General features: G+C 33.6%; 2 protein-coding genes across 9 annotated transcripts; both read left to right on the top strand.

Moving 5' to 3' along the window:
• Positions 1 to 6999: 6999 nt before the first annotated feature.
• LOC133187566 (IQ motif and SEC7 domain-containing protein 2-like) lies at positions 7000 to 83142 on the top strand. Of its 8 annotated transcripts, none has more exons than XM_061322971.1 (13): positions 7000 to 7214; positions 60710 to 62221; positions 66190 to 66351; positions 73190 to 73271; positions 74740 to 74772; positions 75235 to 75409; positions 77734 to 77873; positions 78233 to 78358; positions 78944 to 79043; positions 79568 to 79689; positions 79941 to 80151; positions 81087 to 81136; positions 81441 to 83142. In XM_061322971.1, exons 1-13 carry the CDS (start codon positions 7015 to 7017, stop codon positions 81654 to 81656), a joined length of 3129 nt encoding a protein of 1042 aa, XP_061178955.1. In that variant the 5' UTR covers positions 7000 to 7014; the 3' UTR covers positions 81657 to 83142. The 8 variants fall into 8 exon arrangements, with proteins under 8 accessions (XP_061178955.1, XP_061178961.1, XP_061178959.1 ...); XM_061322977.1 differs by having other exon boundaries at positions 79941 to 80044; positions 81441 to 81580; XM_061322975.1 differs by lacking the exon at positions 7000 to 7214 and adding an exon at positions 19471 to 19602.
• Positions 83143 to 104652: 21510 nt separating this feature from the next.
• Positions 104653 to 108840, top strand: LOC133187908 (uncharacterized). The gene is made up of 6 exons (XM_061323306.1): positions 104653 to 105246; positions 105565 to 105927; positions 106561 to 106964; positions 107653 to 107752; positions 107856 to 107941; positions 108061 to 108840. Exons 1-6 carry the CDS (start codon positions 104715 to 104717, stop codon positions 108121 to 108123), a joined length of 1548 nt encoding a protein of 515 aa, XP_061179290.1. The 5' UTR covers positions 104653 to 104714; the 3' UTR covers positions 108124 to 108840.
• The last annotated feature ends 1999 nt before the right edge of the window (positions 108841 to 110839 follow it).

The following is a 110839-nucleotide window of genomic DNA, read 5'->3' as shown; positions in this document are numbered from 1 at the left end:
AGCTTACCTGGCTCAGATATGTAAACAAATGGTCCACTTCTCATTTTAATAGAATAAAAGAAGTTGAGAGCTATTTGTTACTATTTAAAGGACATAGGGGTTTTGCTAACAATTCAGAAATAAAAGTGGAAAATCATATTTCAGAACTGTCTACTATTACATGTAATGGATTGGTCTTGGAAAATTATGCTTTTGGGTTGTGCGCTAAATTTTCTTTTTATGTCGTATGAATACTTCAGCAATGATAGGAATTCACTTAAAATTTTAAAAACTTAATATCTTTTCAGATTGCCATTTATGCATGATACATGCTGAAAAATTGGATATAATGTAACAGTAAATATCATTCTCATCTAAAAGTTATCCAATGTACATTAATAGAAAGATTAAGAAAATGTATTGTCAACAATAAATTATGGTTGGAAAGCTAAAATTATGGACAAAAACCATTGAAATTACTGAAAACTGCAGAGGGATAATGGCAAGATCTAGCCACCTATGCTTGCAAATTTAATTAAAAAACTATGCACACTTGTTGGAGTTATGGGCCCTGAAATGTCAGTTGTTAACCTTTTCCTCTGAATCTATGCAGCAGATTTTTTCCCACAGAGAATTTCCAGTTTTGATGTTGGGCATGTCTTCTACAATGATCCAATTTCAAGTCCAATTTTTAAATTAGTTCATAAGGGTGATATGCAGGTTTTAGCACACTTAAGCCAAAGGCTCAAGTAAGCTTTTTTGATTGCAATTTGTCTATTGTCATGGTTGTTGTGTTCATAAACTTTTCATAATTTCATCTTTTCAAGATCCACTGGCCCAATTTCAACCAAACTTGCCATAAAGCATCCTTGGATGAAGGGGAATCAAGGGGAGATAATCAAGAAATAGTGAAAAAAAGGGTGGCAGTTAAAATTTTTTCAGGTACCACTAGGACAGAAAAGAAGAAACCTATGTGGAAGATTCCTGACAAACGTATAGTGTGGGATCAAATTTATTCAAATCATGGCCCCCGGGGAAAGGGTGGGGCAACAATACGTGATTAAAGTTTTACGAATCTACGGGAAAACGTTTTAAAAATTTTTTCTGAAGAATAGGAGGACCATGAATAGTAATATTAAAGTCTCAACTTTCCTCAGGTAGTGCCAGTACAAATTTGTTCAAATCATGCCCCCCCGGGGGGGGGGGGGTAGGATGGGGCCACAATAAGGGATCAAAGTAATGTTTTGCATTGGAATGTACAGAAAAAAATGTTAATTTTTTTCTCTCAAGAACACCAGGGCCATGACTAGTAATATGCATTACCTGTATTAAATTGCAACCATCCTCAAGTGGTGCAAATTCAAGTTTGCCCCACACACCCCGATAGGACACCCCCCCCCCATGGTAGGATGGGGCCATATATAGGGGATCAACGTTATACATGGGAATAATTGTAAATTTTAATTAAAGGTTTTTGTTTGGCCATGGTGAACATTTGAAGGCCTTTTGTTTGAGAGAGGACGGGTTAAAAAAAATAAGAAATGTTCAATCACTGTAATGTAATATCATGTGATAGAAGTTGAACAACATCTATTTTTAAAATAGTATACCCAAACTGCAAAATTTCTGACGAAACGAAGAAGCAAACTTAGACAAAGTGTTCCCCCTTGAATGTTGAATTAGCATGGAAAATTAATGAGGTTTTGTAGCGGAGAATATTGTAAATTAATACGGGAAAACTATGCAAGATGATAGTTTAAAATTGAGAAAACAAAGACCGAAGGAAAAAATCCATTGACTGGTAAGGAGCTTCAAAATTCAGTGACAAACTTGAAATCACTTTGAAGGGTAAAAAACTAGAGAGAGACTGTTGGACTGGGGAGGTAAGAGCGATTATCTTCAAACCGAGAAATCAATGTGTAGAAATCATAACAGCCAAAGAACGATTAAGAAGAGGAGGGGAAAAAACTCTAAAAGTCCGATATACATTCTTTTACCTCATTACAATAACAATTCAGATTGGAGGTGGGTTGGGGAGGCATTAAGGTTGTCCGATCCTCAGGTTCTGAAGTCAGGCATTGAATAATTGAAAATGATTACAAAAATTTCTCTGATTTCTCAAAGTTATGTGAATTTACCCACAGCAATTGTTCAAACTTCATCATTAAAGTTAATCATAATATATATAGGAAAAATTAGTAAATCTCAAATAAAATTTCAGGAAATGCGAATAAAGACACCTACTATGCATTTTCTAATTGAAAATTGATCAACAAAAACATTTTAGGATAAATAAAAAAACTATAGGCATCCAGGCATTTGAAGAAAATTGCATGATTTTTATACATATAAACTACTTTAGTTTCTTCTGTGTACTTCAATTATTTTATAATGCATGGTTTAAAAAGTGTTTCCTATAATAGCAAAGCACCATAAATCATTTCTAATTTCATATCATGCTGAATTAAAGGAAAAGTCGATTTCTTTAAATCTGTATTTCTAACATCCCTTTATAGGGTAAAAATATCAAGGCTTTAAAAGACTGTTTCTAAAACTTCAAAGAACCTTGAATTGAGATGCATAAAATGAAAATTGTTGCATGAAAAGATTTCACATTTAAGCTTCATTTTGAGACTTTTTGAATTAAATAATAAATTAAAGAGTTATCCTTCCTGATTGAGGATCGGGTATCCTTAATCATAATTTTAAGCTTTCCATATTTTTCAAGAAACTGCGATGTGCATGTGCTATGTTATCCTAAGAAAAAAAAAATGTCATCAAAAATAAAAATATAGCATATATGCTAATTATGATGCTACGGACCTAGGGACCATACAGTTTTAATTTTGTAGCTAGTCTTGGCCTAACTGTCAAAATTATATAATCATTTGCTCCTCCAAAGTTCAAGGCCGTAACTAAGCTCAATTTTTTTTAGAGAAGCAAGGGACCTGGGGCCATCCAAGTCCCAAGCTGGTCCAGGGTAGTGTCCTGATGGGGGTTCTCGGGGGAGGGGGTCACGAAACATGGGTTTTATATGGTGTCCGGATAGGGCCATTTGCAAAAGCTCAACAGCGCGTTCAGAAAAACACGGCATCGCGCTAACACACAACACGCCATCACGCTAACACACAAAACACGCCATCACGCTAACACAATCATACAAAACACGTCTTTGCGCTTATACACAACACGCCGTAGCGCTAACACGCTTTCAAACAACACGCTGTTGCGCTAACACAACTCTACACAACACGCCGTCGCGCTGTCACACAACACGCCATCGCGCTAACGCAACTTTTCACAACACGCTGTCGCGCTGTCACACAACTCGCTAACACAACTTTGTGATAGCGCGACGGCGTGTTGTGTGTTAGCGCGACGGCGTGTTGTGCGAACTTGTGTTAGCGTGACGGCGTGTTGTTCAATGATGTGTTAGCGCGATGGCATGTTGTGTGTTAGCGTGATGGCGTGTTGTGTGTTAGCGCGATGTCGTGTTTTTTCTGAACGCACTGTTGAGCTTTTGCAAGTGGCCCTATCCGAACACTTGCCTCAATGGTAGTTACGGCCTTGAAGTTGGTCTCTCCAAACTTTTGTATTTAGTATTTTAAAATATACTCAGTATATATAAAAATTAAAAACAAAACAAAACAAAAAAAAAAAAAACAAAAAAAACATCTGTATACTCCAGTAAGTGACCTTGATGTACATGCCCTTGACCTTCAAGATACACGAAAGACGAAGAGGCAAGGTAAATAATTGTGACTGTGGAAACTACGTTAAGTTTGAATCCGTTGCAGTCAATTTAAGATTCGTATTTGTAACAGACAAACATGCATATGCCGAAATCATGCAATACTAAGCTCTCCTCAACATACACATCGTAAAGTTTAAGTCAAAGATCCGAGTATAACACCGTGTTTATTTATGATTTAACAAGGCTCAAACGCAAATCTACATACATGTAGTGATAAATATATAATTAGTAATGATTTTTGAAGTCAAAAAGTTTATGTAATTTTTAGCGAACCTGAGCCGAAGGCTTCATTACATAGGCATAGTAGTTTGTTCAAATCATGACCCCCGGGTATAGGGTGCAGCCACAACAGGGTATCAAAATTATACGTAGGATTATGTAGGAAAAATCTTCATCAAACATCTATATCCAAAGAACAGCAAGGCCTTGATTAGTCACAATAATACAGAAGCACCCGTTATTGTAGATTCAAATTTGTTCAAATCATGACCCCCAGGGGTAGGTTGGAGCCACATTAGGCAATCAATGTTTTACATGAGAATATATTGGAAAAAATCTTTCAAAATCTTCCTCTCAAGAACAACAAAACCATAATTAGCCATATTGATATGGAGGCAATTTTGTTCACATCATCAACCCCCAGAGTAGGATGGGACCATTCATATTTTTTAACTTTTCAGTACTGAACTGATTTCTGCGTATCCGGGCCTAACCAAAGTGGCTAGGTGAGCGATGTGGCCATGGGCCTCTTTTTTATTGTTTGCTTTAAATTGACAATATCAGCCTTTCCTGTGCCTTCCTATGCCTACGACCTCGTCCTTATTTCAAAATCAAAGGTCTGTGGCACATTAAAACTGAAAATTTTTTATCATGAAAACATTTTTTTTAAGTTTGCTCATTTATCTGTATGGCGTGGAAATATGACTAGGATTTCATGGTCGTCCACGGTTCATATTTCAAAGGTGAAGAGTAAAAAAATTCATACAGGATTTCAACGTTAAATATTGGCCTGGGTCATTTTTCCAGTGGGTAAAAATGTTTTGTGACATCGTTGTATAAGAAGTATGTATAGATTTTACATATTATCATTAGATAAAAAAAAAAAGAATTAAAAAGATTTGATGATGAAAAAAGAAATAAATAAATTCTACAATAATCAAGTATAAAAACAGAGAACGGAAGAATGAAATTGGGTTTACCACGCCACCACCACCCCCCCCCCCCCCCTCCCTCCCCGTTTTGGTGAATAAAGTCTTTTCGATATATAGCAAACTATAGAAAACAGAGCGAGTTTATGCTTACAAGTGTTTCCTCAATAATAACGTCCGATGACATTTGAAGTGCTCCCCACCCCTCTCCCCCCCAACTGAAAATCTCACCACAGTAACTGACAGGAAAAGAGCAAAATTGCGCGGCATATATTTTGAATAATCTTCCATATTTACTTCTATCTATACTTCTGGAGAATTTGAGACATTGGTAAGTGTACATGTAGATGGATTTAAATTACTTCTCTATTCACATTGTTTCACATTTGAGTTTCCGAGAAGGAAATCTCTGTATATATTGGATATCCCATGGTTTGTCATTGGATATGATTTTATCTCTCATTGACATAATTTTTATTGTCAATGGAAAAGTGTGTCTAAAATGCAATATCATGTGTTTCGAAATGCAGCCTGAAAACTTTCAAAAAGCTACACATTTTCTTGGTTCTAAAGCCAGAAATGGCATATCTATAAGCTTATATATAGTGTAGCAAATATCTCCATCCCATAATAATTTTGAAATTTCACATTATCTCTAAACAAAAATGCAAAACTAAGACAATGAGTTCCTCAATCAATATATCATCTCATTTAATTATGTGCATATTGCATAATATGTATAAGAAATGATAGAAGGTGCTCGTCATTTTTTATTTTTTTGGGTGTGTAAGATACATGATACAAACTTTTAAATATTGCTTTTTATCTAGTGACATAAATGGGTATTTCAGAAACAACCCGAACTGACGTGTCTTCAGTATAATCTGACATACCGGTAGGCCAATATCCTCATGTGAATATATAATCTTTATCGGATTAATAAGAGTTTACCTCTATTGTTTGAGATTGAGATATGACCTTGAACCAAGATATTGATATATTTCTGATTCAAAGCCAATATAATAATTAAGATTGCATTTATTTCAATCAAGATTAATTTCTATAGAGTTATGGACCGCGGATACATCTCACTATCTCAGTGAGTCTGACCTTTGAGATATGGCCTTGAGTAAAGATAAATCATGCAAGGGGATCTGTTTGGAATTATGACTCAAACACGATATTAATTGTGAACAGTGGCGGATCCAGGAATTTCATAAGGGGGACGCAGTAGAAGGCAGGGGGGAGGGGGTCTGAGACTGGATTGAAGCCTCCAGACAGTAGGTCCAGGACAAAGCCCTGGTGGGGGTTCGGGGGATGCAAGCTGACGAATTCTTATAAATAAGATGTGTTTTCCCTTGATTTTAGGATAATGGACATATACATGTAAGTTCTACATAAATGGTAAAAAATAAATCAAAGGGGGCGCCCGGCGCTGGATCCTCCTTTGGCGAAGGAATGAAATTTTATGACAGGCGAAAATCAAGCGATTCTTGAAGTTATTTAGTGGACAATTTTGGTAGTGTAAACGTTTCAAATTTCGCAGATTTTTTAAATTGCAGAAAATTGTGGAGATAATCACTATGGAGATAAAGGTTACCATCCCCCCCCCCCCATTTTTTGGGGGGTATATAATTTATTCGGCGTGGGAGTTGTTTTAAAAACACAAACAAACGAACAAACATGTCATCATACATACGAAGACTTTTTTAATGCATATTCATCTGATTATATACAAGCAAGTCACGTAAAATTATCCATGATATTAAGAGTAAACTTGAGGATCCGCCCAACTCAAAATAACATAACCACCTGACGTCACAAGGTATCAACTTCCGGACATCGAAAGATAAACTCGCGAAACGTGAAGGTATAACATTAAAGGCATAAAAACTCGCATTTTCTGTTTTATCGCAATAAACAGATGTGGGAAAATATTTCCTGAGAAGTTTGGATCTAGAAGTGAGTGTAAAACTCGCTAGAAATTGTGTCATCGATTTTTTTCATCCTGTTATTGCCTATTGGAGTTGGTTAAGATTTGACATCAGAGAATACATGAGGATTTTAACATGGCTGTCAATATTTTGGTAGCCTGGACAAACTTTTCCAGAGTTTATGAATAACGTCAAGTGCATGGGGGAGATGAGCGATCTCGTCGTTTTGTACGGGAACCTGCCCCAGAGTGCGCTCATAGCATTACTGGAGGAGAGAGATCTAGAAATTCTGAAACAGAAGACCCAGCTTCAGATTTTGTTTCAAGAAATTGAGGATCTAAGGAAGGAAAAAGATGATCTACTCCGAAAAGCCAGTCTTTCACTCTCAGGGGAGGACAGGTAAGTTCTTTTGTCCGTTTGTCTATTTAAAATTTGGGACTTCAGGACATTCAGGCCTACATGTAGATGACATTGCAATGACACATAGGGGATTTTCCTGTCTTCCTATTAGTCATGTTTTGCTACATATTCTAAAAAAAATATCATTTGCTCCAGGTTCTGAATAATTTTCCCCCAAGGATGTCTAATTTGATAAGCTGGTTAAAGCAATAAAATTTCACCAGGGTGTTTTGTATAGAAAATTGTAACAGACTGATTTGAATGGTGTATGTTGAACTTATTTCATTTCTGGCCTAATAATTCCTTGTGATGAACTGATGATACAATATAACCCAACAGATATTTATCTCTGTTCAAACTAACAATTCTGCGTGATAAAAGAGCATATGTTCAATTAATGTTTTCCTCCCATTTTATCAGAACATGCGATCTTTTTTTCATTAGTTAACAAACAGAAGGTCCCTATTGGCTAAACTTATGTAGGTCTTTGTGGCAAAAGAGATAAACCAATTTTCCACTACATAAAATTTTCTGAAGTTGTTGGTGCCGTAATGACAGATGTATACTTGGTGTACCGGCACTCTTAATTACTCTGTCACATGGGGACAGACATTAAATTAATTGACCTAGACTGCAACATTTTTGCGTAGCTCGTCCCCCAAGTATGGAGCATGCATGTACATAGAAGCTAAATAAAATGAATTTATGTTAATTCAACTCTCTATAAGTTTTTTTGATGAGGAAAGTTTTATTTTATTTTACCAAGTATATCTATAAAGGAAGTGTATGTCTATAATTTTCATGATGCATAAATGTAGAGCTGTATAAAAATTTACAATTTAAATTAATCAATTTTTAATTATATTTAGTTTAATTGAGTTGCAGTGCGCGCCAAAAAGACTATAGCCTGATGCCAGCTAGAACACTAATTAAAAATTAAGTTGTGCAAGTAAATGTAGGTCGGCACTAGCCCGATTCTAGAATTTTCAGTGATATATGCATATATATCATGTACAGTGTATATATATGTGTATTTTTATCTCAGTATTCTTTAAAATGTCAATGAACATTTTTCTGAAAAAAGTAAATTATCTTGATTGAATATTTAAGACTCTCTTGATGATTTTCATTCCTGGTTTGATTTCTCTCTGTCCAGGCTTGGTTTGGTCATTTATAATTCATGCTCTTGGTCATCATGTTCAAATGGCTAAATATGTTAAGTACATGAGCAAAAAAGTTGAGACCCGGTACTGTCACTGAGTACCAGTACAGAAAGTTCATAGAAATTTATTCTTTTATAAATTGAATATTATATAGTCATGTTAAATAAATCTAAAAAACTGAAATAAAATTGTATCATTTTATTTTTCACACTTTTTTAAGCCCTAGTAAAAAGTTTATTTGGAACAGTAAAATTTTGCCATTACTATAGACCAACTGGGCTAGTGCTGAAAAAAATTTGGAGCACACTGGAGTTGACTTGTACATCCTTCTATCAAATTTATTTGTCGGTACCTGAGCTCATACTCGACACTCACACACAAATTCAATGTACAATACAGTAGAAGGATATATCCTTATATAACATCACTGTCTGATTCAGTTGCAGTGCTTGTACAATATATTAAAATCATGCTACTGAGTTCCGAGTTACATCCAGTGTCCGATCTTCCTGTGAAATATGCAGTACGTACATGGACAGGGTATCTGCAGGAATTAAGTGTTCATGTTGCACAAAAATGATTCCTTAAAATATCATTACCTAAGGTATAAGACTCTGAAGTAAAGAATAAGTATTTCAACACCCTTGTATAATCGTATAACTATAAGCAAAAAAAAGTCCTAAGTAAACTTTTTTCATGTCATTTATTTAAAATAAGGATGGAAGCACAACTTGGACCTATAGCTATGACAATTATAATTATGAAAACATTCCAAACATATTTATCTCTTTCTTCTTGTGTTTCTCTAATTTCTCTCTGAAATATTAATTATCTCCCCTTATGTATGTTCAAAACATATAAATTCAGTGATGTTTTACCGTAAATCTGGAAATTTTTACGTCGATTTATTTTTGCGAATCTGGGTCAAAAGTCTGTTGATTAATTTTTACGTTTGGAATTTTTGCGAATCGTCATTTGAACTAAAATATAAAAAGCTCTTAAAATTTTCTTAGACGGTTTTAAATAACGCATGTACATAAATAAATTACGAATAAACATACAATATTAAACTACGCCAACGTTCAATAATCAGATAAAAATATCAGCAAAGACAAATCATCCAAAGTGTTGAAAGTTTTCATAGCATTTTCATAAATCACACATGTACATAAAATATATATAACAATGTAATCTTTAAGTAATTTTTAGATAGAAACATTTTTTGTTGTTGATTTACTTTTAAGAAAAATATTTTTGCGAATGCAATGCATGCGCAAATTTGCTAAAAATTTATCTACAGCAAAAATTTCCAGATTTACGGTATATACATTACATGTACATTTAATCCTATTGATCTTAAATGAGGTCAGATGTTTGATGTCAGAGTAAATTCCTTCGTGATGTCAATTTCCTTGACCATTGACGTACATGTACATGTTTATGTGCAATATGAAATCCTGTCCTTCACTGAATATTACGATAAATGCATTTATTATTTATATACTCAAATTTCATTGATATTTTAAGTTTAGTGCAAAATGACATAAAATTCAGTGGTATTTATGTATTAATTTACTCTAATATCAAAACATTAGCTTTGGTGCCATAACTATAAGTGCATTCATCATGCACATGTTTAATTTGATGTTTTGAGAATTTGATAAGAAGCCTGTTATATAATGTACACTGAACATGCACAGTTAATTGTTAACTTATATCAAAGCATTGATAAAAATAGCTGTAGATTTAATGTGACTACAAAAAAAAAAAAATGTAAAATTATAATATGTACATTCTGAAAATTTTTCAATATTTCCAATAAATACTGTATTTAATTTATTAACAGCCAAAATCATGGTTCTCTTTATCAGTGTGTTGAAATTTATGCATGCAGGGCAAGATTCACTAAACATTTTACTGTGTTATGTATAGACTTCCTACTAATTGTGAAAAATTACAATTCAGAGCAGAAGGTTTTGATTAGCAATCTGGTCTGAATACTATAAGCAGTCTACCTTTTTAGCATATATATTTAAAAAATTGCCATTTATGTAGATCTGATGGTAGATTAATTAGGGCCCTAATGAATTAGCACTGCCTGTCCTTTCATTCATCAGATCTGTGTGAAATTATATTTTTGGTGGGTATCTTCATGTAGACCACAGTACTAAATAGTCAACAAAGCTGCCCATGCTAAAAGATGAATTTTTTTTGAGATTTATCATAGTACATATAAAAGTTTATACCACTTATCAGACTCTAACTCCTACATGTAAGATTACCTCCGTTAACGTCCCTACGTTATGCAGCACCCTGTCTAAATATCTTGTCTGAGTAAGTAAGAGCCTTGGTTAACGTCCCCACATTACACAGCACTGCGTCTAAAGTATCTCGTCTGAGTTGCAGGATCATGGGGAATCCTCTGATGCTAATCTTTGATGTCAAAAAATATTGAATCACACTGATGTGTTTATATATACATGTTTAAAAAACAAATGTACAAAAAAGAAAGATTTATCGTTTAGAGCATGCACTTCGTACCTAAGTCAGTACGATAGATATACATGCCAGTGACACTCAAACTATCATAATGCTTGACCATTGACCACTTGGTTTGCATGATTTATAAGGGGTTAGAGATATTGTTGGTCATTGAATGACCTTGGTAAATGTTATTGTGTCTTTTTGCCACTGTATGAACATATTCAATGCAAATTATTTCCATTAGACAATGAAAAACAAAGGTTTTCAAGACATATTGCAAATGTCAGGTTAAAGTTCTCATCCAATCTCAACATTCTTTGAAATGTCAAGAGATGGAGATTCCAAAAGCTAGTAATTTAATTATGAAAACTTTGTTCTTTGGGCTGACATTGAATTCAATTCCTGTTACACTTTAATCCCTGAATCTAAACACACTAGAGATTGAAAGATTAAATGTTCATTTACAAAAGTAAACAAACAGTAGCAGTGTTATGCTAGCGGGTTTTTTGTCTAGGTTTCTTTTGCTGTTTTGCAAGCAGTCACTGTGGAGCTTTTTTGATTGGCAAATCTGACATTGTCACCAGCCTTTCTCATCTGTGCATGTTTAAATATTTGATGCGTTGAAATTTGAACACTTTTTGGCATGCTATTTGCACATGCATGTACCCATGCAAAACAGGGATCTAAGCAATAATTTGTCTTCATTTTTCAAACGGTGAACATGGTGCACTTTAAAATTATGTTTATACATACCTATTGATGTACATTAATATATGCAAAAAACAAAATGTGTTTATGATGTACAGATTTAAATTTGGATTGTTTTAGATCAAGAATACAATGTTAATGACACGGGTTGAGTTTGAGGAGACAAGAAATGCTTGTAAAGGTTTTCTGTAAAAATGGGAGATCTCTCAGCCAACAAAGAGAGAGAGAGGAAACTGAAACATGCTTGGTCAATTAACCTAAAAATTTACTTAACAAATGTTATGTCAGGCTAATTAGTGCACTGTCAAGGGTTCCTCATGGTATTGGATAACAGTTACTATGGAGACAATAACAGCATGTACAGATGTTGATACTATGAGGATAATTTGCATATTCATAAGTAATTGTTAATTTATGTATGTCATATGATAATCCCAAATGGCATGGTGTTATATGTATAACCATTCATTGTATTAGTACCACAGTTTATTGAAAGGGGATGGAACAACCAAGAAAAAAAAATTATTTAGATGGACTGAATTCTGTAGGGACAAACAAGTGGTACATGTACAGCAATTAAATCAGTAATTGATTAAAAAAATAAAACACCTAAACTCAGTCTTACTGTTTACAGAAATCTCATATATATAAAATATGCCTTCTCCTCAAGATCTTAGACTCCCCAATTTCTCTCAGTTGCATTCAAATCTTCAGAAAAAAAAAATGTGCTGAGTCTATATTTCAGCAGCATGGTTTTATTTTTCAGCAATTCCAAGATCTTCAGCTCATAACATTATTTTGTATTGATTTCCTGTCAGTTTGTCTGTCTGTTTAGGCTCCTATTGTTGTCTCACTCTAAGGTTCTCTTTGGCAATGTATGATATGTTGCTTCTGTGTCTTTGGTGCCTTTCTGTTAAAAACTCTGCTGATCAATAAATTGTTCATTTGAGATTGTATATTGTAATTTTGATGCAATGTTTGCAATAATCCAGAAATAAAGATAGTGTTGTCTTGCAGGGATGGGCTGTTTTATGTTATAATATTTGTTTCATGCATCAGTCAATGATTAAGATACACTGCTGAGCTATAGGGCACTGTTTTTTTTAATGAACTATCTTAAAACTTTACCAAGCTAGCTTAATAAAGCACTGCAGTAATAATTCCTGGATAAAGATAAAATTCTTGAGGTATAGTTTGTGGTAATATAAGAGTTAGTGTTTTTTTATGGTGTATGTGAATATTTAAGTGATAATAAGCTTGCATCATCATAATCATGAACAGCGAAGACTTTTAGTTGTTTATGAAAGGATAATCATATGGTCTCCTAGCTAAATATTTATGTGGAATATTTTCATTATTTTGGAATGTTTAACATTTTATTTTCAACTTTCATAAATAAAATCATCACTTAATTCTTGCCTCAGTTTCTTAATCAAGAGATCTAATTGCATGATTTACAGTTGAACTTTTAGTTGGTATCTTGAACACGGATATCTCAAATACTATTGATATGTCGAAGAGATTTTGAAGTCCCAAGTGCTTAATTTTTAAGTATTTTACTGTGAATATCTCTAATCATCAGATATCGAGAGGTATTTTCTTGGTTCCGTGAATTTTGAGATAACGAGGTTTGACAATGAACAAATATTTAGGCATACTATTTCAATTAATCGTTACAAATAAATGGTAAAAAAAGATTACAATTGCGATTGTGAAAACTCTTCCGTATTTTAAATTTTGATACGGCTGCGGTTTTCTTTTTAGTAAACCAATGCGACTTCCAATTCACAAGATGGACATAGCATGTTGTAAATATACTTTGAGAAATTAATTACACATGTACTAGATGATATACCGGTAAAAAGTTTTTTTTGTACATCGACGGATATTAAATGGAACTTATTTTGTAAGAAATCAATGGAATAAATATTTAATTCTTTATTGTTTATTATTTTTTCTCGGTAAAATAATTTTAAAAAATACGAAAATGGCACAGATTTGCTTTAAAATTGACGTAAATTTTACTGATTTGGAGGCATTTTTCGTAAACTTGAGCCTTAGATAGGTCGGTTCGTTAAATAGGACGACCCCAGCGGTTCTGAGAAAAAAAGTATCGTCTTATCTTCCAAAACTTACGGTATATGAATAAGCCAATATGAGTTGACTATAAAATTGTTGTGATGCAATCTGTATATATACTTATATAAATAATCTATATATATACTTTTTAGGTATAACTGGCAGGGTTACATGTATATAAACAGATAAAATGCCAGCAAATGAAAATATTGTGATAAAAAAATGACCATTGATCTGTGCTTTCAGCTTTTTACTAACTGCATAAAACCTTTGAGTTCATCCTCAGTTGACAGTTGTGAAGGGTATACAGGGTTCTCCACAAGGGGTTTTACCATGGGGGCCCTCCATGGTTAAATTTATGTGCGCCATGATTAAACGAGCCGCGCCATGGTTAAAATCGGCGGCAATGGTTACTTATATATTAAAATAAACAAAAACTGAATCTTTTTAAAACACTCCTTCAGTTTTGGTCCAATTTTGGAACTTTTGTAAAGTAAGATACATAATCCTTTTTATTGTTTTATTTTTATTTATTTTAATTTTTTGTTTGTTTGTTTTGCAATGGTTAAGTCTTGTGAAATAAATCATTGATTAATGAAGCTTAGAGGGTCTAACACATGTTCGTACTTTCGATCACATTTCGCTTTCGCGCATTTTCCTCCATGGTTAAATTTTCAAATGTGGAGAACCCTGGGTATACATTCAGTATTATTGTGGAACTGTCACAGACTGACTCGGTGTGGATGGTTAGACTGAGAGGTGTTTTAAAAATAAATTGTGTTTATCAGATATAACATTAACTAATACAAAAGGCCATGTGACAAGAAATGATTGCTACGCTACAGATAAAATCAGATAATAATGTTCAACTGAACCAATATATATATACTACATATGTAATGTTCAGAGAAAGAATATAACCATATTATGGTAATTAAAATTCAACATTTTTAGAGAAAGAAAGAATTAGATGCCAGAATTTACTGGTATATATATAGAGAGAAAAAGAAATGTACATCATTGATCATGTTCAGAAACGTAACTATACATATAATTTGAAGCCTTGATTATTAAAGCCCTAATATTACAGCTAGGTCATTTATGTCGCCATGGATGATCTTATAAGATTTTTAAAGCACCTTCATGTAATCCCATTTTAAAACAGCTTATTGGAGATTTGAGGACAACTTTATGTTGAATATTTAAACTGGTCATTTAGGTAAGGTAGACAACAACATATACACAGTAAATAGCTGATGGCAAGAAACAATATCGGATAACAGAGGGTTTATACAAGTATTGACAAAAATCCCCATTGTTACTTTGTAAACAAACATTACTGAAATATTTTGTGTATTAGAATAGAAAAATTTCTTTTATCTATAGATAACTCAGGATTTTAAGTTTAGGCCAAGTTTAAGGACATTTGGAAATTGTATCTTTGTGTATACATCAGATAGGGTTTTGCATGCGTGATATCTGAGTTGAGCATTTTAGGTTAGATTATCTTCTGGTGAAGGACAAGAATAATGTTTATATTTTTATTTAATGTTAATAAACACTCAATTGCATTTATCAAGAGGACTCTCTTTATATTATACATTATGATTTAAAAAAAAACCCCAAAAATAATAACTTGTGAATGATAAATTATGATTGAGGCCCCCGGGGGGGGGGGGGGGGGGGGGGGGATTAAAAAAATACAAGTTGAATATAGGAACATTAATTTGTCATATTAATATTATATTGAAACATTGTAAACATGCAAGAAGAACTTTTAAATGTAAATTATTGATATAAACATAAAATACAATTTGTGTTATTTATCTGAGCTTAATAGCAGAGCTAGGCCATATTTATCACAAAGAAAAAAAACTAGAGGTCTGCCTGATCGACACAAATTTATCAGTGATGGATCATGTAGACTTCAGACTATGCCTGAATACAGTGGTGTAGTTTTTCCTGCTACAGATTAACATGTAAATGAAACAACAGGAATTTGATGTATCAATTTCCTTATAGGGCATTTGCTTCATTTTTGACATTCAGTATATAGTTGCATGGAAAAATTATTATATATATAGTGGGAGTTACTCCCCTTGGCACACTGAACTTAGTGGGTATGCTAGTAAGACTTTTAATCAATACAAAAGGGAAAAAGAAAGTTGGCACTCATTGATGACTACTTCTGATAAGTAGTTTTTGTCTTTGTTTTTATACAATTTCTCCCTATCAGTATTGGACATCTAGCTGAAGCCATTATTAGCAGGGCATTATGTTTCATTTCCAATACCTTTTCTGCATATTGAGGTCTTTTAATGTGGACAATTATTGGGAAAGTATTATTCATTGATACAGAGTCAGTGTGTGCATCATAATGGGAAAATTATAATTGATCTCTTCTTTTCCATAGATATAATCTTTTAGAAAAATTTGTGGTATGTATGTAGGGTTTAAAATCAATATAAACTTTTGGAACAATTTCTGTAGATTAAACTTTAATGGAAGACAAAACTTAATTTGTATTAATTAATAATTTATTTTATACTTTGAAAATCTCTAAAATCAAATCAATTTGGCATGTATAAAATAATTGATTCAAGGAATAAGAATATATGATATGCAGTATGTTATATCATGTATATATATCTCAGCTAGTACTTCTAAAAATTTCCTTCAACCAGAGCTTGGTTGTTAAGTGCATTAATGTTAAATCGTGACATTAATTATGTCCAAATATCACATTTTTTCTGCCCAGTTTTCATTGATTTCTTCATATTTCACTTTTCTTTATCTGACTTGTAGTAAATTGATGCTTAGTATGCAGGTAGTAAATTTTAAAGGCAAATCCATATGCTTCATTAACAATTAATGCCTTTATATGAATTATAACCTGCTTTTAATTCAGTGCCAAAAAATTGATTAAATATACTTAGAAAGGACAAATTGCCAATAAATGAAATTTAAATTCCAATGCAGAAATTAGTGCAGATATTTGTCAGCTTTTGTTGTGGATCAGTGAAAATTCTTGAGCATCTAATCAAGGCCCCCAGAAGAAAGGCATCACTGTTTTCAGTTAATGACACAGCAGTTTCTGGGAGCTGGCATCACAGGTTGTGAATCACTGCATTTATAATGAAAACAAGAGTTTAAATGGGTAGAAATATACATGCGTACATATACCCCGAAGGTGATAGTGTCTCGTGAAATCAATCGCAGTTTTAGAAATGTACTTAAGCTGAAGATGACATAAGACATTTTGCTGAATGCATGAGTTTTTATGCAAACAAGTTGACGACTTGCCAGTTTTGGATGTTCAATTCAGGTAGACAAGGTAAAAAACTTGTATCAAATTCTACAATTGTGGAGTGAATTTTATTAATTTTATGGAATCTCTGTTGTGAGGGAAGATGATGTGCAATTAGCATGTAAATCAAGTGAACAATTCATAGAGGTGGAATTAAATGCTGGAGGGAGATCTATAGGTGTTAAAATATCTGGATCCAATTTGAGGAATAATAAGATTCTAGAACTTTATGGTACATAATTATAGGTTGTTAGAGGCTACCTGTTTTTATAGAACATTTATTTATTGAGAAGGTAGGCTGCACTCGATGAATTGATGGGTTAAAAGATTTCTAAAACAAGATACTGCGTAAGTTAGTATGAAAGAAGACTATGCATGCTATGTTGAAAGTGATGCATATAAGCTGTCTCCACGAGTTCAAAGTTCAAAATGACCTTTAACCAGCTGTTATTTGACTGGACAGAGTATAGCTGCATAATTGCCAGAGTCTCCACTTTTATGTGTTGGTCATTAAATGTTGTTATTGGAACAATCATTAAACTAACCCAGGGAGATGCTAGATAGCTTGTGACAGAGTCGTTAACAAGACAGTAAAAACTGGTCCGAGTTGATTTGGAGGAGGGAAAATTGATGTGTTCTGGAGAGTTGGATGTGTTGAGGATTTTGACATGTGTCGACATGAAATTTGCAGACTTTCTGGAGAAATAATTAAAGAAAGTGACAGATGCTCGTGAAGGATAGCTTCCACAAATTCATAAACTGGTCATCCCTTCTGTAAGAAATGTTGATGTTCAAGAGGTGACATATGAGTTTCTTTTTCAGGTCTTGTTTATATTGGGCATATAGTTTCGTAAACTTAAGAAAGGTCATAGCAGTAAATTTGTGCATAGGAAAGTGACACATTGAGAGGTCAGATTTACTTTTGAGGGAAATTTCTGAAATCTATGTGTGAGCAGACAGCATCAAATTCCATTTCCAGGTGTCAGGACAATAAACAAAGACCCCTGTGAACCTTTGACTGATAAGAGAGGAGAAACTTATTGACATCCATCACAGAGACATGTTAGACTCAGATTCCTAGAATAGACAGGCTGTAGCCATTTCTTATTTATCACTCCCTCCTTTGAAGTCCCTTACAAAAGGGGGTGGTATATATGCTCTAATCATTGTTAAACTTTTACCCTTTTGTGTGCTGTGTATTGAGGGAGTTAAGAAAGGGATGTGTTTAGAAGGTAACAATTGGAGAACAAAGGAATCTTTGTATGACCAGTAAATGATTGTTAGAGTTGCAGTGTAATTGCTAATAATTGTGGTAGTGGCATTTCTCAGCTGAGTAAAGATCATATGTCTGCAGTGTTTACCTTTTGACAAAACAATCATGAAATATGGGGCAGGTGTAAGGCAGACTACTGGATACTTCAGGGATGACAGATGTTTCATAAATTGAGAGGGAAAAAAAAACAAACTTAAGATGACTGGATAAATAAGTTAATAAGGAAAAGAAATCAATTTGGTGTCCATTTGGATTTCATCTCTCAAGCCAGATAGAAGAGAAAATATATACCCAGACAGAGTGATAGACAGATGGATTAACAGAGATAGAGAGATAAACAAAGGAGGAATTATTGATAATGTCACCCTTAATTTGGGAATACCTCCAAGGTCATATTTGCATTTGGTCAATGTGATCATGTAGATATGGTTGTAGTGATTTATCTAAACAGAACAATGAAGATTGAGTTATCTAAAGCCCTTGTGTGGCTCAACTGATAAAACATTATCAAAAAATAATCCTGTGATGCTCTTGTGTATTGCTTTTTTTGTGTTAGAAATAGATTTGCTTTGGATCTAGAAAGACTGCTGCTGGAGTATCTTATCAAGGGAGGTAACTTGTCAAAGCTAGAAACAGAAGTAATTAATTTTTCAGGATATACTTGGTGAAGTCATTCTCGTTTTTTCCCTAATGAATGATGTTTTGACTTTTCATTTATTTATGTGCTGAAGTTACTTTCTCCCCCAGAGGATCAGCTTGAAAGCTTTCTGTACATACTGCAGTCTCCACTTGATTAACTGACCCAGTCTGTGTGTTTATTCTGGGCCCTCGGGGCAGATCAGATTACATAGTTGTCTCCCTTGTGTAAGACTGCTGTAACAGAGGAACTCTTCAGAGTAGGGAGGCTGCATTTGTTGATTTATTGGAATTGATTGAATGTGAGTGGTTTTTGATGGAGAGAAGTTTAGCTTTCCCCCTTATCTGCCTATCCAAATAACTATTTGCTAATTTATTCTAGTTTGGAAGCTTATTTTTACCAACCTGTGTTAGAATAAGCTCTGTAAAAAAAAAAACTTGAGTCAAGTTTCTGTAAGATTTTATGATCTTCTACAATTTACAGGACAACTTGAACTTGAATCGAAGAGAAACAATCAGGGATGTATGATCTAAGGCCAGGAATTGATTTGCACACAGCAGATTGATTCAGTACGAATTATATTTTACTTGTGTCAACTAAATCAATATTTCTAGTGAAGACCATGTGATGCATTGTCAGTTAACGTTGGAGAAATTGCTTCCCAATTCCAATGGATAGGATAATCTGATCCCAGGGTGCCAACAGAAACCAGGAATCATGTATATCTGCATTACTGGGTAAGTTAAATTAAGGAAGATTTTTAAAATTATAATTAAGGATTAAATATAAAGGTGAAGGATGTTAGGTGTGTTAGGTCTGGCTGACACAGGTTGATTTCAGATGTGTCATGTGGCTTGAAGTAAAGACACAGATGTATGCACATAAGCATGTTAATTACTTCCACATAAATATGTTAATGTAAAGATCTGAAGTATTTAATACATCAGTTGAGATAGTCAGAATTAAAAATAGGTTCAGCATGAAGTTTTGAATTTTTAGAATGAATATAGCATTAATTAAGAAAAGTCAATGTGCAATAATTATTGCGCTGGTTTGAATATCTTCATTTTTATCTTTTTGTGACTGTGGATATATTCTTTAAAAAAAAATGATGATGATTCAGAAGTTGAAAGTGTTCAATGTCAGGAAGAAAATGAACGGATTATACCCTCAAAGAATGTTAGGAGATAACCTACTTATAAATACATATAGGTTTTTTTTTATTTCAAGAGGAGATTGATGTAAGTGTAATTCAAAAAGAATTCACACAAAGGCAAAAATTGTTTTAAAACCATGATATATGCATAACATTGTATTCATAATGTGAAACAAAACGGAGTGAGTCTTTGTAGAATATATTTCATAGAGGTTATCTAAAAAGCTGCTACAAACCCTGTTTACTTTTTCAGTTAACAACCTGTTCAAAAAATATTTCTTCACTGTGTGTGATTATCTTTTGAACACAGAGGGAGGTCTGTTTGAAATTTTGTATATTCATGCAGACTTTTAACACTGGTTTTGTTAAGTTCAGGAACAAAGGAAGCCTCGATCAACCTAAACAATGAAGTTTCGAAGTGTAAAATTTCACACCAATTTATTGTCAGTATATACATATAGGGTTAAAATATGATTGATATGTGTGTATCAATATATCGTGGCCATTGTGTTGCTTTGGGGGTAGAATTCTTCATTTGTGTTCAGTATTTGTTGGCTTGTTTACACTTGTTAGCTAAAATTTATGTATATTGCTCACTGAATTAGAATTTTCTGTTGGCTGTTTTGAACGTAATGGTCAAAATGAGAGGAATGAACTTTAAGAATAAGACATTATTAAATGATCTTTAGGTCAGATCTACATAGACCATTAACTGTCAATAAATACATTTAATACTGTTATACATAAACAAAATTACTTTTCTGTTCACCATTAAAATACATCAAACGGACTTCAGTCTTGATGTATGTATAACCTGGGCATCCTAATTAAGAGGTCAGACTTGAAGGAGACTTGTACACCGGTTTGATGAGAAATGGCTGGTCAGTCTGAAATTCCCAGATCAAAGTGAATGTTGTAGTTTTATAAGATTCTGATCCTATCTTGTTCTCAGAAATTATGACCATGTACTTACGTGGTATCTAACATGTATCACAAACATCTAACAATGTTAGCAGTTAAAAACTTGACCCAAGGAAAAATGCCCCAGATAGCAAATCTTTTACCAAGGACTGTCTGTATATTCATGCTGGAAAATTTGTCAAGTCCTTCAATATTTTGGATTATATAATTCAGTTATGTCAACATATTATGACGCTTCTATCAGTTGGTTGGGTATTTACTGTCTGTGTTCAAGTGTTTTATAGCTGTTTAATGATGGTTTTCAGTGAGAACACTTTATTGGGATCATTTAGATGTATAAGGATTACATTTGAAATATACTTAGTATAAATTCACTACATTATGTTCATATTAAAATATTTCAGTAACAAAATACTCTCGTTGTTTCAAGTTGTTTAAATTCAAAATTTTTTTTTTCATTGAACATGTTTAAAAAGAACATTTTTTTAATGACTTAATCCATGATATTTTGGCAATTATATACAGTTCAAATGATGACTATTGCTTGGGTGATTGTAGGTTAATTGCAATATATTTTGTGTTCATAAGAAACATTCACACTAAAGGCAGGACAGAAAAAAATTTTACTACAGATTTCCTGGTTAATCCTTTTCCTGCATAATGCTACAGGGTTTAACAAAAGTCAGATTGCATGCAGACAAACCCACATTGAAGATGGTGCCAGTGATCACTTGTTATGCAATAGTTACAACAGGGTGCAACTATCTTAGGAACCATTGTATTTCAAACTTGGCCCAACAGACTGTCTTCCAGTATCTGATAAATGCTTGGACTTGCATGACTGGAACAGCTGTAAATTTAACATGTTCAAAGGAGGGAAGTGATATTAATCTTCCATGAAAAAAGATGTTCAATTAATCATGAAAATACAATGAAAACCCCCAGCAAAATGCAGATTATCGACAATTTTGTGGCAAACAGAAATGAATTCTTATGCGCTATTTTTCAATTATTATAAGGGCATGGAGAGATAGTTTCACTTTATTGAAAATTGTGGTAAAGGTTCAGAATATTCGTGCTACAGTCTTTCAAAAAAATAAAATTTTGATTATTGTTCAAAACAATGTTCAGGATCATTATGTGAACTTGCAATCAGTAAAAGACTGGAACATTTAGGAGTTCCCTCCCTTTCTCCACAGTCAATCCCTCTTTCTGTCACAATAAAAAAAACTTCTTTACTGACCACACAACACATGTATTCTGATAACATGTATTCCGAATATGACTTTTGCACATTGACAATGCATAATTCATTGTACAAATTTACCAATAATTGTTTTACCTATACGAGTACATAAATAGTTCTGATTTCCCTGAATGTTACGAACCTCAAAGACAAATCCCCATAGTCGATGATGATTACCTTCATCAGACTTGGAGGCCTGATCGGATTTTCCAGGTACATGTGTTGGAAATCGTGATAGCCTCCCAGCATGGTTTGACAGGTGTAAAGCTGGCTCTAACAGGGAAAGTAAAAACACTATAGATTGGATATATCTATTCATGGTACCAAAGCTGAAGGGATGCTGAAAGACAGTTGGCATTTGTACCTTTTGAACTAAAGAAGATATTCTGGAAATTGAAAAAAGACCTTCTATTATACTGATTGTGCAGAAGATACTGGCCAGATGCAGCATTAATAGGAAGCTGGAGGATTTTTTTCTGTGTCGTATCTTTTAAATTGTGGGGGTATTTAGTGCTACAGATTCTTTGAGGAGATGACTTTGAAGAAAAGTTTTTAAGACAATAGATATCACTTTGGAATGAAGCTAGTGAGTTAATTACATTGGGAGAAAGTATAAGCCACACATTGACAATTCCTAAAATGATGGATAGTCATTCAAAGCTTTGACAGGAGATTTGGCACTCAACAAAGTTTTAACAGTTATTTGTACAAAAAACTGTCATGTTAATATCTCTCCTCTTTGCATTATTGAAAAAAAAGAAATATCTCTGTGCCATTTCTTTTTTCATGGAAACAAATAGCAGGTGGTAAAAGTTTTGCCTTGTCTTCCTGGGCAGATGGAATTCTGGAACACCAAACTGATTCTTCTGTATCATTCCCTGGTGTCTTTTGCTGGCTTCTGTTGATGATAAATGTGAGCAAATTTCAATGGAAGCTTAATTAGCAGGCAGATTCATTAGAGAAATGTTATGCAACAAACTGTCTTGAAGCCTTAAACATTGGAAACACAATCACTAAGGTCACTGGAGCAGAGTGATGAAGAGGTGTTTATCAATGCAAATCTTTGATTAGGGACAGCATCTTGCACAATTAAAATTGTTAGCAGTGATTGTTTGGAAATTTTTGTGATTTGGAGGAACATTTTTTTGTGAAGATATGGGATTTGGTTGGCTTCCTAGTTTCATTTTGAGATGCTTTTGTGGAAGAAGGCGCCCAAGAAAATTACAGGACTCGGTCGGATTTGGTGCAAAAGCTGACTCAGAGGCTGCTGAGCCAGAGTCTGAACTCACAGACTTAAGTCCATTGGGCTCACCGGTCAGATATCCAGCTCTGTCCAATGATGTTGTAGTGGTGGAACAATTGGAAACTGAGGACAACCAAGTTATATCTTGCAGACCAGAGGAGAGAATCCCTAGTAAACTGGAAGACGAGGATTCTGGGTATGAATTAGGGTAGGCAATGTACATATTGTAAAATGATGTGAGGTTAAACATTTGCATGCTATGAAGGACATATTGTAAATATTTGCTGATATTGTGTACAACAGCTGCAGTTTAAGTTTGTGTGTACTGTAAATCACTTTTTATTCGCAAGAACTTTATTTTCGCGTAATGACGCCAGACAGTCTGCTCGCAAAAATTTCATTCTCTTGTATATTTTCATTAGTATAGGTTATATACAAAAATACCCAGAATTCGTGAAATTTTTCTCATTTATATATACCAAATAATCTATCTCACGAAAATAAGGTGTCGTGAAAATTTGATGATCTACAGTATTTTCTTATAAATAGGGACTCCTTCTCATTGTCTTTTGAATAATATATGTAAGTGTTGGTATCTTTATTTAAGGTTAACTGACCTTGTAACACCTTTACATTTAGTAGCCCAAAGGCATATATATATCACTGTAGATATTTAACAGGAGTCAGGCAACTCTTGGTCATCCAAAACCCATTTTTGTATATTTCTTTGGAGTCGGCAAAATTAGCTTTCCAATGTTTTATTATCTTGAAGCTATAGATAAACAAACGTGTGTGACAAATACTACAATTTACCTCATGATTTGAAATTTATTGCATTGAAGTCTTAGTTTTGATTATAATTGTTGAAGCTTTATTTCTCTTTGCCAAAATTGAGTAAAATTAAATTTAAATACATGTACTGCTAACACTTTCAATCCCTGTGCGACTTTAATAGCCACACAAATAGAACTTATATCAAGAATAGAGAAATGATGGATGGTAAGAGCTGAGGAATATTTAATTGGAACACGATGAAAAATATAACATGCAGTCAAACTTTGTTATCTCAAATTCCATGAGATCAGAAAAATCTTTGAAATATCCAAGAGTTCAAGAAACTCAGGTTATGGTACATGCAGGCTCACAGAAGGGGGGGGGGGGGGGCTGCTGCCCCAGGCCCCCTCCACTTTTTTTTTCAGAGTCGGAGTATAATATTTTGCTATTTAATAGTAAATTTTCCTTTAGATGCTAGAGGCCACTCTTTGATTATCTTACTGAAAAAAAATTTGAGTAGTTGTGTCCTGTATTAGTATCTATATTAAAGAACATGCAAAAATTACAAAATTTATAATTATTAGTATCGATCATCAAACAGCTTTTTTATCAACTAAACCCCACCAGAATATAGTTTATATCAATACATTAAAGCCCTTTTGCTAATGAGCTTTGTATAGATGCACTATGTACATCTTGTGTTAAAAAAAAAAAGAAGTCATGTAATATTTCCTCCATCTTTTAATAAGTTTACAAAGGGTTTTGTTTTTGTTTTCGAAATTTAGACGAACATTCAAAAAATTAAAGAAATTATGTCAATTATAACAGTAACTTGATTGAATGCTGTTTCAAGGGGAATAACTCCCATATAGTTGTTGGCTAAATGTCAACAGGCTTGTGATAATGGCTTATCTGCTGGTTGCATGTTCACCTGCCAGTAATCAAGACAACCACTAAACATTCAGGTCAGGCTCATTACTGTCTCTGTACTACCTTGACACACCTAGTACATGCTGAGAGATATAGGTATATATCTACAAACTGTGGAGACTAAAACAGATCTCATCTCTTACCCAGTCTATGTCATAATTCTGGATAATCATCTGGGGAGAAAATGATGCAGTGGATGAACGGATAAAAGGGTGTTCCTTAACTTGTCTCCAGATTTTGATGGGATTATTCTGTGAATCTTTTTCACTAGACGATCTGACAGTTTTCAATAGTTTTCTAATGACCGTGTCCACAAAAGACATTGCAAATTATTGTCTTGCATTGACAATGTGTTGGACAAAGGCAAATGTTCATTGGTTCAAGGTTTTTGTGATAAAAAAAAATTTCTGAAAATAGTGGATTCACCTGAGATCTACCTGGGATAAGATGTACCTCGTGTATACCTTAGGACACTGATGGATCTGTAATGTCAGTCTGGTCCAGGTGTATAATGAATTTCAACAGCCTTACTCATTTCATTAAATGGACTTGTGATGGATAGACAGCAATTTACCTTCTCAAGGATTTTTCTCAGATCAAGAATGTGTATAAGAAATGTAACTGGTGGATAATTGTGTGAATTACCAGGTTTTCATGTGAACTGTTTTCAGACATGGCTTTTATGTTTTGGTCCCCTCACTTGAGAAACAGGGTGAAACGTCGGTAAGCATGCAGTTATAGATTTGTTTATAGCACATGAAGTTAGAGTTATCACCCTTTGGATGCTTTGATAAAGCAGACTCTATTGAGAGGAATCTTAAATTTAATAATAGGTGATTCAGTGTTCCGATTTCCCCGACAAGTAATGTAGAAAACAGAACATATAATTTCTAATCAGGTGTTCATGCAGGCTTCATTTCCTGATAAAGGTGTGGATCTTAGAATAAAATTACCCATTTTATTCATGAAGGCCGCTTTTGTGAGATTTGAAACAATATTATAATATCAAACTCCCAAAAGACATTGGCATATGAGAATTAAAGGACCTTTGTAGCATTGCATATATGTCTAAATATGGAACTTGCATATACATGGGTTACAGTTGTACACACAATGAATAAGTAAACAATTAAAGTTCATAATTTCCTGAAAGCATTAGCTTGTTAAGGATATATTCATTGATTATTTGTTTGATCATTAATCAAATAATCTTCCTTATAAACAGCATTTACAGATTGTGTAACCACAACAATGCATTGAAATAAAGGATTTTATAACATTAAATTTAAAAAATAAATTGAACAATAGCACTGCAGTAGGTATCACAGGAAATGAATAATTAAAACCCATTGTCTAAAGAGCTTTTGAGTGTTTAAATAAATTTTTTGTAGAGTTCATTGTCCTATTAATTCTATGTAAGAATGCCTGATAGAATTTTTACTGAACACCCGGAAATCCCGATCAAACAACACCCACTATTCTGTCTCGGTCTTGTCCAGGGTGAGAGTGACTCACTGTTAAGGGGGATATCTATAACCCTTCCCAATAGAAACTTTTGTGTTTGATCTAGATGAGGAAACACCCATCCCCTGAAATTGACTGAGTTTACCGAGTTTCAGTTATTAAGGTGCAACAAAGTTCATCAGGGGTTCAAGCACTTGTATAATACCTCAAAGTAAATAATAATTTGCCTCAATATATGGTTTCAGGCTGAAGGCATGGTGTTCAATATCTTCTGTATTGTAACCTCATAGTTAATGATTACAATATTCATGATTTCAGACCGAGTGAAATCTATATGTTAAGATAAAATGAAATGTCTAAAAATAACATTTCACTCTCTGTTTCTATTTAAAGATACACTATAATTGCATATTGTTTTACATAGATTTTAGTAAGCTTCTGTAATGAAAGTCACATCACGATGTCAGTCCATGCGAATGGCCAACTAGGACATGCATGTATCTGTGTATTACTATAAATAGAAAAGAGGTCACTGTATTTTGATCTTTATCAATGTTTTAATTTGATCAATCATTCAGTGTGGACAGATGATTAATGTCATGTAAACACCTCACACCTATTGAGAGGTTTCAGGGTTCAATACAGGTAAATATTGATATCGATCAGGTCATATAGGAAGGTACATGTATCACTGTCAGCTGATTTTTTTTGGATCAGCTGGAATATTCTTGCACTAATTTGGGTTGTATGTAATTCAACGGGACAGTTGGATCAATACATTACAGGTTGTCTTCGATATTCAGAGGTAAAATATCTGGATTAAAGAGATTAAGGAATGTTTCATCATTAAGGAAAATTTGTTTATAATAGTGGAAGTCTGGTGTGAAATTGATTTATATTCTTTGATCTGTTGACACCTGTATGTGACAATGTTTCTCACCTGGTTGAGCATCAGTGGGGAGTAAGGTATGTCCATTCAGGGGAGGATATAAATTTGGTTATGGTCCCACACTTTGTCAGTAAAAATCTAATGGGTGTGAACAAGAGAGCTGACTGTGGTTAGAATGTACCTGCTATGTTATTTAACACCTCATTGCATTACCTTTGTAGAAGAACATCTCAGTCCTCTGTATAAACCACTAATCAAATAACAGTTAATAAATAGGGTGGGTAAAAAAAAAATGTGGGCTAATTAAAGGATCAACCCAGCTGGACCTATTTGTATCTCTCTTTACTTGGTAGGAGGGACACTCCCCCTTTTTTTAGCCCCACTCAGGTGACAGAAGTATTACAGAGAATTCCTAACAAAATGTTTGAAGTGGTCTGACTAACTATTTCAGATGTTCCATGAAGTACATGGTATTGGATGGATTGTTCATTTTGAGTAATATTAAAGGTAGTGTAAAATTGCTAACTTCCCATATCAAAAAATAATACATTAAAGTATATTTTTAATATATTTTTAATACAATCATTTTCGTATTGTTTAAAATTAATACAGAAAAAATATATTATTTTTGTATCACCAACAAATAGGTAGATTATTTTTGTATTAAAATCTGACTTTGATTTTTTACAGGGTATTATTTTTGTATTTTTTGGGACTTAGATTATTTTCAGTACATCATTTTTGTATTTTTGTGGACTTAGTTTTTTTCAAGTGTATTTTTTCTGTATTAAAATTGAACTTAGTAATTTTACAGAAAATTACATACAGTTAATCTGTATTATTTTTGTATTAAAATTGAACTTAGTAATTTTACAGAAAATTACATACAGTTAGTTTGTATTATTTTTGTATTAAATTTGGACTTAATAATTTTTCAAAAAATACTATACAGTCAGTATGTATTTTTTTTATATTTATTTTGGACTTAGTGTTTTCTTTTACTGAAATTTGTATTTCTTTGAACTTAGGAAAATTTACAGAATGTCCTTGCAATAAGTCTGTTGGAATTAATACATGTATTTATAAAGGTTGCTTTTATACTATTTACATTTTTAATTGCTATTTAGAACAGAAAACTTCAGTAGTTTAAATTTGTTAACTAAACAATTTCATTTTTAAAACATGTCTTTACTAGGTGTGAAATTGTCATTTGGAAAGAGATAGATACGTCTGAGGGGACACCTGTGCTGTACATGATACTTGTAAACACGCGGTAAATTTTGAAGTTTCAGAGTTTCAGACTTTCTTTTTGTGTTGAAAAATTTACAGCGTGTTTACAACCGAGTGTTTACAACTATCGCCAACAGCACAGGTGGCCACCTGCAGGCTAACAATAGACGAGTACATGTTATACTACTCAAAGAAATAACATGATTTACCCGTGAAAACACATCCCAACCAAAACAAAAACAAACAACATGGAGAGTTCCACTAATTACAGTACCTACGATGTTTTCTTGACTATACAACTCAATTTAGTATACATTATATTTAATTCATTACGTATTACAATTACATGGAATAGAACTATTTAATTATCCGCTTTTAAAAAAAGAAATTATTACGAAAGAATTTCATAAAATAATATAGAAAATGTTGTGAAATTGGTGTAAAGAATAGTTGTTAAACATTATTTCAATCTCTGGTACCGTATGTATGAGTTAAGTTGTCCGTCAAAAAGGCTATATATTATGTATCTCCCGCTCGTTTTGATCATTATATTTGAACTTTATGGTCTACTTCACAGGTCAACTTGAATATAAAAATGGCTGCTCTCAGCGGAAATGATGACCGGAAATAACGATGTTTCGTAATCGGTAAATTCCGTAAGGAATAAAAAATGATTCTGATGATTAAATTGAACATCGTTTTTTCTAACATAATTTTAGGTTTGTTCAATTGATTCAAGATATTTAAAACCATGTAAATATGTTTTCTCTAACTGTTCCGATCTCAACATCGGTAATTTTCGTATATATGACACAATATGATTGGTCAGATTTTAAAACTCTTCCGTGCTGTCCTCTGATTGGTCAACAATATTTCACCCACTCCATTTTGAAAATTCTTCCCGGGACGTGTTGAGAAAGCTGGAGGTGATTTTGAATAAACTCTCATTTGCTCGCTAGTAAAATGGATCGAAAAACAGAAGTTCAGCATAATCATGGTACACAGGATCATATATATGAACCAAGGAAAGCAAATACATAAGGAGACTGACGTTTTTAAGGCATCATATCCGGACTTTTCTGGTGTAAACAACGACAGTTGCGGTAAGATTATGTATATTTTAGCACATTAAAGTTTCAGTTTTTTAAATAATAACTTAGTACAAAGATAGAGGAACAAAGACTGACTTTTTTACCCATTTTGTAGTATTGTAGAAAGATAAAATAGTACGGTTATTGGCCATGTGGGGAACAAGGGTTTTTGTGATAAATTCTGATCGGTCATACTAAAATACGCCTGTCGACGCCTGCCAGGGGAAAATACGCCTGCCGAGAAAATCTATACGCCTGCCGTGTTATTTATTGACGAAATTTATATTTTATTAGATATATTACTTTAATAGACCATTTACTTGATGTTTTACCAAACAAAAATAATTTTAAAAGAATAATTTGGAGTTTTTTTATTCGTATTCTTAGTATGCATACACCGTAGAGCACGCCTGCCGAGAAAATCTAAACGCCCGCGCTGTTGTTTCTCTAATTACGTACTATTTTATATAATGTATTACTTTAATAAAGTATTTGGTTGACATTTAACTAAAAACAAAAGAAAGAAAGAAATATTTGATTTAATAAAATCTACACAAGAGTTTGCAGTAGTATTAAAGGAGATAACTCTTACTTCACAATACTTATATATGAATAATATTTTCCGTTCGTCTTAGAAGACTAAGAATTACTTTTATATACGATGTAGTTGATGTATGTAAAACAAATGATTTTTTTTAAGTTAAATATATGATTTTATGTAATTTTGAAATTTACTTACATGTGCACACCTGCCGAGAAAAACTATATGCCTGCAATGTTCATGGTGTTTACTTTTATAGATTATATTATTACGCATAAAGTTAGTAAGTAAGTAAGTAAGTAAGTAAATTTTATTTAAAGTCGGCATTTTTTACAAAGTTTAACAATGAACATGAGCTCTGTAGAGCTCTTAAACCGACTATCACAGCTAAAAATATCACAGAGAAAACATTTACAACATAAATTAACATGCAAAAAACACATGTACATATATACACACGCATGGCAGATAAAACAAATTTAAGAATTAGGAAAAAAGAACAGAAAACTGAAGAGCAAAATGATTGCATTAAGAACAAAAATAAAAAAAATAAGCATCATCATAATAACAAATTAGATAAAGCACTACATTAAACACATGGGATCAGTTTAAAAAGCACTAATTGTATTAATAATAGAAAAATAAATTTGATGGCTTAGAAACTTAAAAATTCAAGCAGATACAGCTTAACCAGTGTTAACCAAAAAAAAAAAAAAAAAATAAAAAAATAAAAAAAAAAAATAAAATAAAATAATTGAAGTTCCTCACCAACACACATCCTGTCTAGTGATTGGGTCAGTCCCTACCTACATAGACAGGATATGTATTGTTGTGAGGTTAGGAAAAAGCAGATATCAAAAACAAAAATAAAAGAAACTAGGATCCTGGAGAGCTTACACCTTTGCCTTCATAGGATGTTACTCCAAAAGTTTCAGCCCCCAGGGTCCTTATTTTTGAAAATTTAAGTAAATAACAAAGTTTAATATATAGATACATGTGTATAAAAGAAACTTAGAAAAACACAATAAAATAAATTGAGGTGGTATCAGTAAAGCAAATGAAAGACTTCAAAAATAAATGAAAAACTGCAAAAATAAAAGACTGTGACTCTAAAATAAATAAATAAATATTGTCTCATCAGCTATGCTGCCCCCACGCTGTGGTTTCTGCAGGAACTACACTTGCATTTTTCCCCCCTCCATGTGTCAATGAATGTTCTAAACTGGTTGAGGGTGGAAAGTTCCCTAGCATGGTTTGGTAAAGAGTTCCACAACGTAGCAGCCGCATAGCTGAAAGACTGTTTTCCATACTTAGTAGTTCTTGGCCTAGGTAGTTCCAGAGTCTTTTGGTACCTAAAATTGTATGTGGAATTTCTCTGTTGAACTAAATCTTGCAGGAACAATGGGCTTTGCTTATTTACAATTTTGAAGACTTCGAGGGCCATGGCTCTCATACGCCTGATTTTCAGTGAAGGGAGGTTTGATTTTAGTAGTAGCTGGTCATAACTGCTTGTATAGTCATTATATATAAATCTTAGTGCTCGCTCTTGAATTTTTTCTATTTTTTTACAATTCTGTTCACTACTAAAATGCCACACCAGAGGGCAATAACTAAAGTTGGACATTATAAAGGAATGATAGATGGTAAGTTTACCCAGTTTACAGAGATGTTTCCCGACACGTTTTAACACATTTAATTGTCGAGCTGCTTTCTTACAAATATCTGATATATGAGAATTGAAGTTTAAGTTAAAATCAAAAGTAACACCAAGCAGTTTCACTTCTTCCTCACAGGCAAGAGTTGTACCATTTAAGTTTAAAGTAATGTTTTTATCATGCATCTTTTTCCCCAGAGCTATTGCTTGAAATTTTTCGGGGTTTGCCTGCATTTTATTAACTGAAAACCAGTCGATGAGAGTACCCCTTTCCTTTTCAAGTGTAGTAATAACATTTTTTAAGATAGGATCTGATTTGGATAAGGTGTTGTCATCTGCATAGTTGTACAAGTCTGAATTTTTTACAAAATAGAAAATGTCATTAATAAAAATATTAAAAATAACTGGTCCAAGAATTGATCCTTGAGGTACACCTTTAAAGATATCCAGTAAGGTGCTTATATTTTGACTAATTTTGACACATTGTCTTCTGCAAGATAAATAGTTCTTTATCAGATCCACCGCAGGTGGGGAGAGACCATAAGATTTTAGTTTGAGCAGGACAAGATCATGAGGGAGACAATCAAACGCCTTGGATAAGTCCATTAAAATAGCAGCAACATATTTATTTTCATCTAAAGCTCTCTTCCAATCCTCAGTGATTCTTAATAGGGTAGATTGGCAACCATACCCTGATCTAAATGCTGCTAAATAAGGGTTAAAAATTTTCTCAAAATAATTTGATATCTGAGTGTTGATTGCATTTTCAAAGATCTTAGATAAAGCTGGGAGGACGCTAACTGGTCTGTAGTTTCCCTTATCTAGTACACTGTTCTTCTTGTGAATAGGGACTACCTGGGCTATCTTTAGAGAATCTGGAAAAACTGAGGATGACAACGACATATTTACAAGTTTGGTCAAGGGTCTGGTAATAACAGGCTTCGCGTAATGCAGTATCTTTGGGGAAATCCCGTCTATGCCTGTAGCTTTTCTGACATTGATCTTACTAATTTGTTTACATATAAATTCCTCATCTATAGATTTAAATTGAAAAGATTGATCACAGAGTTGGGGTAAGTTGTCCCTAATTGCCTTAACACTTGGGTGATTATCATCAATGCTTATATTTGAATTTCCTATGTTTTTGGCCACATTAACAAAGAAATCATTAAAAATTTCAGTTATTTTGGATTGGTCAGTTTCTAAAACATCATTTTCTAACAATACTGTATCTTTCTGCGCACAGCTGCCTTTATTTGTTAAGAAAGGCTTAATAGTAGGCCAGAAGTCTTAACATTTGATAAATAATGAAAATGGAAAAAATAAGATATATGTTTGATTCGTTTAATAATTATTTTATTCATACATGTATGTGTGAAAAAAATAGTAAACTGTATTGTACCACACACTCACAAAGAATATATTCGATATTTATAGAATACCATGCATTAATTAGACTTAAAGTTTTCACATCACAGTCCTACAATATAGTTTTCTGTTAAACTTTGGTTGATTCAAATTAGTCTAAACATCTAGTTATGAGATCATGATGTGACATTGTAAATACATGTTGAATTTCTTTTCACGTTTCTGTCTTCACCCCCCCCCCCCCCCCCCCAAAAAAAAGAAACGAATCATAAACAAGGAAGATTTCGGAAACCATTTATGAAGATATTATAATAGTGTAATTAAAGTTCATTCACGATACAGATTGTGTAACCATTACAACAATCTCTACAATACTAATCTGAAGAAGAAGAAGAAAAACCACAATTAATTATTTACAGAGGCGTATCATCGTTCGTGTGTGTGTGTGTGTAATGCAGCATTCGGATGTAAATCGGCGATCTTTTCAAAACATGCAAGTGTATTAAATCCATCCATTTTTCTTGAAATTCGTTTATTTAACTTAATATGTAAAATTTTACTAATTCTGATTTTGTGATTCATTATTCCATCATGGAGAGTGTATAGCGCACGTGCAAAACTTCACAGTTTGTCATGTACCTAATTATGTAATACCACATAATATTACGCACTTGTATACATGAAGATCGATAATTTAGTTTCAATGAGATTTGCAGTCTGTGTATACACAGTAAACATAAATTCAGACATCCATATCATTTCAGACAAATTTAACAATCTTCATATACTATAACAAAGATACTGTAACATTTGTGTACTTAGTCTTTTGCCATTTTTCATCATGTATATAGCGGGAATATTTGGAACTTTCGAGGGATAATTTTTTTTCCTGATTAAAATAAATGAATAAAATCGATTATTTTCAACATCTTGCAATCTACTTTAGACCATTAAATTTTCGATAAAACAAAATGAATTAGACAAAAACAGTTGTCTCTTTAAAAATTTAACTTCCGTAACCGTAATTCAGGATTTTATTTTAAGGTATAATTTTTTATTATTATTTTGGAAGCGAAATGCTTCATACTTTCGATTAACATCTTAAAACAAACGTTATTTTTAAAATATTGTCGAGATTTTTAACTTCTTTTTGCTGGAAATTATCTTCGTAACGATTAACTTCCGTAACGATATTTTTCACGAATTTTAACTTAACGGATTCATGCGAGACTTCATTAATCAAATTTAGCGTTCTACACTGAACATCAGAAAACAAAATTGGTCAAAATCAGCTTTATTTAAAAAATAATGACTTGTTCAAGCATTAACTTCCGTAACATTCCTTAAAATCAATGGTATGTTGAAATTGTTGTAAAAAGTTAACGATAGCCGATTTGTGGATATTTTTTTTTAAAGTTAACTGATATGTCCTTTTGAGAATTATAATGTTGATTTTGCTATTTGAAACATTTTTTTTTCATGTTTTATACCAAGAATTGAACCTTTTATCGTTAAAGATATTTCGTATACATGTACACATGTCAAATACATACATGTACATGTTGTTTTTCTTATTCATTTCGTCTATTTCCTTCTCTGCTAGACATATAGATGGTTGTATAGGAATAGCCTAAATTATTACCTTTTTTCTTACCTGTAACATTTTGTATTTATTTAAATATAACTTTGTTGCATATAACCTGAAATAATAATTATACATTGATGTTAAAAAAGGACAACATTGCCTTGAATATTTCAGATTCTGATTCAAAACGACTACCCTTAAAACGCATAGTTTTTACTGACATGTCCACATGTGCTCTTGAGCCTTCGTAATTCTGTAAACGAATATAAAATCAAATACCTTAAGTTTTTATTAAAAAGAGGGAAAAAAAGAAAGAAAAACACTAGGTATACGTGGTCTATACACAGCAGTTCCTATTGTCAAGCAAGAGTTATCTCCTTTAATATTGCAAACTCTCGTATCAAACGCTTATTGAATCAAATATAAATAAAATCATTTTTTGAATTAATGTTTGGTCATATGTTAACCTAATACTTTATAAAAGTAATATATCAAATATTGTATAATAAGAAATTTTAGAGATAACACCGCGGGCGTTTAGATTTTCTCGGCAGGCGTGCTCTACGAAGTATGCAAACTTTAAAACGAATTAAAACTCCAAACTGTGCTTTTTAAATTATTTTGGTTTGATAAAATATCAACTACATGGTCTGTAAAAGTAATATATCTAACAAAATACAAATTAACTCGATAAATAACACGGCAGGCGTATAGATTTTCTCGGCAGGCGTATTTTCCCCTGGCAGGCGTCGGCAGGCGTATTTTAGTATTACCCATTCTGATTGGGGAGGGAGGGGTGGAAGATGGGGGTAATTTTCAAGCCTTTGGCTTCCTAGTTCTAATTCATTCCAATTTTTTCAAGTTTACCAGAGACGAATTATTTATTTTCCCTTCAAAAACTATTCTGTAATTTGTATAAACTCAAATTTTTTCGGGGGGGGGGGGGTAGGTTGGGTTCGGGGGGGGGGGGCAGTTTATTTAAATAACATTGGGGCACACATTTTGTTTACTCTTTCAACATTTTCAAGGACATATTAATTGTTTATTACAAATATTTTTTTAAAAATATTTTATAAATCAGCCCCCCCCCCCTTTCTTCTCCAGATTGTCAAATCAAACGGTTGTCCCCTAAGAAACCCCAGATTAAAGAAAAGTAATTTCAATGGTACAATTGTATGGAATTTGGTGAACTCCGCTGGATCTTTTGGAATTTCAATTTATAATTATTGTTAATTTCAGTCAGCCGAACATTGAAGAAAAGCTGACAAGTCATGGAGGAAGAAGATCCCTCTCAAGAAAGTATTGCAGGTGTGTGAACTAAACAAAATCTATATAGAATTATTTTGAATGTTAAAATGTGTGTTTTGTTGAGGTAATGGTTCATTAAATTTTATTATTTTATCATTCTGTTCTATATTTCACAGTGATGAAGTCAGATGAGATGACAGGTTGTGTGATTTGAAGATGGACTTCTGCAACAAAGTAAACACTCCTCTACCTTTTCCACACAAAAGAAACAGCAAAGCAGAGAGATCGAAACATTTGGTAAAAGTACAAAGAAAACAGGATTAGTTAAACTTGTGAAAAATATCAAGACTATTGAAGAGCAGATTATATGTAAAAAGAAAGATCAAGACTACAATTGGTAGCTGAATCAGTAGCCTAGCCACATTAATTACTTTTTAATTAGCTATTTGTACATTTAAGGTAATCTGACTGAGTTACTAAAATTGTTATTTAACAAATATTTCAAATAAATAAAAGATTTTTGAATAACAATCAGTAGATGCTATTAAGAACCTCAATCTCCAACCCCTTTTCTTCAAATAACAATTTTTGCCCATGATCATTTTAGTAGTTTTTAAAACTCTGTTTTGTATTATTTTAAGCATTTAAATGTATTTTTTTGTCTATCATTCTTGTACTTTTTTGATATATTTGAAATACAATCCTTCATGCTGATAAAAATACAAAAACAATACATATTAATACAAAATTAATACATTCTATATTTTTTTCATACTTTTTCGTGTACTGTATTATTTTCATATTTTATATCTTTTTTGTATTTTTAATTGTTCCAGATGAAAAAATACAAAAATAATATATGTGATACAAAATTAATATATTCTATATTTTTTTTGTATTTTAATTCTTAAAGGTGAAAAAATACAAAAATAATATATGCTAATACAAAATTAATACATTCTGTATTTTTTCTATACTTTTCTATGGACTGTATTATTTTTATACTTTGGAGAGGAAAATAGAGAAATAATACAAAAGTACAAAAACAATACGTTTTTACAGGTCATGTGTATCATTTCTGTATTATTTCGAAAAAATAAAGTATATTAAAAATATATTTTTCTGTGTTTGGCTTTTAAAAAGTCTATTATTTTTGACCTAAATTGGAACCAAGATTTAGAGGGTTCCAAATTTGGTCATTAAAAATATACTTTTTTTGTATTATTTTAGTATTTTTTTCTTGTATTATTTTTGTATTCATTTTCGATATGGGTTAATGAGTGCCATTTTCATTTTTATATCTGAAAAATCTTTTTTTAGCTCACTCGGTTCATTCGATCATTATTTTTTTTCTTAATTCAGTATTGAGCTCAGATGTTTAACACTTCGAAGAAATTTCAACTTCTTTCCAGATCTTCATAATTCATTGGTGCTTGTTTTTTTTCATCTTTTATCGATGTGTCATTTATAAGTTACCAACTGAAATACTGTAAAATGTCATATTTTTGTGGGGTCATATTTTCATGGTTTGAGGAAAAAATATTAATTTGTGGAGATTTCATTTCATGGATGAAGAAGTGTTGAGTTGTACGTTTTGTATTTGAAATTTTACATTTCATGGAGGACATAAATTTGTGGGTCTCTTAATTCATACCTCGAAAACAACAAAAATTAAACCCCCACAAAAATTTGTGATTTCACAGTATATTTAGTTACCTTCAATTCACAGACCTTTATTCTCATATTCTGAACTTTCCAAACAAGTCATTAGTTTGAAGGTCCTAAAATATGAATATTAAAAATTTTAGATTTTCTTACAGTTTAAATATAAGTAACAGTTCTTCAATCAGAGAAACTTAGATGAATATTGAGCAGATTTTGTAAAGCAAACTTAAGGTGTTCTGGCAGGAATCATGCCTGCCTGCTGCCTGCTGTCAGATATTCCAAGAAGTCTTGGTAGAATGTTAACAATAGAGGATTGATTGTAAAGAATCGGCATATACACCTACATAGATATCAACACTGGTTCCTTCTGCTTACGAAGAAGTGCAGGGAGGCAGGTAGAGTCAGTCAGAGGCAGGCAGGGAGAGATAGCACTGTATCAAATCGGAAACCCTTTTTGGGACATTGTTTGCTGCTTAACAGGGTAGGCAAATCTTGTCTTAATTTATTTGGTTTAAAAAGTTTGAACTTCTTTGCTGGAAAGATTTTTTTTTTCATTTTGAATTTAGATTTGATATTGGTATTCTATGTGATAGAGAAGTTAAAATTTGGTTTTGATTTTTAGTTTTAACTTGAATAATAGTTCTGCATTGTAAAAAAAAACTATATGGTTATTTATGGACAAATTATTAGGAAACCAAAGAAATTGTTGTCCCATTAGGAATGATAGAAGAAAGAATTCTGAGTCTTAATTGTTCTCAAATTAATGTTGAAAAAAATAACAATCTACCACAGAAAAAAAAAGAGACAATTGCATTATGATATATGTACATGATGTAATAATGCAATTCCAATAAATTTGTGGAGATTGACTTTTGCATTTTGGAAAATGTTGAGGAAGTATTGGTGAGGCAACAAACAGCACTTGAGTCATTCATCCCTTAGTTGAGAGCCCTTCATAAGTCTCAATGTTTATGTGTTAAACTAATGATGAATACTTACACACAACAATAATTGTAACAGTGTGGTGGAGTTTTACAGACTGTAATTTCATGTCATATGCGATGTTTTGTTGTTGATTCTTTTTTTTCTGGTGATTCTGGAGTATCATGATAATGAATGCATTCTTCCAAAAACTTCGATTTAAGAAAAAGTGAGTACTCATAAGCTGACTATAAATTGTGACTAGAGATTATTGGTGCCATTGCACACTGTTGCATGAAATTTACTAGCACATTTTACAAAATCTTGATAAGCATCTGTAATAAACTTTTGGTTGAATACAGCAATACATATACTTCATTTTCAGTTTGACTTCCACTATAAATGTTGGTGACACAATTTGCTTAAACTTTCAATTACCATGATCAACTTGTCAAAGAGTTGCATATACATTTCACATCATGGCATTATGAAAGTTTGTAAATTTCTAGAGTCTGTAGATTTTCTGATCAAGGGAGGTGAGGCAAGCAGCAACTTATTGTTTAAGTCAAAGGTGCATCCTGTGAAGCAATAACACTGACTTATCAAAATGTTAATGATTTTGGTTTAACATAGGACAAATTTTAGCTCAACAAGGATTCATTAAGGGCAGATTTTTAACTCAATAAGGAAGACACTAAATTTAGTTTTAGACAGTTCTGTAAAAATGTTATGCAATTGTGGATATTTTCTCTCCTCTGAGGATCAGCTGTTCAATCATGAAACCATAGTTAATTATAGAAACCACAATATACATCATCAAAAATGTTTATTAAGAACCCAAGCACAAGAGCTTACATATTGGTCAACAAGTAATGAAAAACAATTCACTATTACAAATTGAAGAGAAGATGAAAATATCTTGATGTCTGTGATTTTCAATTAAAATGGCTCTTTGCCTATAAACATGATAAAACTGTTAGCAGGTTGATTAATTAATTCTAGTTTAATTTAGAATGCACTGATATATGTATTTTTGTATCTCTATGAGCACTTTAGATGGTTCTGAGTAAAGATCCAAAAGCTTTGATTTGTTAATTAGGCCTGTACCTTTTCGCTTGTTTAAAGATAAGATATAAATAAATAAAAGTCAGCAAATGAAACCAGTTTGTAAAAAAAGAAAAATGTGTGTTAATGAAAAACTGGTTTGAAAATGAAACTTTAACAGATGATCAAAATTGAACAAAGCAGCACCCAAGTATCATTGAGCTGCAAAACACATCCTTGTTTAATTTTCCTCTCAGTGGAGTTCCAGTTAACGTTGAAATGGAAAAAAATTATACAGAACACTGAAACAAAACTTTGTACAAATGTAAAATTCAAAGCCCCTGTTTCTTAGAAATGGTTAATAGGAAGATGTAGGCAGAAAGTGTGTAATTTTTAGGGCTCATTGTGTGTTCAGTTTGAGCTCTCGTTCAATTTTCATCTTGAAGGAAGCAGTTGAGTTTTTGTAAAGAATCCATAGCTTATTACATGCATCATGGTATATGCACATTGTTCTAATCCTGAAATTAGTCCTGTGCCTGTGTTTGTCTGCAAGTTGATGAAGTCTCTTATGATCCCTTCTGTAAAATGTTCTGAAGTTAGGTTCTAAGCTGCCATTATCAGATGATTGATGGTGCACATTGCATTACTTTATTGATACCTGTCGAAACCTATTGTAATTTCATTTTTTTTTTGATACATAATACATATATGTAGATACTCACACCTCAATTGTTGGTAAGTTTAATAGACCTACAAAATTTAGGATGTGTTACATTTGAATAACCATTGATGAGGTCTGGTCTTTGTAGAATCTCATTATACATCTGCTGATCTATGGAGGTCCCCCAAGCTCTCCTCTTACTTCATCAGCTTCTGTCATATATGTGAAAGACCTATTGGTTATACTAAAAGAGAATGCTAATTGGTTTCCAAAATACATCATGTACTGTAGATTCCTTATTTTACGCGAGTACTTATTATTGCGAAATGACCCAAGGGCGTCAAATCGCGAGAATAATAATTCGTGAATGGTTGATTTATCTAGAGATTTTACATACATTAAAGCACCAAAAATATAAAAGCAAGTAATTTTATTTCGCGAGCGGTGCTTCTCGCATAATTACGCGATAATTAATTCCTCGCGTATATTTAGGAATCTACAGTATTGAGAATGACCTGTCTTCAGAAATTAGCACCAAAGAATCTGCTGGAATCGGTCTTTTGTTAAATCACTTTCTGTAGATGATCAGTCAATCTCTTATGGCAGTGTAACAATGAGAATTTCAATGAGAGTTGAAAGTAAATAGTGTGAAATCAGTTATTTTCAATAAAATTCAACAAAAAAAATATTTTTAATTTTCAGTTGTTTTTTTGTATGAATTAAGAAACCCACAAATTACAAAACGTAAAATTTCAAATATATAACAGTCAACTCAATACTTCTTCATCCACAAAATCAAATCCACAAAAATCAATATTTTTTCCTCAAACCAAGAAAATTTGACCCCATGAAAATATGTGATTTTACAGTAATATGATTGGTAGCTTTATATAAAAATCCTTCACTGCATTCTGTTGTTGATGGTCAGCGGGGGAAAAAGGCTGTCTAAAAGTTCAATGTCTTCAACATGATTGCAGGTTTCCAATATATTATGGATGCCCATCATTATTGGTGTTTCTGTTTAATGATTGATGGCATGGATTTCTCCCATCAATGAATCTTCAGACACCACAAATTTCTTTTAAAGCACTCACACAGTGAGTCAGTATTGTTGTCTTTTTCAAGCTGTTCTTAATGTCAAAAGAACTAAAACTAGTGTGTGTTTGTAAATATAATACTGTCATTTATTTAATTTACGTTTTACTTAAGTTTTTTTTTTTCAAATTTTTATGGTGTCCCAGTTTTTTTTTTAACCTTATAGTAATTATTTCACAGGTTTAAAAATCTATGATGCAATTTCAACTGTTTGGGACTGTAAATTTTCAAGCATTTATTGGTTGCGTAATGCACTTGAGAGTTTTTAGAAGTTACAGTTTAGCCGGATTTGATTTTAATTTGAAAATGTTTGTGATAGATTTTGCATGATGTAGCAGGCAGAGACATTATTGAGAGACTCAGAGAGAGCATATATAGTTATATAGGTATAATTGTGTTGGATATATCTCACATACCATGCATATGGATATGTCGAAAAGGGTAAAATGATAGTGATCCAACCACTTTTTAGCTCACCTTGATGAAGTCTGGGGTAGCTTAATGCTATACCCTTGGCTTTGGTGTCTCTGGTCAGGTTAAAGTTTTTGGAGCAGTTTTCTTTGTACTAGAATCTATGCCTATATGAATTTGAGTTGCATGGATAATGCATATACAGTAAAACGCTTATAACAAAGTCCCAGAGACAGACGATTTGGCTTCGTTATAATTGTACTTCGTTATATCCGTTATCAGTTTGCAATATATTTTAAAGCTACAGGGAATGAAAGTCACTTCGCTGTAAGCATCAATTTATTATGAGTGTGTTCGCCATAAGAATGTTTTACTGTGTGTGTTTCGCTGTACTAGTCAAGTCTTCAGCCAATATATTTAATAAGGATAACCAGGTTAAAGTTTTTGGAGCAGGTTTAATCAAATTTTAGGCCTTGGAGCAAGTTAAAGTTTTAGGAGCAGATCTCATTCCCAAGTATTAACTATTATATACCCTTCCTGTACCACTGACTTGCTACAGATGCTGGATCTGACCTAAATTTTCCAGATGAATGAACAGGTTGAAGTATTTGGAGCAAGTCTGACATTCCCCAAGTCACTATATAATGCATCTAGGGATGGACAGTACCAGACTTGCCTTAGTTGCTTGATCAGACCTGCATTTCCCAGATGATTAATTAAACAGACAGTTCAAGTTTTAAGAGCAGGTCTGACATTCCCCAAGTCACTATATAATGCATCTAGGGATGGACAGTACCAGACTTGCCTTAGTTGCTTGATCAGACCTGCATTTCCCAGATGATTAATTAAACAGACAGTTCAAGTTTTAAGAGAAGGTCTAGTACTATACATGTTAATACAGGGTTATTTTTGCCCTGTGTTATTTTCGCCCTTTCACACTTAAAAACTTATTTTAGCCCTTTTGAATTCACAAGTCAATAAAGTTCTCTTTAAGAAATTATACTGTCTTCTTTGAGTTCAGAAATTATACTGTCTTCTTTGAGTTCACTCCATCTTAAATTAGCCCACTTTTGTGTAGGGCCAAAGGGGCAAAAATAAAATGGAGGCAAAACACATATATACAGTATTCCCAAGTAGCCTTCAAGGCATATTGTGATTAGATTTACATGATGCATATAAGGATGCACATTTTGACCAACCATTATGAATGACCAATTTAAGATTTTAATTTAATCTAATAATAATTTGGAGCAGGTCTCATTCCCCAAGTGACTATATGATGCATCTAGGAATGAACACTACCAGGCATGCCTTAGCCGCTCGATCAGACCTGCATTTCCCAGATGATTAATTAAACAGACAGTTCAAGTTTTTAGAGAAGGTCTTGTACTGTACATGTACATGTATACAGGGTTATTTTTGCCCTGTGTTATTTTCGCCCTTTCACAATTGGATTCTGAATCTGACCTGCATTTTTCTTATGAATGACCAATTTAAGATTTTAATTTAATCTATGTACAAGTACATGTAACTCAAGGCCCTCCTTAACTTGCATAGAAGGATTCACACCACCAGGCCTTACTTTGGATGCTGGATTTAACCTTCATTGATGATAAGTTTTCATAATAGGTACACAACCAAGTTACAGTAAAGTTCTACCCAGACCAAATTTTGTATGGAATTTTGTATCTAGGGATGGAAATTGCCAAAACATTTATTTGGTTTGAGAATTTGCCTTTCTAATGGATAACATTAATATTCATTGAGGTGCCTCAGCTTCATGATCTTAGATTACCAATATGTTGAATTCTTGGATATCTCAAAGTTTATAATCTCAACCCTCATTGAAGTCGAGATAATGAGGTTTGGCTGTTTTTTAATTGCATATATAAGACAGATGTATTAATGATCAATATCGATGAAGACTGCAGGTGAATCCTGCTTCCATTTCAGGGTAGTTTCTACAGGAAGTGTACAGTAAATAAAAAACAGATGTTCAGTTGTAAAATGATTCATTGATGAATGATATTCATTGTACCTTAAATCTCTTTTCCTGTGAAAATTTATACATTGTTTATATTCAGCTTTTGCGATCTGAGGATTATTTATTACACAATGCCAAGATGGCAGACAGATCAACGTTCTTCTTTCTCTTGGAGGAAGCTATTTTGAGAGCACGTTCTTTATATATTACTTATTTACACCAAATCCTTAATTAAAAAGCTATTCTTGTTCATCAATTTGTAACTCGAGGTCTTAAAAAATCTACATTGATCTGGAATTAAGATTTGATGAGTTCACTCAATTAATCCATCAAATCTTAGGGTTCAGCAATTTAACCTACTAAGTGTGCTAACAGTTAAAAAGTAAGTGAGCTGATACAAATAACATCTGAATGTTGCCAGAGCTCAGTGCTCCAAAGACTGAATGCCAAGTTTCCAGGTTTCTATGAGTTGAGTTTCTTGCTTTCATCAGGACAAATTGCAGTGGAAGTGTTTGATCAGAACTTGTAAGGCTCCAGGAATATGCTTCAGCATTCTGATGTCAAAGATAAATGTACTAGTGTACTCATTAATTAAAACTGATTCTTAGATCTGGGTCTTGCAAGGAATATGTTGGCTTTATAATTATACTATCCCAAAATTTTGCATAGAAATTTTTGCAAGCAGAAATGAAGTCAGTATATGTATTCACACTATCAATATTTCAGTTCTATATTCTCTTGTACTTTTCTTTTACTTCAGCCTGAAATATAGGTGCACAGATGCACTCCTGTTCCAAAATTTATCCACAAGGAATATTTACATAAAGTTATTGTAACGATTTTATAAGAAATAAACAACTCTTCTATAATTTCTTTTTGTGATCAATGAATTTTTCTAAGATCATTGAACCTCCACATCAATTAGGTACCATAAATCATTTGATCTCTCATCAACTGTTGAGTAACGAAGTTCTCTTATTGAGGTCCTATATAACCAAGCTGAAAAAAAAAATATTCGTAGTGGCAAAATTGGTATTTTCCCTGCAACAACTCTGGAGATGATGGTCATTTGGCCAAAAACTCTAATATGTGATAATCATGGTTGATTTGTTTTGGTTTAATGTTTGTCTAGTGTGGGAAACAATGAAGATCCAAGTATTGAACAAATTTTGAGACTTGAGTTTCTTTATATATAAGTACTTTCCTTCCCTTTGTAACTTGCATATGACAATACTTTTCCTTAAATAAATAGATAAGTATATGCTTAAATATTTCCTTATAATGGCAAGTTGGCTAAAGTCATTACATGTACTAATTTGAAGCACTGTCTCAGTGTCGGTTACCAGAAGACAGTAATGGACAAGGGTAATCTGAAACAATTTTGGATGCCTTGTAAATAATTCACAATAGTTTGAGAGATAAAAAGGATGAAAAAAAGGTTAACATTATAAGGATTGGTTGACAGTGGTAAATAAAATGCAGTCTATCACAATATGTGTAAGAAGAGACCTGAGGATTATATTCACGGGGTAATACCTGTTTTTTTTGTGCTCTCTTTTCTTTGTATTGTTGGTTGGTTCATAAGGAGGTTTCTCTGAAAACTTGAGATTTTGAAACTACCATTTTTCAGTGAGAGTTGTTTGAACTTGATATGGATATATAAAGACATTTGGACAGTTTATTTCCATTTTGGTGGGAAAAAAATATGGGATAATTCTTTCCATAGGCTCTCTTTACAGACAAAGTTTATAAAACTCTCTCCATTGGTAACTTGTAACACTGCAATTGTATGTTATTCTCTGTTATGTACTCGTAACTATTCGGATAAACGTACTCTGTTAGTCACTTGTCGCGGGAGGAAATCTGGGAAGGAAGTCGCTCAGGATGAACTTATTTTCACAACAGATGAGAGATTTTTTTGTGTCAGCTCAAATATTAGTTACGTAGAGAATTATTAATATGGAGACGGAGCAAAGAGGAAGAACGAGAAGGTCTCCGAGCTGGTGAGGGTACTTCAGTTTTAAGAGTAAACGATGTATATATTGATTGATTTGATAACAAGGCTTAGCATTTCTATGTGATTTGAGTACTTAAAGTGTTAACCTAAATGTCGAATGACCCAATGTGTATCATTAAGCTTTGTTGATTGGTCTATGTGTATATAATGATTATTCATTTGCACAAACTCGGTACTTCTTCGTCAGGGTTTACTCAATACTTGAAGGATAATTCTTGTTCCTAGACATCTTTGTAGAAAACAGCAATTCTGTGGAATTAACAAATATAAAAATTAATTTTCAGTTAACATGGTAAAAGGATAAAATGACAATATATGTTGTCAGTTTGAATGGAGTACAACCAATACATCACATATAAGGCAGCTATTAAGCTACAGACTTGAATAATGATCAGTAAGTGCTTGAGGCTTGACCAACACAGGTTAACCAAGCATTCATGAATACATCAATTAAGACATGTCTTAAATACTCATTACAGTATGTAGTATGAATGATAGAAGAACCTGCATTGCATGTATAATTGAATGGACAGACAATTATGTGCATAAGTATATTATGCTGTACTAGAATAATATGTAACATTGAACAGTACAGGGTGCATAGAATTTGAAAATGACTTCCTTATTTAAGCAGATATTCACTAGAAATGTATACGTAATAATTTATACTATGTTTTGCAAGGAGGTAATCAGTGGTTTTGTGCAAATTTTGTGCAAAATGTGCTAGTATGATTTTATGATGCATGTACATATACCTCATTGATTTTGTTCAATATCTGTGAAAATTAAGATATTGATATTTAAGACTGATTACTTAAATACATTATTTTTGAAGATTATTCATTCAAGCACTTGCCACTTATACTTTAATTTACTATAACCATAAAACCATAAAAAATTCTGTTTTGCATATAATATGTCATAAATCATAGGATTGATTTGAATGTGTATGTCTTTAACAATACCATGGAATATATATTACCCCTGATCCTTTTATCTTATACATGCATTCCTAAAGCTAGTTTATCATTATCTGATGATGTCCTGTAAGTCCATAAATCAGCTGATTGTGTTATTTTCTAATCCTATTGTTGTGTCTCAACACCGTATAACCACCTGTTGAAGGGGGCCATGAGACTGTTTTTAATCACATTACAGATCACCATTAAAATTACCAGCACCATGTACATTTACCAACCTGTGGCTATAAAGGGTGGCAGAGTATAAGACCCTAACCACCTTATCAGCTGTATAGTAGTGTGTCAGAAAGAATTGTATAATGGAAGTCATTGACCATCTGTAGAGTTACATGTCAAGATGAAGTCTTATTAAACCTAGCTCTTGAGTTTTATTTTGAGATTTGTAGATGAAGTGAACAAAAATTTGAACTGCTCATTGAGCTTATTTTGTGCTTTGTTGTTGGGATTACTGTTGATACAATACAGAAAATTTGTCATAATAGCAGAAATTTTGCTTTGGTTTAAAGGTATAAAGACAGGTATGTGCAACTTATATTTTGACTTGCATGTTATAAAAAACAAAATATAAATTTATTGATTGAAAGTTTAGGGATCCAATTTATAAGCAAAGCAGCTGATAATTATGGTAGGGATCTTGAATTAATTCCAAATGAACAATGTAAATAGTCAGGATAGTCAGAATAGTAAATAGCCAGGAAAATTCATTCTGGGATATTTAACATGATTTTGAATTTCCTTCATTTCTGGGGTGAGTGGAGTTATCCAAAACAGGAGGTGAACTTGATGAATATGTTTATGTTTATAAAACAAACAAACATGGTCATTGCATGGTCAAGTTGATGTACTCAATGTGGAGAGACTAGGACAGTAATTGATGCACAAAGCATGATTCATTGTAACAATGGAGAGAAGCTTAGTACCAATGGGTTCAGATTTGAGTTTTATGACATTATTTGACTTTGCTTAGCTATCACAAGATATTGAAGTATCAGGTTTACGATCTGTGGGTATCTGACAGTGTCCTCAAGAGTGTGAAAAATTGCTTAAGTTTATAAGGCTATATATACTCCTTATTACTTCTAACATGGTAGTCAGTGGTACCATTAAATGGAGTCCCAGGCATAGAAGAGATCTGTATAAAATGGATGATATCAAGTTTCAGATTTTAGTAATCAATCAACTCTGTACCACAACAAGTCACAAAATGATAAGTATTAACTGATATTTTTTCCTGATTCGTCTGACTTCCATACTGTTTAGTGTTCTAATTACAGATGATAATAATTTTGTACATTATGTACATGTATGTGCCGTGACAACCTTACTTTTGGACACATGTAAAGATTACACGTATAAAGTAATCTACAGAAAAGACTATAAAGTTTCAGATTACAGAGTGTACATCATAAGTATAGGACTTGTACTTTGCATACATGTATATATGTGTTTTATAGTGTTGTGTTTCTCTTTCTCATTTAATTAATATATAATGTAAGCATGCAGCTAATCCACCAATTATTGATGCTGAAATTTACCCAAAAACTATAATTGTGCACATCTTTAATGGTGGATGCTGAAAGAATCAATTAGCAGGAAATTTCCTGCTAGAATCTAGAATCTGACTGTGACTACTGATAAAATCATTAAATGCTATTTGTAGCTATTTGTTGCAGGATGCAGAATGCATATGTTATTGTTAGCTACATTGAAGGAAAAGCCATATTTTAATTGCAGCATTTTATCTTTACGTCATAGGATGTTACCATTATGATAATGTCAGCTTCCCTATTTTTCACTGTTTGTGCAGTGCACACACACATGTTTATTTAATGATAAATCCCTTTATTTTCATATTTAGCATGTTAAGGGTGGGTCTTTTTAGTGAGTTCAAACTTTTTTTTGTACGTCTGCAATTCTGTATGTTTGTCTTTAATGACTTGCAGTATAAACATTGCATGTAAAGTTAGCTGCAGATTCTGTAGTTTTTATCTGTTCTCTCAAATATGTCTCTGATTTTAATCAATACATAACGATTGCATCCTATTGATACCTTAAGTAGTCAAACCGTTTAACAGATTCTAACTGTGCAGTACACAGAGCCTGGGACATTTGATAGTGCATGCTTTCATTTGCTTTTTGTTCACATTGATCACTTGTAGAACACAGATAATCTCATGGAGAGACAAAATCTGTGAGAGTTTGAGTCACATAACTGTGTCTTGATCATGTCATTTTTTGTTCACATAATGTCAGGAAATCGATTTCCGTGTTGCTCTCTGTGCACAAAAAAATGTGGGTGACTTGTCATGATGCATTTGTGGGTTACGTCAAAAAAAAAAGAAATCTGTTGTAGTTTAAATTGCATGTTTCTGAAGTACAAGTAATTTATTACTGGCTGTCTGTTTGCTGTGTATTGACTTTAGGATTTTATTGATTGGAATTAATTTTGTGTTAGTCATCCCTTTCCAAAGTGTGCTAGACTGGACTCCTGACTGTGTTGCAGTATGTGCAGTTGTTATAATCTTGTATAGAATTAATCTCGTTCCTCACATGACATTATTGTGTGTGGATGTGCAAGCGGAGGAAAAACAAATATAGGTTGACATAATGACTGTGTGGATTTTTACACGGAAGTTTTGCTTTTCGCTGGTATTCAGCTTTTGAGTAGACTTACACTGAACACCGAAGATAACATTGATTATAAAGTACATTCCATTTCAGGATCTCATTTGTTAATGGCTTCCAATATGTTGTGGTAAGTTTTTCGAAGCATTCCGTTGATTACAGATTTGATTCATGAAGGTTCGCAAAGTTTGTTTAAAATAATGATCAATGATTGAAAAATATTCAGGGAATCTGGCTTTAAAGTATTTCTGCTGAGCATAAAATGCTGCATAAATGTGATGTTTTTAATGCATTGAGTTCTTCATCATCCCAATTATCTTTACCAGCAGAGAGTTTTAAGGACATTACAGAGTTACTATAATTGCTTAAAGGGATCAGTTAGTATATTTACCTCAAATTAAGTTCAGTTTTATCTGAATGTTGCTATTTTAAATCAAGGCAATATGTGCTTCTTTTGATTCTTCAAATCGCTTTGATGTACTTGTAAAATTAATTTTTCTTGATTCAAATTTGAATTTTAAACCCTGACATCCCTAAGGAAGTGTGTTTCGGTACAGAGGACTTTGAGTTGACATGCGGTTTTGTATACAAGTGTTAGGAGGGTTATAATTACATCTGCTCCAGATTTCTTTTTATCCCTGTACATACAGACACTTTTCCAGGATTTCCTTAACTACTTAAATTCTCAATTCAAGGAGGATTAAAATTGGTCGAAAAGTGAGGGTGAAAAAAATTATTCTTTGGACATGACATGTATTAGTTTTAAAAATCTTTTCATAAGTACCATGGCAATTATGGAAGAATTTAACATAATTGTTTTCAGTCCCATTCAATATTAGCATACTTTTTGTCAGCCTTAGATGATGTATTAAAGTATTGGTTAACATCATTTATAATAAAGGTAAAAAAAGCACCTGTACTGTACTGCTAGAGGGTGTGAGTACTGTACCTGAATCTCAATCAGGTGTATTGATTTTCGGCATTCCTTATGCATACCTGGATATTTTTTCAGGCCTGAATCAATGTAATTACTTGATGTTTTATTCATGACTGCAGCACACTCGGATTCTGGCCCATTTCCCAGCTTCTGTAATTATTGGTAATAGCTACATGTTGTGTTCTAAAATAATATTCTATCAAGTGTTGAAATTCTGATCCATAAAGAACCTGCAATTGAATTGATCAAACCCAATAGTCTGACCTGTATGTACACCTAATATCAAAACAACCACCAGATAAATCATGGAATTTAATTAATATCCCATTATTGTCTTTCTTTTAAAGCCTGAGGTAGACTTTTTAAAGATTAACTTGGGACAAATTAGTGTACTTGCTGACATGTAAATATTGGCTGACAACTGACCCGAGAGGGTACCAACCATTATTACCTGTCTTCAGGGAGTGTAATTTAGTTGTCAATCCTTGTATACAACCAAGTCACAGACTTCTCGTACAAAAAAAAAAGACGGGGGTCTTTACATTTTGTAAATAAAACCTTAATTCCTGTCAGTCTGGATTGATTAAAATAATTAGGACAGAAAAGAGATCTTAATGTACTGTAGTGCACTTTGCTTTATAGGTGTGTAAATAACATACATATATAAACATACTTTTTTCAATGGGGTCATAATTTCTTGGAATCGCAATTTCACGGATAGAAAATTTCGCGGATTTCTTAGATCACCACTATAATGCCTTAAATATACTTTAAGTAGGCTGGGACAGATTTCCACTGAAAATTTGTAAATGATAACCATCATCCAATGAGTAACTCTTTAATTAACTAAGGATGACTGATACCTGAAACATATAGAAATAATATTACATTACATAAATGATTAGTTATCTCCTCCCCCGGGGACAAGTTTTTTAGGCATTAATAAAACTTAAAAGGTCTGTATAAATCAAATATCAAATTACGGAATGTTTCATATCACAACTGTACTTCAGTCACTAGTAATTAAAGATCAATTGAACTGTCCAATAATCAGTTATTCTCTGCGGAATCCATGGAATCCTGTCTAGTATTGCGGCGTGGTCTTCCAGGCGTCAACAACTCTTTCTTTCCAGGTGCATTGTGCGGCTGAAGACGAGCCAGTGCGCGGGGTAAACGTGTGACCTTCGGTTTGTCTTCATGTTCTGTCGGAGGAGCGACTTCGTCCTTGTCCGTCAATAGTCGTCTTGGCGATAAACGCGACTTAGCGGTTGATTTTGGGGTCACGACTGCAGGTGAGACCTCTCCAGATGTAGCAGGTGAACCATGGTTAACAGGTGGTGGAACAGAAGGGCCATCCACCCTGGGAGTCACATGCGAAGGTTGTGGTGTGCTACATTTCAATGGATTTAGAGTCAATGTTTTCTGAGTCGAGGATGAACCATCTGTAACAGTCTTTTCTGAAGGCTGTGGCATTCTCGGCATCGTTTCAATCGCACTGGGTGAATTGCTGTTAAACGGGGTGAATTTCCTCAGATGCTGGCGATTTCTTAGCGTAACCCTTCCTGTGCCATCTACACGTACCACATACTGGTGGTATTGGCGGACCTCAACAACAACTCCAGTGCGTTCCCATCTCCTTGGGTGGTTGCCCATTAAGTTTTGGATATACACATGGTCTCCAACCTGCAGTGGTGGTAGCTGATGGGTATGCTCATTCCATCTTTCATGCTCTCTTGAGTGGCGTTTGGCAAGAGCTAACTCTCTACTCGACATCAGTTCCTTCCATGTATCATGAGGCGAATATCTACCCATTACGATTGGTACGGCATCTCTGATCGGACGACCAAACAGGATCAAGGCTGGGGATGCCTTCGTCTCTGGATCAATGGAGTTCCTGTATATAAGTAAAGCCCTCTGAAACTTATCCACGTCTAAGGAACCATTGGCTGTGATGTTGTCCGCAAGCATACGTTTTACCATCTTCACTGCAACTTCAGCTCTGCAGTTGGCATGTGGATTTGCAACTGATGAGATTCTATGTCTGACTCCCCAGGCTTTCAGGAATTCCTGTGTCTTTCCAGCTGTATACTGAGGACCTCCATCTGATGTTAATTCCTCTGGGATACCAAATGTGACAAACGTCTCACGAAGGCGCTTCACCAGTCCATCCGCTCCAGACTCCGATCTGTATACCATGGGCCAGTTGGAGTACCTGTCCACAATGACAACATAATCCTTACTGTTGTAGGTGAAGTAGTCGCTGCAGATCTTCTGGAAAGGATATTCAGGAGGAACTATATCAGTAGGTGGCTGCATGGGGTTTGACTTAGCCATCTGGTGACAATGTCCACACTGGTCCCTCGTCCTGGCAATATCCACCGTGATATCTGGCCAATACACCGAGTCCATGGCTCTGGCACGCATCGACGAGACTCCTTGGTGTGCTGCATGAAGTGCATTGAGTACTGGTTTACGTAAGGCAGGTGGAATGACTATACGCTGTCCCAAGAGAACCACACCATCAACAGAGCATAGACTGCCAGAAAAACGATGAAATGGGCGCAACTCCAGTGGCAAATCCCTATAATCCTCTGGGAACCCTTCTTCTATCTGCTGAAGCAGGCTAATATACGTAGGATCTGATGCTGTGGCTTCACGTACCATATCCCAAGTTACAACCATGATGTTGGCATTTAATGCAGTTGTAGCGGCAGCAACTGTGGAGGTATCATCAGCTTGATCTCGATCCTCAGTAGATAGGCCGAAACTGGTGGGTGTATCACGACAACTCGCAGAGCAACTGTCAAGGGACTTGTCTACTGTGGCATCACCAGGTAATACCAGTCGATCTGGGGGGCAAGCTGGATGTCTGGAAGCTGCATCCGGACCAAGGTTCTTCTTCCCAGGTACATGAACCACCGTAAACTTGTATCCAAGGGTCTTTTCTTTCAGGTTAAGGAGACGTCTGTTATCTATCTCAGTGAGTGATCGGTCGTTCAATATCTGGAGTAGTGGTTTATGGTCAGTGGCGACAATGAGATCTTCGCATCCGAGCACATAGTATCTTGTCTGGTGGAGTGCGTACACAACAGCCAAGGCTTCGCCTTCGATTGGAGCGTATCTACTTTCTGCTGGGTGGGTGAATCTACTGCCGACCAAACAAAGCTTCCATCCGTCATTACAGCATGCTGGGGTCTTACTGGCACAGCTGCAATACTTCTGCATCATGAAGAAGCCAATACCATCAATGGACCAGTCTGTGGCTAGACAGGTCATGCGTGCTGGGTCAAACAGACGAACACCTTCCTTCATCTCCTGGATAATGACCTCTTTGGACTTTGTAAATAGTTCATCTAGCTCATCCGTCCAATGGAACGGTGTAGATGGTTTCAATAGAGCTCGGAACGGTTTCATCTGTTTAGTCATGGCAAACGCGTAGGCACCTTGGTTGACCAATCCAAACCATGCTCTTGCACCGGTAATGTCGGATGGTGTGGGAAAGTTGCTGATTGCATCTAGGAACTTTGTGCTTGGTCGTATATTTGTAGGAGTAATTGTGAGTCCAGCAAAATCTACAATATCTTGAGCAAACTGGAACTTCTTCGGGTTGAGGGTAATACCATTCCGAGCACAGAGGTCTAACCATTCGCACGTCTGGAAGAATGCTGCTTTAACAGAATCTGCCCACATACAAGTGTCATCCACGCATTTGACCTTGTTCTTGAAGTCCGTAATGACAGCATCAAATCGTTGGTTGTAAGCATCTCCGCTGGCCATAAATCCCTGTGGAGCTACCTTGTATCTGTACCGTCCCCATGGTGTGATAAAAGTGGTAAAGTGACGGTCCTCCTCTCGAATAGGTACAGAGTGGTATCCATTCCAAGCGTCAGTAACGGTCTTCTTCATACCTTGAGGTACCCTGTCTGCTAGATGAAACGGACTCGGTACATGATGGGTCTGGCGTACGGAGTGACGGTTTTGTGGTTGAAGATCTACCGTCCTTCTGGGCGTACCATCAGCTTTACCTGTAACTACCATCCTGGAACACCATGTTGTAGGGGTATTCTGGCTAACTTTCTCCAAGACTCCAATCCTTACGTCTCTCTCCAGGTCAGCATAGACTTTATCCTGCCAATGGATGGGTACCAGTGCTGGCTTGTGAACAGCAACTGGTCTGGCATCAGGATCTATGTGAAGCTTTAGGGGCTCACAGTTCATCAGCGGTAAAGGTTGATGTTCACATACGTTAAAAGTTGTAGCACTGTAGTAATCAAGTAGCCATTCCTTTAATGCATCCACATTTTCTTCAGTAGCGTCCAAGCCTGGTGGTAGTGTTGTTGGTAGTGGAGGTGGATTAGGCTGACGTCTGGGACAGGAGCAGGTAGTCTCATCTTCTACAGAAGCAAAACTCTCTGATGTGTCTACGGGATGGTTTGGGAAGTCTGCATGAATTATTCCAAGAGAAACCAGTGCCTCCCTGCAGATGAAAGCTTTTTCCATGACATCAGATACATAACATAATATGCGTGTAGATTTGGAACCATCTCTGACCCTCACATCAACTGCAACCGCTCCAATAACCCCAAGGTTTTCTTTGATGGCACCTCGCATAACGAGCTTTACTGGAATTAGGTCCTTTCTGGTAATTCCCAGGTTGTTGGCTGTCTGTAATGGGATTATCGTACTCTGGCATCCGGTGTCAGCTACCATGGTCAGTTGTATCGTTTTGAGCCTTGTAACATCTTTGATGGGATGTCCAAATGACGCATGGTCCTCGGCCAAAGGTGTCATATTAACCAGTAGCATCGGATGAGGTTTGGACGGCCTAGCTATCCATTTTCCTTCGAAGATGTGATGTTCAAGACGTGCTGTATTCTGATATTGTTCTGATGTGGTACATAGCTGGTCGTAGACATAACCAACCTTGTCGTCAGCATCTTTCGTCGGTTCCTGTGATGGTCCCTGATTGCGGAGTTTCTGTCCTCGTCCCTGTGTACAAGCCCTTGACGATGAATCACGATGTCCCCAGGCACCACACGTTGAACACTTGCTGCATGACTTGGTATAATGACCCTTAACTTTACACTTGGCACATGTAGATGTCCAGGCCTCGCAACTTCTTTGTCTGGCTCGACGATCGTTTCTTTGTCCGTGGGCAGGTCCACCACATGCCCAGCACTTGCCTCCAGGTCCTTGTACTGATTTTTGGCTATGGGTCGTTGTCGACATCGCACCGGCTGAATCTCCAACTGCACTCCGTGTAACTTTGCCTTGTTCCTTCTGTGCTATGAAGGAAACAGTCTCTTCCAAGGTTCTGTCTGTCTTAGGATCACCAAGCAGGTCAGACAAAATTTCAGGGTCTGCAATTCCTCTAACCAGATTGTCCTTTATGATCTCATCACTGTAGTCGTAAATGTGGTTACACCCTTCCTCCTTGCATGTGGCCTTGTACTGACAGAGAGACGCCTGACCTCGGAGACTGGCTAAAAACGTTCTGATGCTGGTACCAGGTGCTTGTGTCATCTTACTGAGCTTAATGCGTTGTACCAATGTGCTCTCATCCTTCACAGCAAGCCGTTTAATGACATTCATCAGGTCTGCCTCTGGCATGTCTGTGATGTTACCTCGTTGGTCACGCATGACGTCGGTCCGAAGGTCTGAGTCACAGCAGTAGAACAGAGCAGTGGGTATGACGTTTTGGGCAATGGCCATACCCACCTTGTACATCTCCCATTGTCGAGTGAACGCTGACCACTGGTCTGGGTCACATCCAGCAGCTATGGTGGGTGGGTCCAACTTCAGTTTGGGAGCTGCGGCAGCTGCTGGCTGGGCCTGTGGCTGGTGAACAGTTCTATCGTGGATCTGGAGGGCTGCCGTCATCGCTGCGGCAAAAGCTGCATCCAGGTCCTGAGACTGCCACTCACATCCAAATACAGGGCACTCTAACGTTGGCATGTCGGGGAGTATAGATCGTCTTTTGTACCAAATTTGTCAAATTGTGTAGAACTGGTATCAGTCATAAATGATAACCATCATCCAATGAGTAACTCTTTAATTAACTAAGGATGACTGATACCTGAAACATATAGAAATAATATTACATTACATAAATGATTAGTTAATTTGTGACTGCATACATAGTGTAATTTAAAACCAGGAAAAAGTACTTCGACAGTATTTTGAAAGTGCAAATGTAAAGTCGGATCTGATTAGCTTATGCTTTAATTCCCATTATTGCAGATGAAAGTTTTGGTTCTAATATCATATCTTAAGTATAAAAGAAATTCAGTCATTTAAGCTGACTTCATAATATGGATTGACAATACGTAGTACGTTTTTTTTACTGTTGTATAATATATTGTCTTAACGTTCCTGAATTACATTTTCCACACATCTTTTGCATCATTCAATTTATTACAGAAATTGAAGAGATGCACGGAACTGATAAAAAATGTATAAACAGCTGCTCTTAATCAGGTGGACTTCTGAATTTCTAAATTGTTTTTTTTTTTTTTTTTCGTTAACCTGGAAAAGCATTTGAGATAGAGGAAGAGAGAAAGGGGCCTAATTAATAAACTGATTATCAATTAATTGTTTGCTTATAAATAAATTATATATATGGCATTATCTTTCCTGATGTTAATCAAAAGCCACAAACTGTGACTCTGTACCACAGCCCGCTCTCTTGATTTCTTTTATCAGGATGTTATGGTCAATTTGTCATACAATTTCTTGACCACTCTCCAACTAATGACCGTTTAATGCAGACAGATCTTCTTACAATAAATATTCTTCAGTAGAAAGGTTCAGGTTCACCCTGCTTGGAGTTGCCATGTTCCTTCCTTTAGCCAGGAATTTTCAAAAGATACAGGTCTTGTGTTCACCAGGTGTTCAATGGTGTTTGGTGAAGACCGCCTGGTGTTCTGACTTCGGAGGATTTCATTTTGAAGGTTATCAGAATCAACAGGCAGTTATGTATGAAATATTTCTGAAAAAAAAAATGAGGGTTGAGATGGATAATTTTTGTGGAAGGATGAATTAATTTATCAGATTCAGAAGATGAATTTGACAATGATAGGGATTTTAGACCTCTTCTCAAACTGGTAAGATCACCCTATATGGGTAATGTATTGATTATATCTAGTCATTACCATTATTCTTAAATGTAATGGATGTAAACTGCATAAATTCCATTTATTGTAAGTGTTGTTTAGTTGATTAGTATTGTGTAGGAGGTGATAATTGAGATGCCTGTACATTGTACTGTACAATGTGTTATTGTTTGGGTATTAATTAATTAATAATTAATTTGTATCTGCAGAGTCTGCATAATCAGTAACTTTAAATTTAAATTTCTCTGAGGAAAATCTGAATATCAAGGGGAAAGGGGGGAGGGAGGGACACAGGTAAGGTAATTGTTCTTTTTAGCCTGTGAAGACGTTAAGGTCCACTTAAATCTGAGGTTGAATTGTTTTTTTGGCTACACATTTTACCTAATTTACCATAGTATGATTTAAGATTACAGTTTGCACTGAGCACTAAAAGTGTCACTGCATATGGTACTCTTCATTAAAGACATCACTTGCAATTAATTATCCAGATTACTGAATTCTTATGCTTGTTCTAACAAGCACATTATTACACCAATATTACTAGCAAGCAGTAAAACTCTTTCAATTAAGCTTCAGTTATATTAGGAGCATTACTTTTGTAAAGACAATATTGTTATTGCATAACACAGTTCTTCAACTTGGTGAAGTAAATGTAATTGCTTTGTATACTTTGAGAAGCTGTCAGCTGAGTAGTCTAATCTGAAAATCAGGTTTAAACTACTTTTCTCCTAATTCTGTCATGAACCTTGTATTTGATCCTAGCTCTTTCTACTCTATAAATCATGGCTGTGGGACCCAATAGGATTATAATTAGGAGTATACTTTTTTCTATTAAAGTACCCTGATATGACAAGGATGATTTCACCCTGTCTAAGACTGGCCTGAAATTCTATCTGTCACGCAAACCCACAGCTATCACCAAAAAAAAATGAATAAATCCACTTAGTGGCCTTAAATCTTTGATTGACATGACTGATCCCAAAATACAGGTACTGTATACTGAAACCTGACCACCTGTGCGCTATTACCCAGGGGAGAGTTTTAATTGTGATCTGTGAATACTTGCATGAGCCCATTTTCTTGCAGACAGACCAATATATACAATGGAGATATACATTTAATTGTATGTTTTATTGCTTTTCTATTGGTACTTGGAATATTGATTTGTCAATACACTGGTGATAATGGACCTAATATATGAGAATCAATAATATAATTTAATATATAAAGTATACAGTAATCTATTTTGACTCTCTATTGTAAATTGAGGTATTTACAACATCTGTGTGAGAAATATTTCAGTTAAGGTAAGAATTTTTGATACTAAGTGCTAGTTTTTTTTTTTTTTTTCTAGTACGTGTTTTGATAATATAATATGATTTAATTAATATACTGTAAATAAGGTTGATAAATGACAACGTTAATGTTTCACGAATGGATGTACAGTTTTTAACATAATTTAAAATATAATGATAATCAGTAGACTTAAGACTATAGATATCTTGATTTTCCTGTAAGATCAGCTAAATCATTTTTATTCAGCGCTCAGCCTTTTCTTTTTATTACATCTTTCCAATATGAATCAGCGTCCTCAGATTGTGATTTCAAGTGATCCATTATGCTTATACTTTAGTCACTGAAAGGATTAAATGAGATTACATAATGTACAATTCAGTGAAATTATGATATTTGTTTGAACACTTAAATGACTACTTGATTAAACAATAGATTGTGCAATGGTCTTGTGAGTCGTCCTTTTCAAGTGATTTTCTCTCTATAAAGTGTTTACTTTATATCAGAAGCAGATGGTTTTCCTTCTTTAGTGATAAAAAAAAATATTCCCCATTTCTTAATGTTCAAGTCCTTGACCTTTTAAGTATCACATGACCCTTGAAACTCTCCCTCAAAATTTGTTCCGACATCATGCCACTAATTACATAGCTGTCAAACCCTCAGTAGGGATTCATTAAACTTATGTGATTACATTTAGATTGGAATATTCTACCCTCTCAAGGATTTTGCAGAGAGCACAAGTGTGGCTAATTTGTAATGTAGAATACACTGTGTTTACTTTAAAAACAATTCCATTTCTACTCCTGATGAAATCTGGGATGTCTTGAGGACCTGCTAGGTTTTTAATTTCTTACTGCATTAGGGGACATGTGTTTTTTATACAGAAAATGTGCAGTGACTTCACTAATCATCTAGAGTACGTACTGTATCTCCTTTAAAAAATGCATGATGCTCCTTTGAATAAAAGCAGAGGGTAATTCAGCCTGAATAATTAAGTTCCTGCATCATAGCATTTCAAACAAGGCCACATAAACCATCAGATCTCATTCTGTTAAGCCTTTGCTTGGTTTTCTCTTATTTCAGAAGTGATGGTAACACTCTTTACAGGGTCTTTGTCCTTGGTTATCATAAGATATAACTGGTGTGACTGAGTGAGGGCTGTTGGACCTTGCTTTATGCCTGGAGCTCATCAGTTAGACTGCTATTGATTGCTGTATCATCCTTTGATGACCTTTGCTAATTAGACTCTGTGGTCCACAGGCTCTGTGTTGCTGAATGTACCACATCCACCAGCATCCATTAATTTCTAGATCTGTTATTGATTGGATTGCTATCAGGGATTTCCATCTGTTTACAAACCAAATTTTTACGACAGTTGCTTTTTTGTGTTAACAAAGGGCAATAAAAATATTGTTCTTTGTTGTTAGATCTTGTAAGGAGAGTGTACATTTTGCTGCAGTTTCAGGTATCTCTTTGCCCTGCTTTAATTGATTTATCATGTTTATGTAAAGTAACTGCTCTTAATGTTGAAGATGATTTGTTTTGAAAGAGAAATATAATGTTTCGGTTGCTGTGAAGGGGGTTTTAGTTCCATTAATCTCCTTATTTTTTTGTGCTTGTGTAAGAAATGGCACATATTTTTATATTTAGTTTTTCAAACAGACATAGGAGTGTATAATCTTAGTAGTATAGATATTATTCAGATCATCATATGTTCTTCCTGAAGATGGATCTAATATGTGTTTCCTTTGTTTTACAGTGTCACTAGCTCCCACAGTGGAGAGGAATTTCTGCGGAACAAGAATCGTTCTCGCTCTGTCGGAGGATCACCACTCGAGTCACCACGAAGCAGCAGACTTCTTAATCAGACCGGTCTCCACAGCAACCGCTGTCAGCGACAAAGGTCATTTCGAAGAAATGAAGACGAAATAAAACGCTCAAGGTCACAGTCTGTGGCTTACGAACTCTCACAAGATTTGCAGGACAAACAGGTGGAAATGTTAGAAAGAAAGTACGGTGGATCTATACGATCGCGGCGTGCTGCCAAAATTATACAAAGGGCATTCCGCCAGTATACAATGAACAGAAACTTTGAGAAATTACGAATAGCTGTTGGTGAACGTAGATTATCTAAACGTTTATCTGAATTAGGGAGAAGTAACACAGTAAGTGCTGATGCTTATTTTATGAATTCATCACCAATTTTACAAGGTAATGGTGATTTACAAAGACACTCAGATGTTGTAGGAGGGAAACGGGTGGACAGTGATAAGCTTCGATTTGGTGAAAACCGACTACGACAACAAATGTCTTTGGACCAAAATGCACGATTTGACTCTCAATTACCTTACAGAAGAATTTCTGACAAAAGAAAACTAGAACGACACAAGGAGATAGACCTTACAGAAATTCAGAAAGATACAAAATCTGTCTCCAATGAAACCAATAATAACCGAAACTCTTGTCCTGAAATGAACGAGAGCAGTGCTAGCGACTCTCCTCAGCCCACGCCTGCAGACAGTGCGGTTGATCCGCATAGTCTCGACTTTGAAACTTTATTGGAAAATAAAGACACAGGTATCGTGTTAGCGGAAAGTTTTCATAGTGATCAAAGTAATCCCGATGGATCATTGTATTGTGGTGGATATAATCACAAGAAAATGTCAGCCTCATCACTCTATTCCAATGCAAGTACAGACACGTTAGAAAATAAAAGTGAGTGCTATGATTCTTACAAATCAAATTTCTCAGATTCTGGCTCCTATGGTAGCCAGGGTGATCTACAAATTAAAATTGACACAATCCAGCCATTAGAAACCGTGAGAACACCTGAACAAAAACAAATGGCAGACCAAGCTCACAAGTACTACATGCAACAGGGAATTAAAATGCGTAAAAATGACAGTGCAAGTTCATTATCTGGTAAAAAGCCACCTCAGGTACCTGTTCGAGGTCCTGAGGCCTCACCTATTTGGAAACGTAAAGGTGCTAACACAAATGGAACATCCCCTGCACCGATTTCCAATAAACTTCAGGAACCCAAACGCATGAGCAATATATCAGAAATCAGTGAAGCAGACTCGCTACTCGATGTTCCTTGCTCAAGTTCTCCAAGTTCAGAAACTATTAGTATAGGAAGTGAAACCAGTTTAGTGTATCAGCGTAAAATACGGTTAAGTGGGGCACCAGAACATGGGGGACATAGTGGTGTGCATAAATCTGACAAGTCACGGAAACGCACATATCGCATAGGCCTCAATATGTTCAACAAGTAAGTATTCCATTGTACGTTTTCAAACAGGGATGACTATTTGACAAGATATAGTTGGTTTCTTAATTCCATTGAAAGGTACATGAATTATATTTACCCCAGTATACACTCTGTAAAGAGATATTTAGGATCAGTCTTTGCAAGGACAGTTTTACTTGGGTGTCTCGAACATTGATTTTTCAGTACCATGGATATATGTTGAAGTGAGTAAAAAATTTGGAGTTCCCAACTACTATTTTCTTGTGAACTTCCATATCTCAAACCCTTGGATCTCAAAGTTTTTTTGGCACCATTGAGTTTTAGATAAAAAAGGTTTGGCTGTACATGTATATATATATATATATATATATATATATATATGTATATATATATATTCAATACATGTATTTGGTTACAATTTCTTTAATAGTTTGACTTTTAGTGGGCATGACACACATAAACTTGCATTACTGACTATCACGGAAATGGTAACGTATGTATACATGCTTTATTCAGAAAAACACTCAGAATAGAGCTGCATGAAATTGGTACATACAACATTAAAATCTACGATCAGGAGGTTAGGACTGGCATTTCTTGTCATGTTCAGTCCAAATTACTATCTATGAAATTGTCCTTTTTGACAAATGAAAATCTTTTGAAATATCTCTGTACAGTACAGTATGAAACCACAGTAATTAGATATTCCAAAATTTTTTCTCCATTATATAAATAGAATTATGCCAGCAAAGAGGAGCATTGGTTGTAAGTAGTGGCTGCAAATCAATCTGTAGATCTCTGGTCTGAAAAAATTGGGATGGACAAGTACCAAAGAGCTACAGTGCCACTCAATGTTATTGCACGCAAAAAGTGTGCTGTTTCTCAATTTATTTCTCCATAAATTTAAGCTGCCTTTTCAGAATATTACTGGGTGCGCCTATCATATTCTTTTACTACTTTCACAAAAATTGTATGTAAAAGTCATGCTGAAAGCCCATATTGGGCCGAAATGTCTTGCCATCCAAAATGGCAGTACAAATACTAGTACATGTATATATGAAATTTTCGATGGTGTCAACTTCAGGCCCAGGAGAGCTATTAACAAAGGTTATTTGGAAATGTTTTGTTATTTTGGCAGCATAAATAAATTGAGAAAGAGCACACTTCTTGGTGCACAATAAATATACACCTTTTTCAGTGGATGGCACTGTAGCTCTCTCTAGCTCTCTGGTCTTCCATCCCAATTTTTTTTAAGACCAGTGAGCTGCAAACCTGCAGTTATGGTTGAAGGACCGTGGTACACATTTTTAGTTCACCTGAGCTGAAAGCTCAAGTGAGCTTTTCTGATCACCTGTTTTGCTTCGTCCGTCCGGCTGTCCATCAGTAAACCTTTCATATTTTCAACTTCTTCTGTAGACCCCTGGGCCAGAAATCTGAAACTTTTATGGAAGCTTTCTGAGATGTGTAGATTCTAAATTGTTCAAATCCTCACCCCTGGGGGTGAGTGGGGCCACAATAGAGAATCAAAGTTTAACATTGAAATATATAGGGAATTTTTTTTTAAATCTTCTTCTCAAGAACAACTAGGCCAGAAAAGCTGAAACTTATGTGAAAGCCTCCTGAGATAGTGTTGCCCGTATTCATACCTATGGCTCAGGTAAGCTAGGTTTATCAAGTAAGCCAGGGTCAAGTAAACTGGGCTTAAATCCCACTTGAGCTGAGCTCACGTAAACCTCACTTGTGTTTCACACTGAAAATAAAACTGGTTTTACCTAAACTGCAGACAATCTCGTGTTTTGACAGCATTTGGTATAATATTAACCAGAGAAAGAAACGAAGACACAGGAAAATGAAAAGACAACATATATCTTCATAGAAAATCTTTCATTCCTTCATGGAAAATGTTTTACTAGGAGCGTCCTCCTATTTTGAGGAGAGACAATGTTCCAACCATTACTATCAATAAATTAATTCATTCAATATAACAAAGACCTCCACTTACTCTATAATTAAATTTTCTAAGCGAGCAAAAGACACAATTCAAGGGCAAATTCAGGAATTTTTCTCCTTTTGGGGCACGGGCATACCCACTCAAAAAAGAAAGAAACATCTTCCAAATAAAATTCATTATTTTTTTTTTAAAGGAATAAAAAGCACCAATACTTATTTGGTCACTTTCATTCTACGTGTACACGTATGCATGGGTTCAAATCCCCCCCCCCCCCCCCAGACACACACACAACTTGCCTTTGCAATTACACACAATAGTGAACGAAGTTGCAAATCGGAGACAACGTAAAATCACCTTTAAAATTTCCACCTGGGAATGGCATTGAACATTGATGTAACACACTTCAGCATGTCCATAATAAGTAGAACAGCATTTTTAGAGAATTTGTGCAAGATCATCATATATATAAAAAGATTTAATCTGTCACAGATAATTTTCGGTTGTCTTCTATCTTTTTCCAATGAGATCCAGCCTCTTCATCTAATCTTTGCAGTCCTCCAGTGTTAGAAGAACAATAAATCAACATTTAAACCTACCCTAGACCAGGTTTAGGCTCAGCTTAATTTGTGAGCTTAGCTCACTTCTGAGAAACAGGTATGAAACGGATTTAAAAAATGTAAGCTGTTCTTAGTGGTAAACCTGGTTTAAACACATGTGTGAATACGGGCATGTAGGTTTTAAATTGTTCAAATCATGGCCACTGGGGGAAGGATGTGGCCACTTAAGAGATTCAATTTCATTGAAATATATGGAAAAATCTTTAAAAACTCTTCTTCTCAAGAACCACTGGGCCAGAAAAGGGTAAAACTTTTATATGGAAGCTTCCTTCAAGGTAGTGTAGATTCTAAATTGTTGAAATCATGACCCCCAGGGGGAGGATGGGGCTCCAACAAGTATTACAAGGGGGAAAATCTGGTGAAGAACAGAAGGGCCAAAGTTACTCAGGTGGGCATTGTGGCCCATGGGCCTCCTGTTTTGAGCTTATTTTATGCCATTTGTTGAGATTTTACATTAACAAATTGAACACCTACATCAAACATTGACCATACATGAAGGAATTGATCCAAAAGTTATTCACAGCTTTTTAAATAACAGGGCTTGTTTTGCTTTACTGTGAATCAATATAATACAAGTGGGGAATGTTTGTAACTCTTTATAGGGCATTGATTGTGACTCAGAGATGAAACAATTTCCAACAGCAGTTATACACAGTCTGTATTTGTTATTATAGTCAAATCTGTTTTGATACAAAACTGTTCACCAGCTGTTTCATTGCTGTGCATTAGGCCAAGCAAACAAATGTTACTCAAGAGTTAGGCCTTTAGCAATTAATAGAATTCTTGCAAGAAGTATCGGAAAAGCAAAACATCTGCTCCTCATTCCACATTAGGTTGGGGAAGCGTAAATAATGTTAAGGACAGTCAACTGAATGATAATATCCAGTTATTATTTAAAAGTACCAGGAAAAAGTATTTTTTTTTATATCAGTTTCATTGGTTGAGTCCTTTTATACTGAGATGAAGAGTAACCTAGCTGTTTCATCATGTTTTGAAAATACTGATCGAAACCAATCGAATGATTTAAAAAATAACTTGTTCAAGTTACGTTTTCTTATTATAAGTGTTGTAAATTCAAGGCTATTTTATATATTTTTTCCTCAGTAAATAATGAGTGTATGTAATTAGACTAAATATCTAAATTAAAGTAGAAAAAATTTAGTCTTTTATCACTGCTTTGGAAATCTTATGGCAATTCTATTTTAAAGAAAATGAATCCATGACATATGGCATTACCTTAATATTTTCAAATTACGCTGTTTCTTTTCAGTCACTACAACTCTGCAGACATATTTTCTTTAAAAAAAAATAAGATGTCCATTCACCAAACTTTTGAACATTTCTTTCCTCTTTCAAAGTGAAATTTTGTGATTTGCAAAACAGTGAGTACTAAACTGTCATTATGCATTCATGTCTTGTAGAAAGCCAGAGAAGGGGATCTTGTTCCTGTCGGAGCAGGGTTTCATCGGGGAAACCCCAGCAGAAGTGGCTCATTTTCTGATCACCAGGAAGGGTCTCAGCAAGCAGATGATTGGGGAATACCTAGGAAACCTCCAGAAACCATTTAATCAGCAGGTCTTAGAGTGAGTATCCAATTGAAAGAGAAACAAATAATCCAGGAAGTCTTACATAGGTGATCCACAGATAGACAAAAAGACAATTAAGCTAGCTAGGAGATATTCCCAAACAGAAGAGGTGTAACAATACAATGATACATCAATCATAGTGATCGCAATGGCTCATGAAACACATACTGTAGATTCCTTATTTTATGCGAGTACTTAATATCGCGAAATGGCCTAAGGGCATCAAATTGCGAGAAAAATAATTCGCGAATGTGTGATTTATCTAGAAATTTTACATACATTAAAGCACCATAAAAATAAAAGTGTGTAATTTTATTTCGTGAGTGGTGCATCTAGCGTAATTACACAATAATTTATTCCTCGCATATATTTAGGAATCTACAGTAATTGTCATGTTTGTATCATGATACAGTACAAGTTAATTTCATTGTTAAAAAATATTTGAAAAATCTACATATGACCTAACAAATTTTAATGTCCCAAACTGGCAGAAAACAAGGTGGATACAAAAAGCATCAAGTTGAATAATGAGACAATGAATCCACCAGTAATAAACTTTGGTGAAGCATTATGAAGATGCTCATATTTTCTATATCTGTGAAGGTTAGGAACACAGGAATATGTAAAGATATCAATGAATTCAGTTGTTGACAGCTGTATCATGATCATGATGATACATCATGTATTGCATTGAGATATGTATTGTATCGTTAGGTAGCTTGTGATACTCAAGCAGGCCTACCAAACAGACAGTCAGTTGAATCTGGAATCCCTACTGGAGAATTTGTAAAAATTAGTATTTAGTTGTTATTTCAACTAAGAGATCCTACCCACAACAAAACATCAATTGTTTACAAGGAAGATTTGACCCCCCCCCCCTTTCTGGACACTCACTGCAGCTAGTAAGACAGGTTAAAAACTTCTGAATTAAAAAGAATTTCCTTAATTTGTTGTGATCCAAGATGCTGATTGCAATTGTGACAAAGACAGGATCACATTTACTCAATGTAAAACAATAGTAGTCAAGCAATTTCAGTCTAGCAATTAACCTGCCCAGAGGAAATCCAACATTCATCTGTCAATAGAACCCAAAAAAACTGGTTGATATAAATGGTAGGAAGTTAGCTGATATTTATTTCTGATCAAAAATAGGCTGTCTTCCTTAAACACAGGAGAGTCTTAATTCAGCCTGACAGATGGCATTGTGTTATTTTGGTCTCATGAGGTGTGCATCTTAAAGTTCCCTTATTGATCAGGGATATAAATTGTGGTTCTGATGTACTTTCTCTGATGGATATTGGCTTTTACATTTATAGAACCAGAGAGTGTTGAATACATGACTTTGCTTGAAGGTTCAAACACAGGATACATCCTTTTACATTTTTACTTTGTACCAAGTTATGAGGTTTTCAGTTGGCTTCAGACTTACTTTTTAGCCGGGCTTTGCTGAAAGCAAAGTCCTGGCTGTAGGCATCGTGATCGACTGCCTTACTATAAATAGCACATGTTCAGAAAAGTAAACAAAAAGCCTAACAGCGTCAAAGCAGACGCTTCCGATAAACAAAATAGTCACATTGAAAGACGATACTTAAACAAATATTTTTTACATATCAATCTACGGAATTGTTAATTGATCAATATTTTTGTTTGAGAATTAAATTGAAAGAGGAATTAGATATTTACTTTATTAGGGTAATCGTGATATAACAATTTGTGCACATACGCTACTGAATGCATATTGTAAGCGAACTATTTTCAATAAGCGCGGGCTTTTCGACAGGTTGCTATATTTCATATCGTTTTCGTCGATGTTATGTGAGTGGTTATATTCTCTGTTTTGTCTTTCAGCAAATAAATAGATAAGTAAATTGGAGTTTAAAGAATTAATTAATGTGCGTTATGCCTGAATTAGGTCGCCTGACAATTGTACATGGTGTACCTGGTGTATCTAGTCGGCGATAAAAGTACTGTTTGTTTGAAACTTTAAGAATATCTCTAAAAATATGTGCATTTCTTTAACTATGAATTACATAAATTATTAAACCAATATGAATATAATTTTTTTTAAAAACTAAATTCTAATTCAAATATATCTAAAGAAAAATCAGCAAACCATATATGGTTCAACATTCTTTTTTTAAAAAGTTTGGCAATTGACAGACAAACATTTTTTGTAAAAAATTAATTGTTTTCTTAAAGTTAAAATTAGTGACCTTAAATGTTTAAATTAGTGACATTAAATAAAACAAATGACTTACATATTCTCCTCACTAGCCATATGTTATTGGTAGAATTAAAAAAAAAATAAAAAATGTGTAGGAGGTCAGTCGGGTATAACCGGAAACAAACAAATTTTTTTTAGCCTAATGATGTATGTATGTAAATATTCATGAAGATTAATCTTACAGTTGTAATACTGGTAATGCTGTAATGTTTTCAATATATTACTACTCAAATAAAAAAGTTAAAATTTGAATGCGTTTAAAGAAAAGGGTTTGAAAATACGGTATTACTTCGATAACCCTGAATGCAATTAAAATAACTTTCTCCTTTCTAATAAATAATTTCGAACAAAAATCCTTATGATGGCTAAGATCTTGTGTTTGTTTGTTTGTATGTTGTTTAACGTCCCTCTCGAGAATTTTTTCACTCATATGGAGACACTACCACTTGCCGGTGGAGAGCTCCAAATTTTGTCCTATACTCGGCACTTACGGCCATTGAGTAGTGAGGGATCTTTTTCGTACAAGCACCTATTGCGACACGGGACCTCGGTTTATACGGTCTCAACCGAAGGACCGGTCTCCACGTCCCACAGTGGGATTCGAACCCGTGACGTAAGGATTAACTCCTTACTTCACGACTCTAGAGCAGACGCTCTTACCACTGCGCCACACGAGCGACTAAGATCTTGTGTAAAGGTGATGTAAATGAAGTTCAAACTATTTGTTTTCTTTCATAATATGAAATAAACAATGCGATTCCATTTGGTTAATATTTTAATTTAATAGTATTAATTTAAATGACTGGGATAAAGATTTATATTCTGTGAAGCATGGAATATAAATAAATAAAAATGTAAATTTTAAGATAGAAATTTCATGTGAATATGTTTATGTATAATATATAAATTATTTATACCCATTTAACAATCAATTTAGCGTCGAAAATTTTTATGCTTACAAATTCAGATCAAATTTTTGGTGAAAAGTCAATGGTATGTTTTGAATGTGAAAATTTTGTTCGAGACTTCTCACCTTGGATTCATCTCGCATGTGCTCCCAAAGCACTTTACAGTATATTGAGCGTGCGCGCGCATCCCCCCCAAAAAGGTCTTAAAACACATGCAAGCTCTCAAGGGTGCTGGGAAATAAAAATCGTTTATGTTAATATATAATTAAAAGAAAACAACATATAAAAATGTTCATAAGTCTTTATCTAAGTGCAACACATTATAATTTTTGAGAAAAAGTTGGTTAGTCTTTGCTTCAAAACTTCCTGTTCAGAATGAAGAGCCATCTATGTACGAGCCATAAAGACCTGAATACATCATGATTTTCTCAGGCAATGACCATTATGGCCGAACCTGGAACTAGAACTAGACTCATAGTCATGTCATAAAGATTAGATAATTATAATTTTCGTGCAGCTGGTTTCCTAGAGGACCAAAAATAAAGAATATTTCTTTTCTGATTAATACAGGCATGTAGTATCATTATCAGAAAAAAGGAGAATTGTCCAAACCCGAAAATCCTATTCCGTTGGAGAAGGAATAGGGGTGGGCTACAACTTACTTTCACATTTCGAATTTCATTAATTCATTACCAAATTACCGTACTTTTAATATGCTACAATAAAATGATGGGTACAATCTAATTAAAATTAGACTATCCATTTTGCTTTTAGTAAATCTGTTCGTCGCTCGTGATAAATACCTGGTTTATATTACGAAGAGTGAGATGAAAGTTCCAATTTAAATTTGATTGTGAAGAGTCAATCAACCTTTCAATGTACATTGTCCATTGTAAAAGTTTATGTTTGAAAAATGGTGACACCCCTAGCTCCTCCGATACTATATATGTGCCTGTATAAATCAGCAAAACCACTCAAAGTGCACTGTTACCATGCATAACCATTGTGAGCTTAATGTTTAGAAAGGTATAAATGTATTTTCATTAAAAATATCACCAAGTCCTATCCTGGGGTCTTAACGTTGGGTTCTGGACCGTAAATTTTAATTATTGGTAGATGGGTTATTGTTAATCATAATCATACAAACTCTACCTGTTAAATATCAATGGTCAGAAAGAAAGATTTTCAAATATGTACTAATTTAGGATTAGACAATACACTCGAACATATTAAAGCCCGGCTTTCAGTACTTTCAGTACTTTGATTTATCCCAAGGATCCATGGGCCATGGCTCTGCTGATATGTGCTGTAAAACTTTTAAAAAAATTTTTGCAGTTTTTGTTCATAAGATTTACCATAATGATCATCATGTGTACTGATTCAAATCCAGACACTGTTATATGTTTAAATTTTACCAACAGGAGATTTTACAATGATCAAAGCCAGTTGATCACTTCATTAAACAACAAAAATGAGAAAATCACTGTAAAGGTTTGAATTACTGATACATGTATAGTAGGAAAGGAGGAATGAATGAAGAAAATACATGTATGGCTGGACTCAGGGATTCAAATCCTGGAGTCCCTGTCTTACTAATCAGGTGCTCTAGCCACTTAGCTACCCTGGGTTAAAGATTCAATCTATTATTCCAAAATATTTTGTACGAAGCGTATTATTATTTTTATAAATATTTCATTAGTTCATCAGCAAACCATATTTCCTGTGGGTATAAATCTTCAATGAAATCACTTTCAATTTTCCAGAATAGGCTGATATCCATGGTCCACTTTTGTTGTCATAAAACTTTTTGGTGTGTGTGTTATTTTCTTTATTTGAGAAAACTTTGGAAGTTTGTTGACACAAAAAAAATTTAAATTTTAGAATCATTTGAAAATTTGATAAAGAATTCAGCAATGAAATTTGATTGTATGCTGATAAGATGAAGTAGGTACCTATGATAGAATTACCCTGTGTGGATGTAGGAATTAAAGGAAGAGGTATGAAGATTATGAGTTATTAACTGAAAACATTTTTATCTAATGTGGTATATTACTTTTATATTTTTATTGTTTCCTTTGGAACATATCCAGGAGCCAAAAAACCTGATTAGATCCACCCCCTGGAGATTATGAACCTAATTACATCGGAAAACGAAGAACGTTACCCAAGTTTACATATTACGGTAGTTTACATCAAGGATTAGGGATGCAAAGTTAATATGTTCTGAACATCAGATAGAGAGATAAAATATTATATCATCAGAGAAATCTAATGGAAAGTCTCCAGCTAAAACCTCTCCTCCATTGAATTTATCTATTTTGCACAGCTGCACTGATCAAATTTATTGAAAGAAGTGAATTTTAGTGCCCTGATGATAAACACCAATTTCCTGATCATTTTTTTTTCTCATTTATTTTTAAATTCGGAGAGTTTGAATGGAAAGTTAAACTCATGTAGGGAAAAAAAGAGAAATTTTATCGAAGACAATTTTATATCCCATTCAGCATCTCTGCAAGCTGCAGAGATTGACGGAGTTAGTATCATGCCCAACCTTCTATATTTCTATCCCTCTCTCGCCAATTTGTCTGTTGAATCTGCTTATGCTGCTATGATTTCTACCTTTGATTTATGATATTGTCATCAATAAAAGGTTAATGAGGGAAGCTTTAATAGAATGATTGAACTCATATTGCACTCCTAATAAATTTGATGACCACCCAGCTCGGGAGAGCATGTGGCTGTATTATACTGGCCAGCTGACATGACAAAGGAGATCATGACATTTCGTGATTGGAGTAATTAATTACCTCTCAATGCATCAGTTATTTAGCTGATGGGAGTGGAGGGGAGGGGACTGCTAATTTGCCATATTACGAATGCAAGATCAGGTGTTCTGATAAGAAAATCAGGTTCCATTTCAGGTGAAAAAAACTGACAACCATGACATATGAATAACTTGAGCATGTAAGTTAAGTGAAATGTGAACTGAAGGTTTTCTTTTAAGTTTCTGAGACTCCCTAAGGGGAAGGGGCAGTAAAGTAAAACTCTCAAAATCAGGTAATATGCTGTAAACTCCTCGAAATCTTTTTTCCTGGACCTATAAAACTGGATTTGACCAGAGTCACAATGAGTGATTTTCATATCTCAATTGATACATGTCAAGTTCCAGTCATTTAATTTGTTTTCTTTAAAGTAAAACTTCAGAGATATTCAGACAAAAAGGTAGTTTTATGATCAGTTTTGTCTGAGGGAAAACACAACCTTCTCTATTCAAACTTCGTATTATGATAAATTTTGTTTGCGATTTTATGTGCGCCTATCTGCAGAATGATATTTGTTGCACGTCAGATTTATATACTGCACGTGGTGCCGTACTAGTTACCACCACTGTCACTTATTGATAAATCTGCTTGATGTATCATAAGATTCTAGGATTGTAGGCAATGAAATCTCTTGTTGATGGAATGGAGTGGTGCTTTGAGGATGTGTTAATCTGCTGCTAATCCTCTTATGTTTTCATTGGCAGAAATATACCAGATAATAGATAAAGGATTTCTAATGCAGAAAAGTTTGTCATATGCAAACTGGGAGAAGAAACCATAAACAATAATTTGTCATATTCAATAGCCTATATGACAAGTTACTGCTATATACCATGTAAACAGACTTTTATATTTCTGAATGGTTTTTCTTTCTTTTTCAGATACTTTGCTCAAGAAATTGACCTATCAGGTCTCCAGATAGACATGGCTCTCAGGAAATTCCAGTCTTACTTCAGAATGCCCGTAAGTTTGTCTGCCTGTCGCTTCAATTTTATAGATACAAATCGATCCACAGGAAATCCCAGATGTGCAGTTGCTAATTGTTTCTTCATGCAGTGATATAGTATTGATTGGTGTGCTACTGTTTACTTTAAGATTTGAAATTAAAATGCAGCTGGTTTGTGTAGGAGTAAAATAAAAGGGGCTGATTATTCTCCATCTGACATTTTCACTTGGTCTCTTAAAATTCCCAATATCTGAATCAATAGATAACATATACTGAAGAACAGCTTGTCACAGAGTTTCCTAGATTGACTACTATAGTTTTATTAGAAATTCATAATTTTACAAATTTAATTCTTGATTTCTCCAAAAAAAGAAAGATTTTAGAAAAGAAGAAAGAAAAAGACAGAAAAGAGAAAAAAAAGATGAAGTTAAGAGGAAAATAGAGAGAATTAATTAAACAACAAAAAAAGAACACTTTAGAGATTGGATATTGCATACATCAGTATAATGATGAAATACCAGCTATTATCTCCCCTTTGATGTACATGAAGAAGTGATGCACAAAGTGATAATATTCTGTCAGTAAATCAACACATGAAAGGCAATCCTTACACAAATTATGAAGATATATTTTTCATAGTTACATAGCTCTGCTGTTTATGTATGTTTTCCCTCCTTATTTTACGAGGGCGATCAGTGGTTAGATATTGACTGGTGAGTACCTCATATTGGAGAAGGAATTCAGTAAGATAAGATTAGAAGCAGTGGATTCAGATACAGTGATTGGTCAAGAGGTCAGGCGGGTTCATTGTCTGATAAAACTCTATTCAGATTAGATACTATATACTTTATTACAAAGGCTGCCTCACAAAACCTTCAATCTTCCTCCCATACATCATTGTATCTAACCAGTGAGTCTCAAAATAAGCTATTTTACCCATATATCACTATCTTTGACAAAACTAGGACCAGTTTATATCTGTAAAATCTATAATGCTCCTTAATTGGAGTAGAAGTGCTGTCCTGCAAGCAGCCTAGCACTAGCCTAGCTTGGCATAAAATGCTTATAGAGGAAATTCGGGCTCTATTTGTAGAGAAAGTTGAATGTTCAAGCTGCTTTGAAGCTTGTTACATAACTATATATCTATAAAAAAAAAGCAACCCTACTTTGATGAGGCCATGCTTGTAGAGGAAATTCTGGCTTAATATCCAGAGGAAGTTGAATGTTCAAGCTGCTATTAAGTTAAAATGTTACATAATTATAATCTATACAAAAGCAAACTTTGATGAGACCAGAAACCTTGAGTGGAGAAAACATTACTCAGCTAGAATACCATCTGCCCTTAAAATAAATTTCTGGAACCAGATGGAACAGTGTCGAAGCGAGATGAATGTACTTTCGCTATCAATTTTTAGGTTGAATTTTATCTTTGTTTTTTTTTTTTTTTCCTGTGGTAGTGATTAATGACTTGTTCTCTCTTTTCAGGGTGAAGCACAGAAGATTGAGCGGCTAATGGAGGTAAAGTTAACGTGGGTTCTCTCACATCACCCTCAAGATGTGACCAATAAAAGTACAGAATTAGAGAGATTAAAATAAGAGATAGGAGGAAAAGTCCATGGACAAGATAAAATGATTTAAAAAACACTGTTTAACCTTGCAAAAACCTCCTCACTGTAGATATTTTGTTCACTGTAAGGTCAGATTTCGTAATTACTATCACATTTACAGTCTGTAGAAGATATTTAACCTGTAGCTGGCATCCATGCATATTACCTAAGGTCTGATGCTTCATTTCTGTTCAAATGTACATGACATTCCTGGTACAAGAAAAATAAATAACGACCGATTCTGCAATTAGATATAAGTAAAATAATACAATCTGTTAAAGTACACCAATTTTCTTTATTATTAGAATTAATGTATATAAGTCATTATGCTCAATATTGATCCAATGTTATGCAGTTGTATTTATTTTTACAGGCATTTGCTGATCGTTACTGTGCATGCAATCCAGACCAAATCAAGAACTTCCGAAATCTTGACACGATTTTCCTTCTAGCATTTGCAATTATAATGTTGAATACTGATGCCCACAATTCCAGCATTAAGGCTGAACGCAAAATGAAAGTAGAAGATTTCATCAGAAACATGAGAGGTAATTTTTTAGCACAGTGTTCAGAAAATAAAGCCAATATTTGCTCTACTGGTCAGAGACCAAAAGAGCTTATGCGATAGTAAGGTGTCTGTCATCTTTCTGTCTGTCTGTCTAGTTGTCCATCTGTAAACAATTTTTCAAAACCTACTCCTTCTACAGTTTTGATCTGATTTTAATATAACTTGGCATGCAAGTAACTACACTGCTGAGACACATAATTCTCTTTATGCATTTTTTTTACTTTGATGAATAGTGTTGCCATGGTTATTAAAATTTGAAATTTCTGTAAAACTCTTGCAAAAACTCCTCCTACAGTTTTAGATTGATTGCAATAAATCTTGCCACAAAGTGAAAATAAACTATGGATCATTATTCTATTTATTGCTGTTGCTTAATTTCAAAGTGCTGGTTTTCTCTTCCTTTGTTTTAAGTACATGTACAAACCAGTAGAGCTACATCTCATCAGAGACTTCTGGTTTTCTCTTCTTGGTCATAATTTATAGAGTATTAAAAAATTTAAATTAAATGTCAAACTGCACATGAGTAAACTGAATTTCACTGTTTAACATCGGTTTTCATTGAGTAGCAAAGAACTGAATATCACTTCTTTTTTTTTCCAGAAGTAAATGTCAGAATTTTAACCCCCCCCCCCCCCCCCCCCAACACACACCTTTGGTGTGTAAGAGAAAATGAACTTTAATATAAGTACTTACTGATGCCAGGTAAAAATTGAAAAGGGTATATATTATTATTGATTATTGAGAGAGTGAATTTGTCCCTGTCAAGATTGATTTTTGACTTAGGTCTGAACATTAACAGTGGATTAATTTTTAGTGTATGAAGCAATACTTTTATAACATATAAGTGAAATTTTTAGTGAGATGTAAATTTAGTGATTTATCCCCAAAAATTGGTATCTTTTTAGCGAGAAGTAATTTTAATGATTTATAATGTCAAGAAAGACAGCTATAACAACCTGTAAGGAATAAATTGTTAGCGATATTCAATTTTAGCAATCAAAACCCTTGCTAATAATGCCAAAATTGAATCCTTGCTAAATATTCTGCTTATAGGATAATTTGTTTGATTGTTCAGTAAAAACTGACATCAAATTTTTTAGGGATCAAAATATAAGACCAGGAAATAGATCACTAAATGTGATTGCAAAATTAACACTCGGTGTCAGCATTGTAATTAAAAAATTAACTAAGTATATGTATACATGTAGGAATTTTGTGCAATTTTAATATGTACTGTGGACAATCTGTAGAGAGAAAATCCCATGTACATTTAATATTTACATATAGTATAAGTATGTTCTAGAGAAATTCAAATTTTTATACCAGGTCATGTATTTATTAAATTATTAGTCCCTAGAAGGTGTGTAGGTTTCCTCTCTGTCTGTCTGTGTGTCTGTCTGTCTGTCTCTCTCTCTCTCTCTCTCTGGCAGTCAGTCTGTCCCACTAATTTTTTTTCTGAGATTTTTTCCTAGACACTTGCATATACACTGTTTGTGTGTATTGAGCTAAAGATTTTGATTTCTAAGTCTGTCCTGATAAGTTGCAGATCAACTTCATATTTCATTTTGCTTTGATGATTTTTGTTGGAATTAAAGCTTACAGTTGTACTCTCAGAATTTTGTTGGAATTACAGATTGGAGACTCAGTATTGCACATATCATACTCTCAGAATGCTTGTCTGAAAGTTGGGAGTCAATATCACTGCATAAATCTTCTGAATTAAGCTAAAAATTTATATAGAAAGCATTATCTGCTCCCTGTAGAATAACTGTCAGACTGACAATTTAAAGACATCATCATGCCTGTGCTGAGTGTGTTTTTGAGCCTTCTAGTCTGAGGTTGTTTATTCTGAATGTTGTAAAAAATGTCATTAATCATGCAGGTCTGTGTAGAACAAACGAAACAGTTTGATGAGAGATTGTTAATTATAGGCTTTTAATTACCAGGATCAGACCAGACTTTTCTAAAAACACTACACAGATCACGTAGTTGGACATAAAATCTCGTTTTTGATAATTGCAGTTCAGCATTTGTTAATAAAGAAGTATTCTAAGGACCCAAAAGCATGTGTACCTCTCAAATTTTCTTGTACACATTACAAAATCAGTTTTAGTTTCAAATTATGCCGTTGAACCTAGTCATAGGTACATGTGTAGATAGTTATAAATCCACAATATTTCAACAAGTAGTTTTGGATATTAAGTTGAATTCTTTTGTTTCTAGCAGATTGCATACAATATATTTTCAGTATGCAGTTTTATAAATCATTCTGATTGATAATAAGCTTTTTTCTTAAACACACAGACATAGATGATGGCCAGGACGTAGATAGAGACATGTTGATTGGAATCTACAACCGAATCCAGACGCAGGAGTTTAAACCCGGAGTTGATCATGTGACACAGGTCATGAAAGTCGAACAAACAGTGGTGGGGAAAAAACCAGTGAGTTGTCATACCTAGGATACTTTATATTACATAGAAAATTTCTATCTGAAATTATAAATCCTGTGTTTGCTTTCAATTGGGAAATTATTTATCTGATAAGTTGACACACAGACCACTGGCTATAGTTCTGTAAACAAAGATGCAAAGTTCATAATTATGTGATTATACATATATGAACAGTTATCTATATTGATATTATGACAGTGTGGCTCTTCATTATCAAAAAAATTTTTTGAATTTAATACCGATACACTTATGATAGTACATGTGTACATGTATTCTGAACTACATTACCTAAAACAATAGTTGCAGGCATGTAAGAACATGTACACATATAACTTTTATTGTATTTTTAGCAACTGGCTCTTCCCCATCGGCGATTGGTGTGTTACTGTCGTTTATATGAAGTCCATGACCCAAATAAAAAAGAAAAAATAGGTCTCCATCAGCGTGAAGTCTTCCTCTTCAATGACCTACTTCTGGTAAGCATTAAAAGAAAGATAACTCATACTGCATGTTTTCAAAGTCAAAAGCATTAATAATCAATTCAATTTGATCTCAAAAGGCAGCATGCATATAAACTTTGAGGGAAAAAGTATGAGAAAGGACTATTCATCCATTTGATCTAGGGATGGGTATCGGCAAAAATTTCATATCGTGATATATCACGATTTTTTCCCAAAAATATCATGATAAATCATGATATTTTTACACGCATTTTTGACTACAATTTCAAATGAATTTCCATAATATTTCTTAAAAATATGTAATAAAAACATAACTTTACTTTTTAAATTTTCATTTATTTAATATAAGGCATGTTTTGATGCCGTTGTTTAACTGTTTTCAACATTTTTTACACTTCCTCTTATTGTCATTCAATAGTTTGAACAAATAAATGAATAATTTCTGGAATTTATAGTTATGTACCAGATACCGGTATTTTAGTCTCAGCATCACGATACGTATCACGGAATAAAAAATCGCGATATACCGGTATACCGATGAAATCGCGCATCCCTAATTTGATCTATTTAAATGAGGTAACTGTTGTTTTTTTTTTTCAGATTACGAAAATTTTCAGTAAGAAGAAGTCGGGCATTACATACTCGTACAAGCAGTCCTTCCCTCTCAGCGGCATGCAGGTCTTTCTGTTTGAAACGTCACGTAAGTTGGCCTAAACCTTTCTAATTACTGGCCAAAACAAAAGCTGTTGCTGTTAAAAATTCTTTTTAACTTCCCGACATATTTTTTAATTTAATGTGATCTTCCAGTCTGAAACACTTGCTGATAATGTCAATGACAGGCATGGCGAGGGACCTTAAAGTGTACATGCACCTTAAAGTGTACATGCACATAATTGTTAAAAGGTTAAAGGAAAATGACCTCCCTTAGACATGTTTTTGTAAATTTTGTGATTATAATCATTATCGCCATTTAATTGTGTGGGTTTAAAATATTAGCTTAACATTTAAGAAATTGTCCTGTATAATGACAAAATACCTTGTAATTGCTCTATTATGGCAAGGATTGGTTGGTTTTCCTGATAAGGAAATGGAAGTTTCCATCAGAAGCTTTATTTTTCAAACCAAATATAATCATGAAACAATTGTTCAATTATAAATATATTTATAAAAGTAATGAATATTTTGTACATTCTAAAAACTCCAAGAGTTCTTTTATAATTTCAGATTACCAGTATGGTGTGCGGCTAGTGGGAGGTGTGAACCATAAAGTACTGATCACGCTCAATGCACGAAACGACCACGATCGACAAAAGTTTGTAGAAGATCTAAGGGAGGCAATCTTAGAGGTAAAAATAAGTGAAGGTTAACTGTATGGTGATGCAGTGCAATTTAAATGTCATGATAATTTTGATTCAGACTGGAAGTTCATGAAAATAGAATTTTTTAAAAGAAATCTGTCTCACAGAAAAATATTTTTGTACAAATACAAAGTAAAACTTTGTTCATTTATTTTAAAGGATAATTTTGAAATTTATCTTAAATTCATTAGAAAGATATAAAAGACAAGAGTTTTAACTCTTCAATATTCCCTTTACAGACCAATGGAATGGAAACTCTACGAATAGAAGAAGTCCAGAAACACACAGCCAATCACAACACACTAGACAGACATTATGCAAACGACGACTCTCGTGTATTAATGTACGAGCTCAAGCCATCAGATCCATCTATAAATAGACTGTCGGCTCCCGACTGCCCCGCCCTACAGAAACTCCCTCTGTCCAATTCTCTCACTGATCTTTGTCAAGGTACGCATGCGCATGACTGTCTTTTGTTGCATTTTTGAGTTTGCAAACTCCATCGCATGGGCTCACTCTACTTATAAAATATTATGGGACTATGGAATGGTGGTAGATGGAGTATTCTATGATTTGCATGTATGCATTCTATAAAGATTGACTACATTGAGGTATATAATCTCAAAAGAACTTTATAATACACATACTATTACTAGTTTTTACTGTATGTGAAAATGAACATGATATCAGAGCTTGAATCATACAAAGGCAATGAGTAAGGGGTTCCTGATATTTAGAAAAAGCATGACTTCTGGAAAGTTTGTTATTACAAAGTCTTTAAATCAGAATGCATGAAGAATGTTTAATATGTATTAAAAATTATCAAAAAGATTTTAATAATATTCCTATTTATCTTGGGAGACACTGGAGTTTGCCTTTTTCCTCTTTATATTTGATTTTATATTTACATTATTTGCAAGCTAATTTATATTTAACATTAAGGACTGTAAGTATTTACATGTGCTTTTCTTTGCTTTTTTACTATTGTTTATAGTTGACTATTCTGACATTTTATTTATACCTCCAAACTGATCACTCGACAAAATACTGAATTTTTCCTATTCTTTATTAAAGAGTTGAAGTTGATGCATGTTTATGCCAGTAAACACAGTATATAAACATACAACCAGTCAATCATGAAAGTCTGTGCAATAAAATAATAAGAACACATAGTTTTCTAGTTGCATGGTTCAATGTAAGGGACATAACTCTGCTCATATAAGTGACAAAGACACTGGGTCCAGTTCCCCTCATAGCCATGGAAACATTACAGATTATCTGCATTTTTAAAATTCATAAGTAATTTTAACAAGTACTGGTTCTTTTCAATGAAAATGATATAGCCAACACATGGCTGTTGTTAATGGACACCATTTGATTGACAGGTCAAGGGATGAGGAGAGGTAGCAGTGGTGGATCTCTAGACAGTGGGGTGGTGAGTGCATTAATATATACAATGTCTGAAGTGTGTAGGGACAGTGACTTAGTGAAAGTTTGTGTTAATTTGTAAACAATACTGAAATATGTTTTATAGCAATAACAAAGTGAATAGATGCTTGTTTATTATGTCACACTAAACCACATCAATCTAAATTATTTTTTATTTTTGGTACCTTTAATTAGAAATTTGATTAATAGTAAGGTAAGAGTAATGAGTAATTATTATTACATATTTACAGATAGTATTGAAAAATAAAGGAAGTGATATTTATTAAATCACCTTTGTTCCTAATTGACAGGCCTCTGGGGGATCAGGGGGAGTAATGGTGTGTGGGGACAGGGTATCACAGAATAGCCAGACCAGTTTACATTCCCGGGGGTCGCCAGCCACCCCCAAAACCAGTCAAACTAGCCTACAGACTCTAGGCTCACCAGCTCTACAGCCAGGGGTCAAAGGTTACAGGAAGCAAGCAGTGTCACTGAAAAAGGGGTTACCAGTGGGGACAGATGTCTGAAAAAGAAGTGCTGTAAACGTCAGGGTCATTACCTTACGACAGCTCGGGGCACCTGTTAAAAGGGGTGCGATGCTGTTCTTGCCGGGTCCAAAAAAAAGAATTGTTCTGTGAAATAATGAGAACTTAGATGCAGGCATCATCTGCACAGAATACTACATGAGGAAAACCTGTTCATGGTTAAAAGGTCAAGGATCGCTGAAGATTTCCAAGGTAGAGTTATATGCTGGTCATAGTGGTGAAATGAACATGGTTTCACAGGAAGTAAAAATCCATGTCCTGTATAGGGAAATAACAAGATCAATATGTTGAATAGTGCAATGCTATAACAATCACATCAAGTAATCACTGTAATGTTTTAGAATATTGTATTCTTTTACACAATCTAGCTGGAATTTGGGACAGTTGATTATCATGTGCATTAATTGGCATGTCTGGACTTTGTTCACAATGCCAAATAATTCTGTCTTCTCTGATTTGTTGATATATTGTTGACTTTGTGATATGGAAGAGAAATCTCACCTTAAAGATGACATTTAATATTATTTATTGAAAACATTGATGTAAGATCTTCTATACATGTGTGTTTTTGTGTGTGTATATTTCATTGTAAATTAAGATAGGTGTGGTAGAAATACAACTCAGTGTGTGCGATTGTACAAATTATATCTATATATATGCTTACTTTTATTTATTTGAAGAAAAAAAATGTTTGTATGTGTTTTATTTCAACTAGCAGATTGAATTTGAAATTTTATTATTTGTATTTTTAAAGTTGCACTCAAGTTCAGCTTACTGAATGATAAATGGACAAGAATAATTTTTCATAAATTTGAAAGCATCGACAAGTTATATATACATGTAATTACATTTCCAGAAATTGATAATATACTTTCATCTGTCAAAAATTGATGTAAATCTGCACCATATTTTGTCTCCAATATGTTAAGTTTACGTGTTTATAATTGCAAGTTTCTTCATAACTTTTGATATAATTGCTTAAGTATTTTGAATTTTCATAATTGAAACATTATGCCAAAATTCGTATTGTATTAATGAAGTACCATATTTTGATGCTTCAACTTAAAAAAATGTCTCAAATAGATGAACAATATACTTTTATGCTTGAAGCAATTATTACATAACTCTGTATTTGTTAATGAAGTATTCTGGAATAAGAATAATATGTAATATTTTAATTAATCATCTTGAACATATATCTACAAAGACAAATCAATTCTGCTGGATACAGAACAAATGAAAACTTGTTTGATCATTGTATTTGAAATAGAGAAATTTCTGAGTTTGTCGCCACATGATTAAATAAATAATCCACATAAAGAATTATTTAGGTATCGAGATACTGATTAGTTTACGTATTACATTGTCAGACTCTGCAATACTTGTTTTCCATGTTTGATGAATGGAGAAATATTTGTTCTTGTTCCAAGGACAACCAGAGAAAAATAAATATAGCATGTAAACTCAAGAGGAATTTACTTATATATACTTATATATACATTAATTATATTAGGACTCTTCATCTTGAGTTTGAGTTATTTTGAATTATCAACAATTTAGAAATAAATGAAATGTACATTAACTTTTGCATTCAAGAGATATGAAGAGTCTACATTTAGATATCAATTTTTTCTCAGGGAAAAGTTTAAGGATTTTCTTCATCTTTGTGGTGAAAAAGAAGGGAAAGAAAATTGAACATTACATGACTGAAATCAAATCTTTTTTATATCATAACTGTGACAGTATAATATACTGTGACTTTGAAAGTTGATTATACAACTGCAAACAAAGTTTAGGGAGGTATATTGAAATCAGCATGTCTGTCTGTCTGTAGACATTATTTTTTCCAGACATGTTTTAAGAAAATGCTGCATGGATTTGTCTAAAAATTTGTACACCCTTTATTTATCATGTAAAGATGTGCACCTGGTATTTTCATTATATTTACAACCACTGAATATTATTTCCTTCATTTTTTATAAAAACCATTGCGATTAATCAGTCCATAAACAACACTAAGCAAGCCACCTGCATAGGTTTCTTAAGCAACGGCTGTTGCATCAATTATGCGTACGACATACACATCTATAATACAACATTTAACATATTTAATGTACTTTGAATGTTTTTTTTTTAAAGATATAAATATAAACAATAAAATGTCTTTCTTTGTTAGTACGGGAATTAACGTTGCAGCTAATTGCAGAAAAAAATTTACAAGTGGGTTATGTATTTTTTTCTGCAACAGCTGGGACATAAATTCCCATACTAACAAGCAAAGAAAGCATTTTATTGTTTAAATGATTGTCAATTTTTCTTCATTTTATAGGTGTGTTTTATTCTTACTTTTATGGACTTAGTCATTTTGTTAAAGATGTAGTCATTTTGTTAAAGATTTAATAATTATAACTTAAGTATATAAAAACATAGAATCATATCAAACATGGGTAGAGAATGTGTAACACATTAAAGTTAGGTCACTGTAACCTTTAATTAAAATATCATAGCCAAATATGGTAAAACGTAAAACCGGAAAATTATTTGGCTTACAATAATGAAACTGGTCAGCAAATTATCTTTGGCAAAAGGTGTGTCACATCCTTCATTAAGGACACTGTGACATCTAAGATTATGTGTAATGGCTTAATATGTCAATACCTTTTGGGGTGCTCATATAGATTTGAGACCTAGAATAAAGAAACTTTGTCAGCTGGTGCATTTGTAGAGAAGCTTGAATTGCAGTTAAACCCACGATTCATGAAAGGAGGAGAGTTAGCTTTGTCCACCATATTACTTATTCTCTAGGCTATGTTTCTCCAGCCCCTATATAGGCCTCGACCTTTGTTAACGGTTCAGTGTATTTTACTTTACATATTTCACATGTGTGGACGTTTCCTCCATTGTCATTAATATTTAATGACTTCTGTATGCTTCTGCCATGCCAGGAATAAAGGAGATGGGCGAACATAGCGTGCAGAAAGCCTATAGCTTCAGATATATAAAAATCATGTTCAGTTTGTGAATTTAGTATTTAGAGTAAAGTTCTCATTATTGAAATTTATGAAATTATGATAAACAAAACTTTTCTGAGGAAAATTTTCTCGGCAAAATTTATTCTTTTAGTAAAAAAAATTAATGTGGTATTCGTGTGGTTCGAACCCTAGCAATAAAAATCCTGAGTATCATTTTCTTTCGAGACTAGCACGCTAACCACTAGACTACATAAGTCCTGATAAAGTGTAGCATTTAAATCATGTTTGTGATATGACCCTTGACTTTTTCTCGAAAAGCTGCGAATGTTATGTCATAAAAGTATATTTTTAAGGTATAGTGGGTCATTGCTCCATATTTTTGGTAACCAAAAATGTATATTTTTATGCAAATTTTGAGGATTAACTTACAAAAAGATGGAGCGAAGACCCACTCATATCGAAAAATAGTATTATAGTATGAGAAAATGACTCTTTTAGCCCGCTTTTGTGTGTGTCTAATATTTCACAGGCAAATAATTTCAATATTTGAGGGATTTTTGCAAATTGTAGAGATTTTACATAAGGTATATTTTAATGTTAGACGAAATATCAAGGAAAATTTTGATATTATTGAAGTTTAATTTTTCATCTTCATGTTTGTCACACTATAGGCTTATCGCTCGTCATGTTCACCCATCTCCTTAAATTACGAAAGATATCGTATATAAAATGTACAGGACAATGCATTTCAAAGTGAAACAAACACAAATGCACATTATGTATACGAAAGGGCAACTAATACATACATGTACTTCACACAATAGCGACCAGCTAAAAGCAGTCAGGTGTAACAAATACAAAGGGTTAATATACCCCAGTGCTGATATCGGAGAAAGGAAAACTATTATGGCGTGTGTCCATATACGAGTCGTGTTCAGCTTTAAAACTGATTAATGCGTTTAGTATTTTGATGTTTTATTAGCCTGTGGCACATTTCACCATTCATAAGAAAATACAACGAACAATTAAATTTTGAACATTGTTAACACTCTTATGATCTATAAAATACTTCTAGTGACTTGGTACCTTTTCTTAAAGAAAAAAGTGAGTGGAATTGGGGGTTATTTGTCCGTTTAGGATAGTTATCGTTTATTTAGGTACTTAATGGCCTGCTATCCTTAAAGTCAGAGGATATAGCGAAAAAGTTCTCGCTTCCTCAGTGTAAAACAAAGTTCATGTTATTTTGTAATTGTTTTATCGGAAGGCACTTAGTGCATGGTGCATACCAGGGCTGTACCAAATATACGCATCTTCGAATGAGAATCTGAGTATGGATACTAGATTTATCATATTAACTTAGTCTGATGTATCCTAATGCAATAAAATTCATACCTCTCATTGAACTTGGTCCACCAACCAATATAATTAAATCTTCCTTGGCCCTAGGCATGTTCATTGAAACTACTTGCTGCACATTCTATTCATAATATGAGGAAAGTAGTTAGGCTTGGAAGAAAAAATAAAGAAATTCCAAAACATGCATCAAAATGTTCCCTCTCAAAATATAATCGTTCCTCCTTTCAGTTGTAAACGGTCAGCATTTCCTAGAAGTTCATTGAAATCTTCCAAAACCTTTAGTGTTATGTTCCGCAGGCAGACAGACATAAAAAAAATTACCTCCAAATCTCTTTAATTGCGTAGGTTATTTCATACTTTTAAACATACATGCACAGTATATTAAAAACCTTAAGGACCCTTTACAAACATGGAGATCAATCAAGATCTTTGGACGATTTGAAATTTGTTCAACCTACCAGCCTTCTCTGTAACCTCGAAAAGTAAGTCTCTGTGTGAAAGTGAGAATATTGCTACAGCATTTTCTCCCAAATCTCACACAATTCCCTAAGAACACTGGGATCTCAGTGATCTCTCAATCATTCATTGATCTCCAATAGATGCAATCTCCAGTAAGCTCAGCGATCTCTGCGATCTTCCAATAATCTTTCATACATTTCTACTTTTATGCTTTATAAATACATTTACATGTAATTTGCGTTTTTTGAAAGACCCCAGGGATATCATTGGGGAATCCAAGAGATGTTTTGTCAATCTTTCAGCAATCTTTGGGTGACCCTTGAGTGATTTATGAGAGACTGTATCGTAGAGTGAACACTTTGATGACACCATGGAGGCTGAGGTATGTTGGTGATAACTGGGCAAGAAGATCATCGAGAGATCTGGCCAATTTTGCACCGCTTAGCAATCACAGTCGCCACCTTTGTGTATAAGTGATTTTAAATATTCTACCTCGCTTAATTAGTGCTCAAAATATCCGTCCAAAGAAAGCCAGTAAAATAAATTGGTATTGATTTAAAACAAATATTAGTCAGGAAAACAAATACTTAAAAGATTAAATAATGTAAACAAGCACGTCTGGAAAAGTACCCATGCGAAAGTGCTGTGCTTTTCTCACAAACTGGAGAAGGTTGTCAGAATTAGCTTCTGTCCACATGGTCACATATGATGTCTCCCCTTCTATGGACGAGTTTAATATTGTCTGGATGTATTGCCAGTGAGGCACCTATACGCCAGCTTTCAGCAATAGCAACGAATATAAAAGCCACGTACACCTCTTGTGAGAAAGTCCAGAATACGAACAGCACCAGGCGATGCTTTGCGGCTTGTTTATCAAGATTTTCGTATTTCTACTCATTCAGTATTAGCAAGGTAACTGTGTGCTGTTACTGCTGCCAAAACGTACCATAAGGTACAGCCGTTCCAGACGTCCATTTGGTTAACTTCAAGTTGTGTAAGTTTCGTTATTTGATTCAACAAAGGTTATATAAAAGCCGCTATACCAAGCTTTATTAAAAACGTTTTGTTGTTATAGCTTCTCTTTTGCTTTAATGAATACTTTAAATTGACTGGAAGAGATGACGAACTACATTGAGATATAAAATGAATGTATTTTCCTTGCAGTTAGTTGTGGCAGTACTTACACTCCTATTGTACTGTCCGGATCCCGCCACTGTTGGCGGTTTGTTGGAAATCTCGTCAACTATTTAACTGCAAAGTCTCTATGTGCTGGAGAAGGAGGCAATGTCATCAGGGTAGACTCGCAGGAAAAGCAGAACAAATTCAAACAGTTTATTGGTAAGGAACTCATGTTATAGGATAGGGAGTGTTCTGATAGATAAAGTGGCGAAAACTCAAATTAATCAGCTCACCGGAGTCAGAGGCTAAAGTTACTAAATGTAGTTCAACCTGTGTAAATACATGTATATGTCTGTCTGCACACTTTTATGTACATGTATGTGAAAATAATACTTATACAAAGCGTGAACCTTTTCAGTGTCTCACATGAGTAGTGCATCGGGTGTTTGGATACAAGCCGAACGAAAGAACGCGGGATGGATTTACGACGATGGTACTGCTCTTACGTATAACAATTTTGCTCCACCTCCTTATGGTGACAACGGAGATCCTGCTTCGAACAGAGCCAGGGCACGGGCAACGGTTGGCTTTCAATGGAGTGACGTGAAAGGAAGCGCTTCTTTCTTTGTTGTCTGCGAAGTGACTATATAAATTAATTTTTTTGTAACCCTGCCCAATAAGTGGAGATATATAGCATGTACCTGTATTCCTTAAGGTGGGCGTGCATTCCTTCATTTTTTGTCAGTTTTTAGATTGTCATTTGCTTTGCCCACCAATGATCATACTTTACACATGCACACTAATAAAATCTGAGTTGTAATTGTGTCCCTTAAAATAAAAATGTTTATGTTGGGGTAAATAAATAATTTTCTTCAAACTAAATTCATCAAAAATAGATCCAATTTGTGCAGGCATTGTAAGTAAAGTCGGAGAGGATAATCCGTGATAGTTTCGGTGAAAATATTGGACAATCCCTCAATAGTGGATTCCTCCGAAGAAGATTGTCCTTTCCTTACTTTTTTTTTTTTACACAAATTTTATTGCTATATTGACATTAATTGTATAAATAAATACAATATTTCCCCCTTTCTTTCTGTCAAGAAGGCTGGTTTGTATACATGTAAATATTTAATATATTATCTTGAAAAGATTGATTAAAATCTTAACATGGCCGTAGGAACCGGGGGGGGCACGGGGGGGGCGTGCCCCCCAATAATTTTGCCGATATATAGAGGACTATAGAAAACATATATACTATATGCTTGTGCCCCCTCAATAAAAACGTCTGATGACCTTTTTTTTTTTTTTTGCTTGTCAAGAAATTTTTGGTAGTTGACAGTGCCCCCTCAACTGAAAGTGTATGGCTGTGCCCCCCCCCCCCCCCCCAAACTGAAATTGCTTCCTACGGGCCTGCTTAACATATTTTCGGTTACGATGACTTCGGTACATTTCTAACCGCTGTACAGGATGAGGCATATGAAATCAGCAAACAGTATTACTTTCTCGAAGGGCTGCACGTGTCTTCTTATTTCCGTCTTCTTTCAGCACTGAATGAAATATGAAGATAACGAACCTTAATCAAGCTCAAGAGTCCATAGAAACAATACACATTTGGAGCAGAGCAAACACTGACCTCTAAAACGATCAGAGGTGGGATCAGGTGCTATGGAGGAGTAAGTATTCCCTGTGACCGGCCACACCCGCCGTGTGCACCTTGTCATGACTGGGCAAACGGAAAAAACGTAGACAATTCAGTGCGACAATAATGGCCCAACAATTTATATATAAAACGTCAGTTAACATTCGACTTAATAACAGATTGTATTTGCTGACAAGGCCTTTGTATCAACCCAACAATTTATATATAAAACGTCAGTTAACATTCGACTTAATAACAGATTGTATTTGCTGACAAGGCCTTTGTATCAACAATGGAATTTGCGAAATGTTGACTTAAAACGAGACTGTTGATATTCTTGTTTCATCAACTTATTTGGCAATAGCTTGCCTCGTTTTAGAAATTGTTCGTACGTAAAGCATACTCTGGCGTATCGAATCAACTGGGAGACATAAACGCCATATGCAGGTGATAATTGTATATTGTAACATAAATAAGGGAAGGTGGCGATAGAAAAGTTGAAGACATCACGTTTATCATAAAGTTTTGTTGTTAGGTTACCATTAAAGTCTTTTTCAATTAAAATATGCAAATATGAAACAGATCTAGATGTGTCAGACTCTATGGTATCTTATATTTCGAGTTCAGAGGGATATATCGAATCAACGTAGGAATGAAAATGAATATTATGTTAATTTATAAAACTTATTTATTAACTTTATTGACTGGGTTTGAGGGTAACATGCGTTTTCTCGGACACAAGAACCAAACTGTTTGCCCGAGAACACAGTCAATAAATGTTTTGTTATACTTTTTATTTTTTATTTTTTTCACATACATGTATCTTGTGCTGGCTTCCATGGTGCCAATTTCTCTTACCCGCACTGCGGTTAATCTCGGTCAAATATAACAAATCTTAACGTTGAATTGAAGGTCACAGCAAGAGACTTCTTTTCATGTAGAAGTTTTTGAATAAACTCTGCTTCATATGAATACAAAAATAGGCCTACTAATAACGGAGCGCAATTAGTTCCCATGAGAATTCTGACAAATTGTCGGAAAACTTGAATAAGATTGAAAATGAATTCACTTTTCCATTAGAAAATTAGGCTGTGCTACACTGTACCATTTTGAACAAAGAGTCAAAATAAAGTTGGCCGGAGTTAAAAAATGAAATCTTGAAGACCGTATTTTTCATCTTACAAATTCTTTACCCGAAATGACTAGTCTATTAGTATTTTGATTCTAGCAGCGTGCCTCCTTCATAATTAATTATATAGTAAATGTTGACTCTTTTATGATGTAAGGAAATGGCATACAACCCTGTGATATCACATTTCTCAAACCTTTCTATGTTGCGTTGCTCATGTTGATCTAAAGACTTTAATAAATGTTGGGGCCTGGCAGATGCTGTTTACTGCCATTTTTGCAGTGACATTATGTCACCACAAACAAGGTCGGATGACATTGTTATTGTTCTACTAATTTTGTCTGCGATTGTTCTTGCAGATGGCCAAGTCTCATGCTTTATGAAACTTTACACTAATGATAATTACCAAGTGCAGTTTTGCATGAAACATTCAAAAAGGGTTGTCCTTACCATAGAAACAGAGGAAGGTCAGTTCAGGGTGACGTGTACTATTGTTTCCGAAGAAATTTAGATAATCCTGCCCAGTATAACGAGGGATATTGGCTTGGATTAAAAATTATCCCGGGGTCCATTTTTTAACGTTGAATATTGATATATAACCTCGTGGGTAGGTTAACTGAGATCTTTATACCCAGGATCATTTTTACAGGTGAAACGAAGAATTTTGACTAGAGTTAAAAATTAACGTGAATCCAACATATATGAATTCAAAGCGTACATAAAAGTCACGTGCTACCCACATGCATTAAGTGCTGGCTTGATGACGCGACCTCTTTGTATAGAATGGTATGAATTGTGAACGTCAATTCAATTTTGTTATATGATGTTGAATTTTGAACCGGTTCAATTTTCAACGAACTAGGGTCTGAATTCAAACTGTTGGTATCAAACTTCAAAGTTATAACCTTCCGGGTCAGTTTTCAAATCGGGTCAAAATTCTTCGTTACACCAGACATCGATAATTCGCAGACTGATGCAAAGTAGTAGTTCTGTTTGTTTAAGATAGTTAAAGATTTGATAGCGGAGGAGAAAGGATCTGTTTAGTAAAAAGTGTCACACTTTGATGATTGAATTTTGCATGTACTTAATTATAATAATTGTTTTTGTAAAAAAGTTAAATGAAGATAAAAATTTAGTAGTTGATATACTCTCTCCTTTTGAATCATATTAGAGAAATAAAGCTTCTAGCAAGATGTAGAGAATTTTTGAATGATAATGACACGTTGCTTACTACAATTTATTCAGTTTTCATTGCACTCCATTTTTGATTTTTGTTTCCCGCTTTCGCAATTTCAAGCACTGGAACATCTGTCCACTGCCTGACCTTCTGTCAATCTGTCTGCCACATAAACTATAACCTTTTGATTAAGAAAAAAATAGGGCTTTCATCTTCCATATATGTGTTTATCGGTGAATTTTTCATAAAAAAATAGAAGACAGCTACAATATATCCAACCAATAAGACTCCGAAAACGGGGGAACACAATTCTGAATTTGCTCGTTTTTTCTTCAATATTCGTTACGTCCTTTATGTTGTCAAGAAAGGAAATAAATACATCAAGAAGAAAATGTTACACACAGACATTATGTATGGATTACCAAACTTTGGCCTTTGTGTTAAATTGCTAATGTTCAGGAACGTTTCAAGAAAAAGGACTCTTCTGCTCTTCGTTAATAAAGTGGTAAAGTGTTAAAGTACATAGGATACTAAAAAATAGAAATTTGTAAAACTGTTCTTACTGGCTATTGCCTTAAAGACATTTATCACGAAGTTGTTCTTTAAAACCATCTGTGCACTATTGCAATCACCCCATAATTTATACTTTCATATCTATACTGAAATTTAGTACAAATACACGAAAAACTTAGTCCCCCTAAAACGTCCTCATATACTTTCTGGATATTGATGTACATGTACTTCATACATTTAGATTTATTTACATTGTTGTTTGATAGCTAAGATATTAACAGTAGTGAAGGGGAAACTTCAAGAATACTGTGAAACAACATACATGTATTCGAGAAGTGGTGTAAATCAGATGTGGATACTTAAAAATTCCAAGGAACTTTTGGAAAATTTGAAATCACAAGATTTTACCAAAATCAACAGCTTAAAAACTTACGACTTTTCAACTTTATACACAACCATTCCCCACGATAAATTAAAATCCAGGCTTTTTGATATCATTGACAGCTGCTTTTTCAATAAAAATGGAACTCGTAAATTTATTTACCTTGTCATTGGTCATTTGCAAAATTATTTTGTTAAAAACATTCTGATTGTACACACAAGTACTCTGAAGTTGACATTAAAAAGATGCTTGAGTTTCTGATTGACAATATCTATGTAGTTTTTGGAGACCAGGTCTTCCAACAATCTATTGGAATTTCCATGGGTATCAATTGCGCCCCGTTATTAGTAGACCTTTTTTTTATATTCATATGAAGCAGAATTTGTCCAAAATCTTATACGTGAAAAGAAGAAAACACTTGCTGTGGCCTTCAACTCGACATTTAGATATATCGACGACGTATTGTCAATTAACAATGGTTATTTCCATTCTTATGTCGATACGATATATCCCGGTGAGCTTGAGATAAAAGATACTACAGAGTCTGAAACATCTGTTTCATATTTGGATGTTTTACTTGAAAAAGATGTTAATGGTAATCTAACAACCAAGCTTTATGATAAACGTGATGACAAACTTTTCAATCGCCAACTTCCCTTACTTATGCAGCAATATACCTTCATCACCTGCATACGGGGTTTATATCTCTCAGTTGATTCGATACGCAAGAGCATGCTCTACGTATGCATAATTTCTAAAACGAGGTAAATTATTGACAAACAAGTTGATGAAACAAGAATATCAGCAGTGTCGTTTAAAGTCATCATTTGGTAAGTTCTATGGTCGATACAATGGCCTTGTCAGCAAATACAATTTATCATTGAATCAAATGCTGACTGACGTTTTTCGTACTAATTGTTAGGCCATTATTTACACACTGAATTGTCGACGGATTTTTCCGTTATTTCCCGATCATGACAAGGAGCACACGGCGGGTGTGACCGGTCGACAGGGGATGCTCACTCCTCCATGCCACCTGACCCCACCTCTGATGTTTTGGAGGTCCGTGTTTGCTCTGGTCCTATTTTGTAATGTTTAATGGACTTTTGAGCTTGAAAACTGTTCGTTATCTCCATATATTTCATAGCATAATAGGAAATCCAGTGTATTAAAATAGCTAATATTATGCCAGATTAGTGTAGTGTATTGTTTCAACTAATTTTCTCGCAGACGGTTTGAACAATTTTAATGAAACTTCTCAGCAATGATAATCGTGTATGCATCTTTCAAAATGGCCATCGTTGCCATAGAAACGGAGGAAGGTCATTTCGTGAAGACCAGCGCTATTGCTTGTAATTGGTATTTAGTTTGTTTATCTTCTCATTTATTGATTGATTGGTTAAATGTTGTTTTATGTCGAGTCGGCAGTATATCATATTTTGATTAAAGATGACTTTTAATGAAAATTTCGTGAATAGCTATATTTGTGCAATATAAATAAAACATGTACAAACTGTTTTACAAATCTCAAATACATAATTATTTTGAGTATCCTACATGCATTTCCTTAACGCTCATTGTATATTTGATAGAATGTAGCATTAATGATTAAAGGTTATATTTGATAATTAAAATTGAATTTTCTACTGCAAATCGAGGATATGAAAAAAAACAAAAACATATGAACTTATACATCTAATTCATCTCGTAACACATGGACACATCTCAGTAAAATAATTCACAAAACTGTTCCCAGGGTCAATAACGAAAGTTTCTAAAAGATACCCAGCTAGTCAAAATTTTACACGCCTCACAGTGGGATCATATACTGTATGTAGTCATGAATAACATGAAGCTAGTCAATTAGCAGCAAAACTAGATTCCCATTACTATGCATACAGAACTGGTCACACAGGTTAGAAAAGTGAGTTTCTCTCCACTTTAATAAACTATAGCCCCACGTTATTCAAGTCCCTCCATGATATGACATAAATCCCGGTAAATAAAGTCAGGTTTTCCTTATAATAACAAACTATAGTCAATAGTTAGTAAAGCTGGGCTTTCATTACCATACAGATCTGGTCACACGAATTAGAATAGCACCTTTTTATACCATAAGGGACTAGGCTCTAGTTAAGAAAGTCAAATTCTCCTTACCACAGTAATCTAGATCTATTAATAAAGCCAATTTCTCTAAACACGTTTAGATTGATAGTTATTGTTACTAAAGTCAGTGTCTCTATTATGTACGTGTCACTGGCTGCTAAAACCAGTGGTTAGTAACCAGATTCTTATATCTTTTTGAAGTACATATAGTCGCTGGTTAATAAAACCAGATTCTCCTTACAGCATCTAGGTACTGCTACAAAGTCAGATTCTCTTAATCAGTGAGGTCACTGTCTATTAGATCCAGTGGTTAGCAGCCAAATTCCCATTACCTAGGTAATGTACATGAAGTCACTTGTTAAAGCCAGATTCTCCCTACAATACTGGTTATTAAGGTCTGTTTCCCTAGATCATGAAAGCCAATGCCTAGTCCAGTGGTTAGAATCTTGATTCTCCTTACCTTTGTTAGATAGATATTGATTCTCTGTACACTATCTAGACATAATTAAAGTCAGTCTCATAAGTCATAAATCACTGGCTATTAAAACTAGTGGTCTAAGCAACTCCCAAAGTATGTCTCTGTCTCGGGTAAGTTTAGTTTCCATTAACCCATTTTCAGAATGCTTACGACGTAACATCCAAATTCCGCAAATAACAAGGTTGCAATTGCATTAAACTCACCCCCACCCCAATTTTCATTTCCTATGTTAGGTAGTCACTGGTTAATACAGTCAGATTTCTCCTTGCGTGTCTTGTTACTTAGGTTAGTATATCTATACCACGAGTCACTGCCTAATAAGACCAATGATTAGTTACCAGATTCTCATAACCCAGCCTGTCACTGGAAAGCAAGACAGATTCTCAAAAACTAACAAGTTGTGGTCAAAACTTCAGCAAAATAATTATTACTACTCTACATTCAGGACTAATCCATTTATCTTAAGACTTTTGCAAATATCAACTTCTGACGAAATTGTTTATGTGATTAAATTTTCTCAATATATAGTAATCCCGAGTCAATTTTTTCTTTGATAATGTAATTCTTACATTATATGCATTTCATGATGTTTATACATGTACACAACAAACAATTTAATTTCATTTTCCTCAATCTAAGTTATATAATATTCATATTCCTTCTACATGTATATCCTCATTCATGATGTTTTAAATTTGACAAACCATTTAATAATTTTAAAATTATGCTAAACCAACCTTATATGATGTATTATAAATTTTCAAGGGGTGTGTCTACGGCTTGTTGAATTCGAATCTTGACATTCTGTTATTTAATAATCTCGTTTCCGCTAAATGTATGTTAACATTTTCGTCCATCACTTGTTTTTGAGTTTAATGCAATTGCATCCTTGTTATTTACATAATTTGGGTGTTACACCGTAAGCATTCTGCAAATGGGTTAATTGGAACTAAACTGACCCGAAACGAGACATATTTTGGGTGTTGCCTAGACCATATTGAATTTTAACCTTTGTCGTCTTGTTTCTGAAGGAAGAAACTAAGGCTTTCTTTAAAAAATATTATAAAATAAAAATGCATGAACATGTTTAATTTGAATGTATAACTTAGGTCATTTAAGTGAATTATTTTCAGTTGAAATAAAGTTGAAATAAAGTTTGCAATATAATGATCCGGTATTTTTAGAATGAAAACATTAATTCTAAAGTTTACTTAAATTTTTGTTTTATGAGTGTCTTTTTTGACGCTGCTTCCGTATTACAATTAAGATTTATGCTCTTGTCAAGACATTTTTTTCATTGTACAATATCAGTTACTTGGAATTGAGAATAGCAAAATATGCTTATGTATGGAAAGCAATAGGTGACCCCAAGTCATGTTATATATATTTGTAGATTCCTAATTATACGCGAGGAATTACTAGTACTGTCGCGTAATTTCCCGAGAAGCACTACTCGCAAATTTAAATTACACGCTTTTATTTTTATGGTACGGAATTCCGTGTAAAATCTCTTGGTCAACCGTTCACTCGCGAATTATCTTTCTTGCAATTCGACGTCAAAGAACCAATTTGCGATATTAAGTAATCGCGAAAAATCTACAGTATTTCATTGTAAATCAATCCCGGCCGGTCATGATAAAACCCTAGTAATGACAGATCATGACCGGCAAGAATTGAACTACGATGAAATAAATTGCAGCTCTCCACCGTCAAGTGGTGGCGTCTCCATATGAGTGAAAAATTCTCGAGAGGGACGTTAAACAACAAACAAACGATAATATATATGTATAAATATATAATCCCCTTTTGCTTTCCATAGGATCTTGACAAGGCCAGTGTTGCAAGTTCTTCAAAATTTCAAGCTTAATTTCGAAAAATTGCAGATTTCAACAACAGATTAGGTAACAATTTGTTTGATAATAGAAGTTATCTAAGCAAATGGGAAAAAGAAACATATTTAATTTATGTCATTATTGTAAGGAATGTCCTGAAACATGAGTGTCAAAATGTTAAAAAAAATGGAATGTTACCAGTGAAATTTTAAAATTCAATGTATCATGGTAACTAATAAAAACAATTTTGCTTTACAATCTTATATTATTCGTAGCCCTTAGAATTAATAATTATGAAATGTGGTAAAGACTGGAAGAAATAGCCGAATCATTAGGTAGAATTTTATGTTATGTTAAAAATTTTTAAAATACATATGTACATTTTAGTATGTTCTAAAAAGATATCAAAATATAATCAGTTGAAATTGAATATACTCAAAACTCGATAAAAAAAAGTTAAAGATATTCATCTAGAATTTTTGTAGTATATGAAAAGCTGCACTCAAACTCTTTTTTCATATTGTGCATTGATACATTTTTTCTTCTTAAAGATGTGTTTGAATTGGCAGGTATTATTCCTCTCAGTAATTTACATGGATTGTTATAATGGTATTTGTTTGTTTTCGTTGTTAATAAATGATGACATATGATTGTACATGTCTAAAAACTATAAAATAATAAAAAATTGCTGAGATTGAAATCATGACCAGCCCATGCAGCTTGGATGACCAAGTTATCAATCCTGACTTAATAAAGTGTCATGTTGTAAATTTTGAATTTACCGGGTGGCAGTAATTCAAAATTTACAAAAGATTTAAATCAAGACCTGACCGGCCAGGATTGGATGTGCCTGGATTGAAATCCTGGCCATGTCATATTTGTAATCTTGATATGTGTGTGTCTGTGTGTGCTTGCGTGTGTGTGTCTGTGTACATGTATGTGTGTGATGGTGTGTCTGTGTGTGTTTCTGTATATGTGTCTGTGTGTGTTTACCCGCATTGTAATATATATATTCACTCAGTCCATTGTATTTTGTAACTTTGATTCTTGTATAGAGAGGGTATTTATAGGCATTGCCTGTTGCCCAATCTATTCATTATTTTGAATAAATATTGTTTAAATCAATAATCTTGATATGTTTAGGATTGTAATACTGGTAGTCCAAGAATAAATTATAATTAAATGTATAGGACAAGCGTTGGGAGTCCTCTATGGCTTTCCATACAAATAATTTAACATCAAGGTCATTTGTACTTGAATGTTTGTATACAAAAATATGGAAATTTCTGCCCGATTCTATACTAGATATATTTCAGTCTATGGGATTTTCCTATTACATGCAATATTTCTGCGATGCGAATATGTATCACCATTGCATTGTTAAATGTATACACGAAAGCTATATCAGATAACCATCCGCAAGACTAAAAACAATTTAAAAAAAGATTCTTTCAGAAATGAAAACAGGTTTCATAAAAGATTTTTTTTTTTTAAAAAAAAAAAAAAAAAAGTGGTATTCTATCAAATTTCACTAACTTTTTAAAACGGAGAAAAACAAATTAAAGTAAAGAAGAAAACAGATTCAATAAATCAATTTATAAAAAAAAAAGGAACAAAAATAATTTTCGAAACTAAAAAAAAACTTGAAACACATCAGGCTAAAAGTTGTTAAGCAACTATTTTGGATTGTGATATATTACATGTATTTTTATGCCCCCGTAATCGAAAATTCAGGGGCATATAGTTTTTGCCCTGTCCGTCTGTCTGTCTGTCTGTCTGTTTGTCCGCGAAAACTTTAACCTTGCCCATACACAAAAGCTATATCAGATAACCATCCGCAAGACTGAAAACAATTAAGAAAAGATTCTTCAGAAATGAAAACCGGTTTCATAAAGATTTTTAAAAAAGTGGTATTCCATCAAATTTCACTAACTTTTTAAAAACGGAGAAAAACAAATTAAAGTAAATTAGAAAACACATTCAATAAATCAATTTATAAAAAAAGAACAAAAATAATTATCGAAACTATAAAAAAAGCATGACGCACATCAGGCTAAAAGTTGTTAAGAAACTATTTTGGATTGTGATATATTACTTTCACAGAAAACTGGCATGCCACCCTTCAATCTTAAGTTTCATCCTTACAAATGATTGGATTTAAATTAAGAAATTAAATCTTTTGAGCAGTATTTCAGTGTTTTTGCATTTATAGCAATACATCAAAATGATCAAGTGAAGCTTTAAAAAAATCATTGGTAGTTATCAAGTTCAGTGTGAGTAACTCTTTTAGAAATGGAGCAAAAACTCTGATATATATCACGATTTTTGTAGGAAATAACAAGTTTTATAAGGAAGATTAATTGGAAGATGTATTAATCCAGCTGTTTTTATACACGTGATAGATGATCAAATAGCAGAATTAAAATTACTCACTCGTTTTCTTTCTTTTACCTTACAGATCAGGTTTACATGTATTATGTTTAAATAAAATTAAAAATTAAAGTTTCATAAAATATTGAAAGTAAAGAAATTACATCTTCAACAATCGAAGTGATAATGGTCTTAACTTGTTTAATTTATTTGATAAAATCCCATTTAGGTGATAATTAAAATAATACTGGGCACCATACTTTTTGCTGCCATCTCTGATTCATTTACGTTAAAACTGGTAGATTTTGAATTCATTTAAACCTCAGATTCACGCCTCGATAGGCTATTTTAAGTGTTGTGCACTTGGTAACGCATTAAGTTATACTTTATTATATATATTAGATGCAAACTTATAAAAATATAAACTTGATAAAATCTATTTCAAATATCTACAATATTTGAATTGAAAATGGGAAAAAAAGATAATTCGTTTTATAAACTTACATTTTGGGGCAATATTGCTTAATGGTGGAATTATTTCAGTCAAGGTTAAATCGACATATAGAAAATGAAATATTATCATCATAAAAATTTTTGCAACTGGCATTCCCATGTATTAGAAAAAGAACCACATTCTAAAGCTGCCTACCTATTATGCAGGTGAGAGTTTCTATATCAGATGTGAAGCTTTGGATGATAAATTATACCTTGAAGGTTAATAAAGATTGACACTATTAATTAATGATTATTTTTTCCGTTTTCTAGAGGGAGACATTTCAAAGAGAACAGCAGTTAACACTCTTGCGGCGGTGCCAGATGGTATATGAATGTATCTGCGTATATTATTAACTTTATCCAGAATTACCAATTCTGTTTCATGACACAAATATAAATTTGTTCGAGTAGTGTGAACAAAATTTATGGGGATTTCAGCTCAGTCATTGTGTTTATGAGGTACACGTGTTCTACATTTTTTTTTTTTTTTTTTTGAAACGTTTCAATTTTATAAATATCTGAATTTGGACGTTATTTGCCGATGAAGTGTTTATCTTTCTAGTTCCGAAAAATGAATGAATATATGATTTTAAGGTTTTTGATATTCTATCAGAATATTTAATAGTATCTCACTAGATATCATTTGAAAAGCAAACTGGAAATTCTTATTTAATTGTCAAATGAAAGTCAAAGTACAACAAATTTGTAGCAAAATTGCAGGCCCCGAAGATCAAAAACATATGTCATGTTCTAATTTTTGAATTTACCGGGAGGGAGTAGATATAAAATTTGGCACATGACAAGTTTTCATGTTCTTAATTTTGTAATTACTCCAAACCGGTAATTTCACAATTTAGAACGAAACACATTTGTCAAAATTTAGATTTTAAATATCCTGTATTTCTAAAATGGTTGCAAGATTGTATAGTTTTTGTTCTCAGTTTCTTGCTTGTCACCAGATTATTTATTACAGAAATCTTGATGGGAGAATACTGTATTTGTTTTTCGTTGATCTTGATGCATACTTAAAAATATCAATTACTTATACTATAAAGCAGCACAAGCTGAATGTAAAGAGATAAACTTTATCTGAGTACTTTTCAAAATTGAGTTATTGATCTGTTTTGTCATATTTTTCATTTCTAAGTTCTTCTGGGGTTTTCATTTAAAATTCATTTTGTAAATGCCTAAAAGCAATATTTCTGAAAAAGAAATCGAAGTACATGCTATTGTTATGAAATATTTTTCTACGTCTATAATTTTTGTTTTTCAAAGCAAGGGGACTACATGTACCTAATTTTAGGAACTTCTGTCCAATCCTATTAACATATTGTCAATAAAATATGTTCAAAATCAATCAAAACCAAAAACCAAGACTGTTTGATAGGAGAACAATTCACAATAGCCTATTGCTGTAGTTCCTCTATTCAAAATTCAGAATCTCTCACAAACATCCATCTACAAATCATCCATACTTCTGTTTAAAAGCTGATATGAAATTGTAGATATTTAATCTGATTTTTGCATTATAGTAGTATTTAAATAAACATTGTTGAATGCATTTCTTATGCCTCTCTTTCGCAATATTTTAGTTACGTAATACTCCACAGTTTTATGAACATTTTAAGAACCCCTATCTTTCAAAAATGTTAATTTTATCATTACCAGGTACCAGGATAACTCTTAATTATAAAGTTCATATTAATACTTTAATTTACAGCCCAAAAATACAATTGAAAGGGAGCAGTTCGTAATTATTAATAAATAATGACATCATCGCCAATAACGTTTATAAGTTTTGATATTTTAATTGCTTCTTTAATATCTCTCTCTCTCCTTCTCATTGAACAATTAAGGGGTTCATATGTCTGATATAAGATGACATTGTATGCATAAGACTATTGGTCACACTCACTCTAATTCCTATTTAATATTCCAAAGATATATTAAATAATAAAAAAAATCTCATGCAGTCTTTTTATTGTTATATTAACGAATGCTTCTAATTAGTTGTGATAATTCGTTTAATTTCATAATTGTCTACGAATGCATGTTCCGAAGCTTTTTAATCTTGCATATCTCTCTTTTTTATTTAATGAATTCCTTAAAAAAATACTTTTCATTTTACTTCTTTTTGGATTTTTTTTAAACCGAAAAACACATTTTAAGCAAAGCTACTCTTCACCTAGAAATATAGATAAATAAATAAAAAAAATCGATAGTAATTGTTGAAAAACATTTTCAGAGGGATGATTATTACACATTATTTTGCCAAAAAAATCTACTTTTCTGTTTGTTAATAATGTTCTGACTCGACCATTAAAACCCTTGGTTTCATTAAAATATATTTTCTATGAATGTCTTAAGGTATAATGTGATAGTGACAAATTACTTATCACGTGTATCTAAAATAACATTGAAAAAATGAGGCGTGAAAAGTCCTAAAAGTTTAAGTAGTTTTTTACAACAACGCAAAAGATTATCAGAAAAAATTCGGACTTATTTAACCACAATTCTATATAAACACACAACTCCATTTTATTTTCCATGTATTTCGGAGAACTGAACAAATTCTATTTATAATTTTCATTTCTTTTGCAACAAGAGTTATGGTATTAACCATGCTTGAAAATTTTAATAAGAATGAGACCTCAGTTAATTCTTAAGATATGTAATATAGCATTAGTTTTGGAAACATTTATCAACGTTTCAAAGAAAGAACAATAATTTTTATTATAATATATTTAAGGTATCGCATGACTGACAGCTCTAACAATACTAGTAAAATAAAAACGTCAAGACCTGGATAATTTTAATAAAAAAATACATGGATGACCCTAAGTATATATGTTGTATTTAATTATTCATACGCTCCTTTATTTAACAACAATGACTTAATAATGAAATAAAACCACAAGTTCTCCATATTTGTCATAAGAACATGTGATGCTGAGATGCATTGACAAGGGGGTCTTCTACATAAAACATGACTGGTACAATCTCTCTATGATTATTCCTGATTTTTATTCAACTTGTTAGGTTGATGTTTAATATTATATCAAGACTAATTATTTTAATGTTCAAAATTGGGACATGACTTAATTTGAATATAAAACAATTCGTTTAAAGAATGATTAATTTAATGTCACATTATAACTCATTCACCGAGTAGACGTTTTATCAATTTATGTATGAAATGTGAAGATAACGAGCAGTGATCATTCTCAAAAGTCCATTTGAACAATACAAATTATGAGCAGAGCCAACACAAACCCCTCAAAACAGAGTTGGGATCTGGTACCATGGTGGAGTAAACATCCCCGTCGTCTAGTCACTCCCGCTGTGTGCTCCTTGTCATGATCGCATAAAGGAAAATCCGTAGAAAATTCAAAGTTATAGTATCCAAATAAAGTATGTACAAAATAGAAAATAATGGCCTATCAATTTTTATAAAAGACGTTAGTTAATATTCGACTCCATTGTGATTGCAAACAATGGCATTGTATCGACCATAGGATTTGCGAAATGTTTACTTTAACGAGATTTTTGATATCCTTGTATCATTAACTTATTTGTCGAGGTCCTGCCTCGTTTTAGAAATATTTTGCACAATAACATGTTCTTGCGTTTCGAATGAACTGGAAGACATAAACTCAATATGCAAATGATAATGGTATATTGCTACATGAATAAAGGAAGACTTTTCCACGGTGTCAAACTGTCAATTTCAGGTCCAAAAGGAACATTCGCTGCAGAAGAAAAACAAAATACGTAATAATGATATAGTCAAAGACATGCTGAAATGGCGCCTTATAAATTCGGCTATAACTCTCTATACATGCTCACTTTCTTGTGTCCAATAGATAAACACTTTTTGAAGGCATGTTACAATAGACCTCTGATTGTCCATATCATTTTTTTTTCAGAGCAATGAAATATAGATCTGGAAGAAGTTTATCTATAGATAAAGAAAAATAAAATCTAATGTTTAAGTATGATAATTGAAAACGTTCAATGGTTTATTGTCCCGAATTGAAACATCTGTTGTTGCAAAGTGTTTTACCTTTTGGATACAATTATAGTACATGTACCAGATGGTTAATTATTCAAATTCCATCCTTTTCAATCTGAATGATCGGAACGGATTCACATTAAGTTGTACGTCTGCAGGTTTTTACTTATGATAAGACAGATTATTAATCTTTTTCTTAATTTTTTAACTTCAGAAAAATAAACGCATAAAAAGTTTTTGATTTATAGCAATGCACCATTCTGCATCTTCAAAGTTGAAACTATCACCGTTTTTAAAAGTGAGTTCGTGGTTGTCTTTCCCAACATGATAAATTAAATGACCAAAACCGTCAAGATATTATCCTTAAATTGTCCACAATATGTCAACATATGAATTACTAATTATACAAAATGTGTTTTATTTCGACATCTGTGACAAAAATAAGCATTTCATAGACAAGTAAACAATGCAAATCGTTGCTGAAATTGAGAACGTCACGCATCAGCTAATTTTAAATGAAGCGTAAAATAAGACCATTAGCTGTCACAGCAGTCTTATATAAAGCCCTCACGACCGACCCTTGATTAATAAAAAACTTATTTACAAGTTATATTATCAAAAGTAAGGGAATCTTTTCATCTGTGCTTGTCGACTACCTCGTTCCTTGAATACAGAACAAAAGGTATGATTTTTATAGTCAATCATAATATATCATACATGAATTATTGTAACTTACGCACTGAGAAGTGATAATCTTTAATTTATAGCTAGTATTTTACTTAAAACTTTTTAAATGATAAAATTCAAGATACGATAATTTAGTTGTATGTACATGTAATATACGCTATGCATGTTTCGAAGAAGGGATCTTTACACCAAATATACAATATAATGTATATATTTTTATTTATTTAATTTTGCAGAAAATGCTACTGTTGCAACAAATAATATATTGTCAGCTGTGCGTGCTGCTCGTCAAATCGGCACCTTCACTGATTAAGATGGAAGGTGATAAAACAGCAGTTGAATCTCCTCAGTACCTCATCAACAACACAGAAGGCACCCTCTACAAGGGTGATGATAGAACTTCTCCCTCTGTCCACAGTGCCGAGAAGAATATCGCGGAGAATGGAGAGAAACAAAACTTCACAGCCGCCTCTGAAAACTTTTCTGTTAATAATATTTTAACTACTTCAAATGAAAACATCAGCAATTCTTTCAGAAAGACAGGCCCGGCTATTAAAAAAATAAAACCAACTGTCGAAAAAATGAAGAAAAATGAGAAGAAACCAAGAACAACGAAATCTTTAAAAGAAAGGAAAGGTAGAAAGTCAGCATTCTCGGAGGACACCCCTGTGAACACATTAACACCTTCGATGTCCCCGGCCCTGGGAACAAAAACACCGGATCCATTTTACGAGGGTTTTGGATTTTTCGAAACAACAACACCATTATTTATCGAGATGACTTCTACAACTACGCCAGCGCCTTTAACTCCATTTGCCCCAAAACAACCTTCAACTACTTTTTCACGTTAGTAAATGTTCTCTATACATGTATGTCTTAATTAATCTTACTACTGTAAGTCACTAAAGTTTTGCGACACTTTTTTTTTTTGGGAAATTGTTGTTTGGTATTTATAGGCGAAACAAAATTTTCACGAACTTTGGTTAATGCTCTATATAATCTTTAATAGGAGGATTATACGCGAGAATGAAATTTTCGCATGTAGGCGGTCTCGCATTTAAAGTGAAATTAACATTCTCGCGAATAAAAAGTGATTTACAGTATTCCCAAATTATAAGATTCTGTAATTAATACTGATCTTGCATAATTTATTTCATATTGCAGCTTGCCCACCTAATATTCGAGCCAATCCAAATAACAGAAATGAATATCACTATCTTAGTGGTCCTTGGTCAGGATACTACATAAAATGTCCTGCTGGTCTGCAATTTCGTGAGGATAAATGTATTTGTGATTATCCTTACATAGAATCCGTCAAAAATTGCCCTTGTTGTGAATCTGGGGTAATGAAACACGATATGCACAGAAACATGTTTAAACGCCTGATAAATGGAGTGTGGGTCGATGATTCCTGTCAGTTTCATTCTATGGTCTGGGATGACAAAGAGTGCAAGTGCGTCTGGGATACTAAAATGTCTGAGAAAGAAGATCTGGCAGTTGAGGAACATTTGAAGCCCTACCGTCTATGTAAGTAAAATATTTTGTATAGTTTATTTATTTTTATATAACTTTGGTCTTGTTATGTAAAAAAAAATCTTTTAAAATTGTTTTACTGATCAAAAAGATTTTTTCATTCGAGTTCCAACGAACAAAGATATAGTTAGTCCCATATATTTTTTCGTTATTTCAAAATAGGTCACGCATACAAAGTTTGAAGAAACAAAGTTATTTTCGATACCTTTTTTTGTTTTAAGGAAATCCCTCTAATAAATCTTACTACGTTTTTTTTTAATCAAAAACTACAAAATCATAATAATACCATCAACCATCAAATTTCTAATTTTGAATTAAATCTGTCTTGTAGATTTGAAATTGAAATATATTATAATTATATACGAAAAAAATCTTTATAGATTTTGGCACTGTGTTGAAATTGAGCAGAAGAACAATTAATTGATTATGAGTATTTTTATTTTTTTTAAATTCATTTCATGTTTTAAGTAATTTATCTTTTTTGTTAACCTACTAACTTCTATTTTATTGTCATATTTAAACTCTTTATAAAAGTATCGACTTTTCGTTCGAAATATACTCTTTTTATGTTGTTACTAGTGGCGTATGGAATCTTATATTAAATTAATAACACGAATTTCTATACAGACAATGAACGATGCGTCACCCTTCTAAACATGACTTTTGACAAAGAATTGAAAGATGAAGACGGCAAACACATCACCGGAACAAGAAAGATACACAGTCGGCGATTTAAGGCCATCAAAGGAGCCGTAAACAAGGCCATGTTGTTTGTATATACCCCTTTTGAACTGCAATCTTTCAAAGGAAATAGTTTGGAAAGAAACATCTACATCAGCTTCAACTTTAAGCCTGTTATACAGAATGCAAAGAAAGTCACCCTATTCACAAATGGTTGTGAGACACAAACAGCTATTCGGCAGATCCTGTCACCTTCGATTGAGATTAATTTCTTCCCACGTGATGAGACAATGGAATTCATATTAAAAACTGAGTCAAAATCTGTGGACATACATACGAAGCCAGTACGGGTAAGTAAGGAAATATGTTCATTAAAAATTGACAATTAAGAAAAGGAAATATGTTCATTAAAATTTGACAAGAAAAGGTAGAACTGCAGTGATTTAGCTTTTTTGAAAGATGTAGTCTTACTACTGCAACGGTGTGTGCAAACACGATGAGTAACGCACACACCGTTGTAATTATGAAAAATAAAAAAAACATAAATGATTTCATTAACATTTCTTACACCCCCTTCATTTTAATTTATATTTCAAAATTCCTACCTTATCCTTCGGGTAAATTTCTATTATTGGAAAAGTCCCAGGAATAGCTACTGCCATAAAAGAAAATAGTGCAAATTTCTTAAAGGCTTTTAATATTTTTTTTAACAATCTGAAAGTATTAATTTAGTTAATTAACAAATAGGTACAATATGACTCGTATAAGAAATGTTTGTGTGTAAGCATTCAGTAATTTCTTCATTCAAACGCCAGACAAACTTTAGAAACTGGGTTTTGTATGTTATATGTAGATATCCCTTGAAATTTTTTAATGCTTTTAATTACGGGAAAACAAAGTAAATGTAAATATAAAATTATATAATTGAACATTTTGCTTAAATTCTAAATTATTTGGCAAATAATGTTATAGGGGAAGCTATAAAAATGTACTGTTTGACATAAATGATAAACAACACTAATGTTTTATTTCTTGTAGGACCCCTTTGACTGGTACAGAGTTAGAATGTATCTACAAGACAACGTATTAACGATTATCGTCAACAATGTTATCCTATACCGTTCAGCAGGATTAAATGGTAAATTGTCACTTTTTTAATTGAACCTGTAAAGTATTGTACTAATTTCTTTCTATTTTTTTTTTTTTACTTTTTAATAATTTCCCGTTTTCATCTATTACAGGCAAAATTATCAGCACAAATTGTAACTTAATGATTGGAGGATCACCGTTTAGTAATGATCAGAGATATATGGGATACATGGACGAGGTATCTGATGGTTGATTTCTGTTTTATCAAAACTATCATTTTTTGTAACATTAATTTGATTTGTCAATTACAATTTCAATCACTTAAAAACATACTGAACTATTTTTTTTCTGTTTTAGATATTGATAGTGAAGCAATGTCCCTATGCAAAAATAAACAACATTGGACTCCAAGCCGGCTAAGCGACTACATGTATATCCAGCAGGTGAATAATATCAAACCCCCATTTGATACAGTTTGCCCGTGGTTTCACAGAATTTTCCATCTCGATTATAAAGAACTTTTTTGATTTGCCAAGCTGTTGATTTCTTGACCCTTGTGACTCTTTCCTTGTTCTCCATTGAAGTACGTGGACTTACTTGAGCACAATATCGTGAAAAAAGACGGACAGACATGAAATGTGAACGAAAGCACTACATTATATGTACACAGTGCAATGAAATCTATGTTACATTTTAGGAAATCCATCTTACTTTTTTGTATATAGCATGTAAAATTATTATATGGTCGTATTTATTTTTCTTTGAAAGAAATCCTTGTTGTTCTGTAAATAATATTATTATTCAATGTAGAATAATTGTTTTTGTAAATAGTTCCTAGCTTTTTCATATTTAAGGTTGAATCTTAAATTAAATCTTTCCCTAATAAAAATCATGGAATTGTATTACGTTGATTAAATAACTAACCTCTCTGGACTCACAGCCAGATTTGACCTGTGTTCATGTACCATCATTTCTATCTCTTATGGATCCTTTACAGGACTGTACTATACTCAGAAACTGTTGAGGCTCTTATACTGATTCTATTCTATTATATACTCGCCCTTCTATCTGTTGTTTTGTGTAGATATTTATTATCATATGTAGTATTATAGGGGGTCATGATTGTGTTCACCACCACATGTGTTATTACTATAGTTACATGTTTATGAATGGCCCCCTGTTTTGTATATATCTTTTCGTCATTTACAAAATAAATGACATTATTCGTTCTAATACATGTGTTCTCATTTCGCCTGCTTTGAGCAAAAAACGAGCTCAGTCTCCTTGGCAAGGTTATACAAACTAAGGAACATAAATAAATAAATAAATTTAAAAAAGAAACACACAAAAGGAATAATACGCTGAATAGTATAAAATAGTTTTGTGATACACTTTTTAGATGGATATGGTTCATTCGAGTACAAAGCACTTTTTACGCTATTGTTAACTTGAACACAGTCTACAATTGCAAGAGGTTTAACAAAGCACCCTATCTCACTTAAAAATATGGCAGACCACGCGTGACATCAGCAGCACAGGATCGCTTCAGTGGTTTGCGATATTTTCATCAACGTTACACAATGACGTCGTCTTCGGCATTAGCTATCCCTGAACTGCATAGAATATCGAACAAGGCCGTGGTGTTGGAATTCGAGCCAGAGGACTTATCATGCCAATGGTTCTTATCAACTTCAATGGTCTCAGACCAACATAATATGGCTACAATAACACCACTGAACAGTTTGGTTTAGCTACTAGTCCAAAATGTTTATTGCAAAACCTGATGAAAGAGTCGGAGTGAATAATGAAAAATAGAGTTAACGAACAGTATTCAAGCTCATAAGTCCATTCAAACTTTACAAATCAGGAGCAGAGCAGTGAACGTTTTATAGAAAACTGCTTCTGGGAGATTGATAAATTTGGTGGTGATAGTGTAATGATATGGAAAACGGTATTATATCAGACAGGTCTGATATGGTTCATAATCAAGGGATTTTGATGGGAAAACGGTACCATAATGATGTCCTACCTGCAAAAGTCTTTCTTATACATGTAATGCAGCGTCCCGGAGCCGAATTTCAATCTGGCAATATACAGCCATATACGGCTCGTTTAATAAGCCCATTCTTGCAAAACTACTCCATGCTCTTCTTCCTTTGCCATCAAAATCACCAGATTTAAACCTATTAAGCATGTATTGGACACATTTGATAGGAATATCAAAGACAACAGCATATCCAGACTCTGCAACAGTTGACCCAAGCTATACATTTAAAGAGTGGGATAGCATTTTCATACAGATTTTAGTACAATCATTTGTATCCATTAGGATGGCGTTTTAGGATATCATTGGTGTCTGCGGAAGGCTTACTAGATATTTATCTTTAATTACCTTAATCTGGTTATGATTGTAAAATTCTTGTATAATTTTGACATTTAGATCGTAAACCTATTGTTTACCATATTTCTTTGTTATCAATATATCATTCTACTGAGTAACCTTTATGTTTAATATGTCACTAAAATTTTACTATGTTTTTTTTAATATACTCGTATAGTAAATAATAAATATATCTAGTGAAGGAATAATGTAAAAGGGTTCATTAGCAGCATTTTTTGTTTTATGATATATAAATAAAAGTGTAAAATTGGTGATATTTTTCTTAGAAAGTATTTTTTAGAATACACCAACTAAGTTTAAAATTCAATCACACTGTAAAAAAGCATACTAGTTACTTTTAGTTGATTAACTGAATAAAGTCAGTAATGTTTTTGCCCCTCACGCACTGTATTCATGGATGATAGAGGAGTCATTAAGCGTTTGCTTTGTCTGTCATCCTCAAGTTCGCAATTACATGAACATCAGTGAGAAAGTTGAAGATAACAGACAGTGCTCCATCTTAAAAAAATCTACAAACAAAACAAATCTGCAAACAAGGATAAAACACGGACCCATGGACATTTCAGAGGTGGGATCAGTTGCTTAGGAGGAGACATCTCCTGTTGACCGGTCACACCCGCCACGTGCAGGAGCCCTATGGATTGATCAGATAGACGGAACACTCCGTAGTCAAATTTAGCATAAAAGCAAAGGCCTAACTATTAGTATGAAACGTTGCCTAACAATTCCTATGAA

This window comes from Saccostrea echinata, unplaced genomic scaffold (assembly GCF_033153115.1).
Source record: "Saccostrea echinata isolate AGI-Se365-2 ecotype Australia unplaced genomic scaffold, CSIRO_AGI_Sech_v1 ptg000015l, whole genome shotgun sequence".
NCBI lineage: Eukaryota > Metazoa > Mollusca > Bivalvia > Ostreida > Ostreidae > Saccostrea > Saccostrea echinata.
Note: the sequence above shows the minus strand (reverse complement) of the source record. Positions and strands in the feature narration are given on the sequence as shown.

Bases quoted from the DNA above. Each gene is read 5' to 3' on its own strand.
- LOC133187566 (XM_061322971.1), top strand. From the start codon at position 7,015: ATGGGGGAGATGAGCGATCTCGTCGTTTTGTACGGGAACCTGCCCCAG. The intron at 66,352-73,189 runs GTGAGTATCCAA...TTTCTTTTTCAG, and splicing joins TTTAATCAGCAGGTCTTAGA to ATACTTTGCTCAAGAAATTG. The intron at 79,690-79,940 runs GTAAAAATAAGT...TTCCCTTTACAG, and splicing joins TAAGGGAGGCAATCTTAGAG to ACCAATGGAATGGAAACTCT.
- LOC133187908 (XM_061323306.1), top strand. From the start codon at position 104,715: ATGGAAGGTGATAAAACAGCAGTTGAATCTCCTCAGTACCTCATCAAC. The intron at 106,965-107,652 runs GTAAGTAAGGAA...TATTTCTTGTAG, and splicing joins TACATACGAAGCCAGTACGG to GACCCCTTTGACTGGTACAG. The intron at 107,942-108,060 runs GTATCTGATGGT...TTTCTGTTTTAG, and splicing joins ATATGGGATACATGGACGAG to ATATTGATAGTGAAGCAATG.